Genomic DNA, 129,294 nt, shown 5'->3' with positions numbered 1-129,294 from the left:
GCTGCATTTGGATGACACGAAATCTTAACATCAATAAAAACTTAATATGAAGTTCATACCAGTACCAAAACCTCCAGAGAAATCTGTCTACATTTATATGAAAGCAGAGAAAATGTGAGGAAGGGATGAGAAATGTCAGACTTTTATCTGAATTCAGATTTGTTTAAGCCAGTTTGGTAAAGAAAATCAGATGTTTTTTTTAATCATGTACATAATTACTGTTTTTTGATCTACAACTCTAGTGCTGAGGACACTATTTTTAAAAGCTCTGTCAAGTCTAATCCCCTAAAAGTAAAAATGCTATCATTTCAACGTACATGTACATGAAATATACATGTAGATTCTAGTTTCAGACTTTTTTGTAAAAAATTGTGTTTTTAAAATATTTCTTCCCTGCTGGCCTGGGAAATGGTTTGCATCTCGGACAGATAATCTCTGTGAAAGAAAAAGCAAAGTTAATTAAAAAAAAAAAAAAAAAAAATGGAGATTTAAACGTATAATAATGCCCCAGGTTGCAGAGTAGGACTTTTAAAACCAAAGATAAATATTGATTAATATTGGGCTTCATGCTCGCAAGTTAATCTATTTGAATTGATGTAGAGAGTCTGTTAACCTCTAATGTGTGACATTCTTTCCATTCAGAGAGCTTCATTGCGAAACCCCAAAGAAATCATCAAATTTTCAGGATTTTTCCTTTTTCGTACAATCCCATACTAGTGGAATTACAGTGCTTTAAACTGTATTGTGATGCACATACTTTGAAGAGATTCCAATCAAGTAATGAACCACAGCGACCTTTGGATTAACATGCCGACACTTTACCAACTGAGCTGGTGGTGTCCCTGTTTTGTCAATATCTTTGCTCGGGGTGCCTGTCAGAAACCATACACAATGTACAACTGGTCGCTGCCATGTAGCCAGGGATCACCTTAAGGGGACCCACCGTTTTTTTTAAACATCAAGTAATGAACCACAAGGGGAAAGGGAAAAATTTAAACTACTTGGGGTTGAGCAAAGAACAATTTACTAGAGTGGGGGACTTCAAATCAACTAATGACCCCCGGATTAACATGCTGGCACTCTACCAACTGAGCTATCCAGCCCTATGTTGGCGGTCTTTCATTTTTTTTTTATATCTCCGTTTGGGCATGATAGTCAGAATTTAAGCGCAAGATTTTGTTGTACTTTTAACAAGTTTATGAAAACATAAACAAATCATTTTACTTGTTGTGAGGTTGTTGATGTTATCATCTCAAAACATGTGAAATACTGCTTGAGAGATAATGAGTTATGTATGTTCATTAACAATAATTTGTTCTCTATAGTTTAAAATGAAGAATGACTACTTGTTTCTGAGAAGATTGCAAATATACTGCTAAGTTTTATCATCATTACCAAAACTGAACCTTGTCTTGACTGAGAGAGAGGAAATTGCCAGTATTACAAAAGCTGTATAGTAAGATTACAGTAGAAGAAGTATTGCCAGCACTTCAGCATTGTACCGTATCAAGATTCTGACAGTAAGCATACAGCAGGAATGCAAATTGTCAGTCAATGGTGCAATAGAAAAAACTGATAATAAACACATCGCCAAGTTTTGCGTGTATGTGATATTCCACCTCTTCTTTGCAAATTTGATACAGTAAGAAGCAGTCTTGCCTGAAAACACTTTCATTTTCAATGTTGCTATCTGATTCAATTCCAGTTTTCCTAGTAACCACTAATAATAATAATAATAGTGACCAGTTTTTATATAGTGCTGTTCACACATGAACGGCATCTCAAAGCGCTTCCAACATTACTACCCCTGGTCACTGGGCCTTAATTCATTCCTTAAACACTATCAGCTCCCTGGGAACTATACAGCCTGTGTAACATTAGTATGCGCTACTCAGCTAAATCAATCACAAAAACCATCTCTGCCCTCACAAGTACCCATTTACCCCTGGGTGGAGAGAAGCAATTATGGTAGTGTCTTGCTCAGGGACACAAGTGTCACAACTGGGATACAAACCCACTCTCTGCTGAGCAGAGGCACCAGAGCTTGAGTTCGGCACTCTTATCCGCTCGGCCACGACACCCTATTTTAGCCAATTTGATTACAAAGACAGTTAATAAACTAGAAAGAGCTGCCACAAATGGAAAATAATGTACAATACTCTTAAAAGGTTTTAGGACTAAAGGACAAGGTTTTTAGTTGGTAAATAGTGAAGCGTCAGGCTTTTTATAAAAAACTGTATGACTGTTGTTGAATCATTAAGTGTGACAATGGGTCCATATCTGTTTGTGGAGAATAATGTAACCTTGATCGTATCAAGGAGAGGAGAATGATTAAGAAGGAATGGCTTTTTGTGAGTTAGATTTGAATAATGTCTTTACATGAATAATGACTCGCCTAGTTACAATATACTGCTTACATTTAATTCTTCAGACTATAGAGACAGTTGCTATAGCAGCCTCCAGGATGAGCAAACCCTGGTACCATCGTGCCGTACACATCCATTCAGAATTGTGAATGGGTGTTCACCATCTCTTACACAACTACGCAAAAGCTTACCGCTAATTACGTAGTAACTGTCTGGATAGCCTGAGGAATTAAAATGTAAGCGATGAATTGTAACTAAGCGAGTCATTGTACCGGACATGATTAAAATCTAACTCGCAAATGGCTCACTGAACTTGTAGAAATATTGATAAGGAATAGGTGGTACATTATGATGAAATGTATGTAAAATGATGAGAGATTTAATCAATTTAATTGGTATAGGAATCTTACGAAAGATTTAGATTTAATGGTTAGGGAAAAAACCATTGATTAATAAGTGAACTTGTAGAGATATTGATCTAGAATGGGTGGTACATTCAGTGTAGGCCCCTATGTAAAATGATGAGAGATTAAATCAATTTAACCCTGCAGTGTGGCATGGTGTGGTCCGAACGTGACCTCACAGTTGTAAACAAATAAGTGTAACTCATTAACGGTACGGTAAAAAATCACAAAATTTCACAAGTTCCCTAATGGAACATAGACGGATCACACCGTTACCAGCAGAATTAGCTTGGGGTGACTCTTGATACACCCCTGGGCATTTGGTACACTACACTCCCATCTTTGATCTTAGCCACTGCTTAAACACCTTTTAAGGTTTTTTTGGCACGCAATTTGTCAATTTGTCGCAACTTGTCACTGGACGGTCGGTGTCGCGGACTGTACAACATTGTGTTGCCGCATGGAATCTGGCATACTGCAGCGCAGGGTTAATTGGTATAGATTTAATGGTGAGAAAGCGATGGGAAAAACTATTGATCAATAAGTGAACTTGTAGAATTATTGATAATGGATGGATGTTACATTTACATGAAATGTATAATGATGAGATATTAAATCATTCAAATGGTAAAGGAATCCTAGGACATAATCTGCACAGTTGGTTTGGATACATGATTGGATGTACATGTACAGTTTATAATGATTGTCATCAATTGACATTCAAAGTGATGGGTTAAATGAATATAACAAGAATTTTTATATTTCTTTGTTGATGGTGTTTTGCGCCTTGTAGAGCTCTGCTTCTAAATGTGCAGCTGTCGTTAAAATGAATATTAGATGCAGAAATCGCAATAAATGGGTCTTAATTTAATGGACATTCAATGGATGTACATGTAATGGCTTGACACTGCTAAACGATCGTACAAAATCTTAATGGATGTGTTTATACAATTTATATACTGAAATGGTAGTCAGTACATTGAAGAGCTTTGTACGCATGTATATATAACAAGGTAAACTTGTGTAAAACAATGGTTGTAAATGAAATGTAAATGTTAAATTGTATGTAGAATAGATTGCAATAGGAAAGGGATGACCAATGTACATGATGTATGTATTCACAACTCTGTATAGTGAAAAGGGTTTTCCTTTACCATGGGGGAAGTGTGTTGTAAGGAAGGTAACAACACTTTATGTTCCAGGCTAGTCAAGTTTTATTGAAGACGATATGAGAGTAGTGACCTACCAGTGAGCGGCCATGATAAGGTGATCATAATGGGAAGTAAACATTAGACTTGAGTCAGTCTGCTAATGTCATACTGCTACATGTGTGACGGCAAGATGGAAAGACATGCTGAATAGTGCTATACAACTTTATCTTCAAACAAACTTGAGTGCTCGATTTTGATTGGTTGATCCAAATGTGTGATAAAGTTTGTATACTGCAAGGCCCATATCAAACCCTGCTCTATAGCGAACTGTTCTAACTCTGTGTTTGTGCTATTCTAAGCTATGTGACAAGATTGCTTGAACAGATTTGTTATGATATGCGCACTCATGGAATACAAACAAATTAGGCACGTCTGCATCTCATATCCAACAAGGCTGCAGGCCGAGCTGGAAATGTGACGTAGAAGCGCTACATTTTTGCGTATTCAACTTTGTTTGTGTGATAACCATTAAAGAGACATGTTGCCTTGGATCGGCGAGTTGCTCTATGAAAAGCGTTTGTAACCGTTTGTTTTGAAATTCTTTATTGAGTGATTCCATACTCAATACATGTATAGTGAAGAGCAATGGGAAAAGAATCATCCATGAATGTTATTGAACGGTCTGCTCTGACCAGCGAAAACTGTGAAAGAATCAGACATATGTAGTGAAGCAAAGTGTAGGATGTTGTGCACAGTATACTGCATTTCTACATAATGTTGTGACATGATTGTACATGTTTGATCCCAAACTCTGAACAAATGATTTGGCAAGTCAATGTGTGTATCTTAATTTGCAGAGTGCTCCTAGATTATGATAGCTTTTTTAACTTGTGTTGAGAAGGATTATGTATGTAGTAGTCGCCCTGTATGAAGATCAATGTTGTGATGTCCCAATGAAGATGGTCAATAAAGTCTGTCAGTGTGAAATATACTGCAATGTGATAACAGTTATAGCAGAAAGTCATGTTTGTAGTGTGTGTCTTTTCATACACCCGTCTTAGGTGGCGTTAGTGTTGACTTGGAAATAATGTGAGATTTAAGGAATGCAAACACCAATAAACAGTTGACTCTTTGTTCATACAAATTTACCTAAAATTATTGTTTATGAAGTTTCTACTGGATGGGGATGATCCTTTAGTGCAAAACTTTAGTGTGTGTACACCAATATTTGATGTCCAAACAGTTTTGTGTGTGCAAATTATCAAAGATTGATTTGGGAAGACAGAGCAATTGAAAAGCAGATCCCATAGGGTTTATGGTTTAGAAGACCCCAAGTCACAAGCCCTCAACAGCGTCTTCACTGAGGTCAATGAAAACGAGAGTTGTGCTGCGCGTAGAAAAAAAAAAAAATGTTGGTCAATATAAGTGATTTATTAATAGAAGTGCCCTTACATGACTTAACAAGGTGAATCGACTCTCCCTCTGGCATGCCTTGAGTCAATGGAAGACCAACCCCTGGCTTATAGTTGTGGATAGCGACTACATGCGCACATTTCCATTGTGTAACTTCAGCAGAGGTGGCACATAAGTGTCTATTATGTTTTATTTTGTCCGCCATGCTTGTTTAAGTATTTAATTTTTCAATGACTAATTGTTTTTTTTTCCAAGTACAGATGTCTCAATAATAATTTACAGGTATCGTCTGCACCCTTCTTAAATGGTTTACTGAAAACTGTTTCTGCCACTTAATTAGTCGACAGCTCTTGCATCTACATGTATGTACGTATCTCGAGCATGACTCTCGTGCATGTATTCTTCACTAGCACAATATGGAGTCACTTATACCATTAGGAATGTAATCAACAGGAAGAGGTAAGTATCCTGAAGGATAATTCATTGTTGATCTAATCTACATCATACTTTCAGAGTTTATGCATTCTGATTGGTTGGAACATGCCGTCGACTTCACCAAACTCTTCCTAACTTGGGATTTATCTTAGGACTTAGGACGTGTTGAGTTGCGTATCCATAGAAGTTAGGACGCATCAAACCCATCCTGAGTTAGGACCTAACTCGAGATAGGATTAATCCTAGGGTGTTGTGAAATCGGCTGCTGGAGTGTACTAACATTTTGATAAAAACATTAGCTTTTAACAAGCAATTGGCCCCAACCAGCATATGTGATGCGATCAAGCAAAGTGAGTGTTTGTTGACTTAGGTCATTTTATATTTTTGTATACAATTGGAATGAGCATAATTCATGCTTTATTACTGTTGAAACCCAATGTTGATACCACATTTAATTCAACAAATGTGAAAGTAGAAACACCTGAGAGTGAATGAAACTGAGAAAAAAAGGGGTTACAGTTGAGATCATTGAACATGCATCGGCATTTTCTGTCAATGCAAATTTTGACCTATTTTTGATGTTACTTATCAAGAAGGAAGTTGCTAATATAAAGTAAGAAAATTCACCCATGTTGGCCCGTTTTGGCTTGTTCTCCATAATAATATTTTTCACAAACGACTCATTTAGCTTGATTGCAAATCGCGTACTGTGTGGGTACATTAAATTACCTATGTTCTGTAAGCTGTCGTTTATTTTGTTGAATTTATTTAAAACAAATGTTTTTGTTCATGTTTTGGATGCTATTATTGACCTTGGTCCAATTTCATGGCTCTGCCTACTGCGGAATCATTATATGCTTACCCTGTAATGCACATGATGCTTGTGAGTGCAGAATTCTGAGTTATTTGCAGTGCCATGAAATTGGTTCCACGTCATTACCACGCAGTCATGATCAGTGCCCAATTTCCCTAGAGCTGCTTAAGCATAAAATGTGGCTAAGCATACAAGTTATGCTTACCACAAGAAGGTTACCAGCCAAAATACAATTTTACATGTATCACTTGTGACTGGTTTCCTGCTTTTTTTGCTCAGCATAGAAAAAGTTCAGCACAATTTTCTCATTTTAGGCTGCTTTATGAAATTGGGCGTTGATATTCCATAGTATCACTAACGACCACAATCAAGGAAATAACAGATTATGCATTTCTTACTTCAGTATGCATTTGGAGATCTATCTTATGGTCTTTCACAAAGAATTGAAGTGAAGAAGTACTAATTAAGGCATTTAATTTATTCTATGGAGTACATCATTGGGTTAAAGACACTGGACACTATTGGTAATTGTCAAAGACCAGTCTTCTCACTTGGTTTATCTCAACAAATGCATAAAATAACAAACCTGTGAAAATTTGAGCTCAATTGGTCATCAAAGTTGCGAGATATGAGTGAAATAAAAAACACCCTTGTCACACGAAGTTGTGTGCTTTCAGATGCTTGATTTCGGGATCTCAAATTCTAAATCTGAGGTTTAAAATCAAATTCATACAAAATTACTTCTTTCTCGAAAACTACTCCACTTCTGAGGGAGCCGTTTCTCACAATGTTGTATACTACCAACCTCTCACTATTACTTGTTACCAAGTTAGGTTTTATGCTAATAATTATTTTGAGTAATTACCAATAGTGTCCACTGCCTTTAATGGATAGTGTTAAAGTAAAATTCTATGGGCATTTTACCAAATTAAAACTTGAAGAATACAAAAAACGTTTTGCATGGATTAACTTCAACTTATAAAAGGTTTTATCACAAATCTGGAGTAAGAAACCATGATAGCATCCTGATTTTGTTGGATTATAAATGCAAGTGTCATCAAATCGTTCTCTTTAAATGTGTAAACTGCATTTAAAAGTAACACTATTTAAAAGATTTCTATTTTATTAAAAGCCTTCGTTAGACTTTGCATGTTTTATGTTGATGTTTTGAAACTACCGCCCTGTTCATGCATGACCTTAACATGTCATTGGATAACCTGTTCAAAGTTTGTGTGTATTCAGATGGCTGAGAAAAGCTTCATGCCTGAAGCTTTTCTCAAAATTGTTTCTAACAATGTTTTACAATATTAACAGCTCTCCCAGGAGCTTGTGAGTTTTTTTGGAGTAATAATCAGAGCAATTGATCCTGCCTTTTAAATGATATCCAACATTTGGGATAATTTACTGGTCTGGGTAGGAATTTACAGTATTATTGAGAAATTGAGGTTACACATTTACAATAACCTTGTAAAATCCATGCTGTAGACCATTGGTGGATAGATGGATTGCACATAACGCCATTGACCACCATCTTTCATGAAAGGTGCATGCGTGAAAGGCTTTCATTGGCTGAGAGTTAGGAACAGCACGTACATGTACGCACATGCACTTTTCAATTGTTTATCATCAAATATGGCGGTCGACCGTCGATGATGTTATGTGCAAACCATCTATATAAGGCTTTATCCGAATTGACAGTTTCAGTGTCCTGATGAATGTGGGATGACGTGGCGATCAAGCCATAGTCGTCATAGCTGTAGCCGCCAATTTAGACATGGCCTTACTGCAGTTCTCACACTTGAATGATTTGAGTTTCAGCAGTATATGTGTACAAGGACAAACTAAATGATTTAAGTTACAGCAAAATACAATTTTGTTTTCAAGTGCATTAACACCACTAGAAACAAAATGAACTTTGATTTGCTCCATGGTATACTGAAGCATCATTTGGAAAAAAATGTATACTAAAAACTGTGAACATCACTCAGATTTGACCTTTACTTGTGAAAGAATTTGACTTTTTAATGTGGTACTTTGTTTGGCACACCAATTATTGCCTGTTGTGTTCATGTTTATGAAATTAATGTAGTTGTTTGTTTTTTGAAGCGAAATAAAATAATTTTATTAACACAAATATTATCATTGGTTGCATCTTCATTTGTTTGTGTCATATGTCCGTTCCATATCAATTAACGATTGCATGATTATTTCAAAGTGCGAAGGCGTAGGCCTACTTACGCTGAATTGCCCAGAAATAAATATTGTCCCTTCTGTTTCAAATTTCAGGCATGCAATTTTTTCTCAGAACAGCTGAATTCTTCTTTTTATATTTTCATCTGTGCCATTTAAACTTGAAAGACACTGAACAAAACCACTGGAGTTTGTAATTTCCTCTTTTTTGGTGAAGTTACAGTTGCATGCCTGACATTTATTATGACACACAGTTCATGTTTTGGTATCATTTTTATAATCAAAATAGTTCAGTGGACAGATGTGCTTGTACACTTTTAAAACAATAGTGTTCAATTCACATTTTGAAGAGTGCGATAGTGACATGTCTATAAAAAGTTTGATTTAACAATAGCATGAACAATATAAATTGACATTGTCAAAGTTTAATCTATCATGCTATAATATTGTTACTCCTTTTATATCAAGGCCCAATGTCATAGAGCTGCTAAGCACAAATATTTGCTAAGCATGAAACTTCTTCCCTGATAAACATATTTGTTGCATATTGCTTGTTACTGGTCTTCAGCTGCTGTTTTCTTATCCTGAAAATCATGTGGAAATTTGGTTGATTATCCTGTTTTTATCAAGGTAAACATTTTATGCTAAGCAAATTGTTGTGCTTAGCAGCTCCATGAAATTGGGCCCAGATAACTTCAAAAACAGTTGTCACGCACTAAACTCTTTAAAGTGTGGAGTAAATCTCTGGACATTGTGTTTTTTGTGTTAATAAAAACAGTACCCAGACCCTTTAAACTGACAGGAAAAAATGAATTTCTCAGTGTTTTTCTCTCACCTCAATGGCTTTAACTACAATTGTGATTACACATTTGCAGATTGTAAAAAGCATGAGAATTGTGCTAATTAGCTGAGTGATGTGATTTTGGCGTCTATATAAATTAGCTGAAATAAGTCGCTTCTAATATTATTTAATATCAGAGTTTGCAAAAATCAACAGTTTTTCTTGACTTATTATCCTGCTTATTGGCTTTCAAAACTAACATCTTTCTTAAAATTGATGTTTGAGTAAGAGTCGTCTTTAAAAACATCTCAAACTTGTTAAAACGAAGTATCCTTCCCCAGAACCTAAATGAAATTTCTTCATCGCCCTACCCCATTGAAAGTCTGCTTGAACCCTGATTTTGAATGCCCTGAAAGTACCATCCCGTTTTATATTAAATTTGCTTGTGAAGCCAAGGCCTCTCAACCTAATCGCTTTACTTGTCAAGAACTCCATTGAGGGAAGACAAAGAAGGAAATTCGTTTTATATGTGGAAGGAAAACCACAGATAATTATTTCAGGGGGGCCCACACAGTCGTGTAGGGAATGAAAACCCAACTAGTTCCTCAAGGCTGGATTCGAACCGTGGTCCTAGAGGTGGAAGGCAAGGAAAGACACCGCTATGCCAATCTGATCGCCCATACAGCTGTTTGATGAATTGCTGCAACACCTCCCTTCTCGTGAGTAGCATGTCTCCCTGGATCCTAAGACATGTAAGGCGTCAGGGTCATCAGTAGACTGTCGTGATGGCTTCTAGACCTGTAACAACCCCTACCAAGATTGGTCAATGACATCTTAATGTAGGTAAGTTTCATGTCACTCTGTGTGTCTTTAACTATGTTAGATTCATTAACCCCTTCTCTTTATCGGTAATGACTCAAAATAATTTAATTGTTGCCATAAGAGAGCTATTGATAGTGTAAAACATTGTAAATAACGGCTCCCTCTGAAGTAACGTAGTTTTTTGAGAAAGACGCAATTTCTCATTAAAATATTGGAATTGAATAAAAGACCTCGGCTGAGTTCTCATATTCAAGGATGTTTTTTTTTCCATTACTCTCTCGCAACTTTGACTACATGTCAATTGAGTCAAAATTTGTACAGGTTAGTTATTTTATGCATGTGTTGATCGTACACCAAGTGAGAATACTGGTCTTTGACAATTACCAATAGTGTCCAGTGCCTTTAAGGGATAAACTTTCTGATAACTGCACCAGGTTCTTTTATGCACAACTAAAGGACAAAGCAATAATGTCTGCATTAAGGACACAAGTGTCATGACTGGGACTCGAACCTACACTCGGCTGATCGGAAACACCAGAGCTTGAGTCAGAAAATTTATTGTGTTTTATATCCATACACAATTAGCACTGTTTCCTAGGTACTTTCCTTGAGTCTAGTGAAAACAAAATTCACAGACAAAATTATGTTAGTTGAGTTTTTTTCCCGTGTGCAGTGCATATTTTTATAACACACTCTAGTGTATGGGTAAAACACAAATAAATCTATGACTTTGTGTTTGGTATTTCATAAATGACGGCTTGTGTGCACAATCACAACTGGTGGCAGTTATAGTCAGTAAACAGTGGTTATGAAATAATATAAATACATTAGCAGAAGGTCCAATTGTGATGTACAAAATCTTCGCGGGCGCAATTCCATGAAACATTTAAAGGGAAGGTACACGTTTGGTACTCATAACAAATATCAACCTTAAAAACTGACTTGGTAACGAGCATTGAAGAGCTGTTGATAGTATAAAACATTGTGGGAAACGACTCCTTTCGCAACCTCGATGACCAATTGAGCCCAAATTTTCACCGGCTTGTTATTTTATGATGGGGTACACCAAGTGAGAAGAAGGGTCTTTGACAATTACAAAATGTGTACCTTCTCTTTAACAGCCATTTTGTGCGTACGGAGCGTCCCTTAACAGAATTTCATAAAGCTGTTCCGCAAAAGCAAGGGTAAATGCTGGCTGCTATCGGTAAGCACACGAGTGACATAACAATGCAAATCCATGGTGATTGGCATGCACTCCTAGAAATTTTCTGCTAACTGGAGAAATCTTGGTGAAATATGTTTAAGCTTACGTACATTTTTCTGCTACAGCAAGCACAACAAATTGCTTACGGGTAAACAGCTTTATGAAACTAGGCCCTGATTGCAAGCTGCAACCTGGTAACTCTGAAATTGTGATACTCTGGGGAAATGGAGAAAAGAAAGCATAATTCACACAAAAGTTTATCTATTAACCAACAATGTATCTATAATTATTTAATATACCTTAGTACAACTCACAGCTGAATACAATCAATACATTAGCATAACTTTCAGCAATTTAAATTCTCTTACATCAATTCATCTTTTTGCCAAATGTTGTCCATTTCCATGTTGCGGCGCTATGCCACTTCAACAATCAGTTTTTAACAATTACTTCAATATAACGATTATCATCTATGGCATCTGGAAGCTACCGCTGGCTCTTCTACATGTTTGTAACAAATTTTGCTATTTCCAGAAACCCACCTGAATTAAAAATTTTGATTATTTTCTTTTTATGCATCTCATGCTAACTTGCCAATATTTCATATTTTGTGATAATAATGTAGCAGTTTTACCACTTAGGATTTACATCTATAATATTCCATTACAATTTAGCGCCTCCTTTTATGTAAAAAAAACCAGCAGAAGCAAACCCTACTTACTATAAGTCTTCAAAACCAAATACAAATTAAACATAATATTGTAGTAAGCAATACAAGTATCATGAGTCTTACTACAAATTACCAAACTATTTTGCTATTATTAATTTTGTTTGTTAGTGAGCCAGTGCATACATAATATTTTCAAATTTATCTGAAGTTTGAGATATACACAATGATTTTGAAGTTAAGCAAATCATAAATATGTTCAATCAGATAAGATGGTCTGAATGTTGAACACTAGTGTCAAAAGCCATGCAGACAAAAGCATTCATTAACATCAATTTTCTACAAATTTTTATCTCGAAATAAGGGCTACCCCCACGATAGTGACGTTTATGTATGTACCTTGTGTCTTCATTAGTTTGCCTATACCCTAATTTCTTAAATCAACCAGGTTCATTTTGAACACATTTTTACAAAAACATTAAAGCATAAACAAAGACAAATAATCTTCACCTAACAAATATATTATTATAATATGGAAATTAAAATGTTTTGCTTTTGCCATCACCTGATTCTACAGCTATGTATTTTTTAGCCATTTTTTATCGCTTCTTCATGCGATTAGTCATCATTATGCACAGTGACCATACATTATTGACAATTCATTACAGCAATTTAGCATTCTACTTGGTAATCCAGCGGTAACATTTAACATTTTACCCAGCCAGTTTCCCTCGTGTTTTACGACTTAAAAAAGTATTGCATTAGTACAATATGTAAGGTGTAAAAACTGCATTAAGTGAATTTCATGTACATAATGTAAGGTACCTTAAACACTAATATCTGGTTACCCCTACAATCAAAATTAGTTACCACATTTAGGAAAATTTTTAAGCTGTTTGGCTTTTTGTTTACATAGAAGTTTTAACAATCGTAACAATTTTTTTTATTAAGTAAACTTAGTTATTTAGATCAGCCAAATATACTGTCTGCCCCTAGTGAAAACAAACCCTCCACCAGTACAAAAATAAAAATATTTCTTTGTTTTTTAAATTCTTAACTTGTGAATGATAATTTCACTTTTACATCTGAAGTTCTTGCAATTTGAGTTAAACACCATTGCCATCTGAAAACAGAACAAGTACTCTCTACAAAAAGTTAATCCATTATATACAATATATCCTGTATTAAGACATTAAACGGTCGATTGTATTAAGAACTTGTTGATTTTATTAAGAAATTTGTTCAGAACTATTTTTCACATCTTGACCCAATCAAGTTGTCATCATTTTACAAGCTTGAAAAATAAGGTATTTGTTAATGATTCCAATAATGAATATAATCATCATGATGCAAAACAAACCATCACCAACAGTATTATGTATATAATTTGGGCTGAGCTATAAAATACTCTGCAGTGCTATGGAAGAAACAATTATTACAATACGGCGGTATAAAACTAAATAATTATATACATGATCTCACAATCAAGAAGTAAAAATGGCTTATGTATACCATACATTCAAATCAGGATGACCTCCTATAACAAAACAGCTACATGTACATGTACCCACATCCATTACAACTGCTCAATCCAGGCATCTCCAAATGGTTTTCAGTTCAATTATAAAATCAAAGTAAAGGTCAAAAATATGTATATACTAACTTTCATTATTCAATGTTGTTGTCCATTAACCAATCAAACCTAAATCCAGCAAATCATTTGTTTTAAAATGCTTTTTATATACATTTTCAACTAGGTATAAGGAGCTGGTTAATTCTATAGAACATGTGTACACAAATTATTTATATCTATACCAGTGTGTTAATGCTCCAACAAGGGCTTCAATAAACAGAAACCAAGATAGCTAATTAATTACCCGGTACAACTATTTACAGTTTTATATGTACATGTTACTTCAGTTTTCAATTTTTGAATAAATGTTTCATCAAAAATAGCTGGATATTCCATACAAATGACTGAAGTAACAAATAATTTCTTTGCCATATACATAAAATGTACTTTCATAGTTGTGTTTTTAGATGAGGTGATTTGGTTTCATTCACAGTCAGTGCTTTCTTATTCCTAATTGCTTGACAGATTCTGAACTTGGCTTCCATGTGAAAGAAATACCATGTTAATAGCAGTGCGTCTTTTTGCGATAACCTTGAGTTTTCACTGACACCAATTTGCACTGTTCAAATAAATCACCTACAATCAGTACATTTTATATTTCTAAAAATTACCTACATCATAGAGCTCTCCATGCGCTTTTGCGAGGTCAGAATCCGATTGAGAAAGTCTTTGTTGTTGACTCCAGGGTGACTGGTTGGATCTGTCCTTCTTCATCACTGTAGCATAACGGATCTCTGTTGAGGATGTTGACATGGCGCTTGAATCGACCATTCCATGTTCACGCCCAGTCCTTGTGTATGGCGAAGCAGTGGTGTAAGAAGGACGTGAAGTCGTGGCTCTAGTTAATGCTTTGAAAAGGTCTGGCTCAGATCGAGACATTCGTCCTCCAAAGGCACCCTCCTCCATCTTGGGTTTGTAGCTGGTAAGACGAGCTGGTTCATCAGGTAACACCACCTCAGACATACGCAGTTCTTGTCTCATTTTGCGTCGATCGATTTTGACAACAGAGCGCTTCTTACGCGGTGATTGTCCTGGTTCCGTTGGTTTATCAGCTGGCTCGTCTTGAGGGGAGGGGGTGATTGGTCTTGAAGAGGGGTCATCGTATGGGTACACATCACAATCCCCATACACAGTCACTGTATCATCATCAGAGCTGGCATCAGAATTGACCGATTGTGGGGATAGATCTTTCCTCACCGCACGCCAGAAGTTTGGATCTTCATGCAAGAAAGGATCAGTGAAGTCCATAACTGCATTGAAGGACTCTGAATCAGTATCAGAATCAATGGTGTCTACTTCAGAGTCAGGATCCCTTGACATGAATAATGGAAAATCACCAGTTGGGGGAGGCATTGGGTGTTTGGGAGGCCGGTTCAGTTCACGATGTTTCTCAATGAGTTCTGACAATCTGCTGACAGGTAGAACAGAATCATCATCACTGAAAGCTCCATCCAAAAACAGGTCTGAAAGACGGGTAACCATACCTCTTGGTATTGGATCTAGCATCTCCACATCGACTGGAGACAATCTACCTGGTGTGGGACAGGGTGACTGTGAAGGTGACTGCACAATGCGTGCTCCTGGGTGAGGAGCCCCCTTCTTTTCATACGGAACATTCAGCATATATGCAGAGGTCTCTCGCTTGAACCATTCACCCTCTTCTGTAGGTAGAACATCAGCGGGACCTTCCATCATCACATCAGGTACAACATCTGTTGGTTTATGTTCTAGATTCACAAAGTGTTGGCGACCTCTGAGAGAGCCTAAGTGATCATGTTTGAAGCTTGTGTTATACGTTTGGCTGCTGTAAGATTGGCCGGTACTGCTGTATTCAAATCTTGAGGAAGATTTGTAAGTTGAGTCTGGAGAGCTGAAAGGTGAATTAGCTGGTAGTTCAGGTGTTTTGGTGGTATCAGTCCTGCTTACTAGGTATCCAACCAAAGTTGCCTGATCTTCGGTCACAATTACCTTTGACAGACGGAGATCCTGGCGTATGCGTTCAAGTTCAGTCATGTCTGGTAAACTCTCGGAGTCTGTGTCTGAAAAGCTTGGAGAGGAAGGTTTGGCTGGAAATTCAGAATATTGCTCTTGGTGTATTATACTTGTTCGAGGAACAAATGGACTTGACAAGGGTTGAGCACCAGAAGTGTTTGGTGTGGATGTTTTGAAGGCACTGGTGTACGTATTTCCTGCTACAGTTGTTTGAAGAACTATCATTTCACAACGTGGTGGCATTGACTGCAAAATGTCTCTTTCAAAGCTAGTACTGGTTTCATGTGTAGACTCATACGAGCTACTGTATGTGGACTGGGAAACAATTGGCGGATAGTAGTTAGGCGACGTTTTTCTGGGCTCCAAGATTTTAGGTATTGGCCTTACCAATGGCTTGACATCATCTACCTCATACTTTCCGCTGGTGACTGAATCAAAACGATGAGATGAATAGTCACCACGAACAACATGTGACTTATTAGTGATACCAATCGGCGACTGTCGTTTGAGTGTGGGTGGAGGAGAATCTGCTTGTGGGTGCAGTGGTACATAATCCAACCTGGCAACCAATGGCTCAATGGTTTGGTCATCAGTAAATGTGTATGAATATTTGAAGTTAGTGGAGGGTTGCGATGTAGGCACTGGTGAGGGAAATGAAGGGATGAATTCAGTGGGTTGCAATTTTTGTGCTCTAATAACTTCTGTCACATAGAGAGGCTCTTCTGGGGCATTTCTTGGTGAAAGGGAAATATAAGACGGCAGGTGGACACTATCTCTTCTTTGAGGGCTGATAGAATTCAAAAGAAGAACTGCAAACGGTGAATTTGCTTGGTCCCTGACGACAGGATTGGCCTGAATTCTTCTATCGATTACATCGTAAACTGGTTCATGTTGAGCTGCAGTGTCTTTTTGCTGAACAGTTGGCTTTTCAATGGGCTCATCCTTATCGGTTTTCTCAACCTGGGTTGAAATATCCTCCGTCTCATGTGGTAATGGTGAGGAACTCTTATCAGTTGTCACTGGTTCGACTTGCATTGTAGTGTCTGTCATAACAACAGGTTGAGATTGGCAAACCGCATCACTGTGGTCTGTTACTGTCTGTGTATTTTCTGATGCAAGGAGAGGCTTTTCTGTCTGAGCATAAGTTTGATGGAATTTGACTGTTTCCATTGATGTTCCTTGTTCATCAGTGACTGGTTGTACCTGAGACTGAACTCCAACTGTCTGTGGACGGTGATAGAATTGGGTTCCAACATCCGACTGCCTAGGTTTGGCTTCATGCTGATCCGATTTATCTTTCATTTCCACAACTGCTTGGACCCCAGATTGACAATTTGTAGTCTCACTTGGTGTTGTGCCTCGATGCACCATTTTAGGTTGGACTTGCACATGTGTATCTGTTACCCATGGCTTGTCTGGTGCTGTTCCGTGTTCCACTGTAATGACTTGCGTCTGCGTGACATTGTCGACTGGCTTATTTGGCTTGTCATACTGGGATGATCCATCTTGATGTGTTGTGCTGGCTTGAACAGGAGCATCATGGAATTTTGTAATCTTGGGAGATGTTCCTCGGTCAAGCATTAGAGGTTTAACTGGTTCTTGCTTATATTCAGTTGGCTCATACATCTCAGGTGCTGCAAATTTATACTCATGAATAGTTTCCTTTTCAAATTCCTGAATGATCTCCCTTCGTATAATTGGCTCCAAGTCACGTCTTATTTTAGGCTCCATTTCTCTTCGAATCTGGAATTCCAAATCATCTCTTGTTCTGTCTTCAAACTCAAAGCGAAGGCGAGATTCAAAGTCTATTCTGAACTCCTCTTTAATCTCCTCCAATATTTCTTCCTTGTATTCCTCAATGAACTCCTCTCGTACCTCCTCTCGAACAGTGATCTGAAACTCTGTCTTGAGCTCATCTCTCACCTCTGCCTCAAAGACTGAAGTCATGTCATTTTTAATTTCTTCTTTGAGTTCTTCTCGAACATCTTCTCTGATTTCCTCCCTTATGTCGTAGATCACTTCTAACCTTGTTTCTGCTTTGATGTCTTGAATCAATTCCCGTTTTGTTTCTTCTCGGATTTCTTCAATCACTTCCATCCTTGTTTCTGCTTTGATGTCTTGAGTCAATTCACGTTTAGTTTCTTCTCGGATTTCTTCAATCACTTCTAACCTTGTTTCTTCCTTGAAGTCTTGAATCAATTCCCGTTTTGTTTCTTCTCGGATTTGTTCAATCACATCTAACCTTGTTTCTTCCTTGAAGTCTTGAATCAATTCCCGTTTTGTTTCTTCTCGGATTTGTTCAATCACATCTAACCTTGTTTCTTCCTTGAAGTCTTGAATCAATTCCCGTTTGGTTTCTTCACGGATTTGTTCAATCACTTCTAACCTGGTTTCTTCCGTGACGTCTTGAATCAATTCCCGTTTTGTTTCTTCTCGGATAACTCCAATCACTTCCATCCTTGTTTCTTCTTTGATATCCTTGATCAAATCTTGCCTTATTTCTTTACGCATGTCCTGAATCACTTCTAGTCTGGTCTCTTCTCGAATTTCCTCTCTTATTTCATGGCGAAGTTCAGCATTATCAAGGCGATCCAATGGTTGGTAGTACTGCGGAGTAGTTGAAACTTTTTCAACCACGTCTGACCTTAGTGGGGATTCTACAATGGGCTGTTGTGGTTTCGAGACTATTGGTGAGCTAGCTTGATCTACAGAAACAGGTTTCAAATTGTCAGATTGAGTTGACATGTCATGATGTTGGGATTTGAATTGCACCACAAAGTCCACATTCTTGACCTTGTCATATTGGGTTGTCTGGGTGCGCTGAGTTGCAAGGACTTGGATTGAAGAATCTTGGATGTTAGGTTTTGCTGTTGTGCCTCGCTCAAGTGATTGTGGCTGTATCTGTGCCTCTGCATCAGTCTTGGGTATTTGATCATACTGAGTTGGAGTGTGTTGCTGGTCAACCTTTGCTTGCACTGCCATTTGATTCTTTCTTACAGCTAAAGGTGATGTAGTTTTCGCTGCCACATCCGGAGCAACTTGGGATTGGCTGTCTGACGTCTGATGTACTTGTTTCTGAGTTGAAGTTCCTTGTTCTAATGTTTCAAGCCTGACCTGAGTAGAAGTAGGATTACTTTCAACCTTGTAGGTGATACCAGCATCCATCATAACTGGTTTAGCCTGAGTGGATGAGTCGTTACTGGGTGTATGATGCTGAACTGAACTCTCAGTTGTTGGGACACCTTCACTGTCAAATTTAGCTTGTGAAGACACATCATGACTGGTCACAGGGGCTGTTAAGGTTGATTCATCAGATGTTATTGGCATCGCCTGTGAAGTGGTATCAGTCTGGCGAACTTCTTTGTCATACTGGCTTTGGGCTTCTCGTGTTGCTTGGTAAAGGGGGGATGTACTTCTCTCTCTCATGGGCATCATACCAGTCTGGTTAGCAGCATCAATGAAATACCTTGGCTGAGACTGGACAACATCAGCCTCGTCTTTTTCAACTGGCGCTTCAAGATAGACTGAATTTTGCTCGGTTTTGAAAAGGTTTTGAAGAATACCTGTACTGTTGTTTAATTCAGAACTGTATAAGCGATTTGAGACATCCTTTGTGTACTCCCATGCTGGTGAACTAGTTTCTTGTTGGGTAATCTCAGATGTAGTAATTATCTCCTCAACAGGATGTTCAGAATATTCTGAAACAGTGTCCTCTTTCTCCAAGAATTCCTGCAGTCTATTAGAATAATCATGCATAAAGTCACTCTCTGCGCTGGGTGTAAAGGATTGATGTAGAGCAGACTCTGCTGGGTGTTCATAAGCAACTACACCCTCAATGACGTCTGTCTGTGATGCAGCATTTGCAACCCCATTTCTCTTAAACACTGGAGAGTTAGCTTGCTCCCTTATGACTGGCATAGCTTGTACAGAATTATCTTCAACAAATGGTATGTCGTACTGAGAGGTTTTGTGCATTTGAGATGTTTTATCACATTGAGAACCTTCATTTCTACTATGGGAAACTGTTTGCGTATCAAATTCTCTAACATCTGGTTTTGTATCTGTGAATTGATCAGCAGATTCAGGCTTCACTGCAACATGTGTTACTTGCGATTTGGTATCAGGCTTGGATTGAATACCTATGTTTGATGTGTCGAGCCTGGTTTGAGTGGAAGACTGTGCTGTAACAAAATCTGGTGACGTCCCGTTCTCAGTTGTTTCAGGGGTAACTTGTGGAGAAGGCTGTATTTCTTCAGCCGGAGCTGTACATTGCACAGAAGCTTCAAGTTTGCGCAATGGAATGGTAGTTGTTCCATCCTCCACAGTCAGAGGCTGAGCTTGGGTGTAGGAATCCTTTGGCTGCATCCTGTCATACTGTATGGCAACATCATGATGAACAACAGTTGGATTTTCAATGTCAACCTGTACCTCTGCTTGGGAGTGGCTTGTAGTGTCAGTCAAGGTTTCTTGTTCGATGGTTAATGGTTGTGACTGATTTGAAAAGTCAATACTAGCAGAAATTGTTTCGGTGGTACTGTCATGAGTAACTGGGTTGTATTGAATCTCAGCATCTTGACACTGCTTGACTTCCTTTATTTGCATTGTCTCAGATGAATCATCAACCATGACTGGATTAAACTGAAGACCCTTATCTGCCAAATCAGGAACATCATTGTGCTGCATAGATACATCAAGAGATGTTGTACTGTGCTGTGTAGTGCTATCCCTCAAAGATCTTGGTGTCGTGAAAGTTGACTGTACTTGTGTTTGTGGTTTAATAGCAACTTGAACTGTTGCTTGCTCCAAATCGACTTGCTCAGTATTACTTGAAGAGCTAATCAGTCCAACTTTGTTTGTAAGAGTAGCCTGCTCAGTATTGGCTGGTTTGAATTGCATTCCAATTTCAACAAAGGTACTGGAGTTTGTCTGAGATGAACTATCAGTGTAATCATGACCAAATGGAGAGGATGCTCGTTCAACATTTTCACATTCTGTCTGCACGTTCTGTGATTCATGAGATGGTTGATGTTGGACAGAGCTTTCTTTCTTCGGAGTCACCATATGGACTTGAATTGGACGATCAACAAAAGTACTAGACTTTGTCTGAGATGTACCGTCAGTGTAATCACGACTAATTGGAGAGGACGCTCGCTCGACATTGTCATTCTCTGTCTGCACATTCTGTGATTCAGAGAGTGTTTGGTGTTGGACAGAGTTTTCGACAGAAGTAGTGGACTTAGTCTGAGACCATCCTTCAGTAATGTCATGAACCAATGGAGAAGATGCTCGCTCAACATTGTCATGCTCTGTCTGCACATTCTGTGATTCCAACAATGGTTGGTGTTGGACAAAGTTGTCAACAGACGTAGTGGACTTAGTCTGAGACCATCCTTCAGTTATGTCTCGAACCAATGGAGATGATGCTCGCTCAACATTGTCATGCTCTGTCTGCACATTCTGTGATGCAAACAATGGGTGATGTTGAAGAGAGAATTCATTCGTTGGAGTCACCATTTGGACTTGAATTGGGCGATCAATACAAGTAGTGGACTTAGTCTGAGACCATCCTTCAGTAATGTCATGAACCAATGGAGAAGATGCTCGCTCAACATTGTCATGCTCTGTCTGCACATTCTGTGATTCATAGAGTGGTTGGTGTTGGACAGAGTTTTCAACAAAAGTACTAGACTTTGTCTGAGATGAACTATCAGTGTAATCACGACCAAATGGAGAAGATGCTCGCTCAACATTGTCATGCTCTGTTTGCACAATCTGTGATTCCAACAATGGTTGGTGTTGGACAAAGTTGTCAACAGACGTAGTGGACTTAGTTTGAGACGATCCTTCAGTAATGTCATGAACCAATGGAGAAGATGCTCGCTCAACATTGTCATGCTCTGTCTGCACATTCTGTGTTTCCAACAATGGTTGGTGTTGGACAAAGTTTTCAACAGACGTGGTGGACTTAGTCTGAGACCATCCTTCAGTAATGTCATTAACCAATGGAGAAGATGCTCGCTCAATATTGTCATGCTCTGTCTGCACATTCTGTGATGCAAACAATGGGTGATGTTGAAGAGAGAATTCATTCGTTGGAGTCACCATTTGGACTTGAATTGGGCGATCAATAGAAGTAGTGGACTTAGTCTGAGACCATCCTTCAGTGATGTCATGAACCAATGGAGAAGATGCTCGCTCAACATTGTCATGCTCTGTCTGCACATTCTGTGATTCAAACAAAGGTTGGTGTTGAAGAGAGAATTCATTCGTTGGAGTCACCATTTGGACTTGAATTGGGCAATCAACAGACGCGGTAGACGTAGTCTGAGACCATCCTTCAGTGATGTCTCGAACCAATGGAGATGATGCTCGCTCAACATTGTCATGCTCTGTCTGCACATTCTGTGATTCAAACAATGGTTGGTGTTGAAGAGAGAATTCATTCGTTGGAGTCACCATTTGGACTTGAATTGGGCAATCAACAGAAGCAGTGGACATTGTCTGGGACCATCCTTCAGTGATGTCATGAATCATTGGAGATGATGCTCGCTCAACATTGTCATGCTCTGTCTGCACATTCTGTGATTCATAGAGTGGTTGGTGTTGGACAAAGTTTTCAACAGACGTGGTGGACTTTGTCTGAGATGACCCATCAGTGTAATTACATCCAAGTGGAGAGGATGCTCGATCCACATTGTCACACTCTGTCTGCACATTCTGTGATTCATAGAGTGGTTGGTGTTGGACAGAGTTTTCAACAAAAGTACTAGACTTTGTCTGAGATGAACAATCAGTGTAATCACGACCAAATGGAGAAGATGCTCGCTCAACATTGTCATGCTCTGTTTGCACAATCTCTGAATCCAACAATGGTTGGTGTTGGACAAAGTTGTCAACAGACGTAGTGGACTTAGTTTGAGACGATCCTTCAGTAATGTCATGAACCAATGGAGAAGATGCTCGCTCAACATTGTCATGCTCTGTCTGCACATTCTGTGTTTCCAACAATGGTTGGTGTTGGACAAAGTTTTCAACAGACGTGGTGGACTTAGTCTGAGACCATCCTTCAGTTATGTCATTAACCAGTGGAGAAGATGCTCGCTCAACATTGTCATGCTCTGTCTGCACATTCTGTGATTCCAACAATGGTTGGTGTTGGACAAAGTTGTCAACAGACGTAGTGGACTTAGTCTGAGACCATCCTTCAGTTATGTCTCGAACCAATGGAGATGATGCTCGCTCAACATTGTCATGCTCTGTCTGCACATTCTGTGATGCAAACAATGGGTGATGTTGAAGAGAGAATTCATTCGTTGGAGTCACCATTTGGACTTGAATTGGGCGATCAATACAAGTAGTGGACTTAGTCTGAGACCATCCTTCAGTAATGTCATGAACCAATGGAGAAGATGCTCGCTCAACATTGTCATGCTCTGTCTGCACATTCTGTGATTCATAGAGTGGTTGGTGTTGGACAGAGTTTTCAACAAAAGTACTAGACTTTGTCTGAGATGAACTATCAGTGTAATCACGACCAAATGGAGAAGATGCTCGCTCAACATTGTCATGCTCTGTTTGCACAATCTGTGATTCCAACAATGGTTGGTGTTGGACAAAGTTGTCAACAGACGTAGTGGACTTAGTTTGAGACGATCCTTCAGTAATGTCATGAACCAATGGAGAAGATGCTCGCTCAACATTGTCATGCTCTGTCTGCACATTCTGTGTTTCCAACAATGGTTGGTGTTGGACAAAGTTTTCAACAGACGTGGTGGACTTAGTCTGAGACCATCCTTCAGTAATGTCATGAATCAATGGAGAAGATGCTCGCTCAATATTGTCATGCTCTGTCTGCACATTCTGTGATTCAAACAATGGTTGGTGTTGAAGAGAGAATTCATTCGTTGGAGTCATCATTTGGACTTGGATTGGGCGGTCAACAGAGGTAGTGGACATAGTCTGAGACCATCCTTCAGTAATGTCATGAACAAATGGAGAAGATGCTCGCTCAACATTGTCATGCTCTGTCTGCACATTCTGTGATTCAAACAAAGGTTGGTGTTGAAGAGAGAATTCATTCGTTGGAGTCACCATTTGGACTTGAATTGGGCAATCAACAGACGCGGTAGACGTAGTCTGAGACCATCCTTCAGTGATGTCTCGAACCAATGGAGATGATGCTCGCTCAACATTGTCATGCTCTGTCTGCACATTCTGTGATTCAAACAATGGTTGGTGTTGAAGAGAGAATTCATTCGTTGGAGTCACCATTTGGACTTGAATTGGGCAATCAACAGAAGCAGTGGACATTGTCTGGGACCATCCTTCAGTGATGTCATGAATCATTGGAGATGATGCTCGCTCAACATTGTCATGCTCTGTCTGCACATTCTGTGATTCATAGAGTGGTTGGTGTTGGACAAAGTTTTCAACAGACGTGGTGGACTTTGTCTGAGATGACCCATCAGTGTAATTACATCCAAGTGGAGAGGATGCTCGATCCACATTGTCACACTCTGTCTGTATGTTCTGTGAATCACATGAAGGATGATGTTGGACATTAAAGTCAGTCTTTGGAGTGTTCAAGTTAACCTGAGTTGGTCGATCTACATGTTTTGGAGTGTTTGTTTCAGATGAATCATCAACCATAACTGGATTAACCTGAAAGCCTTTGTCAGCCAGTTCTTGTAGGTCATGCTGAATAGAAGCATCACAAGCTGTTGTCATGACCTGAGTTGTTGTGTCTCTGGAAATCTTTGCCAAAGTAACAGTTGATCGTTCTTCCATTTTAGGTTTCATCTGCACTTGAACCACTGCTTCTCTAGTGATTACCTTATCTGTGTTACTGAAAGAGCTACTGAATCCAACTTTCTTTGTAAGAGTGCCTTGCTCAATATTTGTAGGTTTGAACTGCATTCCCATTTCAATCATCTGAGGTTTTTCTTCATGTACAGTAGCTGTCTGGATGCCAATTGTTGTTATTTTTACCTGTTCAGTTTCCACTTGCATCTCAGCATCTCTGTTTTCTGTTGTTGCTTGTGAACTTGCCTGTTGAACCTTACCCTGGATCTGAAGTCCAATCTCTGAGGTACTTGACTTGGTCTGAGACCAACCCTCTGTGTAGTCAGGTCCAACTGGTGAGGATGCTCGCTCAACATGGTCATGTTCTGTTTGTACGTTCTGTGATGCATATGAAGGTTGATGTTGAACAAACCTGTCAGTTCTTTCAGTATCAGGGATTGAGAGAGCAGCATGCTGTGTTTCTGTTACAACTGCACAAATAATTTTTTCTTCCTGAATTGTCTCGGACTGACACGAATTGTCAGTCATTTTGACAAAAGTAGATACTGAAACCTCTGCAAAAGAAGGATGGATTTGGCAGGTCTGTTCTTTTGTGCTCTTGTCCTGGTTTTGCTGTGTGGCTACGTCATTTGTTGTTGGTACCAGCCTGTCAGCTTGAGTTGCATGATCACTACTTCTTAGTTGTTTTGTTTCAGATGAATTATCAACCAGAACAGGATTTATTTGCAGACCCTTGTGCACAAAGTCAGTAAGGTTGCCATGTTGGATCGAGGCATCACGATATATTGTCTGGACTTGGGTTGTAGTATCTTTTGATGTCCTAGGTGTAGTTAGGGTTGCTTGTGCCAGTGTTTGTGGTCTACTAGCAACTTGAACTGTTGCTTGTTTCACCTCGACTTGCTCAGTATTACTTGAAGAGCTAATCAGTCCAACTTTGTTTGTAAGAGTAGCCTGTTCAGTATTGGTTGGTTTGAATTGCATTCCAATATCCATCATCTTGGGTTTGTGTTCGTGGATCGTGCTTGTTTGGAAACCAGTTGTTGTCATTTCGACCTTTTCAGTCTCAGCTTGGATCTCAGCATCTTTGTTCTCTGTTGTTGCTTGTGAACTTGCCTGTTGGACTTTGCTTTGGATCTGAAACCCAACTTCCGTGGAACTGACCTTTGTCTGAGATGCACTGTCAGTGATGTTATGACCCAATGGAGAGGATGCTCGCTCAACATTAGCACGTTCTGTCTGCACATTCTGTGATTCATGCGATGGTTGATGTTGGACAGAGCTTTCAACGGAAATGGTTGACTTTGTCTGTGACCATCCTTCAATGACATCATGAACCAATGGAGAGGATGCGCGCTCAACATTATCATGTTCTGTCTGCACATTATGTGATTCATGAGATGGTTGATGTTGGATAGAGCTTTCAACTGCAGTAGGGGACTTTGTCTGTGACCATCCTTCAATGTATTCATGACCCAATGGAGAAGATGCTCGCTCAACATTATCACATTCTGTCTGGACATTTTGTGATTCATAAGATGGTCGATGTTGGATAGAGCTTTCAACGGAAGTAGAGGATTTCGTCTGTGACCATCCTTCAGTGATGTCATGAACCAATGGAGAGGATGCTCGCTCAACAAAATCATGTTCTGTCTGGACATTCTGTGATTCATGAGATGGTTGATGTTGGACAGAGCTTTCAACAGATGTAGTAGATTTCGTCTGTGACCATCCTTCAGTGATGTCATGAACCAACGGAGAGGATGCGCGCTCAACATTATCATGTTCTGTCTGGACATTCTGTGATTCATGAGATGGTTGATGTTGGACAGAGCTTTCAACAGATGTAGTGTATTTCGTCTGTGACCATCCTTCAGTGATGTCATTAACCATTGGAGATGATGCTCGCTCAACAAAATCATGTTCTGTCTGGACATTCTGCGATACATGAGATGGTTGATGTTGGACAGAGCGTTCAACAGAAGTTGTGAAGGCAGTGACAGTAGAGCTTTCTTCTGTTGTAGGTTTAAGTTGCACTTGAACCACTGCCGCTTTAGTGATTACCTTCTCTGTGTTACTGAAAGAGCTACTGAATCCAATTTTCTCTGTAAGAGTGCCCTGCTCAATGTTTGTAGGTTTGAACTGCATTCCCATTTCGATCATCTTGGGCCTCTCTTCATGTACAGTAGCTGTCTGTATACCAATTGTTGTTATTTTTACCTGTTCAGCTTCCACTTGCATCTCAGCATCTCTGTTTTCTGTTGTTGCTTGTGAACTTGCCTGTTGAACCTTACCCTGGATCTGAAGTCCAATCTCTGAGGTACTTGACCTGGTCTGAGACCAACCCTCTGTGTAGTCAGGTCCAACTGGTGAGGATGCTCGCTCAACATGGTCATGTTCTGTTTGTACGTTCTGTGATTCATATGAAGGTTGATGTTGAACGGAAGAGTCAGCCTTTTCCAGATTAAATGGTGAGGATGCTCGATCGACATAATCATTAAATGTTTGAACACTATTGTCCGTCCTCTTAGTTTCGGGAACAAAGAAAGCAGCATGTTGGTTCTCAGCAGTTACTGCATGGACCACTTCTATTTCTTTGATGAATTCTGCCTGGCTTGACGTGTTACTAGTCTTTATCTCAGTGGATACTCCAGTTTCCTTTGAATTGGGATAAATCTGAGATAATTTGTCAGTTGTTTTCTTTACTGGACTATGCTGCATAGAAGCATCATTCATTAATGTCCGTAGCCCATCCATATCGACTTGAGTACGACGATCAACATTGATTAAACGCACAGTCTCTGATGAATCATCAACCATTACTGGATTTATCTGGAGACCCTTGTCTGCCAAATCAGGAACATTATCATGCTGAATAGATGCATCATAAGATAATGTCTCCGCCTGAGTGGTTGTATCCTTCAAGTATGTGCGTGTTGTCAAAGTGGCTTGAGCATGTGTCTCAGGTTTCATTTCAACTTGTACTGTTGCTTGTTTCATGGACACCCTCTCTATGCTGTGCTGTATAGCAGCATCATTCATTTGTGGTCTTGCACTGCCTAGATCAACCTGTGTTAACTGATTAACATTTCTTAATTGCACAGTTTCTGACGAATCATCAACCATGACTGGATTAATCTGAAGACCCTTGTCTGCCGAGTCAGGAACATCATCATGCTGATTAGAGGCATCATTAGAAGTTGTGTGCGCCTGAGTTGTTGTATCCTTGACTTCTTTCTTCAGTGTAGACGTTGCTTGTGCAGCAGTTTCTGGTTTCATTGAAACCTGAACCATTGCTGGTTTCATGTTCACACGGTCAGTGTTACTGAAGGAACTTACACAGGTAACCTTGTTAGTGACAGTACCTTGATGAATATTAACAGGTCTGAACTGTACTGCCATGTCCATCATTTGAGGTTTCTCTTCATGAATAACTATTGTCTGGATGCCAGATGTCATCACACTGACCTCCCGTTCAGTTTTAACTTGTACATGTGCATCTTTTTTGTCAGTTGTTGCTTGTGAGCTTTCCTGTCGAACCTCTATGGCAGTGAATGTACTCTGTTCTTGTATATCAAGTATTGTTTGGCTCATGACACTCTCAGCAGATCCCTCATATTGGGCACCATTGTCTTCTGTGCGGAGCTCTGTTTGAGTCCAAGCTGGAAGTGGTTCTAATGGCATCAGAGTCAACATCCCGTGCTCTCTGGTCTTTGGGCTAGCTTGTGTGCCATTGTCTAGTAAGATCGGACCTAAATCAAGGAAGGATGTCTGTACATCCAGTGGCTTGACAGTTGACATACCATGCTCACTTGTTTGCGGGTATGCCTGTGTACCACTGTCAACAAGCATTGGCCCCAAGTCCAAGTATGACATCTGCTGTTCAGGTACATGACTTACTCTGATTATTTCCTCCAATGGCTCATCTGAGAAGTCCGTCTGCATTTCAGCATTTTTGCAAACACGTTCTTCAGTTTCCGTTGAATGATCATCTTGAATAGGCTGTACTTGGACCCGGACATGATCAACTTCAGGTTTAACTTGTGTCGGGACATCAGCAAAGTGCTTATATGTCAGTCTTTCTTCCTTTGGATATGCTGTTGTTTCCAAGTGACTGATGAAATGTGTCTTTCTTGGGGTAAAGGAAGCCTCACTAACAACTGATGGAGTTACTTCTCCCTTTATCACTCTTGTTGAGAAAATATTAAACTGTGAGTTTTCGCTGTCATGCTGAATAGACTTATCAACTGTTCGAGTTGCAGTTTGAGTTGAGAAATCTTGTGATTCAGGTTTGGTCTCTGGTTTAAATGCAGCAAATACTGGTGGATTGAAAACTGGAGCTATTACTTCTTCAACAATGCGTACATGGATCTCGTCTGTCTGTACAGATGTACTTGAAGATGTGATTCCCTTTGTAACCATTCCCTCACTTCTGGTGATTCTCTTCTGAGTTTGGGTGCTAGCAACTGTCTTTTGTGTTACTTGTTTCACCTGCGATCCAGTAGTCTTCAGTCTACTCACTGGTGCATCAGTGCCGTGTTCAGTGAAGGCTTTTCTATCTGTCTGCGCTACCACACTGACCATTTCATTTGTGGTTTGTGTAAATGCTTCCAGTGCTTCTGGTTGCATGTCAGCAAATTCTTCCTCAACTGTGTCTGTCTGCATTTCTTTATTCTGAAATTCGGTCATCTCTGTCTGAGAGTGTCCAGTGATGACAAGTGTGGCATGCTGTATTGACCTGTCTACTATTTCAGGTTTGCTATCCAAGAAAGTCTGAAGACAACTGTCCAGTAAAATGACCTGGTCTGTTACAATACCCCTGTTTGCTGTGACTGTTTTGTCTGTCTGTGTCTTTATTGGGATACCACTTGCTTCATACTGTGTGTTTGTTGTTCTACGCTCGGGATTGCTAGTCTGGGATCCAGCAACTGTATAACTGATTCCAGGTGAAGATGGCCTATCAGTAGTTTTGACTGTAGTTGTCTGACTATCTCCGTGAGTTACCTCAGCACTAGCTTGGACTGAAACATCACTTAGTTCAGGGACCAAAAAGGACATCTGTGACTCTTCAGGTTGGGAGTTGCATACTGTAATCACTTCTGATTCAATAATTGGCGTATCATCAGTTTGTGTGGTTGAAGTATCGACTTGTAGATCACAGACATGGGTTCCTCGCTCCTTAGTCATTACAGTTGGAGTCTGTGTATTGGTATCTTCATTAGTCAGGTATGGTATTGGCTCAAACTGAAATCCTTTACTGACCATCTTTGTGGGACTGGTTTGTGATGAAATCTGTTTAGCCACTGGGTTCACTGTTGAAGTGCTTGCAGAATTCACCTTCAGTTCTGTCTGTACAGTTTTAGGTAACTGGGTCTTGTGAAGAGTTTGTGAAATTGTGTCTTTCTTTTCTCTGCTCTCAACTTGAATGTCAACATCAATCATATCAACTTGGTAAGTTTGACTCTTCTCATCGATCATATCGATTTCTGACTCAACATCAGATAATATAACGACTGGTTCAGTTTGAACATCTGTGTCAATGCCACTGTCAAGCCAAGAGTCTCTCTCATCATCTGGTACGACAGATTTAATTATGACTGGCTCTGTTTGAATGTCAATTTCTTTTGTCTCCTTGTACGTTTTCAATTGCAATCTAACCTGCCTTCTTTGTAAGGGTTTTAACAGGAGTTCTATGTCTTCTCTCAAGAGCTCTTCTGTCTGTGATAGTGAATCTTGAAGCATTGGTCTAGCCTGAATGTGAACATCTGCCATACATGCCTCTCTTTGAGTCCACTTGTCAATGTTTTCTGGTGAAATCTGTGTCTTTTTAGATACTTGAGGATTTGACAGGGTGACTGTGGAGCTTTCCTTGAACAGCTTTTTTGTTGTTGAGGACCCTTGGTCTTGAACATCAGGATAAATTTGTGTTAGTTTGTCTTCCTTGTAGAGGGAAACATACTGCATGGCAGCATCGCACAGTGTTGCCATAAATGTTTCCATCTCTTTATCTAGTACATCGGGTTGTACCTGCACGCCAAAATGTTTCAGTTCTGCTTCATACTGTGTGATGGCATCTTTCACTTCTTGAAGTATGGGAGAGGTACTCCTTTGAACTGTTTCCAAGAAAGTTTGAACTTCCATGTCTTCAGTCCATACTGGGAATTTCATCTCACTGTGAACAGGAGCAAGCTGTTGGGGAATAACCACATCCTCCATGACAAGTTCTTCCTGTTGTCTTAGACTTTCCATCATTTCTTCAAGATCTTCGATAGTGAGTTCTGTCTGACAAAGAGATTCTTGCATTTCAACATCCTTAAATGAGGCCTGATTTTGTGTTGATATTACTGTTTGAGTTTCAAAGTGCTTTGATTCTAGGACATATTGCGTTTCTGACTCGATTAACTCCTTGACGATCACTTCAGAGGAAGTGAAAGCATCATTTAACTCTGGAACTATCTGTACTGAGACATGCTTTCCAACAACATCATATTGGGAGGCTTGATCATTGATGTTTGGCTTCTCTGTGAAGGTAGACCCTTCATTGATGTCTGGGTAAGCCTGCATTGATTGAGACAGCATCTCTGTATCCTTTTGAACAGCTTTTGGAGCAAACTGCATCACAGTCGTCATCGTGTTAGTATCTTGCATTTCAGGTGACACTTGAACATGGCTACTCTGAAGCTTTGGAAGATTCATAGCTGTGCTATGGTCAACAGAGGTAACACCTTGTGTAGTTTCTGGTGCAGTTCCTTTGTCCTTGTTTTCTATGACAATCTGGGTGGTTTTTGATGAATATGGAATTGACATAGCCACAGTGTAGCTTTCCTTGAATATTGTTTGAGGTGTTGATGTTTCTTGCTCAGAAACTTCAGGAGAAAACTGTACTGGCTTATCCTCTCTGTAGAGGGTAGCATACTGAATTGCAGCATCCTGTAGCGTAACCATGAATGTTTCCATTTCTTTATCAAGAACGTTAGGTTTTACCTGTACACCTAACTCTTTTAGATCAGCTTCATACTGTGTGATGGCATCTTTCACTTCTTGAAGTATGGGAGAGGTACTCCTTTGAACTGTGTCCAAGAAAGTTTGAACTTCCAAGTCTTCAGTCCATACCGGGAATTTCATCTCACTGTGAACAGGAGCCAGCTGTTGGGGAATAACCACATCCTCCATGACAAGTTCTTCCTGTTGTCTTAGACTTTCTATCATTTCTTCAAGATCTTCAATAGTAAGTTCTGTCTGACAAATAGATTCTTGCATTTCAACATCCTTAAATGAGGCCTGATCTTGTGTTGATATTACTGTTTGAGTTTCAAAGTTCTTTGATTCTAGGACGTATTGCGTTTCTGACTCGATTAACTCCTTGACGATCACTTCAGAGGAAGTGAAAGCATCATTTAACTCTGGAACTATCTGTACCGAGACATGCTTTCCAACAACATCATATTGGGAGGCTTGATCATTGATGTTTGGCTTCTCTGTGAAGGTAGACCCTTCATTGATATCTGGGTAAGCCTGCATTGATTGAGACAACATCTCAGTATCCTTTTGAACAGCTTTTGGAGCAAACTGCATCACAGTCGTCATCGTGTTAATATCTTGCATTTCAGGTGCCACTTGAACATGGCTACTCTGAAGCTTTGGAAGATTCATAGCTGTGCTATGGTCAACAGAGGTAACACCTTGTGTAGTTTCTGGTGCAGTTCCTTTGTCCGTGTTTTCTATGACAATCTGGGTGGTTTTTGATGAATATGGAATTGACATAGCCACAGTGTAGCTTTCCTTGAATATTGTTTGAGGTGTTGATGTTTCTTGCTCAGAAACTTCAGGAGAAAACTGTACTGGCTTATCCTCTCTGTAGAGGGTAGCATACTGAATTGCAGCATCCTGTAGCGTAACCATTAATGTTTCCATTTCTTTATCAAGAACATTAGGTTTCACCTGTACACCTAAATCTTTCAGATCAGCTTCATACTGTGTGATAGCATCCTTTAACTCCTGCAGAATAGGCGAGGTACTCCTTTGAACTGTTTCCATGAATGTTTGAACACTCTGTGCTTCTCGAACTGGAAGTTCCATGAAAGTACCAAGTTCATTGGACTTGACAATATCTGTTTGGGACTCTGCAGACGACATTTCAGGAAGCAAAATGGGTGGCGAAAGTTGGACTGTTTGAACAAAATCGGGCACAATAAAAGGCTCCGGCTCAGGGATTGTATCTGTTTGTGAACTACTATCATACGATGGATAGGTTTGTGTTTGGCCAGAAGAATTATCAACAGTTGTCATCTCAAACTGTGAAGCCGCGTTTTTGATACTCCACCTGTCGGTCCAAGTAGAACCCACTCTGACGTTTGGAAATGTTTGCAGCATCTGTGACAAAACTGTAGGCTTTTCCTGCACAGACTTTTGTAAATACTGTTTCACAGGTGTCATAGTGTTGGTGTTCTGTGTGAGGGGACTAACCTGGACATTGCTATGCTGTACCATTGGAAATTGAACTGATGTGCTTTGGTCAGTAGATGAGATGTTATCCGTTTGTGATACTGCTACTTGTGTCTCTGGTAAAGACATTGGTGGTGCAGCATACTGAACTGATTCAATCGTTTGAGATGTTATGATAGATTCTTCAGCCATCGCATCAGTCTGGGAACTGATATCCTCACCTCGGTAGACATCTGTTTGGCTTGATGATGGGTTAACCTTGATGATTGGTGTTGCCGTCTCTTTTGATTCGATTGGGACTACAGCATGAACATGGCGATGCATAGTGGGTATTTCAACCTGAGTTGATTCACTATAGTAATACCTTGATTCATACTGAACAGTAGAGTCAACTAGAACTGGAACAAAGTCAATTATTGTTACAGGGTTTGTTTGTACCTCCATATCAGTTACTTCAATCAGCTCATCCGGTTGAATTTCATCTGTTTGAAGACCTCTTGCTACATTCTCCGGACCAACATACTGCGCTGTGCTGTTAACCATAGTAACTGCGGCCTGCATGTGCTTGTTTTCCATTGTAGGCGTCCCACGAGGTTTAATACCAACCAAGTCACCAGAATGATCAATAGGTTGATATGTCTTTTCTTTCAACTGGACATAGCTTGTACTTGTGACTAGATACCTTTGGGTCTGAACTGCTGCGCTCTTCTTCTTGATTTTGTCTTCTTGAGTTTGTGATGACATTGAGTTTAGCTTCACTGATGCTTGTGCATGAACAGTGGCATGGTTAACAGACATCTGAGAAGGAACCTCTCTTGTTTTAGGATGGAACATGGTTGTTTGGTCTAAGGTATCTGGATGTACCTCAGATGCAATGCTTGAGGTAACTGGTTCCACCTGAACATTTGCATCCTCAGTTGAAGTTGCATCATGAAACTCAATTTCCTCCGTCATGTTCCATTGGTCAACAGTATCCATCTCTGTCATCTGCCCGAAAGCATTCATTGAAGGTTTAACTTGTACTGGTTTGGAAGGTAATTCAAACTTTGACATAACTGTACCTGTTGAGGTTACTTTCGGCCCTTGGGAAATCATTTGTTGACCAAAAGACAATACTTCGGGAGCATGTTGCATGGATGCAGGAATAGTCCTCTTCAACAAGGTCAATGTCGTCTTCTCCTGAGTCTCAAGACATGTCATAACTGCTTGATCAGACTTCACTGGTTCAGCCTGTGTCTCAACATTGACCATTTCTACAGGTGGTTGGCTGTAATCAGGCATTTCATTAAGAGTCTGAACTTCTTCAACTCTGATGACCTCCTCCATTACTTCCATACGAGGGATAGACTCAAGCATTTCGGTCTCCTCAACTTCAACATAATCCTCAATAACATTTGTTTGCATCGAACCATCTTGTATGCTAGCCCTCTGGTACTGAGTGGAAGATGTTTTAACATCAAGTTTTACAGGAGAACTGCCAATGCTTTTCAAAATAACCTTCTGAGTCGAACAACCTGTGCTTTGTGTTGGAACGGTTGTCTGTATAGAAGCTGAGGATCTGAATTGCTCTGGTTCATACTGAGCGAAGGACGTCTCAAATTGAGTGATGTCTGTTGACAGACCAATGGATTCATTTGTAATCAACTTTGTTTGGACTGTAGTATCTGCAACTTCCACCACGCTTTGTGAAGCACTGCTGACCAATTCAGGTAAAGGTTGAACATTTGTCATGCTCCATTGATCAACAGTATCAATCTCTGTCATCTGCCCGAAAGCATTCATTGAAGGGTTAACTTGTACTGGTTTGGAAGGTAATTCAAACTTTGACATAACTGTGCCTGTTGAGGTTACTTTCGGCCCTTGGGAAATCATTTGTTGACCAAAAGACATTACTATGGGAGCATGTTGCATGGATGCAGGAGTAGTCTTTTTCAACAAGGTCAATGTCATCTTCTCCTGAGTCTCAGGGCATGTCATAACTGCTTGATCAGACTTCACTGGTTCAGCCTGTGTCTCAACATTGACCATTTCTACAGGTGGTTGGCTGTAATCAGGCATTTCATTAAGAGTCTGAACTTCATCAAATATGATGACCTCCTCAACCAAATCCTCTATCTGTTCTTGTTCTTCGGTCTGCATGCTGCTATCTTCAGTATCAATCTTGTACTGAGTAGATGAAGCTGTCATATCAAGTTTAGCAGTTGACATACCTGTGGTTGTTAAGGGGGTCTTACTCGTTGATAATCCTGTTGAGCGCATACTAACTGTAGCTTGTGATGAAACAGTTGATTTGAACTGGTTTGGTTCGTACTGGACAAATGCTTCATTTACTCTTGGGCCATCTGTCGACATAGACGTGGAAACAAGTTTCACATGCGTAGTTTGGGCATCCGAAGTTTTAAGGCTGGTTTCATATTGTGTGGCAGTGTCATTTGTTTTTAACAAAACCTCATCAGTTTGAGATGCAGCTTCGTCGATGACAATTGACTCTGATTGGGTCTCCATCTCAACCAACTCAACTGGAGAGAAAACTTCAAGCGTTTGTTTCTCCATAAATTCCATACGAGGTAAAGACTCAAGCACTTCCGTCTCCTCAACTTCAATACGCTCATCTACAATGTTCATTTCTTCCTCAACAACATCTGTTTGCATCGAACCATCTTGTATGCCAGCCCTCTGGTACTGAGTGGAAGATGTTTTAACATCAAGTTTTACAGGAGAACTGCCAATGCTTTTCAAAACAACCTTCTGAGTCGAAAACCCTGTGCTTTGTGTTGGAACGGTTGTCTGTATAGAAGCTGAGGATCTGAATTGCTCTGGTTCATACTGAGCGAAGGACGTCTCAAATTGAGTGATGTCTGTTGACAGACCAATGGATTCATTTGTAATCAACTTTGTTTGGACTGTAGTATCTGCAACTTCCACCACGCTTTGTGAAGCACTGCTGACCAATTCAGGTAAAGGTTGAACATTTGTCATGCTCCATTGATCAACAGTATCAATCTCTGTCATCTGCCCGAAAGCATTCATTGAAGGGTTAACTTGTACTGGTTTGGAAGGTAATTCAAACTTTGACATAACTGTGCCTGTTGAGGTTACTTTCGGCCCTTGGGAAATCATTTGTTGACCAAAAGACATTACTACGGGAGCATGTTGCATGGATGCAGGAGTAGTCTTTTTCAACAAGGTCAATGTCATCTTCTCCTGAGTCTCAGGGCATGTCATAACTGCTTGATCAGACTTCACTGGTTCAGCCTGTGTCTCAACATTGACCATTTCTATAGGTGGTTGGCTGTAATCAGGCATTTCATTAAGAGTCTGAACTTCATCAAATATGATGACCTCCTCAACCAAATCCTCTATCTGTTCTTGTTCTTCGGTCTGCATGCTGCTATCTTCAGTATCAATCTTGTACTGAGTAGATGAAGCTGTCACATCAAGTTTAGCAGTTGACATACCTGTGGTTGTTAAGGGGGTCTTACTCGTTGATAATCCTGTTGAGCGCATACTAACTGTAGCTTGTGATGAAACAGTTGATTTGAACTGGTTTGGTTCGTACTGGACAAATGCTTCATTTACTCTTGGGCCAACTGTCGACATAGACGTGGAAACAAGTTTCACATGCGTAGTTTGGGCATCCGAAGTTTTAAGGCTGGTTTCATATTGTGTGGCAGTGTCATTTGTTTTTAACAAAACCTCATCAGTTTGAGATGCAGCTTCGTCGATGACAATTGACTCTGATTGGGTCTCCATCTCAACCAACTCAACTGGAGAGAAAACTTCAAGCGTTTGTTTCTCCATAAATTCCATACGAGGTAAAGACTCAAGCACTTCCGTCTCCTCAACTTCAATACGCTCATCTACAATGTTCAGTTCTTCCTCAACAACATCTGTTTGCATCGAACCATCTTGTATGCCAGCCCTCTGGTACTGAGTGGAAGATGTTTTAACATCAAGTTTTACAGGAGAACTGCCAATGCTTTTCAAAACAACCTTCTGAGTCGAAAACCCTGTGCTTTGTGTTGGAACGGTTGTCTGTATAGAAGCTGAGGATCTGAATTGATCTGGTTCATACTGAGCGAAGGACGTCTTAAATTGAGTGATGTCTGTTGACAGACCAATGGATTCATTTGTAATCATCTTTGTTTGGACTGTAGTATCAGCAACTTCCACCACACTTTGTGAGCCACTGCTGATCAGTTCAGGTTTGGGTTGAACATCGGTTTGAATTGCTGTTTCATCCAAAGTGGTCTCATATTGAGTGCTGACCTGAATTTGCTGAGACAGATCAGTTGACGATGAATTGTCCTTCCTACTGGGTGCTACCTGGGTCATTTTTTCAACCAGGTCTGGTTTAAAGATGGGCATGTGCGCTTCAACCACTATCTCTTTCTCAGCAATGATTGGTTCAAAGATTTCTTCAGGCTGGTCTTCAGTCTGGTCTTCAGTCATGCTCCATGCTTCCTTGACATCTGGTTTTGATGTTTGTCCTTGAGTATTTGTTGCTGGATTAACCTGTGTAGGTTTTGTTTGCACCTCCTTCCTATCTGTCACTGTTCCTTGTGTCTTTGTGTTTGATACAGGTTTGACTTGAACTACTTTATCGTGTGATGGAGGTTTTCGTTGAGCAGTGCCTCTTACTACTGTTGTCATACCACGCTCCATAGTTTGAGGTTTAACTTGATATCCGTTCTCATTTTTGTTTGTCAGAAGTGTAGTACCAACAGAGGTAACAACAGGTTTCACTTGGATCCCACTATCCAGAAGGCTTTTTGATTCAACACTCTGTACGTGTACATTTACAGTCTTTATGACATCCATTGAGGTAGCTTTCTGCTCAACTACTTCTGGTAGTGTCTGTGTTTGTGAGTCAGATGTTTGTACTTCCAAATTCATCAGTGCCCTTGCCTCCTCCTGAACACTCTCTGATATAATGGACTCTTCAACCTCAATCTCACTCTCAGCTTGTACAGCAACATTCAGTTGTATTTTAGTCTCCGTTGTAGTGCCACTTTCAAGTGTTTGGGGTTCTGCACTGACACCAACATCACTGTTTTCAATTGTGCATTGCATACTAACATGAACTGTCTCTGCCGTGAACTTAACATATTCTGTTGCTTTGTCAACAGTCCGTGGTCGAGCCTGTGTCGGTTTAGCCTTGTGAACAATCTGTGGAGTTTCTGTGGAAGAGTCGATGCTATTCTTTGAAGCTTGAAGACCGAAGTGGACCCCACTTAATTGTACTCCTGTAGACTTTTCAAGTGTTTGAGGTTCAAACTGACTTGTGAATTCTGTTGTTTGCACAATGGTCTGGGTGTTGGAGTCGATGACATCAACAGGAACTGTCAATGGTGGCATGGCAAATTGTTCACTTACTACCACTTCCTTTATAATGGCAGGCTCTGTTTCAACTTCCATAGAAACCTGAACTGATTCATCTTGCTGTGTTGGCACATCTGATGCAGTTGCAACATCTTCTTTCGGACTTTGCGCTTGGGTAAAAGCATCTGTGACTTTGAGAACAAGTGTACTTGTTTGTACAACACCGACAGCTGGCTTTGCTTGCACAGAAGAGTCAAGAGTTTCAGTCTTTTTGGTAAAAACTTCAGCTTGGCAAAATGCATCTACAACTTTCTTTTTGTCTGTTGCAGTTACCTTATTTTTTATGTCTGGTTTTACTTGTACACCATTTTCAAGCAGCTCTTTTACAGTTGTAATTCCTGTTGATTTGTCACTCGTAAGCTTAAGCTCATGCTCCATTTCTGTCCCCACCTCTTCCATTTGAGTAACTATGGATGACTGGATGTCACTCATTTCTGGCTTCACCTGCACACCCAGTTCTACCCACTTTGGAACAGACTGAAGGCCACTTTCAGACGTAGATGGTTCTACTTGAGTTGCAGCAGACAGGATGTCTGGATGTGTATCCTGGACTTGGACTGAAGTATCGACAAGTTTTGTTCTCACAGTCAATGAAGCTCTGCTCTTCCTTTCAGGAGAAACTTGAACTCCAATTTCCATCCTTTCGGGTTCAGGAAGTTGAAAAGTAACTGCGGCTTGAACTGGTTGTATATAAGCTGGTATGATTGGAATCTCTTCAATTTGCACCAATGATACTTGCGTACTGGCTTGAAGGAGCGAAACACTTGGCTGTTCATGAGCCTGAACCAATTTTGAAGAGGTCTCTACTTGTACACTCTGAGAAGAACTGGATTTTGTTTCCGGTTGTGAGGATTGAGTGGTAGCTTCAGTGGTTGAAACTTGTAGCACAGGAGCTGTCATTTCCACTATCTGCTCTCTCTCCTGAACTATTTCAGACTCAACGTTTACAGGCTCAAAACTTTTCGTGGACAGTTTCCTTTCAATGGTTTCTTCCATCTCGCTCATCAATTTAAACCATGGCTTTGATGGATGAGTGGCTTTGTTTGCAGTTGTCTTTCCGTCTGACTGAGTGAAACTATCATGCACAATAGGTTTCTTTACTTTCATCTGTTTCGATCCTTTCAGCTTGAATATTCCTAGACGAGTTGGACCTTTAGCTGCTTCTTCCTGCGGTCTTTCTTGAAGTTGAGACTCTAGTTGTCTTATAGTAACCCTATACTCATTTTCAACAGAATTGCGAACATCTTTAACAAGGGTTCCCCATGATCTATCTGGTACAGTTCCTTGCTCTCCTGTTTCAGGTATTTCACATTGTGTGAACATACTGACTGTCTTCACTTTTGGTACTGTGGGGGCATTCAGCTTGAAAACAGCCATTGTCTTCCCTCCATCAGTTTCATCTTTGTCGCCTGTTAATTGATCTTCCAGCTCACGAATGGTACGTCTGTATTCATTCTCCAGAATTTGCCTTACATCATGTAGAATATTCTTCCAAGGTCTAACTGGATTAGTTTCTTGCTCCGTCGTTTTAGGTGCAGCTTGTATCTTCTCATCTACCATTGCTGGTTTCTTGGCCTCTGGTTTAACATCTGGACCTTTGAGTTTAAAGACAGCAACTGTTGGGACCGCTTCGACCACAGGTTCATCTTTCGGGATGGAAGTCAACTTTGTTTCAAGCTCATTGATTGTACGTCTGTACTCATTCTCTAAAATTCTGCGTACATTATGCAGCACATCAGACCATGGTCGCATTGGTTCCGTCACTTGGTCTTCTGTTGCAGGTTTGGGTTCAGACATGTCGCACTGGAAACTATTATCCACTTTCTCTGGAGCAGGCTTTGTTTTAGGACCCTTTAGCTTGATGACACTAACAGTGGGAGCAGCAACTGCTGTAACTTTCTCTTGGACAACCTCTTTGGGTTGGAATCGTCTCATTCGTTTCTTGTACTTCTCAACTGCCTCATCTTCAATTTCCTCTTTCACATCTCGCCAGAGCAGATCTGGTTGGACACCTCTGTTAACAAGTTTTGGCTTCTCTGCTTCGGGTGCTTTCTTGAGCTTGATGACACTTACGGCAGTAATGTCTTGATGTGACTCCTTTACATGTACTTCAGCTGGTTTCTCCAGTTGACTCAAGGTTCTTTTGAACCTTTTAACAGCCTCTTCCTCAATTTCTTCTTTGATCTCAGCAAAATTAAATGCTGGCCCTGTACTCTTCTCGTATGTGTTTGGACCAGAACTCTGAGTGAAACTATTCCTTACTTGTTTTTCAGGTAGATGTTCTTTTTTAAGCTTAATCACACTGATTGCAGGGATTTCTTCAGGAACATCTTGAACAAGAACTGCTGTTGGTCTCTCCAATTGACTCAAGGTGCGCTTGAATTTCCTGACAGCTTCCTCTTCAATTTCTTCCTTCATGTCGTTCAAGTTAAATAAAGTTCCTGTACTTTTTTCGTTTGTATCTGGGGTAGAACTCTGAGTGAAACTGTCTCTGATTATCTTTTTTGGTTGTTGTTCTTTCTTGAGCTTAATAATGCTGACAGCCTGGGTTTCTTGATGAGTGTCTCCAACATGTACTTCCACTGGCCTTTCAAGCTGACTTAAGGTTCTCTTGAACTTCATTAGAGCTTCTTCCTCTATTTCCTCTTGCATCTCACTGAAACTCCAAGCTGGCCCAGTGCTCTTCTCTTTTGTGTTAGGGCCAGAATTTTGCGTGAAACTGTCTCTAATAAGTTTATCTGGAGCTCCTTTCAACTGAATAACTCCTAGTTTCTGAACTGACTGAGACACATCAGATTCTTCTCGGGGTGCTGGTGCAGACATTCGCATGTAGCGTCTTTCAATCGTGTCTTCAATTTCACGGATGAGATCAGACCAACTATAGTTTGGCATTGTTGTTTCATCTTGCATTTTAGGTCTTTCAGTCTGAGTTTCTTGCAGCGTCTCATCTTGCCTCTTTAACTTGATAACTCCTATATTGCGAGGGACACCCTCAACCTCATCCCTTGGTTGCTGAAGCTGCCTTCTTGTCTGATGAATGATTTCAGTTTCAACCATGTTTTGCATCTCTTGCAGAAGCTGGGCCCAGCTATGTTCTGGTTGAGTTCCTCTATCCACACGAGACGCTATAGTTCTTGGGGTAGGCTCCCTTCTTGTGTTACCCTTTAATAGTTTGATGACTCCAATCGTTGGCATTTCTGACATGGGAACATCTCTTGAAGTTGTTGAGGACGTTTCCTCAAAGATATTAGTTCGTTCTTGGTGGACAGGCCTGCTTCTTGTGTCTTGAGTTGAGGCTTTGGGCCGCACCAATCTAACAACACCAATAGTTGGGATTTCATCCATTTTTTTATCAGTGTGATATTTGGATTGTCTTGAAGAAACACTTTCTTGAAGCATCTGCTGTGCCATGCGCATAATAGGCCTGTCTCTGGGCCCTGATTCTTCACTGCTCGGCACCTCACTTTCAACACCTGAAGAGTCTGATGCACTATCTGGGCGTACCAAACGAATAACTCCAATTGTTGGAACACTTTCAAAAGGGTAATCACTGGTCACCTCTGTCCTGGTTGTCGTGGTCATCCGCTCACTTCTTGCTGGAGCTGATCTTGCTCGGCGTTGCCTTGGAGAGCCTTGTCGTTCAATAGATCTTTGTGTGGATCTGTAGTTGAGGTCTTCAAGTGATGTTGTAATCTCATCATCTTCAGAGAAGGAGATGGTTGCGAAGTCTTTGTCAAGGTGGTCTTCTTTAATTGTTACGCGCTTAGAAGATTTGGGACCCATTAATCTGATAAGACCTGTAAGAAAAAAAAGAAAAAAAGAAAAACATAAACAAAAACATTAGCACTTCGACATTTCATTTACAAATAAGGCTGAAGGCAGGGTTGCATAAGGGATACAGAAGCATGCTTTTTTTTATGTGTCTGTACTTCACAAACACACAGGATAACAAATTTATCCTCTAACAAAGTTGAATGTTTTTGAAGATTCACACAAGTAGCAACATATGAAAACAGTATGAATTTCTGACTGTTTTAGTCTCTATAGGGTTGCTCTGCTGATAAACAACAAGCTCTTAGATTTACAACCATGAAATGCTTGAACTGCAGTTATGTTCATATTTATATTGCGTTCAATAGGCATGATGCCTTGAACACCCAGCAGGGTGGATATGTGCGTATTACAACTCTTATTATTATTATTATTATTAACATGACTTTGCAGTGGGATATACATGTAGGAAATAATACATCCCATGTCTGTTGAGAATACCATTACCGTATGCTGGATGAGATCAATCCTGATTTTGAAGTTTGTCTATTTTCCTTGATTAAAACAACTATAGGTTGATCAGTTCAATGACAATTTCAATGAAAACACACAAGTATTGGAACTGCTTTAGCATTCATTAAAAAAAGTTAAGTTCCTGTCATTGTATACTTAAATAAACTTACCAATGGTAGGAATATCATCCATGGAGTCCGTGTCCTGACTAAAGGCAACCGTTTCACGCCGAAGTATGCTGGCCCTCTCCTGACTCAAGCTGGATGGAGTAGTATTGTCTGATTGGAAGCTACTTGGGCTGATCTCACACTGCACTCCAGCATCTCCAACTTCAACAAATGTTTTACTTCTATGTCTTATGTAAGAGTTTCTGGCAAATCCTCTGCGCTCTGTATCTTGTATGATAATTGGTCTTCTGTTTGTTCCAACAGGGAACAACCTGTACATCTCTTGGTTCTCTGAACTGGTTGATTGAACACTTTGGTATTGCTGTTTATCTTCGCTTTGATCTGCTCCGGACTCGGGTCGAACAAGTTTAATGTACCCAAAGACTGGTGGTGTGCCATCTGGTGGTGTGCCATCTTGCTCATCTGAAGAAGTGTCTTCTTCGGTGACAATATCTTCTCGTGCATGTGCTGCAGCTGATGCTCGCATTGCGACTAACTTGGCTTTGTTAAGTCCAGTGCTGTACCTGTATCTACTGTTGAATAGTTCAGTTGGTGTTTCCTCTGACGATCGCCTATCTAGTGGAATACCACCAACAGTTGCTCGGTACGTGCCATGTCCAATCTTTCCTGGAATAGAGTGCCTCTGCATGTTTACCGCATGATGTTGTCTCTCAGAGCTCTCTCCAAAGTCATACAGGTCCTGATCATCACTGCTCTCTGATCGTGATGTTGATGGTGAGGAGCGAAGGATGAAGTTACCAGTGGGATCGACATGAGATACGGATGGCTCACTGTGGATTGAAGCTTCAGTGAATCCTTGAAGTTTTGTAGAGGTCCGTTTACCAATTGTAAAATTGTCATCAATGGCAATACGTGTTTCAGGCTCAGCCTCTTCCATATTCAAGACCATAGCATCAACTGATTTGGACCTTCTACTGACCTTTTTCACCTTAGGTTTAATGTCATCTGAATCTGTCGTAACTGTAGTAACCTCCTGTCGTGCTTTTCCCCCAAAGCCTGTTGTGTATGTGTAGGTAGTTACTTCACCATTATCGTCGTGGACATCAATGCTCTGGTGACCAAAACCGTCTTTGTATTTTGAAGCAGCAAAGTTAACAGATCCAACCCCATCATGTGGTGTTCTCAGGATTGGAAACTCTTCTGCATCATGATACAAATCATCGAGACTGTCCGACATGTCTTTGCCACTAAGGATGTTAGGCACACGAGAACCCCAACCAGCATTGTATGTGTAGATGTTGTCCATATCAAAGTCTTGGTCGTAATAACCACTCATGATTGCAGAGTTATCATCACGATCTTTGGAGATGGGGTTACGGTACAGTGCTGGAACATACATCATGTTGTCCTTCGTTTCACTAATGCTAAAGACTGAAGCTCTCTTCTTCTCCCCCTTTCCACTTCTCGGGTCATGCTCGGAGTCGCTCTCATAGGCTAGATTTTCTTTGACCACCATATCCTCATCAGGACCCATCATGAAACGGCGAGAAACTTTTGGTTGTGTATCTCTGCAGTATTTTCTATAGCAGAGAATAGCTAAAGCTTCAATGATCAAAACCCCAACTAAAACAGCTATACAAGAACCAACCAGCACACCCACACTGACAGTGTTTTGTGGACATGGTGGGCAATTGCCGCCTGCCTGTTGTGCAGCTGGTGGGATCAACAACGCAATGATGAGAACCACCACACAGACCAAAGGTGTAAAATTGGTTGATTTAGCCATCTTGGTGGTTGGTGAAGAGCTTTTGGATATATTGGTCCACTAGTCTGCAGTACTTGCGTCCTTGTTTATGTCATGGTAGAATGTTGGGCGCTGTAGCATCGGTCTCAACAACAACCTGCATTAAGACAAATAAATAAATCAAGTTTTAGAATGGATACATTTTATGTTTTAATGTAATGTACATTCATTCGAATGAACCAGGATCAAATATTAGTTTTCCACTTAGATAGAAGAAGTACTTATTCAGCTGATCCAAAGTGGTTTGCTTGCAGCTTCAGTACTTGTATAATGCTTTGCAAAAAGTACATTGACTCTGTCTGACGTTTAATTTACACTTTGTATAAAAGATAATCCAAAAAAGAAATCCTGATGATCATTTTGGCATTGTTCGTATAATATATCTATAATGTACATAAATGAAATGCAATTATAGAAATAATTACCAACAACATTTTTAAAGGCACTGGACAGCTTTGGTAACTGTCAAAGACCAGTCATCTCACTGGGTGTTTCTCAACATATGCACAAAGTTACAAACCTGTGAAAATTGGAACTCAATTGGTCGTCGAAATTGTGTCAACACACTTTGATTCATCAATACATTGACGGTCAAAAAACCTCCACACTTTTGATCAAAAAGTAAAATAAATGCAAAAATTATAGTTGTTCAATGATTTCTTTTAACGCAACACCCCTCCAGCTATGAAATGGTAAGGCCCTCGGGTAAACAACTCCTTAAGGAGATTGCATCGCGCGTCGCGCGTATCGCGTTATGTTGCACAACTATTCCAGACGTTGCTCTCGACCAATAGGAATGAAGAAACTGTCTTATAAGCACATGTGCAAGCCCGCGTGTCACGACCATGTTTCAACAATTTTTACTGGTATTATATCACCCGTTCAAACGCTGTCCTCTCGACCAATCAAAATGGATAAACTGTCTTAGGTATTTATGAATGTCCTAATATTTGATGTTCTCTCTGAGTGCAATTTGAAACATGATATCATCGGACAGCAAACAAATGCAATATAAAGAGAAATGTTCTGCCAGTCAAATGATTTAAATGCAATACTACTTTGAATGAATATTATCATTTAGGAATCAAGTAAACAGATCTTAGTAAAAGAATGTACAGAATACATTTGAAATTATGTTATTGAACGTTTTGAGATTTTGGTAAAAATTGCACTAGAAGGGTACATAACTGTATGGTACATGACATGTACCATTGAGTTATGTACCCTTCTAGTGCAATTTTTTCCAAAATCTCAAAATTCCACTGTGTCATACATGTACATGTACTACATGTACATGTATGACACAGTGGAATTGTTCACCATTTTAACATGAGGTTATAGAGACATGCAAGTTGGTGTATTGGAAATAAGTGAATCACAAAACTGAATTTGACCTTGGAGTTCCTCTTTTTAAAAGATGATAAATGTGAGGGGAGAGAAATTGTACAAATTTTAATTGGCCCATTCATCGGAAAATTATTTTGGAAACACTGGAAAATAACAGGTTTGAAGGCTATACTACAATACCCTGATTACCACAAATTAAGAATACCCTGATTACCACAAATTAAGAATACCCTTTAATGATTTAAAATATATCAAAATAAAAACAAATTTGAGTGACTGTTTTTTTCTTGACATGACAGGTTTCCCCAAGGCAATTTTCAGGTTATTTTTTTCTTCTAATAACTACTACTTTTTCATTTCTTTCACCATACCATCATTAAGTGAAATTATGTAGTTCCCTATGAATAAAACACTTTCATAATGAAATACCAATCACAAACTACTTGGTCTTCGAGTACAACATTCTAAACTTGATGGTTGATTTCGAGACCTCAAGTTCTAAATCTGAGGTATCGAAATCAAATTCATGGAAAATTACTTCTTTCTCGAAAACTATGGCACTTCAGAGGGAGCCGTTTCTCACAATGTTTTATACCATTAACCTCTCCCCATTACTCATAATCAAGAAAGGTATTATGATAATAATGAATAATTAGTTTTGAGTAATTACCAATAGTGTCCACTGCCTTTAGGCACTGGACAACTTTGGTAATTGACAGCGACCAGTATTCTTGTATACACTTGGTGTATCCTTACATATGCATATTCAAATCTGTGAACATTTGGACTCAAATTATTGTTCATCACAGTCGCAAGAGAATGATTAAAGAAAAAAAATTACTTTGTGTGCTTTCAGATTCCCTAATAATATAAAAGGCTTCAGGCCTGAAGTCACTTCAGGCCTGAAATTCTTTGGCCTGATACTTCACGGAGGCAATAAACGCGATTGCCTCTATGCCCCCTGGTCATTGCCTTGGTGCCCTTAATGCTCCAGTAGAAATTTACAAATTGCCTTCATTATATGCTCACACGATGCCCTTTACCAAGAAGAAAATGCATTGATGTTTGAGTGAGAAAAACGCTCCTGCCGAGGAACTTTTTTTCTCACAACTCGTTATACTATGAACAGCTCTCCATTGCTCGTTACCAGTTGTTACCAATTAGTTTTTATGCCAACAATTATTTTGACCAAATACCAATACTGTCCAGTGCCTTCAATACGAACGTAGTTGACAAAACATTAAACAAGTTTTATTTTTCTTGTAAGTATAGTGTTACTTCATGTGTAAAGGGCAGCGGACTATAACGGCTCAAAACGCTACCCTTTTCAGGCCCCTAAAGGATCAGCACCTATAATGCTCTCTTGTTGTACCCGCTCCCAAAAGGTAATGTACTGTGAAAAATAAATTCCTTAATGACCCAACAAAGAAATGAGATCTTTACTTTTACACAGGGAATGCATGCGATACATCATCATCATAACAAAGTCGATAGCTTCATGATAAGATGACAGATGCCTATTATTGTAAAACTCATATTATTTATCTGACAGCCTTTAAAGAAATCGAAAAAGTTCCTGATGCCTTAGGCAACAGATACTGAATACAGAAAAGTTTGGTATTTAACTGGAAGGTTGTTTATACTTATTTTCCACAGAACTCTTTCGTGCCAGCAAGGTCATGTAGGAATGTAGGGCGAATAATTGAGAACCTTTTTTGTGGGAAAAGGGTCCAATGTTGTTTAAGAATATTATTGGGAGAACCATGGAGGTAGAACACAACTGTTTTCGGACAGTAGGGCCCTATTGGTCAAAAGTGCATGTTGAACTGTAGAGGTGCTGCTTATTTGAATTGGGCAACTTTTTAACTTTCATTACAAGACATTTGCCAAGGGCGTCGATCACTACTGAATTAAGAGTAGGGTGAAGGGCAGGCAAAATTTGAAAGATTGACATCTTACAATATTTGCACCAACATAGGCCCCCCATACCAGCACCAACATAGGCCCCCCATACCAGCACCAACATAGGCCCCCCATACCAGCACCAACATAGGCCCCCCATACCAGCACCAACATAGGCCCCCCATACCAGCACCAACATAGGCCCCCCATACCAGCACCAACATAGGCCCCCCATACCAGCACCAACATAGGCCCCCCATACCAGCACCAACATAGGCCCCCCCCCCCCATACCACTACTTTTACATTTAATTTCTATGTTACACTTGTTTCCTATAATTTTGTTTTACCAGAATTCTTACTTCTGTATTATATAAATTTGTGTAGTCCCAAAATATCATTCTGCGCGTGGTCCATCAAGGGGGGAAGGGGGCATGGCGGCGAAAACGAAGTAAAACAAATCACCGTTTGTTCGCTATTCTTTTTTTAAGTTTTGAAACAAAAATTGTAATACAAGTATTTAATCAGCAAAAATGGTAGGCCCTAATGAACAGTCACTCCAAAATGGATCAAATAGTGCACACTCGGCTACATCACCAAAACAGTCAAGGGTGGTCGGTTAATAATCTCTTTTTGTGTGTTTTATTTCAAAAGCGAAATCTACTGTGCATTTATGTAAGTATTTGCATAATTATATTTTCACATTTTTTTCTTTAGGGGGGGGGGTTGTTTAAAGCCACTGGACACTTTCGGTAAAGAGTATTGTCCAAGGCCCAAACTTCGTGTATCACAACTTATATATAAAATACCAAACCTGTGAAAATTTAGGCTCAATTGGTCATCGGAGTCGGGAGAAAATAACGGGAAAACCCACCCTTGTATCCGCGCGTTTCGCCGTGTCATGACATGTGTTTAAAAATAAATCCGTAATTCTCGGTATCGAGAATTGATATTGTTTAAATTTTTTCTCAAAAAGTAAAGCATTTCATTGAATAATATTTCAAGAGAAGTCTTTCACCATTACCTTCTGTAAACCCTGTAAATTATGTGTAAATCTGTAAACTTTTTTTTTTTCCTGTTCCGAAAGTGTCCAATGGCTTTAAGGGACCGGGTGTTTTAATGACAAAATGTTTACATGACATGTAAATGTATAGTAATTTGCTTTATTACGAAAGTTCAGAATTAAGATAAAATGTACATACATGTATATGTTTTGCACTTGATGTACGAATGGTTTAAGGAAAAAGACAAAACTTTCAGAAGCGTCTCGGTGAATATGGCATCAAAAGAAAACACAGTCAATAAAAGCTGATAATGCCCTAATCGGGCAAGGCTTAAAAAATAATGTCAATGTGATGATAAAGGACCGACTACGTTACCATTTACTGTAGACCTACTTCTAAATGAAGGCCTAGAACTTTCCCATTTAAACGATAAAAGTCAAACAGCTCCCGCTAGTGGCAACTGCATAGTTGTCTGATAATTAAATTGTCAATAATTATAACGACCATTTCAGGGAAAAAAAATAACTTTCTTTATTAAACTATTTTAAATTTGTTTTACAAAGGGGGCATGGCGATCTGGGCTTGACTTGTACTGCTAGCCTAACGAGTAAAAAGGAACTGGACAATCTTGGTATTTACTCAAAATATAAATCATACAAACTTACGAGCAAGAAAAAGATGTTGACGACTCTCTCTGAAGTAACGCAGTTTTTGAGAAAAGGGTAACTTTACATTAACATGTTTGAATCTGAGAATTGCTTCGGAAAGCATCTGAAAGCATAACAATTTTCAAACAGTTGTTATTGTGTCTATTTGTTAGGGCCTTTAGGATCTTTTTAATTACCAAACGTGTCCGCTTTCAGTGATAAAAACTTTCGCTGACGGAGACCTCTAGGTATGGGGAGAACATTTTCCGGTGGTATATAACGATCTCATGTGATAATTGAAAGATGAAAACATATATGACAATATAACAAGTTTGATTTGGTTGTATTAAACGTTGGATGTTTTTTGGCAAACTGAAGGACACCGAGTGTCGTTAGATCAAGAAAATCCCCAAATGTAGTCATGAATACAAAAGACTCTTTTCAAAACAAACTTTCAGAAAGAGATTCATGAAACGTTAATTTTATGTTATGATTTCCCCAAGACCCGATAGTCAATGGGAAAAGTCAATTAAATTAAATTTATTTAATAGTTAGACAAACGTATATTTAAAGACACTGGACACTATTGGTAATTGTCAATGGCCAGTCTTCTCACTTGGTGCATCTGATCAACATATACATGTATGCACAAAATAAAAAACCTGTAAAAGTTTGAACTCACCTGGTTGTCGAAGTTGCGATGTTATCATATTTTTTTTTATTAAAAGAAAAAACACCCTGATCGCACGAAATTATGTGCTTTCAGATGCTTGATTTCGATACCTCAAAATCTAATTCTGAGGTCTCAAAAAGTCGTGAAAAATTACTTCTTTCTCGAAAACTACATTACTTCAGAGGGAGTTGTTTCTCACTTTGTCTTTCACTATCAACAGCTCTCCGTTGACCGTTAACAAGCAAGTTTTTATGGTAATAATTATTTTGAGAAAACACCAATAGTGTCCACTGCCTTTAAAGAAATTTTAAAAACCAAAAAATCTTCTAAAATGTCTTTTTTGGGGGTTCGCTGAGTTTTCCTAGAAGGACATAAATTTCCCTAAAGAGAAGAAAGTGTGCATGTGCACACAATCGATGAATCATTTAGGTAGGACATATAAAGGCAATTGGAAGTAAACTCCGGTTTGTGGAACCGTTCGACTGTTTTAATCATATGACAATTTAGTTTGGGGAATGTGTAAAATAAAATAAACCTGCGAAAATTTCAATTCTGGAGGTGGTCGCGTTTCTGAGAATTCGCCGAAAGTCCGGAACGCCTGTCCACACAGAAAGAGTAATCCCTATAGGAATAACTATAGGAACGCTCCTTATATTGAGGTGAGGTGATAAACCGCAGTAATTTGAAGTGAAAATGATTTCTCAAAATGCAATATCCAGACATCCTGTGCTTCTTGCCACGTAGGTTTTTATTTCCATTAATTTGTAGGCATATTCAAACGTCTGACCCTTTTAAGACACTGGACACCTTTGGTAATTCGTCAAAGACCAGTCGTTTCACTTGGTGTATCTCAACAATGCATAAAATAACAGACCTGTGAAAATTTGAGCTCAATTATTGGTCGTCGATGTTGCGAGATAAAAATTAAATAAAAAACACCCTTGTCACACGTAGTTGTGTGCTTTTAGATGCTTGATTTCTAGACCTCATAATCTAATTCTGAGGTCTCGAAATCAAACTCGTTGAAAATTACTTCTTTCATCGAAAACTACGTCACTTCAGAGGGAGCCGTTTCTCACAATGTTTTATGTACCACCAACAGCTCCCCACTGTCGTTACTAAGATAAGTTTCTGCTAATAATTATTTTGAGTAATTACAAATAGTGTCCACTGCCTTTAAAGACGCTGGGCACAATTGATAATTGTCAAAGACCAGTATTCTCACTTGGATGCATACAAAACAACTCTTTAAGAATGTGTAGTCAATCGGTCGTAGAAATGGCAAGGGAATACCAAAGAAAAAAACACCATTGTCGCAAAAATTTGTGTGCATTCAAAAACCTAATATAAGGCTTCAGGCCTGAAGTCATATTTGAGTGAGAAATTACCTCTTTCTCAAAAGTTTCTGTTAATACTATCGACAGCTCTCCATCGCTCGTTGCTAACAATATTTTTGGGTAATTACCAATACTGTCCATTGCCTTTTAAGACCTACTTCAGTTACATAAAACACTGCATGAGCTTTTACAATGATGAAGTAGTCGATGCGACCAGAGCGCATTAATTGATTACGTAGTGATAAGTGTTTCCGATTAACCCTTCCTTGTTTCCATCTATCAACTACGACTCTCTCTATAATCACTTTATGCAGATACGTGTACATTATACAATAAAACCACAAGATCATTTCAAAGGGTGCTATCATTTTTGAAATATCTCCGGAAATCTGAAGCAGTTACAACATGTATGTCTATGCATGAAGAATATTCTTTCTTAAAATCGCTAAATTTTAGAAGGGAATTATTCCTCAAAATGTAATACATTTAATTTATCAACAGCAGCATTACTTCAAGGTAACATAGTTTATTAGCCCTTAGTTTATTTTAGCAAAGGTGTACCCTCTCTTAAATGGACTATATATGTCGACTAATAAGTCAACCATGCAGTTGACTTCGGTACGAGTTGACTTCCCTTAAAGGCAGTACTGGACATTATTGGTAATTGCTCAAAATAATTATCAGCATAAAACCTTACTTGGTGGTGAGTGATGGGGAGAGGCTGATGGTCATGTAAAACATTGTGAGAAACGGCTCCTTCTGAAGTGACATAGTTTTCGAGAAAGAAGTAATTTTCCACGAATTTGATTTCGAGACCTCTGATTTAGATTTTGAGGTCTCGAAATCAACCATCTAAACGCACACCACTTCGTGTGACAAGGGTGTTTAATCTTTCATTATTTTCTCAACGACCAAGTGAGCTCAAATTTTCACAGGTTTGTTATTTTATGCACATGTTGAGATACACCAAGTGAGAAGACTGGTCTTTGACAATTACCGATAGTATCCAGTGTCTTAATTTGTGTATCCAAATACGAGACCTAAACTCTTCGAAGATGAGAAGTTCAACCACCCCATCCTGCCCAAGATTTGCCTTTCTTATCATCTTATTTTCTTGAAGTACACAGTATATGCTGGACCGTTTTGGTGGCATTTTTGAAGCACAAACTATGTTTGATTAGGAATAAAAGTTACTGAATTATAAAAAGTATGGTCAGTGAAGTTCTCTTCTGTTTTCAATTATGTGAAAATAACACTTTAAAAAGGATAAGGGAAAAGTTTCCGTATGGCGCCATCACTTTTTCATTCGATATGAAATAATATAGTATCTAATTTACCTCAATGATACCTCAATGAGATATCCATTTTTGTAAAAATGAGTGAAAAAGTGGTGGCGCCATAATACGGAAAGTTATCCATTAGGCATGTCGAAAGAAAAGTTATACGTTAGGGTCTTTTTTTTTTTTTTTTTTTAAAGCACGTAGGCCATCCCCCTATATACAGCGGTACATGTACAGCGTACACGCCCACACAGAATGATGGCTTCAAGTAGCTCTGATTCGAAACGGGTCAACTCGTACCCAAGTCTGATTGAGTCTTTCTTCACCATGTTTACTTCGTTACCCTATATACATTGCCTTATTCTCGCATACAAATAGTTCTCGAGCAAACCATTTTTCAACCAGTATAATTCAACAAGTATAAATGTAGGCTATATCAACTGCGCTGCTCCGTCGTAATTGGCACTATTTTATGGGCTATGTATGGTGTGCTACGATGCACGTAGTCTACCCATCCCGTCAAATAAAGCAAGTTAAGTTTACGAAAATCTTATAAAGTAATGATTATAGCATGGTTATAGTACTCACTTGAAGGGTTATCATTAACGATCCAACCAGTCATATGAGATCCAGCATTGTCACAGTAAAACCAATCATCTGTGGTGTTACTAATTAGCGTGTGAAGTTATTCCTTGTTTTATAGTCTTCGAATACCATTGCAAAGCAACCATCAGACTAGAAATGTAACTGTATTGGTCTACTCTATTAGACCACTGCATTTCTTTGAAATCGTTACCTACAACGCACAGGTTTGCCCACCTGTCTCGACTCGATGCACAGACACAATGCCGTTTTGGATGGCAACGTCGAAAGCCCTCAGATTCCTTTCAAATTAAAATTCAGCGAGAGGTGCACAGTGAAAGGCATTTAAACCAGTATAAACAGCAGCCTTCGTGGCTGAATCGTTCTCACAGCCATGTCAATGTCCTCGGATTGTTGAGTATGGGATTTGCATAGGTTTCTTAATCCAGTGTTATTATACTCACATACTCCCATGGTAAGTCGCTAGTTTTTTGAAAGCGTGGACCTGTGGGCCCGAACTGAGTCACGGTTAACGTTTAGTAAGAGGTCTGATGACCGAATGCACCATGGAGGTAGGATGTTGTAGTATTTTAGGCGTAACGCCCTAATGGGGGTAAACTTTCCCTGCCACCACTTTTTCATTTAATTTTTTTCAAAAAGGAATATCTCATTAATTTGAGTAAATATGGATGTTATTTTATTTCAAAACTAATGAAAAAGTGGTGACAGGATAGGGACACTTTTCCAAGATTGGAACTGCTGTCCCGACTGATTCACAGTGGGAAATGAGAGTTTTAAGTGCGCCGAAATAATGGTTTGGGGTAAGTGGGTTCCTCTTAAAATGCTTTAACGAAAACTTTTGGGAATTTGTATCTTTAGAAAAACGTTAAAGAGATGTTGAACTAAACAAGTTTATATAAAAAAGAAGTTAAAAGCCTAAAGTGACTTTACTTTTGTTTGTTTAAAACAATCATTAGTGCGTAGCCTATTCTGGTGTCATGTGTTTTCAGTAGGATAACAAGAAAATTGTTCACAATAAAAAAACTAAACGATTTTGGTTAAATCATCTATCCAACTTTTTTACAATGACAGTTTCACTTCAGCGTGTGTTGAAATCTTAAAAAATTGTTTTTCTGTTGCGAGAGATAACCCACTTTTTACAGTGCCAATACGACATTGGAGCGACGTCATATGTTTTCAAACCTTTCATTGGTTGGTGTTTTATTGAATATTCAGAAGCTAGTATGGCGTGCAAAATAAATAAAAAATCTCATTCAATTACTATTAAATAAATTTAATTACATTTTTGTTCCAAGACATATGGCTACAAAAAGAACTTGGTTAGAATCCGCAGATATCGCAAGGCATGACAGTAAAACACCCCAACCCCCTTCAAGCACAAACACTTCAAAACAATCTGTTTTCCCCCATTTCAGACCAGTAATGTTTGGTTTCAGGAGTAAGAAACCAATCTGTTACATTTTCTCTCTAATGTAGACATATTGTTTATTACGTTTATCTGAATTTATTACTGTCTGCAGTTAATCAGCAAAAATTGTTTTCATTTTCACTGAAAATGTTTTAATTTTGTCCCCATATTGGCACACCATATAATCCCAAATAGCAACCAGATCACGTGATCTATCTAGTGACTAAAGGAGAATGAAACTCAATCTAGCAGATGATAATTTTGTTTTGAAATTTGGAGGTTGGATGATGTTTCTTTGACTCATTTAATTGTTGGCATAATAATGCATTAGTGATTTATACCAAAAATTCAACATTTTATAAATGTTTGAGCATAACCTACGACAGGAAATTTTATTCTCAGCATGATTAAGCCTGACGAAAATACAGACCGTGAGTAAACTGCATAGCTTCTGTCACCGGTGGAGCTTGCACATGCAGTCTCGCGGTAAACGGGAATCAAAGTTTGGGTTTGAAAACATATGAGGGTTGATAATGTATGACGCTACGATACATTAAAAAAAATAATTTACTTAAAAGCAGTTTGTATGTCGGCTTGTCTCCCGTACATTAACGACTTTAACAAAGATGCATGGGCTTCCAAAACTGCAAATAGAAATTGACCCCTTGGACGGTAGAAATAATTATTGTCAGCAACTATTATAAAAACTGTCGTTGTTTTTAAAATAGGGGAATCGTTTAAGATTTCTGTTGACGCCATGACTCCTTTTCAAGTTGGTACCAGAATTTGATTGCCGTGTCAACCTAAACCAAATTATAACTCTGTTTTTGGAGCACCGGATCATTTTGTATTATTCGCCGAGATCATGCGTATCTTTTCAATTCAGAAGATTTTAGTGTAAACCGCCATGTTGTTCAAAACTACAGTTTCGTCCCATTATATATCAGACAATGCAAATTCGTCAAACCAATAAGTATTAGAAGTTTTTACATCCTTACAAGTTTTACAACACTGAGTTGTTGGTACTGGGGTGTTCCAGTTGTTAAATAAAGAACATCATCTTGCCTTGAAATGCCTTGTAATTTGGTTGTTGTTTTTATGACCTCAAAAATCAGATGATCAGCGATAGCAAGCATCTGCGTAACTAAGGCCCCCCCCCCCCCCCACCCAACACCACTGTTGTCCGTTTACGTTGATGTAGGCTGCAGGGGAAAACAGTCGGCAGTTTCCCCCAAAAACAAATTAAAGAATCCTTTCAAAACAATGAATATATATATTTTATTACAGTTATTTCTGCATCGCATTTAATGTAAAAAAAAAGGTACGGCATACTTGGGGACAAATTAACTAATATTGGCTACTTCGCACAATCATATAAACAGATTGCTGTTTTCCATCCTTTTCATGGCAATTCACATGCGGTACACTTTAATAAGAGGAAATTATGAGCCACTATTGTTACCACGATGGAACTGTATAGCCCACTCGGTCGGCAATACTGTGATTATGGTTTCCCTATTGTGCGAGACCTTTGGCTCTCATACAAATGTACATAATTATATTGGGCGTCAAAACTTTGGTAATTTAAATAACAGCAATGCGTGCAGCGTATTGTGGGAACGGGCGTGGGTGTTTTTGTGACGATAGAGTGAAAGGGAAATTTGGACATTTGACTTTCTTGTTATTAATATGAACGAGGCCGCTGCATACAATTCTTAATAAAAATAACTCATAGATGAGGAAAGTGATAGACAAACATCATCTGTGTTTTTGAAACTATCCACCCGCGAGTGAAGTATTTCTTGACATCCCTTTGTTTCCTCTTCCTCTAACCTTGACCAGTGTCATCACCTCCATGGTGTCATCAAAGAAAAAACAAATACATAAGTCACTAAGTGAATCATCTCATGCAGCAACCGATGAACCAATTGATTTTGTTAAAATAAATTTGTATGAGCAAAATTAGCAGGTATATTTCGGTCTTACGCTGACACTTTGCCAACGGCACAACAAGGCACATCTCGAAGTCTGATTTTTTTTACATCCAATGTTAAAGATGCACTTTAAAAAACAATGCGGTTCTTTCAGGTAGCCATGGCAAAGGTGCAAATAGTACAGAGCATTTCCAGATCTTTGTTTCAAATGTTCCACCCACGGAACAACGGCAGGTTGACGGTCATGGGATCGGCCATGTAACCATAGAGAGGTTGGCCTGGATGGGTTCTGGAATTTTGAAGATACAAGGTTATGGACAATACGAAGATAATACACGAGGTGTCATTGGAGTCAGAGGGTCTCGTCAGGTACGAAGGGCACGGGCAACGAGTATAATGATCAAACCTCTTCAATACTGTGGGAAAGTATTTGGTGGTCGGGACGCAAATTAGTTTTTGAATAATGGTTTATTGACTAAACGCTTGCGAGTCATCTTGGAATGTTTTGTACGTCAACAAAATGAAATAAGCAAAATAAATAGTGTAGAATTGCAAGAAATTTTCCATGGGAACGAACGGAGGTGTGGCCGGACGAACCCAATCTAGATATAATATGCCTTCTACTATATTTAGACAGTCTGACCACATGTTTCAAGCCACATTTTTTGATTGAACGAATTTGTGGAATAGATTAAAGTAGGCTAATGAAACAGTGGCCGTTTTGCCCTAATTAATTTTCACAAAGAGAACGGTGAACAAAAAGAAGTTTAGGCAGTGTAGTTAAAGGTGCTGGACACCTTTGCTAACTGTTAAAAAAAAAGTATTCTTGGGGTATCCCAACATATGAACTATAGGCTAAATCTGTGAAAATTATGACTTATTCATGTCATCGAAGTTGCTTTCTTTAAATGATTAATTTAAGCAAAAATACCCGTTTTGCACGAATTTCTGTGCTTTCAGATGCCTAATATAAAAGGCTTCATAGGCGTGAATTTTGTTTATATTTTGGCTGAATATTAGATTATTACCTCTTTCTCAAAAACTTTGTGAGCCGTTTCTCACAATGTTTTTTCCTTTAGCTACCAACCGCTCTTCTTTTGGTTATTATTATACCAATAGTGTCAAGTCCTTAAAAACATGCATTCATAATATATTCACTTTTTTGGAGGCATAATATTAAATAGCAGTGTCAACGGGAATTAATTTTGGTGACGTCCCTTTTTACACTCGTCCTTTGCTAAATAACTTGTCATTTGCTGGATCCAGTAAAATTGTAATCGAAGTGTATCACAATGGGTTCAAGAAACCAATAAACACAAGTTCAGAAAGTGTCAATCTTGAAAACCAACTCGGGTACACAAACTCCTCGTATGTAAGGAAATGAAAGGAAATGGCAGTGAAAACCGTGTCATCTTTGCCAATCATATCCTCATACACTGACCAGTTTTCAGAGAGTGTTTTGATTAGGTTGACATTCTGTGTAAAGCTGACAACATTTGCAGAAAGTTTGATATTACCCTAAGTGACAGTACGATGACGGTTTGCCATTTTGGAATGTTAAAGGCACAGCAGTGCACCGGACAATTGGTAATTGCTCAAAGTAATCGTTAGCATAAAAAACTTTCTTGGTGAGCAATGGAGAGTTGTTGATAGTATATAAAACATTGTGAGAAACGGCTCCATCTAAAGTAATGTAGTGTTTTAGAAAGATGTAATTTCTCACTCAATTAATAATAACACACTTTTTAAGGCATTTAAAAGTATACACAATGCAACAAGGATGTTATAGGTTTCCTCGGTCAAATTCGGCAAATGAGCAGTCAGTTTCATTTTCATGCGTTAAAATTAAAGCTGTTTTGCCTTTTCAGTTGTTACTTCGTTTCAAATTCAGAATTCAGCCATTAAATTTCGTTTTGAGTCGAGTCAAATTCCTTTACCACTCTGTTCAATCTAGCTTGTCGTCACTCTTTTTCGTGACACACACGCCTCAAGAAGCGTCTGCGAATTTGAATGCTGCTTTGATTAATTATTAAATTGAATGATTATTTTGTTAAATCGAACGACGCAACATTACATTTTACTAATCAAAAAACGAAATCGAAGGACCCTTTTTTTAGTAGCATTCGATTTCGCGCGAAATAGAATAGCTTGATGGTTAAATTGGCTGCTCATTTGCCGAAATTGACCGAGAAAACCTATATTACGTTCATCATTGTCTTGCAATTTCGATGAGCAGTTGAGTACAACAATTCAATGATTTCTTTTCGCATTTTTCTGGGAATGGGATACACCAAGTGAGAAGAAACTGGTTCTTTGACAATTACCAAAGATGTACATTGCCGTAAGAGCTATATAACTTTGTTGGGAATTATTACGGGTATTTTGATTGACCGGTGTTTTACACAGTAAAGTTAAAGTCAATGCAACATAAGAAACCCCTTAAAGGCCTCATGCATTAAAATTCACTATTACCCTTTCCGAATTCCACAAATATTGAAATTCTTTGTTCATTATTGCCTTTAACACGCCCGGGAAACTTTAATCTCTTGATTTTTTTTAGAAGTGATCTACTTCACTTGTTATCCAAAGTTACACAAAACAAGCTACCGAAAAAAAGTTAATACCAGAGAGGCGATCAGCCATGCGTCCTTTTAATAGGATCATAATAAAAAAAAGTTCTTTGAAAATCACCAAGTGTCATAAATACTGAAAATTCTGTTCAATTGTCAAACAAAATCAGAGACTGCATGCTCGATGCACGACTCGAGCCACGGATACTATAATGCAATGCATCAGAAACTTCCCCTTCCAACTTTGACTTTGTCACAATGAATTACAGAAAAACAGGATGGCCTCGCCATGATCAAAAATGACGGTCTGTTTTAGGAACTGTTGGTGCATGTCCTTTTGCAACCACGGGCTGGAGTTCAGCATTTAGTCTGTTTTTATTGCTTCACGATTTTCGAATGATGAGATAACAAAACACACTGGCAAGCCACATCTGGGTAAAGGCCGTGGCTGGAAGCCATTAACTGAAAACACACGAGCCTCTGCTGGAGCCTAAGCCAGAGCCTAAGCCAGAGCCTAAGCCAGAGCCTCGACCGGAGCCTAAGCCAGCGGCCGGAGCCTAAGCCAGAGCCTCAGCCGGAGCCTATAGGTGGCCTCAGGTCGACCTTGCGTCCACAAAAAACAGTCGGCGACTGACTTTTCAGGATCACACTGCGCCTAGAGCATTTCGGCGATTATTTACGACTTGAGCGTAACTGCCATGATTTTAAGACAATCTGAAACAGTCGCCGCTCGAAAAAAATTAATAACCGCGAGAGTAGAACAATTTTAACTTGTGCGACGTGATCCCAACGGTCGGGAACCAATCGCAGGAGCACGATTTCTCAGTTGTTGTGACCTGAGCACATTTTGTCTGCTCGTTGCCGACGGTTTGTTGCGGGCGCAAAAAAAATCGTAGGTCGACCTGAGGCCGGCTTAAGACAGAGCCTATACGGAGCCTAAACGTGAACCTAATCAGTAGCCGAAGCCTAAGACCTAAGACAGAGCCTAAGATGAAGCCTTAGCCATGGTCTAAGTCCAGTCTAAGTCTTAAAAGGACCAAAATATATTTGAAAATATCAAAATATCAAAAAGGGAAATTCCACTCATGAAAAGGAGCCGAGTCAAAGAGTAAGCCATTTGTTTTGGTCTCAAAAGAGGGGCTGGCCGGATTGTGTAATTCAACCGTCACACTCCGACTTGGATTGATCACTTCTGCTTCTTCAAATTATTTACATTACATCAAGTCCTATTTATACTTACATGAGATAACATTATCAAATACATTATAGTTACAAAACCACTGTGTCTAATGGCTATTTTATTAAACTTGATGCGTATCTGTAGTGAAAGTGTAGCTGGTTTTAATTACTTATTTGCAATTGTCCATTGACATTAATGGTAGATAACTATGGCGAAATAACTTTTTTCATTTCAAATAATTTATTATCAAAATTAAATGACTTTTGGTGCTTTATCCAAAGCTGTGATAGATTGAGCAGGACCAGTGCCCTGCATGCATGCAAAGCGATTGGGATATGGTGCATTTTCAACCGCTCTGTTAATTCTCTCGAGAAAAAGGTTTGTGCTTTTTCTCTTTTATACTTCTCATCTCATTCACTGCAAGGAAAACATTCATTCAGGGGAAAGGGGAGTGTGCATTACGAGGCCTCCTCAATACGGCGTTGAAAATGTATGACCTCTGAAACATACAGGTCATAGATTGGTAAATATTCCGCAAGTTTAATCATCATAAAAACTAGTACTTGGTGAGAAGAACTGCGATTGTACGAGAAACTATTAAGAGAAAGGAGATCCCTTCGAAGTAATAGTATGGATAATGTTTCACCTAAAAAAATAAATATAAAAAAATCTTAGAAATGATGCATTAATTGTTTCATTGGTGTCCGTTCGTGAATGCTTCGGTCAGAGATGCGGTTGGTACCCAATTTTACCTCGCTAAAAATAATGTGGATAGATTAGACATTCTTGTGCTTGAGTTTTATTTTCTGCAGTGTTGTTTCCCAAGCAAGTTGACTTTGGAATTCAGCTGAAACGTTTGCACGTGACTTTCATTGTTTTAAATTTCCCTTATTAAAGCAGTATATTACATTGACAAAAACTACTGTGAGCCTTTCTGCGGGTAAAAATAATTAACCGGATTTTTTTTGTACAACAAAGCCACGCACTTTTTACGATAAAGCCGGCCCATGGGCACTTTGTACATCAGAAATTAGGATTTGGTGATGATAAGTGATCCTTTGCAACCCCTACCCCGGCCCCTAATCGGGATATAAAATCAATAGTCATTCGTCAATATACCAAACGGGAGGAACAATCGTATAGGGTTTTAACTAGAGTTTACAGGGCTTCAATATTTCTTTTTTTTTCTTTTCTTTTTTTCTTTGGAAATTGTGGGTGGGTAGGTCAAAATAAAAGCCTAAAAAATTAATAGCGAACTCCAGTTTGCATTTCAAATAATGACAGTAGAGTTAGTTTGATATTGGATATTAGACATTTACATTTGTACAGCGAATATCAATGTTGCTTTTTTCGGTAGTGGATATTGAACATTCACATTGTACAATGTCGTGTCGAGGTAGGGGTAATAATGTCTTTGGCAGTTCCAAAATGTTGCCAACGAAAGAACATATGTACATGTACATGTATATACTTTGCTTGGTTTGTTTCTTAATAATTTTATGGGTGCTATTTTGTTTTATCTACCAGCGTTCAGTTTTGGTCTATTGTCATTATCTTGCCTTCATGTTTGTGCCAGCTCGGAGTTTAATGATTTTAATTTAATGTGGCGTTTTGTACTTTTATATGTTATTATCTACATTTCTAAAATTCATGCTTTTATTTTCTGTATTTTTATCAACATGTATGTTTTTTGTTGGAGGGGTCTGGGAGGGCACATCGCTTTGATGACAGTTTTTAAAACTTTTGCCTTACCCTGGACGGCCCCGTCCAACAAAGAATTATGTCCGAAGATTTAAAATAAATAACAATAAATAAACATTTATTTCCTATGCACAATGGGCACATCGTAATATAATTATGTACAGTTTATCTTAATATATAGGCCCCCCTTATTTTATTTTTATGGACAAAACAGAATATTTAGAGCAACTTTGTACAAACTTGGATCAGTGAATCGTGTACACGAGGGATAGGATTCAATGCTTTCTATAAAAAGGTTTTAAGTACATCATTACAGCCTACTGATTTTCATGAAAAAGACTTAACAGTGTGACTATTCTGCAGAACAAGTAAACAAAACAAAAATCAATCAGCGATTTGGGGCACAAAATGTATTTGTTACTTCAATAGAAAGGAGTCGTGAAGGCAATTCTTCCTGCGCGTGGAAGTATTTTAAATTTACGAATCCGAGAGCCACGTTTTCGTAAAATTAAAAGTTGTGATATTCTATCGACAGTGAAGGTAGGTAACTCCCAGTCAAACTTTACACGCATTTACAAGCCCAAGTATAGGTTTCTCTGAATAGTACAAAAGATACTTTGACAACAACTGTTGTTTACAAGACGTTATCATCGCTATACAATGTCACAACTATATAATTGACGTGTAATTTTTCAATAAACACTTTCCTTAAATAAATATTTACACGATACAATAACAAGCAGACGTACACTCTAAATCGGTGGGATTTAAAAGTTAATCCAAATAATTATAGTTAGGGACCAATCCATTTTTAGATTTAAAATAGATTTAAGCATTTAAAATTCAAATCCAGAAGAGTTAATTATAAATTTAAAAAATGGGCTGGTCCCTATACAAAACAATCACAATCCTTTGGATTAACTTTGAAATCCCTCCCATTTAGAGCCTACATCTGTCAAGGTTTCAGTACAACTTAATGTCTAGTGGTATTAATTGAATGAGCCTCGTATGTTTCTATCCGTACATGTTTGTAATGATAAAGAGCAATGATTTTTCATTGTAAAATACTTGTAATGGTACTTACTGTGTTATTGTTGTATAGAGAAACTAACAAGGTGTAATCGTCCCAAATTCCTCGTCACCCGATCGGTCGACTCCGGTGTAGCGAGCGTCTGGTACCGTGCACTCAGTCGTAAACTACATGTGCAAATAATAATATGCTGTACATTAACGTCTGCGGGTGTTTGCTGATAGAACAGCTTGAATCAAGACCATCACTGGACTCGGTAATGACTGTCCCTAATTAGTCGTTGTTCTAGCTTGAGGTCGGTTTGGTAGCGTCCCAAGGAGCAAACCATTGGGAGATGTTCCTTCGCTTCCGTCCAGCCGCTTAGCTTGCTTGCGAAACACTGGTTCGGTTTCGTTTCTGTTGGAAGACTTTGACAGTCTGGTATAAACATGAGGACAATGGCTTGGTATGCCGAAATTGAGGTGTGTGAAGCTGTGGTGATCGTTTAGCAGTAATTGATATTGCTCCCGGGCACACGTCATTTGTGAGTGTTCTTTATGTTGATGGCTCTTTTGAGTCCATGATCTACCCACGCCAAGTACTTTAAAACGTTATGATTTGTCGGCATAATTACTTTAAAAAATAAATTTGCGTCTGCGAGAAATACGTTTGACTAAACCACGCGAAAACTATGAGTTAGACCTACCTGTTTCCCTTTTCTCCTTTCTTCTTGTTTTTTTTTGGTTTGGGCCCGCAATAATTATGTTATTCGTGAAAAACAGTGTCATACTCCCATAGAAGATTGACATGGAATTATTAGCATTACCTTTTCTATAGAAACTCGTGGGATTCTTTGTTTAAAATACAAAATAGTTAAGTGCTTTAAAGCCCCTCACAGTACGTAATGGTGTGTTTCGGGAACTTTAACTATGGTTTTATTTATGTTATCAATTTCATAATATTGATAAGTGAGTTATACCCATCGTATTTGCACTTTTGTCAACATTGAGTTCTTACACCTATTTAGGTAGTCATTGTGACTGTATAGGCTGGCCTTGTTATATGGTGCACTGGAGGCGGTGTTTTCAGTGTTTAACAATAGATTGAGGAGTGGAAATAGTGTCGGTGATGCATAACGCATAAAACGCCAAAGGAATGTTTTTCAATTTTTGTCCTCATTTTGTTGGCAGCACTCCCAAAGTTGGGGTTTTGTGAATGTTATTTTTCATCACAAGTCACAATTGTTATCGTTGTGTAGTGTGAAAAAAAATAGTTTAGAAACGTGCAGTCTGCCTAGTACTAGTACGGTTTATGGTAGAAGCAGCTGCCTGTTCATTGCATGAGATCAACGAGCAGTACGGGCCTGTGTCAAAAAATGTACAACTATAAAACTAACGACAACCATAGAACCACTGAAGTTTATTTTTAACGTTTTCTTTTAAGAAACTAATATTATTCAATTTAGTTCGCTTTGCAATATTGATTGTAGGCCTACACACTGTTTCATTTAAAAATCATTATGAAAGCCCCCCCCCCCTATTTAGTGCAATGTAATTAGCTTAAATTAATTAATTTACTAAGTTAAATCTTGAAACCACAATCTCACGAAATATACGTCCGATTGTCATGTTTTGTTTCACAATTTGTTACATTACTGAAGATTGTGTTTGTTTGCCTAAGACATCATGATATAATTCATTACTAATGCACAAAGGGTCCTGGAAGAGTTTTGTCATGCCCCTTCAAAGGTTCTGTTTACGTTTGGTAACGACTTTGAAACTGATGGAAACAAAAACTTACTGGGTGAGAAATACAGCAGCTTTGAATGAAATACCTTTTGAGAAACATTTTACTCCGAAGTAACGCGACTCAGTGGACATCACTTAGTTATATCCAAAATTTGAATAAGAAGTGTCACGCGTGAACATAATGATTCGCGCCGGAGTCGGTGATAATATCTCAAAAACGTGCACACACATTACATGTACATGTTCATTATTGTATATACAACATCATTTAAAGGCAGTGGAAACTATTGGTTATTGTCAAAGACTAGCCTTCACAGTTGGTGTATCTCAACATATGCATAAAATAACACTTGAAACCTGTGAAAGTTTGAGCTCAATCGGTCATCGAAGTTGCGAGATAATAATGAAAGAAAAAACCACCCTTGTCACACGAAGTTGTGTGCGTTTAGATGGTTGATTTCGAGACCTCAAATTCAAAATCTGAGGTCTCGCTTGAAATCAAATTCGTGGAAAATTACTTCTTTCTCGAAAAGTATGGCACTTCAGAGGGAGCCGTTTCTCACAATGTTTTATACCATCAACCTCTCCCCATTACTCGTCACCAAGAAAGGTTTTATGCTGATAATTATTTTGAGTAATTACCAATAGTGTCCACTGCCTTTAATAGGATTTAAACAATAGAGCGGGAAAACAAAATACAAAATATTACATTTACCTGTTAACAAAAATGTACGCAGTGGAGTCAAAATAAAATTATAAAATGGGTCCTGCTATGTCCTACCAAAACAAACACAGGACTAATGAAATTATTATAATGCATTGAAAATTGTGCAATTTTTGATAAAATCCACCACTCAGAATAACTCAACAAACACCGTTTGCTCCGGGTCCGAGCCTCGACCCAAATAGTCAAGGTAGTGTTCTTTTGAGTCGCTAGGCCTACATAATGTTTGCAGTAAAATGGTACAAACACACACGTACCCCCACTACTACTATTAAAATGTATTGTAATACATTGTTTTTCATCGAACAAAACTGGGTGTTACTGTATGTCATACGACAGCTTTGGTTTATGCTGCATGTTCTTGTTTTACCCTTCTTAGCTTAATTAAACTTTCTTGAGTCGAGTTGACTTGACTGATCTCACGACTCATCACTTGACATTACTTTAACTTAGCAACAGCAGTACAACTTAGTTTTTTGATAATAAACACGAGTAGCTTGTTTTTTAACATAGCAGAAACAGTCATGTAATCCAAATTTACAATTGAACACACAGACGGTCGGACGGTATTTTGAAACATATATATATATATATATATGTGACCCTCTCAAATACTAAGAGTCGTAAAGGATAGAGAGACTAACGGCAAGTTGTTATCTTTACAATCGGTGCACCATTTTATTTCCTGTAGTTGTGTAAGCAGACGAAGACAAATACATATGCTGCAAAATGTTATGTTACATAAACAAAATTGTTCCATTCCAACCCAAGTCAAAACAACTCTTGGTACTTTACTGCTAAGTAGTAGTAGTATTTTGGTAAACAGGTAAATGTTTATTAAAAATGCTACATACATTTGATATACTGATTTTTCCGTCCATTGTTTTGGTCTACTTAGGGTAGTACCCGTTTTGATTGTGTGAAGTAATTTTACTAATTTAATTCCTGACCGCAACTCCCCCGAATAACTTTCGTCTGACTCTTGAAATGTTTTCTTCTTGTTGCCCATACCAAGACTAGAGCCCGTTTTGGAGTGAAATTGCACATTATTATTATTAATTTTTTTTCAGTTTAGTGAGGAACAACTAGTGTTTTTAAAAAGTTAAAAGGTCCCCGACAGTGGAACAAAAAACAGTGGGCTGTTTTTATAAATTTTATACTGAATATGTGGATCCCATGTTTACCGATTCTAGTTCGTTTGCAGATTGTTAGGTAATGGATACTTGTATTTTTCAAATTAATATAAAGCTAAATTTTACATGTTAAATTGTTAACTTTTGTATTTTGAACAGCATAAAATGGCAAATGCTATGGGAGATTGATGTAAACATCCCTTTGTGAAAAGGAGCAGGCCATCAGAGGTTCAGGGAAAACCAACAAGTATTGAGTTGCCAACTGATCAGCATCATATAGAAACAGGTATGATGGTTACATCCAGGGACAATGGCATTGCTTGATGGTTACATCCAGGGACAATGGCAATGCTTGATGGTTACATCCAGGGACAATGGCATTGCTTGATGGTTACATCCAGTGACAATGGCATTGCTTGATGGTTACATCCAGGGACAATGGCAATGCTTGATGGTTACATCCAGGGACAATGGCATTGCTTGATGTATTCTTGACACACAATTAGTAGAATCATATAGAAACAGGTATGATGGTTACATCCAGATCCAGGGACAATGGCATTGCTTGATGTATTCTTGACACACAATTAGTAGAATCATATAGAAACAGGTATGATGGTTACATCCAGGGACAATGGCATTGCTTGATGTATTCTTGACACACACTTATTAGAATCATATAGAAACAGGTATGATGGTTACATCCAGGGACAATGGCATTGCTTGATGGTTACATCCAGTGACAATGGCATTGCTTGATGGTTACATCCAGGGACAATGGCATTGCTTGATGTATTCTTGACACACAATTAGTAGAATCATATAGAAACAGGTATGATGGTTACATCCAGGGACAATGGCATTGCTTGATGTATTCTTGACACACAATTAGTAGAATCATATAGAAACAGGTATGATGGTTACATCCAGGGACAATGGCATTGCTTGATGTATTCTTGACACACAATTAGTAGAATCATATAGAAACAGGTATGATGGTTACATCCAGGGACAATGGCATTGCTTGATGTATTCTTGACACACAATTAGTAGAATATGCATAAAACAATTCCAAATCATACAATAATTGATTGTGTCGGTTTCAGGGCTCGAAATCAACACTGGACCACAGGCCAAGTCCAGTGGTTATAGCGTTGGGCCAGTAAACTTACAACCGTACAAGTCCAGTGGTATTGTGTTTTTTAATTTGAATAGTAACACCTCATTGCATTTTAGTACACATATCTATTGAATGCCAATACATGTGTATATCTTCTTTTAGTGCTTGTTCCAACAGCAGTTTCAATGTAGTGTGTATAAAGTGTGCTTCTCATATCGATCCCAGTCTTGTCAAATTCTCTGGTCCAGTAAAAGTCTTGTGAATTTTTTCCCCAAAATCGAGCCCTGATTGTATTAACCATGTAAACAAACTGTTGAAAAACCCTTCATGAAGATAGGGCTATGTAACATAATGAATTTGTTTTTTTGCAAGTTTGCAGGTGAAGTTTGTATTTTGTTAAAGTCCAAATCTTTGGTCAAATTGAAAAAGAGTATTATGTTAACAATTGAAGGATTTTGTTACAATGTTTTTGTTTGTTTTTTGTCTCCCTGTATTAGAACAGTGGGTATACTTTCTACACACAACAAAACCTCCAGTTTGCCAGCCACACTTGCAGCATCTGTGATAAAAACAAATGGACACAAGAAGGACATCCTTTGACACAGACATCTGATACATCAATGATAATAATGTTGAAGGAAAGCTGCGATGAAATCCTTAACTTTAAAACTTTACTTTAACCATGATAGCCCATCAATTTAAATTTCCTTGTGCATTGTATTTACTACAAACATTCTACAGCTACTCAAGTCATTCCTGATGATTTATGCACTTGCTTTTCAAAAAAAAAACATTATTTAAAATATAATCGGTAAAAATTGATAAATTTGCCGCTGCATTAGTTATGCAAAATTATAGCTTAATGTTCGTTGTCCTCTTCTGTACATACTGATCACTCTCTTGCTCGCTATGTTTAATAAGTAAATTGTACCTTTAATTTCATTATAAGTTGATTTGAAATAAATAAATGAACAAGTCGAAAAACAGTAGTCTGTTTCTTTTCTCTTGTTGAGTTCACAAAGTTCAAACTAGTTAAATTCTGGACACTTTATTGATTTGTGTGGCTATGCTTTTATCTTTTTCATACCAATATTGACACAAAGTGATTCGGAAGCAGTGGTATGGCTATGACTTTTCATGGGGAGGGCTAGGGGTTAGTAGTTTTAACATGTGGGCAGGGGTTGCTTTGTTAGTCGGGAAGGAGTATGCTGCGCGGAGGGGGGGGGGGGGGGGTTGCTTATGGCATTTTGTGGCTGCGTGTGCATTTTCCCTTTTTTCAGAGGAGGGGGGTATTTTATTTGTTTGGGGTAGCCACTCCCCCCCCCCCCCCCCTGCTGACTGCACCGCTGATTCGAAGTGTGGGAATTGTATTTCTAAAACCGAACGATTTAATGCCTGTCATTATGTTTGGTACACTTCAGAACAACAATGGTTGAGAAAAACTAACGGAATTGTTGCTTTACAATATATAACGCTTCCCATCGATGTTCCCTTTTAGAGAAAAGAAACCCAAACATGTTTTTCAAATAATACTATGCTGTTTCCAGAATATTAAGTAAACCTTTAATTTCAAAATTCATTGACACAACTTTCAAAACAACTCTTTGTATGCTCGCAGACTTAATAATTTGATATCTGATCTGGTTAAGTGACATTATTGAGATTTTTTTCACAAACTTAACTTAATGAGTTTTTTAAAGGACGTGGCTGCAACGGGTTTTTAAGTTTTTTTATTTTATTAAATTGGTTGAATGTAAAAACATGGAAAATAAAGTGAAAATGATGTGTTTTTGTTTATCCCCGAGGGAGTCCAGTCTAAAGGAAAATTCATATCAGATGAACTAAAATTCGTCGTTTTTGGTTGTTCATAATGCTGATAACAATTTGAGAAAGATGGTTTTCTTTTAAACATAATTAATTGGGTATGTGTATACTGTACAAACTGCATCCCATCGCGCGACGACTATAAACTGTGCAAAAAAGGCCAGCGTCCAGCGATCCTCAGCGTCCGACGATTTCCATCGCGCGACCGTCGCGCGACCGACTATAAACCGGCCTTTAAACGAACGCACCCAATATAACACTAATGTAGGCCTTAAAAACGGCTTTTGTGTGTCGTCATCCAACGATCGATCCCGCTCGCAATTTTTTTCTGTACATCAAAATTGCAACCATCCACAAATTTCCTGATGTTTTTGAAGGATTCCTTCTTTGAATCGATTTGAAGAAAAAAATCTCAATTGAAAAGCATTACGAGAGTGGCACTTTTGGTGTACGAGAAAAAAATGCATCCCGCTTGCTCGCCCAGCGCGCGCGCCCGACAGTTGTACAGAGTACGCCCTCTATTGTCTGTGAAAACGTAAACAGCCGTCGGTGAATAATTCCCATGATCCTTAGCTATTTGCCAACATGGCGGGTTTACAAACCGACAGCACAAAATGACAGGAAATTGAATACTTTTGGCTGGAACAGTGTTCTCCTTTAAACATTCAACATGGATTCTATGATGGCGGATGATCCTACACTGCCAGTCAACTTTGAGGAAAGGTAAATCTCAAACATGACACTTGTTCTTTCTTGTTGGTGACTGACTTGAGCTTGACGTCATCAAAATATCAAATCAATTCTTTGATTGATCGTTGATGATTGTATGATCATCTGAATCTATTCCTAGCTGATCATTTTAATTTTGAGCTAATTGATCCCTTCACGGTTCCTCCTCTTTCATGTCCAACATTTACAAAGGAAAAGTTTCCGTATGGCGCCACCACTTTTTCATTCGATATGAAATAATATAGTATCTAATTTACCTCAATGAGATATCCCTTTTTCTAAAAATGAGTGAAAAAGTGGTGGCGCCATACGGAAAGTTATCCTTTACAAAATTTGGTGGATAACTTTCCGTACGGCGCCACCACTTTTTCACTAATTTTTACAAAAGGGGGTATATCTGAAATTGATACAGTGACTGAGTATTTATTACGATGTATCTCATTGGCCAAAATTGGGGTAAATAATTAGAATTAGATAGTAAATTAGTAATAGTAGGATAACTTTCCGTATGGCGCCACCACTTTTTCACTAATTTTTACGAAAAGGGATATATCAATTAGGTAAATTAGATACTATATTATTTTATTTCAAACTTTTCCAATTTGGTGGGATTTTTGTTAGCTCCCATTTGCCACTAATAGCGTATGGAAAACTTTCTGACCAATAACTAGTTGCGATAACTTACTTAGACCCAGTAACTGGGGCGCTGTACTCCTTTTTTCAACATTTTGACATTCTCGGTCGAAAATGTCAAAATTTTGAAAAAAGGAGTACAGCGCCCCAGTTGCTGGGTCTACGATAACGTCACCCTCCTCCCGACGGTCACCAGGCCGGAGGGTTACGAAGCATCCGCAATCTGTGCAGGGCTAAATGGTTAAAAACGTACAATTTTGACAGCTACGCTAGTCAGCAGATTTGTTCCATTTTTACCACTTTGGAAAATCATGACACAAATTCTAGGATTAGGAATACGTACTTGATCCTTAATGTCTAATGAATCCTACTTCTACTTCTACTTCTACTTGTATACTCGGTAGGGTCCATAAGACAGGACGTAAAGCCGAGGGACTACTTGTCCATGAGCGGTGCAGGGGTGCGTTTGTACAAGATGCACCACTCAAAACACCATTAAAGCCATTGGACCCTTTCGGTTCAGAAAAAAAACAAAAAGTTCAGAGATTTACAAATAACTTACAGGGTTTACAGAAGGTAGTGGTGAAAGACTTCTCTTGAAATATTATTTCATGAAATGCTTTACTTTTTGAGAAAACAGCAAAACGATATCAATTCTCGTTAACGAGAATTACGGATTTATTTTAAACACATGTCATGACACGGCGAAACGCGCGGAAACCAAGGGTGGGTTTTCCCGTTATTTTCTCCCGACTCCGATGAGCGATTGAGCCTAAATTTTCACAGGTTTGTTATTTGATATAGAAGTTGTGGTACACGAAGTGTGGGCCTTGGACAATACTGTTTACCGAAAGGGTCCAATGGCTTTAAAGAAATAATTTGAAGAAAAAGGACAAAAACTTACCAGATCCCTGAGCGAAAGTGTAAAAAATGTCCTAGTTTGAAAATTTGAATCTGAGGGGGGGGGCGGAGCTTCGGCTGTGTGTCACGGGAGGAGGGTTACGTTATCACAACTAACCAGTAACCAGGTCCATACTGCCACCACTTTTTCATTGTAATTTTTACAAAAACCTGAATCTCATTTTGTTTGTTGTTTCTCAAAATAAAACTTTAAAAAATTAAGTTAAATATTGATAAACCAGATTTCAAATTTAAATTTCTGATTTCTTATACTAGGCTATTATTTTGTTTTTTAGGTACGCCTAAAATTGGATTGGATACTTTATTCATAATACGTGTATAACGAATAACGAAAAAGTGATCGCAGGATACGGCAACTTTTCCGGATACAATTTACAAATGATAAGTTAAAAATATCCCACAAGTTTGAGTACGCGCTAAATTTTCCTTTTCGAGTTTACTTTTGTAGGCCTATGTGAACTTGTTAAACACGATGCATACAGTTTGTTGAGTTGAGTCAACACATTTGGTTGGTTCTAAATGTCGGACAATGTTATTAATTTTTATTGTAATATCGGAGGGTTACAAAACACACTCATGAAATCATCTGCAACTTTGATTATTTTGTTGACCAGATTGTACATTTTTACCACTTTCAAAAATCATGTCACAGTCCACACATTCTAAGAACACAATTTGATCTTCAATGTACAATGAATCAAATAAGAATGTCTCTAAAAACATCAAGAAAACATTTTGATGAAAAAAACAAGCTTGTTTTAGAATGTTTTCTACTTGATGTTTTTAGACTTCATTTTAAAACTCCAACTGTGCAATCTGGAGTATGATGGTTTTGCTTGTGCATTGAAAGAACCTAGAAACTCCCCCGTGAGTCTTATGTAGTTTCTAGAAGTAGAAAGAACCCTTGTCCATGGTACATTTTTTATGTACAGAAGTCTGAGTAATTACTAGGAAAACAATTCTTCTATCATCTGAGCATGGAAGAAGATCCTTCATGGTCAGACAGAGTACATGTAACTTGGAGGAAGAAACCCCCCCCCCCAAAAAAAAAAAGGAATAATAGACAATGAAGTCTTAAAACTTGTAGTCTGCTATTGGCTGATTGAGGAAGGAAATGTACTAAATGTTTACTTTCACTATCATAAATATAGTATGTACACCACCACAAGTCGTGCACAAAATTGTAACGACAGTTTACAAGCCAAAACTGATGATAAATTATTAGATCTTGTAGGTTATTTTTTATTATGCTACATGTACACTGTATAAAGTAATAGGGCATAGGCCTAATTGCACCTCCTAAAAAGGAAACAAAGAGTTATTCATCCTTTGCATACAAGTAGTTTGTGTGCAGTGCGTTGCATACATGTATGTACGTAGGCCACAGACAGTATTTTATGGTGTTTTTTATGATGCATCATCTGTAGAACTCATTCAAAGAAAATCCCTTTGGTTTGTTGGTGATAAACGCAATGCTATTTTGGTGTAAATAGTTTCAGCCAGGTTAAGATGATGAAAATACACTGAGACTACAGACTAGCAATTAAAAAACAAATGACAATTTAAAAGAAGTTGCTTACGATGAATATTCATAAAGTGTAAGAACTAACCTGGTACCCATACATTTACCCAATACATTACATTTGGTATAAACTGATGAATATAGGGACCTACAATTTACAATGTGTGGAAACCTAGCTTGGAAACCATTAAACTGATGAATATAGGGGCCTACCATTTACAATGTGTGGAAACCTAGCTTGGAAACCATTAAACTGATGAATATAGGGGCCTACAATTTACAATGTGTGGAAACCTAGGTTGGAAACCATTAAACTGATTAATATAGGGGCCTACAATTTACAATGTGTGGAAACCTAGGTTGGAAACCAATCCATTGTACATGAAACTTGTTTATTTTTATGGTATACATGTACACGTAGATTGGACCTCAATGGAGTAAGTAATATTGCATTTTGTTTTTAAAAACTGTATTTTAAACACATTGTTTCTGCATATAATAGAGCAAGGAACAGAAGGAGTTACAACTAGTCCTGTTCAAAGATTCCACGTGTGTTACCGCGGTCACAAACGACCAGCACTGATCGGCAGAAACATCTGCGGGCGCATGTCAAAGTATTTAAAAGAACTAGATATTATATGTCTGTGGTTACGTACGTCACAGAAATTGCATTGCGTTCAAACGTCCTTCTCAACCAAACGGCATACGGCAAGGATGATTTTTTAGCTAAGAATAAAAAGAAAATGCAATAGGATTACCTCTTTGTATATATTCTTGTAAAACAAACACAAAGTCAGTTGAATAATTACGGCTCTCTCAATTTTCTTAACCAAAAATATCCCACCCCAAATTGTCTAAAAGTAATAAAAAAGAATCCATTTTTTATTCCCTTTTTTCAGTTCATGTCTAATTGTGGGTGCGTTCAGACACGGGACTAAAGTTGGTTTAACTCATGGTTCAACTCGATCGAGTTCAACTCAGTGTGTCTGAACGGATCTAAAGTAAGTCCGAATTGAGTTCAACCCACAAAAGATAAACCGTCCAGAGAGGGGGTTTATCTTTAGACCGCTTCGGGTTTATCTTTTAACACTGTGTGTGGACAGAATAAAAAAGACCACATCCGGTTTAACTCGCAACAGGCGACCCATTGACCTCCGTAATCATTACGTAAACACACGGTGACCAATGAACAGGACAATAAACAGGATGTTAGAGTAACAGGGTCGCGTTTTCTTTGACCTCTTAAAACCAAAGATAAACCGGATCGGGTTTAACTCAGAACGCAAAGGGGTTTTATTTTTACATCACCCCCTGCTGCTCGTAAAAGTTAAACCTGTTCGGGTCTAACTTAGTACGCTGTCTGAACATACCCTTAGTCTACCGTTCAAATGCATTATATCCCCGATAGGAAAAACAGTTGCGAACAATCTCAATTCGTTTTCAACGGCCGGAGACCACCGACATTCTTTTCATGATAAACAAATCAATATTTCATAATTTTTCCGATCAGCCAAACCTAACAAGTGTCACTCATCACAGGAAAGGCCGATTTGTTTGCTTCAAAATTCAGTAGAAAGCTCAAAATGGACAGTTTCTACTGTAGCACTGTGCATGCAACGTGGCTAACATCGTTTACTGCGCACGTGTTTAACTTGTGTGTTGCTACTTTACCACTTCAATAATTATGAATGGAAAACGATGTGATACCAGCGACGGCAGCGAAAGACGGTAGACACATGGGGTACAAAGAGCTCGCTGCGGTCAGAATGTGTACAGCCTGTTACAGGCGCTGCGATTCACCTCCATAGTGTTAATTTGAGCTTCGGGGATTAAGACTGGAGTTGTAACTCCTTCTGTTCCTTGCTCCATGGTTTCTGATTGTAATATTTTAGTGCTAACTAATTTTGATTTCTTTATTTGATTTAGTGCCAATATGGCTGGCCTACCTGATGTGACTACAGGACCTGACATTACTGCAGCTAATTTCAGTGACCATTTCCCTGATGGCAATATGCCAGGTAAGTACATGTGTACATTGAGCAGATGGTCTGTGTACAGTGTACTTAGAAATAGAAATTAAATCATATTCAGCAAAATGAAAGCTCTGTCAGGAGAGTGAAGTATTCTCATGTTAACATGGTCAATTGTGTGTAGTACCACATTAAATACGGTCGTTGTACAATGTATGTTCACAATGTTTGCCCAAGCAGACCCCTTTAGCTTAGCCATCCCCAGTCCATCAAAATCCAAAGCATGTTTTTGTTTGATTCTGTTGGGTTGAGGAATTATCTGGACAGATGAGTGCAGTAGTAAACTGATGGAACAATACATGGTATCTGTCAAGCAAATAAACCCCTAATCAGAGTCAAGCAGCTCCTGTGTTGAGCTACATGTACCATGTATATAACATGTACTGGTGTTGGATTTTGAGTGAGTTGGGAACTCAGTAAATATATATCTTTCGCTGGTTGTGAGGCAATAACAGGTACCAGTTTACCATGGCCTGCTGGCGATCTCAGATTCGTGCCGCGCCGCTCATTGGTTCGTGTGCAAACCTGCACGTACACAGTACACAGTACACAGTACACATGGTGCAAACACGTGCATTGTTTTTTCAGTAGACTTTCAAAAGTCTCCACACGTGTTATCTTTGCTGCACCAGCAAGCGCATTACACGCAAACATTATTGAACCGTACCACTATAAACGAAGCAAGGAATGAGGCAAGTTTATACATCTGTCGCTGCTGCTGCATGCATGCGCGATGCCAGGAAGACAACAAGCCGTAAATTGGGCCAGCTGCTGGACGGCAATTTATTGTTTAGGTGCCGGTATTTCATGAACGACATGTGGGGATCCGCGATAATAACAATTACAAAGGTAAACTTACATTGTCTGACTAGAGAAGAGGGATTAGAGAAATCCAAATGTATACCCCCAAAAACCTACCCCCCGAATTTTATAGCAAATTCACATCGCACTCGGAGACCACAATTTTGAAAGGAAAAAAAAAACGGAATTCCGGTTTAAACCGGAAGATTCTCATGCCTGATATCTAGATGACACAAACGTATAATTAAATAGTGCACGGCTAGATTTACACCGCCAGGCCGTGCTTGAAAAAATAGGCCGTGATTTCACAAAACTGGCCGTGCAAAACACGGGTGCACGGCTCGCTAGCTAAAACGCTGAGCAATGGAGAGCTGTTAATAATATAAAACGTTGTGAGAAACGGCTCCCTCTGAAGTAACATAGTTTTTGAGAAATAATTATTTTCTCACTAAATTAATACTTGATTTGAATAAGAAAACTCAGCTGAGGTCTCAAATTCAAGGCATACATGTACAGCACAAAATCTTTGCGACAATGGTGTTTTTTCTTACATTATTCTCTTGCAACTTCGACGACCAATTGAGTCCAAATCTTCACAGTTTTGTTATTTTATGCATTGTTGAGATACACCAAGTGAGAATACGTGTACTGATCTTTGACAATTACCAAAGGTTTCCAGTGCCTTTAAGGGAGACAGTGTCAAGACCTTCTGGTATTTGAGGGCGTGCTCATGGACCGTTACATTCAATTGGAATGTTTAAAAATTAATGCGCATATTTGTAGGCTTGCTCCCGTACCATGTTCTTTGGCACAATGATGCAGTCCAGAGGAATATTCTAGCTGTCCATTGGATTGCGGGCTGGTGCCCACATGAACGTTCTTCTGCGCCGAGAACGTGCCTGATTTTTGAGATGCTCTCCTTTTGATGCAAGATTGACACCACAACTAAATATTACTATTTCTACTCTTTTCAGCCATCCAGAAGATAAGTAGTGGGAGAATGTCTCCAATCAGAGCACATACCATGAAGGACTATGAGCAGGTATATATAATTGTTGCATGCTGTGACGAGGGTCCATGGCGTTTTGTACACTTAAGGGGGAAAATGGCACGAGGCGAAGACCAGAGTGCCATTTGCCCTGCGAGGGTGAATAAAGTCCATGGACCCCCGTCACAGCATGCAACAATTGATTTGTTATACCGTTGGTAGCATTGTTATAATTACTCTTCTCAAAGTTATTTTGTCATCTTCAATATGACGGAGTACAATGTATGCATAGCAGACGAACAGTTGTTCAAATAAGAAACAATTTTTCCCTGTTCCCTCAAACCCGCTGAAAATAGGCCAATGGTGGAAACGATCAAGGTGATGTACACCGGTGTGGCGGTTTCAGTCTTCCGCCGTGTTCAGTTTTCCGGGTGACGTAGCCCGACATTTCAGCACGTTGTTCGGATGGTTTACTTTCCGGCATGTTCAGTTTTCCGGGTGACGTAGTCAGACAAAAATACTGCCGCGAGTACCTTGGCGAGTACTGTAGTTCTCTCAGTGACCCAAAATTGTTTCTACTACGATTCTTTTATGTTTAGTCACATTCTCTTGCCCCATCTTTACATGTATTCATGTATACAACTTTAAGCAGATACACTGCTTGTGCAAATGGTTAAATACAGGATAATTTGCTTGGTCTTCACACCAAATTCTCTCATACGATCCACGCGTTTGCCGCTCGTTGTACTCGTGGAAGCCGCCATGACAGCTACCGGAGAGTAACACGGATGACTCAATACTGCACTAAAAATTGACTACTTTCGCTTGCTGTGCGCAGGCATCGCATGACGTAATGTTACCGTATTTGGTCATTCGGAAAACTGAACACGGCGGAAAGTTGAAACCGTCACACCGGTAAACATTACTCATGTTACCCTCTGCGCTGTGCAGCCATGGTACATGCGTATTTGTTGCACGTCACATGATTGGTTCTCGACCAATGAATCTTCACAATTTATTACCAAGGTATAACAATGTTCTATGCCAGACCTTATTATTCCAGGGGCTAGATCAATTCACATCTCGGTATCAGCCATAGAGTTATTAAGAACCAAAGGGAGCACTCGCTGTGTCATGTACAGTACTTAACTCCATTGAATCATCGTGGCCAAAAAATCTCAATGGGTAAATTACATACAGATGTCCACTTGGGAGATGTTTGATGAGTGACCTGTGTAATATGAAGGATCAGAACCATTGTCTCAATGGTTTTGTACGCCCTCTAGTTCTGATACATAACTCTATGGTATGAGCTGAAGTGAAACTAGCCAGTCCTATAGTTTTTTATAGATGATAGTTACATGTAGTTTTTATATAGCTCTTTGTCTTCAGGTGTCTCAAAGCACTTACATGTATCTTTGTTTTTGAAGTTTACGGATTATGAGACCCTTTTACGTAACACCTTGCAAGGGTTTACAAGGTGCTTTCGCGTATTCATCAGCCACTGCCAGAATTACCGGGGTAAACCCCTTGTCTCAGCAATAAGTGTGGTATTTTATGTGCATTTCACGACACACGGGACCTGCGGCTTTACATCCCATCCCATCAGACCTATGCAGACCAGTGTACTCACTAGAACAACAGATTTAGACATGGCTAATGTGAAATGGTTCTGATAAGTTTAGTCTTACACAGATCAGACAGGTTTGAACCGGGCCAATCCAGTTCAGACCAGATTTAGACATGGCTAATGTGAAATGGTTCTGATAAGTTTAGTCTTACACAGATCAGACAGGTTTGAACCGGGCCAATCCAGTTCAGACCAGATTTAGACATGGCTAATGTGAAATGGTTCTGATAAGTTTAGTCTTACACAGATCAGACAGGTTTGAACCGGGCCAATCCAGTTCAGACCAGATTTGTCTACATACATTATTAAAAAACCACACTAATCTACATTTTCAATGTATCCACAATATTTATACATTATTGTAAATGCAACTTAAAGATCGTATTTACCAAAATGAGCATGGTGTTTTGTAATATTGTTTATAGTTGTGATATTTTAATTTTTTGATATTCTACACTTTTGCAGCAAATATCTGAGCTGAAGAAAGAGAATTTTAGTTTGAAGCTGAGGATCTACTTCATGGAGGAGAGGATAGAGCAGAACTTTGACGATGACATTAAGACAGTAAGAAACAGTGTACAATCTTAATGGGAAAATGTTCAATGGGACACTTTTGAGCGCTAGGTGGCAGCAGACTTGCCAGGTAAACATCCATTGTTTACGTAGTTCAAATAATCTGTACATTACTGAAAACAATGGATTAACCTGGTAAGTCTGCTGCCACCTAGCATCCCAAAAGTTCCCTGTTGGAAAGAAAAGCTACCTTGTATAAGGGCACAATAAGGATCAATCAGTAAGAGTATAAACAGGTCAAGATAACAAGTCTGTCTCAAGTTTACCTGGTGTATTCATTCAACGCTGTTAAATAACATACAAGATGCATCAGCTACATACATGTACTTACAGTGGGCAGTTTGAAATCGGCAGGCACATTTACAGTAACAAGAGAGCTTGCAAAGAGTTTGGACTTCTGAGTGGGACATGACTCTTAACTCTTCTATTTTTTGGAGCCCGTGTTGGAAAATCAGAAACAATGAAAGTTGGTATTGGATGCTATACATGCGATAACAAATGAAACCGCAGTATGTGTTCCTAAACTGGGTTCCCGCCAGAACTGCCCAAGCAGGAGAATTATCACAAGTTTGTAATTGAATGCCAACTATCTTTCTGTTTTAAACTGTGCTGTTTGTGTATGCTGTATTTCCAGAATATCGAACTGAAGGTTGAAGTAGAGAGTTTAAAGAAGGATCTAATGGAGAAGCAACAGCTTCTAGTCAAAGCATCGTAAGTCACATTAGTAAACCTCGGGTCTCAAAGAAAGCTGCTGCAAATAGTAGATTACCCAATGATGTCACATTTAGCAACAGCTTCTAGTCAAAGCATCGTAAGTCACATTAGTAAACCTCGGGTCTCAAAGAAAGCTGCTGTAAATAGTAGATTACCCAATGATGTCACATTTAGCAACAGCTTCTAGTCAAAGCATCGTAAGTCACATTAGTAAACCTCGGGTCTCAAAGAAAGCTGCTGTAAATAGTAGATTACCCAATGATGTCACATTTAGCAACAGCTTCTAGTCAAAGCATCGTAAGTCACATTAGTAAACCTCGGGTCTCAAAGAAAGCTGCTGCAAATAGTAGATTACCCAATGATGTCACATTTAGCAACAGCTTCTAGTCAAAGCATCGTAAGTCACATTAGTAAACCTCGGGTCTCAAAGAAAGCTGCTGTAAATAGTAGATTACCCAATGATGTCACATTTAGCAACAGCTTCTAGTCAAAGCATCGTAAGTCACATTAGTAAACCTCGGGTCTCAAAGAAAGCTGCTGTAAATAGTAGATTACCCAATGATGTCACATTTAGCAACAGCTTCTAGTCAAAGCATCGTAAGTCACATTAGTAAACCTCGGGTCTCAAAGAAAGCTGCTGTAAATAGTAGATTACCCAATGATGTCACATTTAGCAACAGCTTCTAGTCAAAGCATCGTAAGTCACATTAGTAAACCTCGGGTCTCAAAGAAAGCTGCTGCAAATAGTAGATTACCCAATGATGTCACATTTAGCAACAGCTTCTAGTCAAAGCATCGTAAGTCACATTTGTAAACCTCGGGTCTCAAAGAAAGCTGCTGTAAATAGTAGATTACCCAATGATGTCACATTTAGCAACAGCTTCTAGTCAAAGCATCGTAAGTCACATTAGTAAACCTCGGGTCTCAAAGAAAGCTGCTGTAAATAGTAGATTACCCAATGATGTCACATTTAGCAACAGCTTCTAGTCAAAGCATCGTAAGTCACATTAGTAAACCTCGGGTCTCAAAGAAAGCTGCTGCAAATAGTAGATTACCCAATGATGTCACATTTAGCAACAGCTTCTAGTCAAAGCATCGTAAGTCACATTAGTAAACCTCGGGTCTCAAAGAAAGCTGCTGCAAATAGTAGATTACCCAATGATGTCACATTTAGCAACAGCTTCTAGTTAAAGCATCGTAAGTCACATTAGTAAACCTCGGGTCTCAAAGAAAGCTGCTGCAAATAGTAGATTACCCAATGATGTCACATTTAGCAACAGCTTCTAGTCAAAGCATCGTAAGTCACATTAGTAAACCTCGGGTCTCAAAGAAAGCTGCTGCAAATAGTAGATTACCCAATGATGTCACATTTAGCAACAGCTTCTAGTCAAAGCATCGTAAGTCACATTAGTAAACCTCGGGTCTCAAAGAAAGCTGCTGCAAATAGTAGATTACCCAATGATGTCACATTTAGCAACAGCTTCTAGTCAAAGCATCGTAAGTCACATTAGTAAACCTCAGGTCTCAAAGAAAGCTGCTGCAAATAGTAGATTACCCAATGATGTCACATTTAGCAACAGCTTCTAGTTAAAGCATCGTAAGTCACATTAGTAAACCTCGGGTCTCAAAGAAAGCTGCTGCAAATAGTAGATTACCCAATGATGTCACATTTAGCAACAGCTTCTAGTCAAAGCATCGTAAGTCCCATTAGTAAACCTCGGGTCTCAAAGAAAGCTGCTGCAAATAGTAGATTACCCAATGATGTCACATTTAGCAACAGCTTCTAGTCAAAGCATCGTAAGTCACATTAGTAAACCTCGGGTCTCAAAGAAAGCTGCTGCAAATAGTAGATTACCCAATGATGTCACATTTAGCAACAGCTTCTAGTCAAAGCATCGTAAGTCACATTAGTAAACCTCGGGTCTCAAAGAAAGCTGCTGCAAATAGTAGATTACCCAATGATGTCACATTTAGCAACAGCTTCTAGTCAAAGCATCGTAAGTCACATTAGTAAACCTCGGGTCTCAAAGAAAGCTGCTGCAAATAGTAGATTACCCAATGATGTCACATTTAGCAACAGCTTCTAGTCAAAGCATCGTAAGTCACATTAGTAAACCTCGGGTCTCAAAGGAAGCTGCTGCAAATAGTAGATTACCCAATGATGTCACATTTAGCAACAGCTTCTAGTCAAAGCATCGTAAGTCACATTAGTTAAACCTCGGGTCTCAAAGAAAGCTGCTGCAAATAGTAGATTACCCAATGATGTCACATTTAGCAACAGCTTCTAGTCAAAGCATCGTAAGTCACATTAGTTAAACCTCGGGTCTCAAAGAAAGCTGCTGCAAATAGTAGATTACCGAATGATGTCACATTTAGCAACAGCTTCTAGTCAAAGCATCGTAAGTCACATTAGTAAACCTCAGGTCTCAAAGAAAGCTGCTGCAAATAGATTACCCAATGATGTCACATTTAGCAACAGCTTCTAGTCAAAGCATCGTAAGTCACATTAGTAAACCTCAGGTCTCAAAGAAAGCTGCTGCAAATAGTAGATTACCCAATGATGTCACATTTAGCAACAGCTTCTAGTCAAAGCATCGTAAGTCCCATTAGTAAACCTCGGGTCTCAAAGAAAGCTGCTGCAAATAGTAGATTACCCAATGATGTCACATTTAGCAACAGCTTCTAGTCAAAGCATCGTAAGTCACATTAGTAAACCTCGGGTCTCAAAGAAAGCTGCTGCAAATAGTAGATTACCCAATGATGTCACATTTAGCAACAGCTTCTAGTCAAAGCATCGTAAGTCACATTAGTAAACCTCGGGTCTCAAAGAAAGCTGCTGCAAATAGTAGATTACTCAATGATGTCACATTTAGCAACAGCTTCTAGTCAAAGCATCGTAAGTCACATTAGTAAACCTCAGGTCTCAAAGTAAGCTGCTGCAAATAGTAGATTACCCAATGATGTCACATTTAGCAACAGCTTCTAGTCAAAGCATCGTAAGTCACATTAGTAAACCTCGGGTCTCAAAGAAAGCTGCTGCAAATAGTAGATTATCCAATGATGTCACATTTAGCAACAGCTTCTAGTCAAAGCATCGTAAGTCACATTAGTAAACCTCGGGTCTCAAAGAAAGCTGCTGCAAATAGTAGATTACCCAATGATGTCACATTTAGCAACAGCTTCTAGTCAAAGCATCGTAAGTCACATTAGTAAACCTCAGGTCTCAAAGTAAGCTGCTGCAAATAGTAGATTACCCAATGATGTCACATTTAGCAACAGCTTCTAGTCAAAGCATCGTAAGTCACATTAGTAAACCTCGGGTCTCAAAGAAAGCTGCTGCAAATAGTAGATTATCCAATGATGTCACATTTAGCAACAGCTTCTAGTCAAAGCATCGTAAGTCACATTAGTAAACCTCGGGTCTCAAAGAAAGCTGCTGCAAATAGTAGATTATCCAATGATGTCACATTTAGCAACAGCTTCTAGTCAAAGCATCGTAAGTCACATTAGTAAACCTCGGGTCTCAAAGAAAGCTGCTGCAAATAGTAGATTACCCAATGATGTCACATTTAGCAACAGCTTCTAGTCAAAGCATCGTAAGTCACATTAGTAAACCTCAGGTCTCAAAGTAAGCTGCTGCAAATAGTAGATTACCCAATGATGTCACATTTAGCAACAGCTTCTAGTCAAAGCATCGTAAGTCACATTAGTAAACCTCGGGTCTCAAAGAAAGCTGCTGCAAATAGTAGATTACCCAATGATGTCACATTTAGCAACAGCTTCTAGTTAAAGCATCGTAAGTCACATTAGTAAACCTCGGGTCTCAAAGAAAGCTGCTGCAAATAGTAGATTACCCAATGATGTCACATTTAGCAACAGCTTCTAGTCAAAGCATCGTAAGTCACATTAGTAAACCTCAGGTCTCAAAGAAAGCTGCTGCAAATAGTAGATTACCCAATGATGTCACATTTCTCAATCTCTCAAATGTAGTAATTTCTTGCATTTCCATGATATTTAACCAAAACGACAACTAATTTGACCATTTGACTAAAAACGTTCTTGTGTGGACATGGTGAATCGGCAGACCCATTTAATGTTGACATCCAACAATGGCATAATTTCATTTTTGCTTTGAAAGAGTATATTTAAAGGTGAAGACGATTACAAAATTGTTACCCCCCCCAGTTTGTTATTATAGCAGTACTTGCCAATAGTATTCATTGCCTTTAAAGCTTTTCCATTATTGCTGCGATATTAACTTGTATGGATTTGATGTAGAAATGCTGTGGAGAGTCTGGCTAATGAGAAAGAAACACTGACTGATAGACTGAGACAAGAAAACAACCGTGCCTTAACAGATCAAAGAGAACGTCTTGAAGTAGCATTGCAACAATCCAGACAAGTGAGTCTTCAAATATCAAGCTCTACCATGACACACAATGGGCATTCATTCATAAATACCTGGGATAGTTCATCCATTCTGATTGGTCAAAAAGAGATCACATGGTCATGTTTAAACATGCGATATATATAAACACGTTGAAACATAGCCTCAGGAATCTGAGTCAAAACAGGGCCCACTTTCGGCTCTGCTTACCGCCGAATTCTGTGCTTCAGCCGCGATTCCCCTCTTAAGTGCAAGCGCCTAATTTCTGAGCTAGCCTTGTAAGCATAGAATGCCTAGAAACGTGGAGTACGCACGCGCAGAATCTAAAATTTGTCCCTAACCCGTGAAATATGCTTGCCGTAAGCACAGGATTCCCTGCTTCCGTAAAGGCCGATTCTGTGCTTACATGTATGGTAAGCAGAGCCATGAAATTGGGCCCTGATGATTGCTATCAGATTACCTCCATGCCCACTGGTCATTGCCTTGGTGCCCTTGAATTGCTACCCCCAGCAGAAAATTACAATTGTCTCATAGAGTGCCCTTTACCAAGGAGAAAATGTCTTGGTGCTCTTGCCCCTTCAAAATCGAAGCATACAGTCCTAGGTTTTGCACAAACACTAAGAAGGAAACTGATGATGGTTAATTGTTTTGTTAGGAATGTGAGTCGTTAAAACGAGGTAATGAGATACTTCAGAAGCGCCTGACTGAAGCTTCTAATCAAGCAACTAGTCCTCAGGTAGATCATACAGCACGACTTGAAGAAGATCATAGACTGGCAATGCAAGACAAAGACAGGTATGAAGGGAGCAAATTATGTACATTTCTTACACTCTTTGATGTGCCAGCAAGCAATTGACTTTGGACATCACAAGTTCTATTTAAAGGATTTGGGTACTTTTTGTACCACAAACCACCAATGTCAACAGATTGACATTAAACTTACACGGTTTGAAGATAAAGATAAGAGAAAGCTTACCTAAAAAAAAATATTTTCTGAGGTGCTGTAGTTTCTGAGAAATTAGTCAAATCATGTCATGATAATAACTGGTATATGTTTTACATGCTAAAACAAATTTCGTCTCACGAAATGAACATTATTGTGACTTGTTTTACTCATTTCTCAAAAACAACAGCACCTCAGCTATTATTAATTAAAGGGACGCTTTCTACCATCATTATCTTCAAACTGTAAGTTTAATGTAAATCTGTGGAAATTGTGTTTTGCGTAATACAGGGATGAGATTCTCCATCTTTCCAACTTTGAAAATTCGTCTTTTCTTTTCAGTTCCGAATTTATAAGTTCTCTGACTGTGGCAAATTTGCTTTTTAAGCATAGGGGAGTCCAAAAATTGTTCCTTGTCGCAATAAATGAGTAATACGATGATAAATTCCCAAAGCGAGATTGTTTTAAAGTTCGTAACATAGTTTGCTGCGTCTTTGGGATGGTACCTAAATCTGTACATGTAGGTCCAGTCTGTTGTGTAATGCATGTAAAAGAACCCAGTGCTTTCATCATAAAGAGAAGGGGTTCACCCCAGTGTTCCTGGTTTGATTTGCACTGTTGGCCTTGGCCAATAATTTGAATATCCGGTTAATGGCGAATAGTTTTTCCTAACCGTAACCGTGAATACCGTTTTTTTGACCTAACCGGATATCCGTAAGGGGCGCAGATACCTTTTAACAAACCGGACAGTCCTCTAATTACAACCAAGAAACCGGATTCCTATTATCCGGGATCGTCGGGCGACGACCGATAGGAGTGTTGTCTGAATCCTTATGAAACTTCTATTAAGACAGCATAAAACATCATAAAATAAGTATTTAACTATGCTCACCTCCGTAAAGAGTTAAAACAATGACATTTCCGACATTTTGTTGAAAGATTTCAAAAGTTTTCCTTCTACACAACGTAGAGTCAATCACGATATCAAAAGAAAAAGCGAATCGCCATCTTTAAATTAGATCCGGTTATTTTTATGAATGAACCGAGTGACACTGTCTTCAACTAATATCAATCCGCCCATACGCCACACGGTTTCCTTACACATGGTCACAAGATTTCAATCACTAACGAACAACCACAAACGATTAGCGCCCTCTAGCGAAAAAAAACACAAAACAGCGCCCTCTAGCGGTCGTGGCGCTCACTATTAAGCACAAAGTACTGGGGAAAAAAAAATCTGAATATCCGGTTAACTTCGGATAGTTGGCCAGCCGCGGTTAACTGAATACCAAATTTCACTATTCGCCCAGAACTAATTGGCAGCATATTGCACCACTGCACTTTAAACCTATACATGGTGCTTTGTAACAAAAATACATGTAGGTCTCATACTTCAAAGTGTACATGTAGCTGTGAATACTGTGTGCTTTGATATGCCCATTGGGTGTGATTAAGGGCTGTATCAGAACTCAGTATGCTCATTATTTACTGAACAGGTATACTTTCTCTTTTACTTTTGAATCCTAAAAACATTTTTTGTATACACCCATTATGATATCTACTGCAGACAAATTGAAGATTTAAATGTTGCCGTTCGATTGAAAGATGACATGATAACCCAGCTAGAAGCAGAGAAGCAGTATGGCATTGAAGAGAAGATGGAACCACTTCAACAAGAACTACAACAACTAGCTAGGACACTAGAGAATAAGAATGCTCAGCTACAGGTAATGTAGGAAACGTGGCAAGGATTGACCAATTCAGTAACAATGTTTTACCTACATGTTTTATATCGATGTGTGTTAAGCACTGTTTACTCAGTAACTTTCACAAGTTTCAATTTCAATCGCTTTGCACGACCCAATTTCATGGAGGTGCTTCAGCAGAAAACATTGCTTAGAAAATTTCTGCTGAGCAAAAAGAGGCAGGATACAAGTCTTAAATGAAATGCTATTTGGCTGGTAACCTTATTCTGGTAAGCATATTGTAAATAGCGTCTGCTTGTTGTGCTTTTTAAGCAGCTCTATGACATTGGGCCCAGACCCTCAAACCTTACATTGATCTTCTTTGTTTGTTGTTTGAATGATTTTCCCATCAAGGGAACTCGCCAAACTCCCACAAAGGGATATAAACACCAAGCTGGCAACAGCCAATCTCTCTCATACAAATATTGGTTTAGCGTCTATGATTATGAATTATGCAAATCAAGAAGTTGTGATTCAGTAACTAGACGACAATATTTATTCTAGTCATTGTGGAATCAGCGGTTAGCTGGGGGATTCGAACCCACAACCTTGTGATTGCAAGCCCTGCAGTCTAACCACTTGACCACGGTGATGGGTATTCTTCTCTGTGTTTTCAATGAGTGGCTTGTACATGTACTATGTGGATGTATTTACTCTTGAATATTATTTACAGGGAATCAAAGATGACTTGGACAGAGAGAAAGTTGATGGCAGGGAGAGAGACAGACAATATGAGGCAAGTACAGGGGAGCATATCAATCTAGTAATTCACATTCAGTAATTGTTACTCACTTCTTTGGTAGAAGTTATAAAATAGAATTAGCTGTTGCAAACTGCTTGCCAACCAAAAGAACCTATGCATAGCTATGGTATAAATGCAAAAGAAATTGTAAATGGCCCGACAGTTAGAACCTACATGTAGCAGAGTCTTATTGAAGGCTTACTGACAACACAACAGACATGTAACTAAGGATATGGTTACCAGCTAAAAAATACACAAATGTAAACTGATGTCCTGCTTAGTTTCGCTTAGCAGAATTTGTTAAAACAAAATGTTCTGCTTTAGCCGTTCTATGACATAAGGTTTATCGCGAATAGCAAAATATCAAGAGAGGGCGCTGTTGAACCCACACAAAGGTATAGGCGTTGCGTGCGCGAGTCGTAGAAGCTGCATAGAAACCGCCCCATATTCCTTCCCACAATGCATTGCGTTTCTGAATCGCGATAAACCTTATTGGGCTCTGTAGGTTGCTTTTAGTGTTTGGGCCAGGGTCAGCTGCATTTCATGATATTTTACAACTTTCCCTAAACAGAGAGAAGTTTTTCAGATATTGCATATTTCAACTGATGTACATTTTGGTTTTTGTGTCCTCTGTCAGGAAGCTTACAAGGAACAGGAAAGACGACTGAAAGATCTTGAGACTTCTTCAGAACATATGCAGCAAGAGTTGAAGAATAAAGACAAGGATATCAAGGTATGATGATGGGTATTGCAGTGTGTTGCGTATCAATGACATAAACAAATAATAACGATAATAGTGGCTTCTTATATAGTGCGCATATTCGTCACTCGGGGCGTTTCAACATACAGTATTGTCCTGCATGGTATGTGGGACTACGTTTTGAGCTATGAGACCTATTCCTTTATAGCACCATGTAATGGTTTACAAGGTGCTGTGGCTCAGTATGCTGCCAATCGGACCAGGAACCCGGGCAAACCCCTTTCACTGGGTTCTTTTACATGCATTATACAACACACGGTACCAATGGCTTTACATCGCATCCGAATTCAATTCAATTCAAAAATGGTTTATTAAAACATGTATTGCAGTTAAAAACTGAATTGCACATGCCAACAAAAGATAGGAGGACGAAGCATCATACATAAGTGTCTTACTTAGGACACAGGTGTCACGACTGGGACTCGAATCACACTCTGCTGATCAGAAACACCAGATCTTGAGTCCGTTGCTCTTAACTGCTAGGCCATGACACACCACAATTTTCAGATGCCTTCTATTGATTCCTTTCTTAGACTCCCTTTCATGTTTGATTGTTTTGTTTGTAAATGATCGCAGTAAGGTTTTGCATGATGCATGCTTTCCCAATTAGTCAAAATGATTTTGAATACTTTCTATTTTTTTTCTGATCAGGATGTTCAAAACTCTCTCAGGAAAGCAGATCATCAAAAAAAGGTACTAAACTACATTATTTATTTTGTATCTTTGGTTTCTAATATATTTCACTAGGTGTTGTTAGTGCCTGAGTATGCTTGTGCGCCAACACAAGTATGGCTAGATGAGTGCTGAATGCGTATCAGCCCATCGGATTTAAACAAGTATTACTATACATATCTTTATTATTGATTCATAGTCATCCGGGACAGTTTATCCATTCTGATTGGTCGAGAAGAGATTACGTGGCTATGTTTTAAGTGTGGTATAAACAGGTGTACAACACAATCAATACAAACTGGTAATCAATGTGTAATCTAATAGTGCGGTCACGTCTGCACAGTTGTTCAGTGCCATATGCGTTTTTACCCTTCGCAAATTGGATCCTGGGGAAGAATTACAAATTTACAGAAAAGTTATACAGGTTTCCCAACATTTTTACGCTTTTTCTCAAAAGGGCATTTATGAATGGGAATAAAACTATGGTGACTCTGTCTTGCTGTGATAAAGTCCTTTATCACATGGCCATAACCCTGTCAGTTTTAAATGAGCATTCGAGACCCAATCTTTAAGACTGGTGAACCTTTACCATGTGATATTGTTTTGACAAATCATAAGGCAAAAAAAAAAAAAATGTTGGATTGCCCTTTCACCCGATTTTTTGCTTGGGTCGGTCGGTCGGGATATTTATTGATTTTTTAAATTTTTTTTTGAGAGATGTCAAAGAATGCCCTACGTAAATTGCATAAACATTTCATGAAAGATCTGTTTGTCAAACAAGCAAGGCATTTCATCTTATATCTCGCTTCAAGCGCTCTTTTTGCATCTTTATTTTGGCAAAATCCTTCCAAAACTATTTCCGAGAGTCATTTCATTCACCATGTTTTTTCGTCCATTCAATAAACAAGCGATACCATATAAGGGCATTACTGGCAACAGCGCCCTCTGTTGTTCAACGAATTGTTAGACTGGTTCCTTGTGAAATCGTGACGTCGGATAAACGGGCGTGCGGTTTGATATGTGTGAGAGGGAAATCGATCTCTGTTGTGCTTTTGTGAACGTTGAATACCACGTCTGTGTTGCACCATGGTTGCACTGGATAATTATTATTGTCGACAGTATTAAGTAGTCGGCCGAAAATAAATATTTGTGTCAAATCTACCAGTTTTTGAGCATAAAACATTCATGAAATCACAATTCTGAAGTTAAAAAAAAGGGAAAACCCAAACGGAAAAAAAAAAAAGAAAAAAAAAACGCGACCGAGATTTTCCTCATTTTACGGTCGGTCGGGATAGGGCAATCCAACATATTTTTTTTTTTTTTAGGCCTAATGCATGAACTCTAAACTCGCCAAGGTATATAAGCATACCAGAGAAGAGTGAGAGATTGAATGTACAACTTCAATACTATAATTTATTTATTTAGTTTATTACACATCCAACAGCACAATTAGCACCATTAACAGTATGAATAGGAAACAAGAAGAAATGTCTACATGTAGTTTTAGATGGTAATGGGGAAAAACCCACACAATCAGGTAGGTACTGTAATCCCAAATGAGACTTGCTTTTTATTCCCAACATGTAGAACTTAGAAGATGAGGTCGTGGACAAGGAAAGGGAATTGAAGAACTTGGAGAGTAACACCATGAAGAGAGACAAAGCCATACAGGGTTTGACTGAAGCCATTCGAGCTAAAGATAAAGAGGTTAGTCAATGGGACATACAAGGTTTGACTGAAGCCATTCGAGCTAAAGATAAAGAGGTTAGTCAATGGGACATACAACGTTTGACTGAAGCCATTCGAGCTAAAGATATAGAGGTTAGTCAATGGGACATACAAGGTTTGACTGAAGCCATTCGAGCTAAAGATATAGAGGTTAGTCAATGGGACATACAAGGTTTGACTGAAGCCATTCGAGCTAAAGATGTAGAGGTTAGTCAATGGGACATACAAGGTTTGACTGAAGCCATTCGAGCTAAAGATAAAGAGGTTAGTCAATGGGACATACAAGGTTTGACTGAAGCCATTCGAGCTAAAGATAAAGAGGTTAGTCAATGGGACATACAAGGTTTGACTGAAGCCATTCGAGCTAAAGATAAAGAGGTTAGTCAATGGGACATACAAGGTTTGACTGAAACCATTCGAGCTAAAGATAAAGAGGTTAGTCAATGGGACATACAAGGTTTGACTGAAACCATTCGAGCTAAAGATAAAGAGGTTAGTCAATGGGACATACAAGGTTTGACTGAAGCCATTCGAGCTAAAGATAAAGAGGTTAGTCAATGGGACATACAAGGTTTGACTGAAGCCATTCGAGCTAAAGATGTAGAGGTTAGTCAATGGGACATACAAGGTTTGACTGAAACCATTCAAGCTAAAGATAAAGAGGTAAGTCAATGGGACATACAAGGTTTGACTGAAGCCATTCGAGCTAAAGATCAAGAGGTTAGTCAATGGGACATACAAGGTTTGACTGAAGCCATTCGAGCTAAAGATATAGAGGTTAGTCAATGGGACATACAAGGTTTGACTGAAGCCATTCGAGCTAAAGATATAGAGGTTAGTCAATGGGACATACAAGGTTTGACTGAAGCCATTCGAGCTAAAGATATAGAGGTTAGTCAATGGGACATACAAGGTTTGACTGAAGCCATTCGAGCTAAAGATGTAGAGGTTAGTCAATGGGACATACAAGGTTTGACTGAAACCATTCGAGCTAAAGATAAAGAGGTTAGTCAATGGGACATACAAGGTTTGACTGAAGCCATTCGAGCTAAAGATAAAGAGGTTAGTCAATGGGACATACAAGGTTTGACTGAAGCCATTCGAGCTAAAGATGTAGAGGTTAGTCAATGGGACATACAAGGTTTGACTGAAGCCATTCGAGCTAAAGATAAAGAGGTTAGTCAATGGGACATACAAGGTTTGACTGAAACCATTCGAGCTAAAGATATAGAGGTTTGTCAATGGGACATACAAGGTTTGACTGAAGCCATTCGAGCTAAAGATGTAGAGGTTAGTCAATGGGACATACAAGGTTTGACTGAAGCCATTCGAGCTAAAGATAAAGAGGTTAGTCAATGGGACATACAAGGTTTGACTGAAACCATTCGAGCTAAAGATATAGAGGTTTGTCAATGGGACATACAAGGTTTGACTGAAGCCATTCGAGCTAAAGATATAGAGGTTAGTCAATGGGACATACAAGGTTTGACTGAAGCCATTCGAGCTAAAGATAAAGAGGTTAGTCAATGGGACATACAAGGTTTGACTGAAGCCATTCGAGCTAAAGATATAGAGGTTAGTCAATGGGACTATTGGAGCTGTGTCAATGCTCTGACTACAGGCCTGATACTTCATGCGATTGCCTCGATGCCCCCTGGTCATTGCCTTGGTGCCCTAAAATGCTTCAGTAGAAATTTACAATTTCCTCATAGGGTGCCCTTTACTAAGGAGAAAACGCCTTGGTGCCCTTGCCCTTTCAAAAACAAAGCATACAGACCTGTGACAAGTAGCTGGTGATTATTAGAATCTGAGCTCAGTTTGCAGATGGTTGTTGAGCATAGAAAGTCACTTTAGCATAGAGAAATGTTGAAAGGCTAAAGCGAGTTTAGCAGTCAAAATGTCATATTAAGTGCTGTTACCAGTGCCTCATTTCAAAATTTTACTCGTTAAATAATTTTATCAAGCATGCTTTGTTTTTAAGAAAGTGAATATGATCACTGACTGGTTAATCTGTGACAATGCACAAACAGAATGCATTTCTTATTTGTTTTATACAACTCGCACGTAGATCCATGTCGTTTGATATATTTTGTACTCAATAAACACAAAAAATAGACATTGGAAAACCTTGTTTTCTTCATATAGTTGTACTAACAATTATGAAGGCTTACTGGAAGGCATGTGTTGTTATCTTCAGATTCGACTGCTGTGTGATCAAGCTGATGACCGTGAGGGCGCCCTCGTGCAGGCAAGAGAAGCCATGCATAAAGCACAGAAAAACAAATTTGAGGTATGTATAAAAGGCCGTTTACATTCAGGAGATTTGAATTGGATTTGTTATTGTTTTTTCTTTTGCAAGTCGCCAGACACACAAAGCCTGGAAGCCACTTCAAGGTGTGAGCTGCAATCACCCAGATGGGGGTATCCTCCATCAGAAGCATTCATGGTTAAAGACACTGGACACTATTGATAATTGTCAAAGACCAGTATTCTTACTTGGTATATCTCAACATATGCATAAAATACCAAACCTGTGAAAGTTTGAGCTCGATTGGTCATTGAAGTTGCGAGATAATAATGAAAGAAAAAACACCCTTCCCACACGAAGTTATGTGCGTTAAGATGGTTGATTTCGAGACCTCAAATTCTAAACCTGAGGTCTCGAAATCAAATTCTTTGAAAATTACTTCTTTCTCAAAAACTACGTCATTTCAGAGGGGGCTGTTTCTCATGTTTTATACTATCAACCTCTCCCCATTACTTGTTACCAAGAAAGGTTTTATGCTAATAATTATTTTGAGTAATTACCAAATGTGTCCACTGCCTTTAAGTGTCTTGCTTGAGGACACAACAGTCCCGACCAGGACTCAAACCCATTCTCAACTGATCAAACACCTGGAGCTTGAATCCAGTGCTCTTACCAGCCAGCCCATGACACGCTACTGGGTTTGGTTTGTAGTTTCAGTTATATTTCAAATAGATTTTCAGTGTAAACTTTAACAGCTTTGCGTGCTTGGTGGTGTGGGTTTGCGGAAGTGCCCTTGTGGGGTCTTCTACACAATAGACCCCACAAAGTTTGTCTTCCTTCAACTTGGACCCAACAGAGGAATTCTTTAGAAAATTGAATTGTAGAACAATAGTAGAACCCCACAAGCCCAATCCTTAAGGTACAGATTGTGCATATAACACTAGTTAACAAGACGGAATGGTGTTATGTTAGACTGATGTTGTTTTGTTTTGGATAACAGGGTATGGAACAATACCAAGCAGCAATGTCAGATATGGAAGGCAAGGTGTCAGAGTTGAAATCAACTGTTCATGGTAAACAACTAGAGAATGAGGTAAATAGGATATTCATAATGAACAACTAGAGAATGAGGTAAATAAGATATTCATAGTGAACAACTAGAGAATGAGGTAAATAAGATATTCATAGTGAAATACTAGAGAATGAGGTAAATAAGATACTCATAATGAACAACTAGAGAATGAGGTAAATAAGATACTCATAATGAACAACTAGAGAATGGGGTAAATAAGATACTCATAATGAACAACTAGAGAATGAGGTAAATAAGATATTCATAGTGAATAACTAGAGAATGAGGTAAATAAGATACTCATAATGAACAACTAGAAAATGGGGTAAATAAGATATTCATAATGAACAACAAGAGAATGAGGTAAATAAGATACTCATAATGAACAACTAGAAAATGGGGTAAATAAGATATTCATAATGAATAACTAGAGAATGAGGTAAATAAGATACTCATAATGAACAACTAGAGAATGGGGTAAATAAGATACTCATAATGAACAACTAGAGAATGGGGTAAATAAGATACTCATAATGAACAACTAGAGAATGGGGTAAATAAGATATTCATAATGAATAACTAGAGAATGAGGTAAATAAGATACTCATAATGAACAACTAGAGAATGGGGTAAATAAGATACTCATAATGAACAAGTAGAGAATGGGGTAAATAAGATACTCATAATGAACAACTAGAGAATGGGGTAAATAAGATACTCATAATGAACAACTAGAGAATGGGGTAAATAAGATACTCATAATGAACAACTAGAGAATGGGGTAAATAAGATATTCATAGTGAATAACTAGAGAATGAGGTAAATAAGATACTCATAATGAACAACTAGAGAATGGGGTAAATAAGATACTCATAATGAACAACTAGAGAATGAGGTAAATAAGATACTCATAATGAACAACTAGAGAATGAGGTAAATAAGATATTCATAACGAACAACTAGAAAATGGGGTAAATAAGGTATTCATAATAAACAACTTGAGAATTAGGAAAACAAGATGTTGATGGTAAACAACTAGAGAATGAGGTAAATAAGATACTCATAATGAACAACTAGAGAATGAGGTAAATAAGATCTAGAGAATGATGTAAATTACCTTTGGTAATTGCAAAGACCAGTATTCAAAATAACAAATCTGGACTCAATTGGTCATCAAATTTGCATGGGAATAATGAAAGAAAAAACACCCTCATTGTACAAATTTGTGTTCTTTCAGATGCCTCATAAAAGGCTTAAGCCCTAAAGTCTTTTAATATTTGAGTGAGAAATTATCTCTTAATACAAAACTACAGTATGTTACATTAGAGGGAGCTGTTTCTCAACTTGTTTAAATACTATTAGCAGCTCTCCATTGCTCGTTACAAAGTACATTTTTATGCTAACAACTATTTTGAGTTATTACAAATAGTGTTCAGTTCCTTATAAGATGATTTGTCAATATCCCCAGAGTCACAATACCCTTATTATTTGTCCATTTACATCAGCGACTTCAAAAGAGTTTGACTAGGAAGCAGGATGAGCTGGGTAGACTGAGGCTAGATGGGAATGAAGCTGAACAACACCTTAATGATCTTCTAGAGCAGAGAGAATTGACTATCAAGGTCTGATTTCAAGTATTTATATAGAGAAATGTCTAACATGCTAAATGCTAAGCCTGTGCAACTAGTGTCGTAGTCGCGACTACCGTTTTTCAACTACTCGGTTAATCAGGCCGCCACAACTACTACAAAAAAAGTTTTGACTACTTAGGCCAAATAAAAAAAAATACCAGTTGATCGTCCCTGCCCGCATCCTTTTTTGGGGCCGCATCCTTTTTTTTACTACTTGTTATTTTTTAGATTTTTTTTTTAATACATCTTTTCAAAAGGACTGGCCTAGGAGCTTTCCCGCATCTAACGTGATGCTCTTGAACACGTGAACCTGTTTATAGTGTTAACACAGGTCCTCATGCAACAAATAGGTATAAAATAAGTTTGCAATGGGTTCAAACTGAAGAATTGGTGGCCTGTTTGGTTTGAAATAATAAGCGGCCATCTTGAAAAAAAAATAGTAAGCCCTAAATAATACATAAAAAGGCCCTCATCCTCCTCTTTTTTGAAAAATTCTGGCGATCAACTGGTATGTTTTTTTATTTGGCCTTATTGTAATAATCCCGGTTAACCTGGGGCCTAATGCAACAAACAGAGGAAGTTAGCGGCGATTTCAAACTGAAGATTTGGTTGCCTGCTGAAATTGGAATACTTGGCAACCAACTTGGAAAAAAACAGTAAATAGTAAATAATAAGGCCCTCATCCTCCTCATTTTTGAAAAATCTGGACGATCAATTGTTTTTTTTTATTATATTTGGCCTTATTTGGTGAACCAATTGTGTCGCTCACAACTATTCACGACAAAATAATTTACTTATGAAACACAATCAGACATCAGTGACACAATCTTTCAATCTTTTGAGCACGAGTTTTACTAATGTGCCTGTGGCAAACATTTTGCAGCATTGCATATTGGGAATTAAAAATTAGACATGACTAGTGTCAAAGTCGCGACTGTTTGAGGCGCAACTAGTCCAGTAGTACATTTCACAAGTCACCCAGACCTAGCAACTGCTAAACTGGCGCAAGTAGAGTGATGACTCTGTTGATAAGCAGATTATTTACTCTTTCACTACGATGTGCCGCTCACAGTAGCTTGATAAATTGCACCACCCCACGACCCAGCCAGCAGCTCAAAGTCAACACAATATAAGAAAGAATAAATTGCAAGGTTTATTTTAGCATCACACATCTGTTTCCCAGGTCTTGGCCTAGGTGCTACTCCAAATTTACCCCATAAACTTAAAGATTTTCCAATGGAAGTGCCCTGTGTAAAATAAAAAAAGGCCTTGCCCTCTCAAAAATGAAATGCCAGGCCCGAGTTGTTTGAAATAGCAGATTTTAAATGTTAAAATGTAGTGAGTGTTTATTTAACACAGGCATGATATTCTTCCTACTTTAGTCTATTTTCAGATTATGTTTGCCCTTGGAAAAATCCGAATTATTTTATTATTAAGGCCTGAAAAGTATATTAACACCTACAAGTACATGTACATGTACACCATGTGTACAGGCCTTGTATTTTAATAAAATGGTCCCACTTTTTTCCAAAGTCCAAATATCATGCCCGGAGCAAGTGTTTTTAAGATTACTTATGAAGACATTGTTTGACCCTTGACACTTGACAGGAATTGAAAGGTCAGTTACAGGATGCCAAGTTACAGACTGATGAGAAGATTGATGGAGTAGAGCAACATTACCAGGTACATTGAATTACATAGTATCTTTATCTAACACACTGACATTAACTTCAATTTTGAGTACACTGCTGGCTTCTGACTGGCACCCTCAAAATAAAATTTGACAAAATAGGTAGACTTCAAAAATATTATTTTATTATTATTATTATTATTATTATTTATTCGGCATTCAGACAACAATACAATCTAATAATACAGAGCAAGACAATGAAAATGACACTAGAACATACAAAAAAGCCAGCAACACATGCCAGGAAATAAAAAGTTAACCTACATGTAATAACTGTGGCCTGAGGGCCTTTGTTTCCCATGTTGCTGGCTACAAAAGACATAGAGACATACATGTACCATGCTGTTATGTAGTAAATAGTTCATTTGGTAGACTTCTAGTCCTGTGGCTAGTAGATTTTTTTTTTTTTCCAACCCCAAATCTTTTTAAAAATAATTATACCCAGTCAGTTTCCCTTGGCTAAATTCTTGAATATTCAAAGCACTTATAAACTTTGAAGTTGATGTGTATGCACCTTTGCTGCTACTACATTAAGTTTTGGGTGTACATGTATGGTACAATTTGCTGATCACATTTTTGATTGTTAACTGACAGGGTTTGCTTGAAGATTCTCAGCAGCAGCTTCAGAATAAAGATAAGATCATCCAGAGATTAACCAAAGGATTACAAGACAAGGATCGCTTGGTACAGGTAGGTATAAAGTCAATAATAAATACATCAATCAGATGCAATCACAGCCCAGTTTCATAAAGGTAAGCAGAAAATTCTGCTTAGCAAATTTCTATGCTAAGCAAAAATAGGGTTGGGCACCAGTCGCAACAATGTTAATGTTTTAGACTTTTGGCTGGTAACCAGTTTCTGCTAAGTAAATTTTTGTCTGTGCTGAGCAAGAAATGACTGAGGTACCAGTCACAGCAATGGTAACTGTTTGGTGTTCTGGCTGGAAACCTATTTTTGCTAAGCAAAATGTGCTTACAGGCTTTATGAAATTGGGCCCAGGTTTGAGTAGGATGTAGTCAAGGAGTTGGTGGTGTTGACTGATCAATTGGTACTCTTTACAAAGAAATTGCACCTTGCCTCACACGAAATACACAATGCAGCAGTCAAAATGGTGGCAGCTTATGTACATTTTTTAAAGGTGTTTAGCAATTGGGCTTGGGTTTGCAGTTGTGGTAATTTGCTTTAGGGGTCTGGGCTTAAAGGGTATTGTATAATGGGTGGTTGGTTACCTCATACATCAGTACCAGTGGTATTAAATCCCAGAATGTCTAAAACTATACCTGGCCAATGTGTACATTAGAAAGCTTACTGTTGTTTCCAGTGTATACCCAAAGGATTTGTGAACAAAGGCATTGGGGTGAAGTTTCTCAGACAACTAATATTTTACCTGTTTATTAGCATTGATATGGGGATGGATTATACAAATGAAATATTTGAGCACAAAATTAATATGTTCAAGTGAACTGCTGTAGGACTGTTGTGCAGGGTTTAGAGCTATGGCGTCAGTGTATTGTTCAAGTGCAAATTCTTGTTTGCAATGAAGTTGGAAATGAATTTGTTGGAGATGTCTTGACCTATTCCTGAGTGTAGAATGGTCTGCTATAGAATCATAACATACATGTATGATCAACGTGATGATTGTTTTGACTGAAAAACCTTATCTGATGCATGAATTAATGTATGTATACGCTGTTGAAGGGGAGCAAGCAGGTCATACACAAAATGTAGGCATTAATGTAGACTTCTCTTAAACATGAAGAGATGACACTCCTAAAATTGTTGATAGAAAACATTTAATCCAGCAAGTAAAATCACCACTAAATTTAATTCACCTGCAACAAATGGCTTAGCTAATCTTTTAACTCATTACTAACTCTCCGTTACGATGAATGCGATATAATTTGTCCAATATGATTTTAACACTCCATGCTTGCTGTCTAATATAACCAACTCCCATAAGAAGTAAATTTTCTATGATTTGACTTTTCTTCAACCTCTCCTGTTCACATTGAGTATATGAAGCTGCGCCTGAAAAATAGATTATTAATCATAACAATTTTTACCAATGCAGTTGTTAGAGCTAACTTTAGATTTGGTTGGATACATACTTATGATTTTAAATAAGATTCTCCTTCAAATAGCCATATTGTTCTACCATTTAAAAAATCATATTCGTAAATACCTCGGACAGTTTCGCTATTCCTATTCATGGAGAGCGCGTCACGTGGGTGTGTATAAACCTTTGTTTATGACCAGTAAAAAGTGTTGAAACATGGGCGTGACACGCGAGCTTGCACCTGTTCTTACAAGACAGTTTCTTCATTCCTATTGGTCGAGAGCAACGGCTGAAACAGTTGTGCCACATCACGCGATACGCGCGACGCCGCAGCATTCCCTTATAAGGAGTTGATAACCCGAGGGCGGCAGAGGGCTTTACCATTTCTTAGCTGGAAGGGTGTTGTGTTGAAAGAAATCATCGAACAATTATAATTTTTGCATTTATTTTACTTTTTTACCAAAAAGTTTTGATTTTTTTGACCGAAAATGTATTTATGAATGGGAATCAAAGTGTGTTCAACTAGTGGTTTAAACCTGCCGAGGCCTGGTTCGTGATAATTTACCTCGACTTCGTCTCGGTAAAATTATCAAGAACCAGGCCTCGTTGGGATTTAACCACTAGTTGAAAACCTCTTCACCACACATTGATTCCCTAATTTATTGAATCGTGATTAAGCAGAAAGGCTAAGCAAATCAAAGCATTTCTGCAAATGATTTTCTCTGCAATATCTTCAGGGCTGCCAACTCTCCCTGATTCTGAAAATAAACCAATCTTACCATGTGCTGATGAACAAACTTGAAAATCTTCCTAATTATGGAAGCTGTCTCCCTATTATGTTAAAGACCCTGGACACTATTGGTAATTGTCAAAGACTAGCCTTCACAGTTGGTGTATCCCAACATATGCATAAAATAACCAACCTGTGAAAATTTGAGCTCAATCGGTCATCGAACTTGCGAGATAATAATGAAAGAAAAAATACCCTTGTCACGCGAAGTTGTGTGCGTTTAGATAGTTGATTTCGAGACCTCAAGTTCTAAACTTGAGGTCTCTAAATCAAATTCGTGGAAAATTACTTCTTTCTCGAAAACTATGGCACTTCAGAGGGAGCCGTTTCTCACAATGTTTTATTCCGTCAACCTCTCCCCATTACTCATCACCAAGAAAGGTTTTACGCTAATAATTATTTTGAGTAATTGCCAATAGTGTCCACTGCCTTTAAATGTAATTCTAAATATCTCCTTGACTTTGTACAAAATCTCCCTGATTGCAAGATGCAAATGTTGGCAGCTCTGTATCTTGCTGACTTGAATACTTAGCTGGAGCAATTCTTGCTAAGCATGTTTGCATGATGCTAACTATTAACCTAATGATATCTGCATTTGGCAGGAGTACATGGAACTTGCCCGTGATGCTAACAAACCAACACATGTAAGTGCATTTATCTGTAACTTCATTGTACATTCATGTGTTTACATATAGCTTTGTGAGATTGTGCAACTTTTTTCAACATTGTATTATAGAGTAACCTTTATGCTGTGACTAACCACTCTAATACATGTACATGTAGGTAGATACAGTTAAATCTTGTGCAAATCATTGACTTTATGTAATATATAGATGGATTGCACTTAACATCATTGACCACCATCTTTGATGAAAGGTGCATGCATGAAAGGCTGTCGTTGGCTGAGAGTTGTGCTCAGCGTGTACATGCGTGCACTTTTCTATTGTTTATCATCGTCAAGGACGCTATGTGCAATCCGTAGTTTAAGTGATCATTTTGTGCTGTCAATGTAAAAACGTATCTCGATTTTGTAAAAACCTTATCTCACTCAAAATGCTCCGTGGAAAAATGTTGGTATTTTGGTTTTGCAAAAACACTGTGTCTCGCAGGAAAATACTCCATTGTATCTCAACTTCAAACGCATCCCGCACAAAAATGCTGCGAGCAAAATCTTTATGTTACACAGTCAAACTAACACATTCATTAATTGAGTGTTGTTGTTTGTCATATTGATACTATAAATACTGAGTAATGAAATAAAGCATTGATATATAGTAGCTAACTATAAATTGTGGATTAGTCCACATGGCTTCAATACACAAGGCAAGTTGAATAAAACATATGATGGACCAGATCCAATAGACTAAACATGATGGACTAGATCTGATAAACTAGATCTGATAAACTAGATCTAATAGACTAGGTCAATAGACTAGATCTGATAAACTAGATTTGATCGACTAGATCAATAGGCTAGATCTGATAAACTAGATCTGAAAGACTAGATCAATAGACTAGATCTGATAAACTAGATCTGATTAACTAGATTTGATAGACTAGATCAATAGGCTGGATCTGATAAACTAGATCTGAAAGACTAGATCAATAGACTAGAAGACTAGATTTGATCGACTAGATCAATAGACTAGATCTGATAAACTAGATCTGATAAACTAGATTTTATCAACTAGATCAATAGGCTAGATCTGATAAACTAGATCTGAAAGACTAGATCAATAGACTAGAAGACTAGATTTGATCGACTAGATCAATAGACTAGATCTGATAAACTAGGTCTGAAAGACTAGATCAATAGACTAGAAGACTAGATTTGATCAACTAGATCAATAGACTAGATCTGATAAACTAGATTTGATCGACTAGATCAATAGGCTAGATCTGATAAACTAGATCTGAAAGACTAGATCAATAGACTAGAAGACTAGATTTGATCGACTGGATCAATAGACTAGATCTGATAAACTAGATCTGAAAGACTAGATCAATAGACTAGAAGACTAGATTTGATCAACTAGATCAATAGACTAGATCTGATAAACTAGATTTGATCGACTAGATCAATAGGCTAGATCTGATAAACTAGATCTGAAAGACTAGATCAATAGACTAGAAGACTAGATTTGAGTGACTAGATCAATAGACTAGATCTGATAAACTAGATCTGATAAACTAGATTTGATCAACTAGATCAATAGGCTAGATCTGATAAACTAGATCTGAAAGACTAGATCAATAGACTAGAAGACTAGATTTGATCAACTAGATCAAAAGACTAGAAGACTAGATTTGATCAACTAGATCAATAGACTAGATCTGATAAACTAGATTTGATCGACTAGATCAATAGGCTAGATCTGATAAACTAGATCTGAAAGACTAGATCAATAGACTAGAAGACTAGATTTGATCGACTAGATCAATAGACTAGATCTGATAAACTAGATCTGATAAACTAGATTTGATCGACTAGATCAATAGGCTAGATCTGATAAACTAGATCTGAAAGACTAGATCAATAGACTAGAAGACTAGATTTGATCAACTAGATCAATAGACTAGATCTGATAAACTAGATCTGATAAACTAGATTTGATCGACTAGATCAATAGGCTAGATCTGATAAACTAGATCTGAAAGACTAGATCAATAGACTAGAAGACTAGATTTGATCGACTAGATCAATAGACTAGATCTGATAAACTAGATCTGATAAACTAGATTTGATCAACTAGATCAATAGGCTAGATCTGATAAACTAGATCTGAAAGACTAGATCAATAGACTAGAAGACTAGATTTGATCAACTAGATCAAAAGTCTAGAAGACTAGATTTGATCAACTAGATCAATAGACTAGATCTGATAAACTAGATTTGATCGACTAGATCAATAGGCTAGATCTGATAAACTAGATCTGAAAGACTAGATCAATAGACTAGAAGACTAGATTTGATCGACTAGATCAATAGACTAGATCTGATAAACTAGATCTGATAAACTAGATTTGATCGACTAGATCAATAGGCTAGATCTGATAAACTAGATCTGAAAGACTAGATCAATAGACTAGAAGACTAGATTTGATCGACTAGATCAATAGACTAGATCTGATAAACTAGATCTGAAAGACTAGATCAATAGACTAGAAGACTAGATTTGATCGACTAGATCAATAGACTAGATCTGATAAAGTAGATCTGATTAACTAGATTTGATCGACTAGATCAATAGACTAGATCTGATAAAGTAGATCTGATTAACTAGATTTGATCGACTAGATCAATAGGCTAGATCTGATAAACTAGATCTGAAAGACTAGATCAATAGACTAGAAGACTAGATTTGATCGACTCGATCAATAGACCAGATCTGATAAACTAGATCTGATAAACTAGATTTGATCAACTAGATCAATAGGCTAGATCTGATAAACTAGATCTGAAAGACTAGATCAATAGACTAGAAGACTAGATTTGATCGACTAGATCAATAGACTAGATCTGATAAACTAGATCTGATAAACTAGATTTGATCAACTAGATCAATAGGCTAGATCTGATAAACTAGATCTGAAAGACTAGAAGACTAGATTTGATCAACTAGATCAATAGACTAGATCTGATAAACTAGATCTGATTAACTAGATTTGATCGACTAGATCAATAGGCTAGATCTGATAAACTAGATCTGAAAGACTAAATCAATAGACTAGAAGACTAGATTTGATCGACTAGATCAATAGACTAGATCTGATAAACTAGATTTGATCAACTAGATCAATAGGCTAGATCTGATAAACTAGAACTGAAAGACTAGATCAATAGACTTGAAGACTAGATTTGATCGACTAGATCAATAGACTAGATCTGATAAACTAGATCTGATAAACTAGATCTGATAAACTAGATCTGATAAACTAGATTTGATCGACTAGATCAATAGGCTAGATCTGATAAACTAGATCTGAAAGACTAGATCAATAGATTAGAAGACTACATTTGATCGACTAGATCAATAGACTAGATCTGATAAACTAGATCTGATAAACTAGATTTGATCAACTAGATCAATAGGCTAGATCTGATAAACTAGATCTGAAAGACTAGATCAATAGACTAGATCAATAGACTAGATCTAATAGACTAGATCTGATAAACTAGATCTAATAGACTAGATTTGATCGACTAGATCAATAGACTAGATCTGATAAACTAGATCTGATAGACAAGATCTAAAAGACAAGATCTAATAGACTAGATTCAATAGACTAAACATGATGGACTAGATCTGATAAACTAGATGAATAGACTAGATCTGATAGACTAGATCAATAGACTATGTAGATCTAATAGACTAGATCTGATAGACTAAACATGATGGACTATATTTGATAAACTAGATGAATAGACTAGATCTGATAGACTAGATCAATAGACTATGTAGATCTAATAGACTAAACATGATGGACTAGATTTGATAAACTAGATGAATAGACTAGATCTGATAGACTAGATCAATAGACTATGTAGATCTAATAGACTAAACATGATGGACTAGATCTGATAAACCTCTGTAAGACCAAGTCTGAGGTCATCAGGGAACGGGCTCTTTGTTCTTCGTATGTGCTTGGCCAGCTACGGGGAAAGGGCCTTTTCCTGTATTGCCCTGCTGCTCTGGAACAGCTTACCCCATCACATCATTTTTTTTCAGCAGGCCTTTTCATGAACTTTTTTTTCTTTTCTTCCTTTCAGACCAGTGCCTGTGAATGTTTTCACAGATAAAGTGCTATGTTATTATTTTGTTATTATTAAGTGAAATAATGATTTGTTTTGTTTTGATTGAAGGATGATAATGGAGGTAACAGTGCATTGATTCATACATTGAGAGAACGACTCAAACAGAGAGATAAAGCTGTGGAGGTATAAACTATCTATGGTCTTTTCAACCACTTCTTTGTAAATAATCTTGACCAATTTCCTAGTGCTGTTTAACTGTAAATTGTTCCTGACTGCACATTTGACATTTACTTGTGCCGGTTGATGTTAGCAATGTGTTGGTTAATGTAAGCAAGGGAACAATATTTGACAATTACCAAAGGTGTCCAGTGCCAATAATGTTACAATGTAATGGTTTCAAGGTTAAATTTCGGTGTCAAATAATAAACAACCCAAATACAGGGTAAGTACTTATAGAAAAGAATGATTAGTTTAAACCTGAAACCTCATCTGTTATTAAAGTAAAAACTGTACAAACCAACAGCAATATATCTCACTCAAATTCTGTTAAATTCAACAAATTAGTGTTTGAAGTAGGCCTAGTTTGAAGACCCCACAAATCATCTTGACAAGATAATTAGACCAAACCTACACAGATTGTTAGCATGGTGTTGAAAACTAGACAACAAGGGTGAATACAGAACAACCCATTTCAGTCCAACTTCATTTAGTTCCAACGTCAACAGCCCTCTATTACTCGTTACCAAGTAAGTTTTTATGCTGACAATTATTTTGAGTAATTACCAATGGTGGCTAGTGCCTTTAAACACAAGGTGTAACTGTACTTAATTAGGGCAATTGGCTTGATACTGATTGACTGGTTTCTTGCTTCCATTATTCCTACAGGAAGCACTTGAAGATAAGCTGAGAGCAGTAGATGCTAAAGAGGCTGAAGTACGGCAGTTAAGAACAGCCTTACGAGATCGTGACAGAGATCTAGAACGAGCTCAGAGCACCGTCCTGAATAATGAAGATAAGATCAATGTAATGAATCACTGTTGTCATAATATAATAAAAATAATAATAATAATAATAACAACCAGTTTTTATATAGCGCTTTTGACACCCGAAAAACGTCAAGCACTTCAAACACTATTAACCCTGGTCACTGGGCTTTAAATCATTCCTTAAACCACCTCAGCTCCCTGGGGAGTATACAGCCTAAGCAACAAATATGCCCTACTCGGCTACAATCACAAGAACCATCTCTGCCCTCCCGGGACTCAAACTCACACTCTGCTGAACAGAACGGCAGAGCTTGAGTTTGGTTTTCGTATGGTCTCGGCCATGATACCCCCACGATACTGGGTAGCTTAACAACTCCCTAGAGTCATTCAATAAAATAACCAGTTTCTTGATGTAATGTCCATTCACACAATGAGAAATGTTGGTGGGCAAGTTTTTGTAGGTGCCAATTTACGCATAACAATCAATGCATAGTACTCAATCTAAAATCGGTCTGTACATGTCACACACAACCATTGAGCGGCGCATGCAATTTGAACCCTCCCAAAACGGATTCCAAGGACTTGACAGTAGTTGGAAATTTACCAAAAAGTTTTCCAATATTATTATGTTTTTAACAAAAAGGGCATTTATGAATGGGAATAAAAGATCAGTTACTCAGTTTTAGCCATGTTAACCGGCCATTCAAATCCCTGCACAGTCATGGATCTGTCGTTTATTGCATGACCCCAACCCTTAACTTTTGCATGTTATGTTTTAGCACTATAATATGTGATGTGTATGTGTTTGCTTTGTTCATTGATTTCTTTGTTGTCTTACTATTTGTAGCAACTACAGAGTGATTTGAAGGAGCGTGAAGCTAAGACAAGGCAATTAGATGAATCGCTGTCTTCACAGACCCAATCCAATAAGGTACATGTAAGGAATCATATGACAATCCTAGCAGGGACCAATATTTCATAAAGCCTGTAAGCACAAAACTTGCTTAGCACGAACAACTTTTGCTCAAATATAGGTTATTAGCCAGGACACCATACAGTTACCATTGCTGCAACTGGTACCTCGTTCATTTCTTGCTTAGCAAAGAAAATTGCTAAGCAGAATTGTCTGCTTAACCGCTTTATGAAATTGAGTCAAGACCACTGACAAACACTGTCACAGACTCAATCCCATAAAGTAAGCATTCATATTACAATCTTAGCAGACCGCTGACAATGGTGTTTGTATTGTACATGTACTTGACTGGTGTCATTCTTCCATTCGTTCAACCATTCATGTATAATAATAACAACAATAATAACAATTTTTTTATAATAGCGCTTTTCACACCCGCAGGGCGTCTAGAAGCGCTTTCAACATTAGTACCCCTGGTCACTGGGCCTTATATCATTCCTTAAACCATCTCAGCTCCCTGGGGAGTATACAGCCTAAGCAACAAGTATGCGCTAACGGGCTGAATCAATCACAAGAACCATCTCTGCCCTCACAGGTACCCATTTACCCTTGGGTGGAGAGAAGCAATTATAGTTAAGTGTCTCAGGGACACGAGTGTCACACTCCCAAACCCACACTCTGCTGAACAGAATCACAAGAGCTTGAGTTCAGTGCTCTCGTCTGCCTGGCCACGACACCCCAGGATATGTATATTATAGGCACTTCCTTTAACGACATGAACAAAACTAAACCTGACGAATGGAGGCGTATTCACCAGAAGCCAATGTTTGGGAAAGGAAAGCCTTTGATGTAAACTAAGTGAAAAATGTCAGTATACCTACATGTAACTCCAAACATTAGAACACTAAATTAAGAGTAGACCACTATACCCAGGGGTATAATGGATACCTGCGAGGGTGGAGGTTGATACTGTGTTTGAAAAAGCCCTCGGAGCGCCACGGCAGCTCGTGTTGTGTAACGCATGTACATATAAATCAACCCAGTGCACTTATCGAAGAGAGAAGGGGTTCGCCCGGTGTTCCTGGCTGTACATGTAGCTGCTGTATATGCCGTAACACCTTGTTATCCCTTCCTTATAAGGTGCTACATTGGGTCTCAGAACTCGTCACTGCAATAACCTATCTTTCTTATATAAGACTTTGATATTATTATTTTTATTATTTTTAGGATTCTGATGAGAATCAGCGTCGATCTTTGGCTGAGAAAGACAGCATTATAAAGAAGCTGCAGAGATCTTTGGAGAGTAAGGAGAAGACATTAAATGATCTACAAGATACCAAGAGACAAGCAGATGGAGACGCTACTAAAGAAAGAGATGAATTCATCCATCAACTTAAGATGAGGCTTAAGGATAAAGATCACATATTAGAGGTAAGTAATGGTAACAGTTTATATGTAGCGCTTCATCACACAGGATAGGTGACTCAAAGGCACTGGAAACACTTTGTTAACTGTCAAAGACCAGTGTTCTCACGTGGTGTATCCTAACATATGCATAAAATAACAAACCTGTGAAAATTTGGACCCGATTGGTCATCGAAGATGCAAGAGAATAATGAAATCTGGAAAAAACACCCTTGCTGCTTAACTTTGTGAAGTCTTTTAGTATTTGATTGAGAAATTGCCTCTTTCTCAAAAAAGAGGGAGCCGTTTCTCACAAAGTTTTACACTATCAACAGCTCTCCATTGCTTGTTACCAAGTAAGTTTTCATATTAACAATTATTTTGAGTAATTACCAATAGTGTCCAGTTCATTTAACCTTCTGTTTGGACAGCATTTATTTCTGTATGATTATCACCACGTGCCCAGACATGGTTTTGTTGTTACTTTGTTGAAACAATTCTGTTCTGTAAAAGAATCTGAATATTATGAAACAGAAATGATGTTTTGTTTTAGAAGCATCGATACTATGTTAAGAAGGGAAACATTTTAAAATGCCAATTGAGGTCATGACCTTTACTTTGACCTTTTTGATTGAATGGAAGTAGGTCAAATGTGCATTTTTGGTCTCTTCTCTATGTATGTTTAATTATGAGACCAATTAGTATATCTACATTGTAGCACCTTGTAAGATTCTGGTCTTTGACAGTTACCAATGTTGTGTATGTGCTTCAAACTTAGGTAGGATTTGGTGGAAATACGATAAGTAAAGGTTTGCGCTAACACCATGTAATGATACATTAATCTCTAAATGAGTAGGGATGGTTCTGATAAGAACCGTTGGTTTCAACTCGATCAGTATGCTCTGATCGTCTTCTGGAGGAAAACAGCATTTTCTTTTTTAACCTCAGTTACAACTTTGTAAATATAGATTAATTATTGGTTTTAAAGTTTATGTGATGCAATTTGTAACTTTTAATATTTTATAACAAATCCAACCCGTTTATGGTTGCAAATAAAGTGATCCTTACCTTATCTTACCTTCCTAGAACCACCCGACTCATTTAGAGATTATCATTACATGGTGTTAACCGCAAACCTTTACTATATTATTGCTTTAAACTTGTTACTTTTTAGGAGGTGTTATCTGAAAGGTCTGAGGCAGCAGCAGCCAATGAGAAGGCGACTCAGGATCTACTTGATACAATCAAAGATAAGGATAACCAAATCAAGGTAATTAGCTCATTTGCATATCGGTAAATATTCATGGCAGTTGTTTTAGGTAATTAGCTCATTTGCATATTGTTAAATATTAATGGCAGTTGTTTTGTCTTTTTTTATCAACAACACTGAGTAGGGGCCTAATTGCATAGAGTTGCGTCAGCATAAAAAATTGCTTAACAACTTTCTGCTCAGCAAAAATAAGCAGGAAACCAGTCACGTGACATGGTATTTTGGCTGGTAACCTTTACTTTGGTTTGCTAAAATGTTTTGTGCTGAGCTAGTTGTGCTTATAAGTAGCTCTATGAAGTGGGACCCAGTTAATAGACACATTGGTATATTTCAATGGAATATTGTACCTAGTAATGTAGCATTGTTAGACGTGTTAGATACGAATAAAGTGTCTGCATGTTGCAGAGCGGTCAATGGTACAGGATATTGAGTGTCTTCCTAAATAGGTACATGTAAATCTACATGTACATGTAGGTAAAGCAGATATTAGTGATTTCTAGTCTGGTCAACAACTTGTCTGTGCAAAATCTTGGCCTATTGCAATACGTATTCTATTGTTGGTGTAGCATCCATGCTTGATCTGTACATTGGGCCCTGTTCTATGCATCAGTGCCTGTTTTATTGACGTTTATTCGTTTTATTTTGATAGGAGCTTCATGACAGACAGAATCGACTGACAGCCAATAAGAATAATGTCATTAAGGAGCTACAGAGAGAGCTGAATGACAAGGAGTACAGCATACAGGTAAGTAGCTCAGATATCAAACTAAATCGCAATCAATGGGAGACTTTGGAGACGCTGGCGGCAGCAGACATAACGGTCGTTTTTTCCAGCTCTGAGCATGTGTGCACATGGTCAGTATTGTGCACGTAGGTCCTGCATGGGCACTACTGGCGAGAACTGTGAAAAGGACCGTCCAAAAGTATCAATTCATTGATAAACTGCAAAAACGAAACCAACATTTGAAGTCCAAGTTTAACCAAGCCCTCCAAGGAGCAGAAGATTTGAAAGCAGAACTTGAAGCGATAACTAGTGAGCTTGAAAGTTTGAAGCAAGCAACCCCAAGGAGTATCAATCCTGAGATCAATCGACTTCAGAAGCAGCTGAGAAATGCACATAATCTGAATGAGCTTCTAAAGAGACATATAGACCTGAATAGCTCCCAAGATACAGACCAACCGAGCTTCAATCCAGAATTGATTGTAGATTTGGCAAAGGAGATAGAACGACTTCAAGATCAACTCGGTCAATCACAGGAGAAAAAGAAGACTTCATCTTCAATAGAAATAGAAAGAAGTGCCTTGAAGGTGTCACCTCCTGATGCTAATGCATTTGGAGCCTTACGACAAGAGCTTAAAAAATCTCAGTCTGAGCTCGAAGACTTGAAACGTAAATATAGAGGACTCCAAGTAAAACTTCAAGCCACTGAAGGGACAGTCCATCACCAGGCAGAGCGCATCAATCGCTTCCGTAGAGAGATGCATAATGCAGGTCTAGCACCTCCATCAACTCCAAAGAGATTTCACAGTGACTCAAATCTGCTACATCTCAGTAATTCTGGAGTCAGTCCACGTAGGCTTTCAGGAATTAATCTCAGCATGTTCGCCCCAGGAGGAGGTGACAGTTCAACATCTACAAGTCCCTGTCCATCTGAACGAGGGGGACTTGATGATGTGTCAGTCAGTGAATTTGGACTGACTGATAATGTAGAGGATCTCAGACAACAGATCTCAATGCTGAAAAGTCAAGTTGATCGTTACAAGCGCATCATCAGACACCTACAGCGCCGACTCCGTAATGAAGAACATTCACGCAGTCCAAATAGAGCCCCAAGCCCTATGAGCGATAGCAGCTCTAGTGGCTGGTTTGAACTCACAGCAAATCAAGATGCCTTTGAGAGATTAAAACAAGAGGTAGATAACTTAAGAGCACAGGTACATGAAACCAATGAAGCTAATGCTACTCTCAAACATATAAACACTGATCTACAAGATCAACTGCAGGTAGTTGATGCTGCTACGGCCTCTAGAGGGCGCTGTTTAAGTGATGAGATGCTCAAATCGCAAGAGGGAGAAATTGCTGTGCTGAAAAAGCAGTTACAGGAATCTCAGAATCTGTGTGGATTATTGAAGTCGATGATGAATGAGGCTTTATATGCTATGGAGGAAGTCGTGGAGAAACATGGAGGTGATAAAGAGAAGGAACGCAACATCTCACCCAGTAAGATTAGTCATGTCCAGTATAAGATGCAGAAGAGCAGGGACTTGGCTGATAAACTCAATCAAGTACTTAAAGGTAAGTTTAATGTCTCATTAACTTTATCCACTTTGAAGTACAAAATACTAAAATGTGAATGTTTTTAAGTGTCGAGCCCGGTCGATACTTTCTGCGATGGCGAAGCACAATTTGACGTTACAATTTTGCAACGAATAATTCAAAACAGTTTGTTCAAAAAAAATCGCAGCCATGTGACGTAAAAATCTGCTTGGCATTTGCATATGAACCGAGCTTTAGGTGTTCTTATTGCAATAAAAAAATGAATGGAAAATTTAATTTATCAACCTCCCTCTATACCCCTATTCTCTAACATTGAAATTTAAACAAATTGTTTTTATGAAATGGTTGTTGATAGAGGAGAAGCTTCATGAGGTAGCTCTGTTTTTTTGTTTACACATATGATGGAATCATACATATGCAACACTTTTCAAATTACACAAAACTGAAAAAGCAAGCATGAAGTTATAGCTCACCATGCGTCATGCTTTAGTGTATCAAACTCAAGTTCTGGTGGGTTATTCATCGCACTGTGTGTACAAATCCTGGTCATGATACTTTTGTCCTAAAGAAACGTGATTTACTCAACTTGCTTCTCTTCACAAAGGGGTAGTTGATATTGTGTTTGAAAAAGTCTTGGAGCGCCACGTCAGCCCTGGATTACAGGAATATTAGAGTTGAAACCAACGGTTCTTTTCAGAACCACCGCAACTCATTAGAGATAGTCATTACATAATGTTACCGCAAACCTTTCCATACCGTATTTCCACCATGCAAAGTTTCAAATCCTACTTAGGAATGTTATTGGCCCAATGACCTGGGGTGGATTTCAAAAAGAGTTAGGACTAGTCTTATCTCGAGTTAGGACCAGTCTTAGGACTATCCATGCAATTTGTATATCTCCTAGGACTAGTCCTAAGTTAGGACTAGTCCTAACTCTTTGTGAAATCGACCCCAGGGCACTAATGTAAACTCATTGACACACCACGTCCTATAAACTAGTTTTAACTGTTGTACCAGACAATCTTTTCAAAAATAATTGAGACTGATTACTGATTATGTTGTGGTTGTTCGACTTGAAGCTTTCTGTCCATCCCATCCTTACTGTATACCTTGCTTGTTACATATTACACCATACATTTCATTCTTCTTCCTCCATGATTACATGTAGTTGTTTCATCTCAGGCCTTGGTCTTAAGCTTTTTGTTAAGAAGCTTTTTGATAAATTAACACCTGGGTGGAGAGAAGCAATTTGCTCAAGTGTCACGACCGGGACTCAAACCCTTATTTCATGTTGTGTGAGATCTGATTCACTTTATGAGATATCTTTATTGTTTCTTTGCAGAGCCATCTCATGCTTCCAAGGTGTCCTTTGTTGATCTTAATACAAGACCACTGTATTTAGAAAGGTAATGTAGGAAAGAAAGGTCTTTATGACATGCATGAGAATACAGTGAGTCTGCTTCTCAACTGATTTCATCTGTTTTCTTTCATTATTAGTGTCATTAAAGACATCGGACACTATTGGTAATTGTCAAAGACTAGTCTTCTCACTTGGTGTATCTCAACATATGCATAACATAACAAACCTGTGAAAATTTGAGCTCAATTGGTCGTCAAAGTTGCGAAATAACAATAAAAGAAAAAGCACCCTTGTCAAACGAAGTTGTGTGCTTTCAGATGCTTGATTTTGAGACCTCAAATTCTAAATCTGAGGTCTCGAAGTCAAATTCGTGGAAAATTACTTCTCTCTCAAAAACTAGGTTACTTCAGAGGGAGCTGTTTCTCACAATGCTTTATACTATCAACCTCTCCCCATTACTCATTACCATGTAAGGTTTTATGATATTTTGAGTAATTACCAATAGTGTCAACTGCCTTTAAAAACTTGAAAGCACTGAAGAATGGTTTGTGTGGTTGACCAAATTGTCTAACCCACACTCTGCTGATCAGAAACACCAGAGCTTGAGCCTGTGTGTTCTTATCCACTCTATCCACCCTTATAGACAGATACGCAACCTATGCAGTTGAATGGCTCCTACATGTACATGTAGTTGGTCAACTTGTTGGCCAAATATTTGTGGAAAGTAAAATGCCTTGGTTGTTCTATGTATTGTCTCATATAATAAAAACAATAATAGTAATGAACATTTATCAACCGCCCATGAAACGTGCTCCTCGGCACTGGACAATTAAAAAAAAAAAAAAAAAATCAAAATTCATACAGTTTTGAAAACCTTAGATATGTATTGATTTGTTTCTATTTACCAGTTTGGAAGCAAAGGATAAGGACATATCTCGTCTGAAGCGAGAAATGAAAGAACGAAAGCAATTAAACCATAAACTACGAGAGCTTATTACCGAGAATCAAAGAGTAGCTGACGAGACCAGACAAGATCTGCAAAGGTTAGTTCAAGGCATTGATACTTCATATATTCAAGCTACTATGCTGTTTGTTGAAGAAGCCCGGTTCATACTTCCTGCGATTGAAAATATAAAGTGAATTCTGACGAATGTTTTGCAGGAGTTGAACACAGTTCAACTGTCTCCAATTTTTCTTTGTGAGTCTGTGATGTCAAAATTCATATCGCATTCGCAGGAAGTACGAACCAAGCTTTAGGGTTTTAGACATGTTAGATGATCTTAGGAAAACAATAGGCTACATGTACGACTTGATGAGTTCAAACTTAATTTGTCTATTGCTATTGTATTTGGGTTTTTTTATGTGGTTATAGAGTTTCATTACACTCGGGGTTTCTCGTTGCTTTATTGAGAACACGGGGCATTAGAAGTAACTAGTTTTAATTATTTTTGTATGAATGAAAATAAAAACAAACAACCTTAATAATTTTTAATTTGTGATTTTCAGGAGCTCTGAGCTCCTTACCTCACAGCACTGATCACTCCTTACCAGCCTAATCACTTACTCTGTTCCAGCTCGGGTACAATGATTCTAAAAAAACACATAAACCAGATACTCTTCATCTTCCAAAGGTTTTTATGCAGCTGCTCCGAACCTTTTGGGGCAATCTTACTTATCAAAATATCGTACTTTTCTCTTCACCTAATGACATCACCTTTTCAAGATTAATTGTGCTTAGACTATTTATAATGTCGTCCTCATTCCTTTTATGTTGTTGATTGTTGTACTTTTTAGAGCGTTGTGACAACTTTTTGTCTGTCTGTAAGAATGCTATTAAGTGCTTGGATTATTATTTTTAGTAGTATTATTTAATTTTTTTCTTTACTAAACTATTGGATATACAAAGAACTGGAACTGACATATTATTAATAATAATAATAATAATAATAATATCGAAGTCTTGTATAGCGCACGTATCTACCAAACAAGGTACTCAAGGCGCTGAGTATATACAAACTTTCAGAAAGATAGGTTATTGCAGTGATGAGTTTTGAGACCCAATTATTTAGCACCTTATAAGGGTTTACAAGGTGCTACGGCGCATACAGCAGCCACAGCCAGGAACACCGGGGCGAACCCCTTCTCTTTTCGAAAAGTGCACTGGGTTCTTTTACGTGCGTTACATAACACATGGGACCAACGGCTTTACGTCCCATCACTACATTTACATTTATAGATGGAAATAAAGGATGCGGGGATAAAGGATATTAATTTTGGTTTTACCCATATACATGTACACCGATGTGTGATAGCACTGTATATTCAGTACTTTTCTAAGCTCTGTAAACAAAAATCACAGGCGTATTACTCAGGTTGGATTCGAACCCACAACCTTTGCAATTCTAGAGCAGTGTCATACCAACTAATGTAGACCACCGAGATTGACCGGTAGCTAGAGGCAGTTTGAATCCTATATTTTAGCAGCAGGTACCGCCCGAGTATAATGCCTGTAATTTGTTTCACAGAGCTCGGGGAAAGTACATAAATGTTGCCAACTTTTACAAAATAATCTGAATTGGTTGACTTGGACAGATTGTCTGGAGAGGTTGAAGAGAAGAATCAGAAGATTGCTGAGCTTCACAGCCAGTTACGAGAATCCATCAAGACTTCTAAGAGGAGAGCGCCCTCTACTGACAGCCATGTTCAACCCAATGCACCCAATGCTAGCAGGGATCAGCAACTAGGGCTGTTTGAGGATGATGAGGACTTCCCTGACTCTGGATTAACCACTAATCCCAGAGAGTCCCAGATGAGACAATCTGATTGGATGAATGATAGAGGATCTGCGGTTGGTCAATCAGGACCTATGACTTCCACCATGAAACCTTCCTCAGTGACGCATCCCATCACAGCGTCTACACAAACCTACCCTCTCACGTCAAGCCGTCCGAATGGTGGTAGTGGCCAGGAGAATACTGCAGCGGAACTTACTCATGTTCGATCCAAGCTAAGAGACACTGACAGACTCAACTCAGCACTCAGAGCTGAACTAGATATCTACAAATCAGTATTGGGCGATGGGGGTATACCAAGCAGCAAGGCACGAGGGGATGGTAAACAAGACCCTAATGATGTACTTAAAGAGTATTTGGAGGAGCTGCGAGAATTACGGAAGAGATTGGAGGAATCGATCCGAGTGAATGATAGATTGAGACAGAAGCTGGAAGAAAAGCTTGCAAGTATGGGACAGGAGTCAGGTAAGGCTTACCTTGGCTGCTAGCCATCATTTAGCTAATAAGGCATTGGCAATTTAGTTTGGTTTTACTCTTACACCGATATGTGTTAGCTTTGTATACTCAGTACTTTCCTGAAATCTGTGGGAAAAAAAAATCAAAAAGCATATACTCGGGTGGGATTCAAACCCACAACCTTTGCAATTCTAGAGCAGTGTCTTACCAACTAGACCACCAAAATTGCCCGGTAGCTAGAGGCGGTTTGAATCCTATGTTGTGGCAGCGGGTACTGCAAAAACAACAAATTACAAAAATTAAAATGTTGATGTTCTGTACCATGCATGTTGTCATCAAAGGTTGAGTACATAGTGTTTGTGACTACACTATTACTTAAGTACAAAAGCTGAAGACCATTTAAAGTGTTTCCCTTCATTTTATTGTACAGTTTGGAATACAAAAATATGTTCACTGAGGGTTGAATCTTGTAGTGGTGTGTGCTGATAGTGAATAATCCTTATAGGAACAAGGACTGTCCCAATTGCTGAGGAACACAGAAAAACAGGAACCCCAATTTTCAGAGGAGAAATGTACTTAAAAAATAGTTAATGGCCTGACGTTTCTACCCCAGCAGAGTCTTTCTCAAAGGCTAAAAATGAAGAACATAATAATAACCAATAGTCCCTAAAAAAAATCACAAAATCAACAGTGCTCTCAGTCAGACCATCTTAAATGAAAGCTGATGTAACGTGAGGGTGCTATTTTACAAGTCAGAAGGTTGTGGTCAGCTTTTGCAGGTCTAAGTCAACCCAAATCCTGGATCCTGCTGGTAGCCTGTGCAGCTCGACCATGGAACCCGCCATTGTTCAATCCACTTGCACCTCTTACCATGTATTCCTTTAATCAAATTTTAAGTTTTCAGGGTTACATGTTTGTATCTACTTTAAATAATATTTCCAAGCCTTTTATATTGTTCTTGATTAAATTGCAGAAGGTGTAACATTCATCCATCTTCAAGAGACCAATATAGAATTGACTGAAGTAAACAACTCCATGAAAACAACACTATCTGAGAAGGAGCGTACCATTAAGGACTTGAGGGGTGAACTACAGCACTCTAAGTTATTAAAGTCTGAGCTCAACCAGAAGGACTGCACCATTCAAGACTTGAGGGATAAACTACAGAAATATTATTCTTCACAATCTGACAAGGATCATACCATTAAGGGTTTAAGGGATGAACTACAGCAAATTCATTCCTCAAAAGTGGAATTTATTGAAATGGAACGCACCATTTCCAATCTTAAGGATGATCTTAAAGTGGCAAGAAAAGATGTACAAAGGTAAGTAGAAAACCTCATGCTATTTATCTGACATTCTAGTAACCAAGAGTGGTTTGCGATAACATCATGTGAATGCAACGTTGAGTCATTAACCAACGGTTCTTTTTAGAACCAACACTACTCAATAAGAGAGATTCACATGGTGTTATAGCAAACCTCTCTTCCACCATGCAAGACATTCTAGTACTTTAATAACAGTGTGTTCCACACTTGACCAAGCATTACATGTGTTTTATAACCCAAAAACATTAACTCAGTCCCCAGTCCTTCCTCTACATGTATCTTTTCACACAAGTGCCAATTATTGTCATAAACTAGGGCTCATTGTGTGAAACGATTTAGTTCATGTCTGACTTGACTGGTTATATATTTAGGCTTGTGTCAGACAAATATGACATTGGTTAGAAGTTTCAGAATTTACCTCTAATTTACTTCCAAAATCATATAATAGCACTATAGATAAGAAGGATCAGAACCTTTACCATGCAGTTAACTACCTCCATGGTTAACTTAACAGCAAAGATTGTTCCTTGTCACAGAAGATGTGGTACACTAGACCGTACATGTCTGGTGTCTGTTTAAACATTTTTGGGTCCACTTTGGTCCCTCGCACATTGCTTTAGCACATGTAGGAAACAAGCTAATGACAATGCTCTGTGAAAACTCTTTAGCTTTAATGGTTCAAAGAACACAAAGAAATAATTTGCTATTTTTTTTCCTCTGCTTTTGTTCCTGGTGGTTGCTTTTTGGAGGTTTGTTCTTTCATGTTTGTTTCTCCCTTGTTCTGTGTATTTGTTTTTCTACAGGGCCTCAACGGAGAACAACGTTTTTTTACACTGATGGGTCTACCATTTTAAATAATAATTAATAATAATAATAATAAAATACAAAGCGTAAGAAAACAATCATTTGTTCAGACTGACCATCGTTATTTTGTATGAAATGAGCTGTGAAGTTGTTACTAACTAGCAATTACGTGTTTAACAGGTACAAAGCTGAAAGCCTTCGTCTGAGAGATCAGATTGAAGAAAACACACATCTAGCTGAATCACTTCGATTTGAACTAAGTGTTTATGAGCACATCCATACCAAAGGTAGGTAAAACCTTCAACCAGGAGTGTAGGACACAGCATTAACCCTTTCAATACCACACTGTTTATTGCACATATGCTTAAAGACACTGAACACTATTGGTAATTGTCAAAGACCAGTCTTCCCACTTGTTGTATTTCAACATGTGCATAAAATAACAACCTGTGAAAATTTGAACTCAATTGGTCGTCAACGTTGCAAGATAATAATGGAAGAAAAAATACCCTTGCCACACAAGTTGTGTGCTTTCAGATTTTGAGACCTCATAATCTAATTCAGAGGTTTTGAAATCAAATTCAAATATTTTAGTGAGAAATTACTTCTTTCTAAAAAACTACGCTACTTCAGATGGAGCTGTTTCTCACAATGTTTTACACTATCAACAGCTCTCCATTGCTCGTACCAAGTAAGTTTTTATGTTCCATATTATTTTGAGTAATTACTGATAGTGTCCAGTGCCTTTAATTGAATTGTTTCAGATTCTCAGATGAGTCCACGTGGTTCAGGAGGAGCCAGTCCACGTCTCCCCTCAGTCCGAGATCCAGGTACCGGACTAGACTTATCGGAGCTCCTTAAAGAAATGCGACATCTTCGTATCCAGCTTGAGCGCATTATCGACACTAACAATGCACTGAGACTCAAACTAGAGGAGATGATGAAGACTACTGGTCAAGGAGTCAAGTCACCACAAGAGGACCACAGGACTTCCGTGACTACTGTCACCATGACAACAGCTTTAGAGAGGGATAGAGTTGGTAAGGCTGCAAGGAGTTTTACCCCTCGTCAACTGTTTGAAGGTAATACCTTGTTGCTTGTTTTTATTCTCAATTTTATAGTGCTTTTTGCATTGTATTTAACCGGAATCTCTCTTTTACTGAATTTGTATTTTTTAATGCACATTAATTTTGTGCTTTTATAGTTTTAACTGCTTGTCTATATTTTTATACTGTATGCCATGTTTTAATAATGTCCATCTATAATATCTCTTCTTAAATTGTGGCATCAGGAGATTAACTCGATAGTAATTTAGTTTACTTTTTAAAAATCCATCAGGGGTGCTTTTTGTTTTTCTTCTTTTATATTGTAGGGCCTATGTACATGTATTTGTTTGCTTTACCGTTCTTATTGTCTGTACTTGCATTTTTACCTGTCAAATTAATAAATTAATAATAAATGAATGAACATTTGGTTGGACCAACACATTTAGATTTAGATTTTAAAGGGAAGGTTTACGTTTGGTAATCACTCTTCAAATTAATGACAATGCAAACTTACTTGACTAGAAGTACAGCAGCTATCTATATTATAAAACATTTTGAGAGTCAATACACTTTGAAGGTATGTGGTTATGGAAAAAGATATCCGTTTTTATGCCCCAAAATTTGAATTTGAGAAAAGTTATATGTTTCCAATTACAGATTAGTCTTCCTGTGTGGAAATTAAATTTTGTCCATGTTAGTTCTATTGTATCTACATTTATTTAGGATTAAAACAATGGAATGGTTCCAAAAACCAATGTTAAGCTTCTACAAGAATGTTACAAGCTTTCAATCATTTAAGTTAATGCACAAAACAATCTGCCAATGATAAGTGGTGGTTATTTAAAAGCTGGAAATGAACTATTGTGAGAATCCCCGGACATTAAATCACGTCGATTCGCCATGTACATAAATTTTGCATGTTACTTATTTGTTGTGCGTTGTCTGTAGCATATACATGTTTACAAGTTTTTGTATGTTTTAGTTTGTCAAAATTCATTCAGAAAACAAAAAGTGGATTTTGTTGCAGCTTTTGTTTCATGAGCTACCACAGTACATATAATTCTCCAATAAATTGATGTACATGTTCTCTTCCAGGCATGTATGCTTTGTTTTTGAAGACATTTTCTCCCTGGTAAAGGGCACCCTATGAGGAAATTGTAAATTTCTACTGTCACTTTTCCAGGGTACCAGGGGAGATGGAGGCATTCGCCTTCCTTGCCTCCGTGGAGTATCAAGCCTGCTCTTCATTATTTGATTTAACATGTATTAAGGTCACATTCTGATTTTCTTCTGAATGCTAAATTGTAATAATTCTGGTTTGCGTTTCAGATGGTGTTCTCAGACATGATGTAGCCTGTCAAACAACCCTGTCTGGTCGCCAGGCTACATCCTACATGTGTATGGTTGATGGTACGCTGCAAGATGAAGAGTACTATGATATACCAGGTATGGAGTTGCTATGGCAGTGTATATGATGACAAAAAATAAGGTGCACAATTAGGGAAACTTACTTTCTCCTGAAGACGAGCAGAGTATACTGTTCGAAACGTTGGGACCATTACGGCTCTTTTTACAGCCAACACTCCCATAAAAGAGATTTAATACACGGTTATACCCGCAAGTTTACTATTTATTAATGGTTCATTCGAATTTTACTTTTTTTTTTTTTCCCACTCCACTGCACTATGTGGTTATATTTCCATATTCTTATTGTTCACACTCTTGTTTGGACTTGGAAATAAAGCTCAGTTAAAAAAAACTTAATAACTATTGGTATAATAACTATTGGTATAATAACTATTGGTATAACTATCACGCAACCATCCCGCTACTCCCTTCGCTCCTCTCAAGGCATCATGCTGAACCACCCATCTCCTAAGATGCTACACCCACACTTGGTGATAGAGCATTCACTACTGCTGCTACCAAACTGTGGAATAAACTCCCAATATCTCTCCGTAATCAACAATCTGTCAATATGTTCAAAACACTGCTAAAAACTCACCTGTTCTGTTAACAACATCTCTGTCAAGCGCATTTGAACATGTATATGGAAAATGCGCTGTACAAATACATTATTATTATTAACCGCAACCCCAATGTACTTTGTGGTTTTCAAATGCATTTCTCCTTGACTCTATTATTACTTGTATGACAAATCAACGCTAAGTTGTCTTGGATGAGAATGAGACTAATTATTGTATGTGTATTTCATGTATTTGCTGCAGGAGTGACACCTCTTAGAAACGCTGATGGGATGTCTTCAGTAACCAAGACAGCCTATGAATCAAGAAGCAGTAATCCAGATCTACATGATGGGAGTGAAGGAAATAAACATGCTATTGCCGATGTAGCTACTTATGATACATTGAAACATAATCTACATGAAGCAAGGATTCACATGAATGTCATTGATACCAAGTTGTCTGAGATGATTCGATTACACCCAGAGGTAAGGGAATGGTGGAGTAATTCTTAGGGTGCGTTCGATAAGCTTCCCCGGGTAGACCCCGACCTGCCCCCGGTACGTTCGAATAGCTTTGACGTCATTCCAGGGGCTCACCCTGGTCAGCCGAGGTGCCCTGCTTGTGGAACGGGTCACTTGGGGCTGGCCCCAGGTGCATGATTTCACCACGATAGGGCGAGTGATCGTTCATCATGGTTAGTTAACAGGGAGAGCACCGGGGGGTCGACACAGGGAAGCTAATCGAACCCATCCATAATTATACTATTGATAAAGACTTTTAATGCGTGCATATCCACCCTGCTGGATGTTCAAGGCACAGTAAAACCAAAAACAAAACAAAAGGAAAAAGACACAACAAAATTAGTCCTTGAAAACCTGTGACATAAAATAAGTTTTGAGTAGAAATTTGAATTTTGTGTTACAAAGACAAGATCTAACATTAAGTGATAGAGGGTTCCAGATGCGTGGCACAGCTGAAGAAAAGAATTTGTAATTCTGTAATTTTGTTAAGTATTTTTAATGTTATGAGTGTGCTAGACAAAGCAAATTTCAGTATTTCTTTGTATGGACAATAAACAAAAAAACAGAATTGAATTGAATTGAATTGAGTAATAATAATTACAAATTCTTATATACTGCATTTCACAATAACCCTCTCAATGCGCTTTACATTAGTTCCCCTGGTTATTAGGCCAATAACAATCCTTTAGTCTATCTCAGCTCACTGGTGAGTATACAGCCGGTGCTGCGAGTTACCGTCCTCCAAGCAAATCATTTACAGTATCAACCTCTACCCTCACAAGAACTCACTTATACCCCTGGGTGAAGAGAAGCAATTATAGTCAAGTTTCTTGCTCAAAGACACAAGTGTCATGACCGGGATTCAAACCCACACTCCGGTGACTTAACCACCAGAACTTGAATTTGATGCTCTTAATAACCACTCGGCCATGACACGCTACTTCGGTTTGATATCGCAACTTTCCCCTTTGATCTTTCAGTCATCCAAGGATGTGCTTAATCTGTCTGATGAAGTACATAAGCTAAAGACTCATCTAGATGAGTGTAATCATCAGCTAGCACGCTTCTGGAAAGGTCGATTACCTCAGGGGGATCAGGTAGCAAGATTGAGGAGACGGCTAAAGGAACAGGACACTCTAATGAAGGAGGCCCTCCAGAGACTGACTTCGACCAATCGACTGAAAGAAGACATGGAGCTGGCTCTGATACAGCAATGTAAGTAGACGAGATCTGAGTCCAACTTCATAGAGATGCTTAAGCAGCAAATAATGCTGAACAAATGTCTGCTTAGCATAAATGAGCAGGATACCAGTCACAAGTTGTACATGTGGAATTGTAATTTGGCTGGTGTCCTTATTTTGGTAAGCTTAATTTTGTTGTGCTTAGCTACTTGTTATGTTTAAACAGTTTTATCAATTGGGCCATGGTTTGGTGTGGTCACAGGTTTGGGCAATCTTTTAAAAATAAAAGACTTATTGAAACCCAATAAACTTTACTTTTTTTTAAATGTTTGTTTAGTTATTATTGTGTAAATTTGTATATTTGAAATAGTACTTGGTGTGAAGTTGTTCTGGTTGACCCCATTTGTATAGACGATGTGACCTATGTTTACATTCAAACTGCCCTCTGTTGACAAAACACTGTATACGTCATGTTTCGCCGGGCAAAACGACGCGTAGTCATGGTAAGATTGCATACACTTTCTAGCTGGCTGCCAAAACACAAAGGTTTTGCCCGGCAGTATGCGCGCGAATCATGTTATGGTCAGATGGTTCTCGAGTGACCTCAGAGGTCACATCGTCTATATTATTTGTATCACCTGTATTTACATTATTTCTTTTTTCAATGGATCAGTTTGATCGGTCTGCCAATGTTTGACATCTGTGAAAAGAGCTGTTTGTTTAATTAAAACTTTAAACTGTCTTAATAGAATTGTTCTTGTCCTTTACAGTGTCCCAGACACATCAGGTTTTGAGGCAGGCAAGAGGCAACCTGGAGGTAGGATATGAAAGATCTTGTTATATTGACTATTCAACTAGTTGTGTAATGGCTGGGATAAGGACTGCCCACTCAAATTCAGCTTCGTGCTGAAAGATTTGTCCCAATATGTACTAAGTTTTTTGGGGGCTTTTTTACCGATAAAACATCACCCATTATTTACTATTTCCCCCAAAACATGAGCACCTTGAAATGTTCACATATACGTTAATGGGTGTGTTTGTTGAAAACTGCATGATCAGAAATGCTATTCCCTTCCCAAAATCAATGGTGCATGTACATCACTAAGTATATCATAAGGAGTTGCCAAAGTTGGAAACCACTAAATCCTCATATATGGACGTTTGACTTTGAATTGAGCAGTCAATTGCTTGCTGTAATGTGAGCTTCTCCAGCATTGAACAAAGGTATTGGACAATATTGGTAATTACTAAAAATAACTGTTAGCATAAAAACTTCCTCGGTAACAAGCAATGGAGAGCTGTTGATAGCATTTATAAACATTGTGAGAAACGGCTCCCTCTGAAGTAACATAGTTTTTGAGAAGAGGTAATTTCCCACTCAAATAATAAAATACCTCAGGCCTGGAGAAAGCCTTTTTAAGGCATCTGAAAGCACATCAATTTGTGCAACAAGCCTGAGGGTGTTTTTTCTTTCATTATTCTCTTGCAACTTCGATGGCCAATCGAGTCAAAATTTGCACAGACTTGTTAAATCATGCATATTATGTTGAGATACACCAAGTAAGAATACTGGTCTTTGACAATTACCAATAGTGTCCAGCTGTCGATTTGACCAAACTCTTCCTAACTTAGGATTAATCCCAGGACCTTTAGGACGAGTTCAGTTCCGTATCCAAAGATGATAGGATGGGTTACCCGTCCTAACTCGAGATAGAAGTAATCCTATCGTTTCGTGAAATCGGCTGCAGTGCCTTTACAGCTGAACTAGGTCCACTTTAGATTATCACATTGTGAGATTGACTTATCTGAGATTCCACTGATAGTTGAGGTGCTAAGTTGAGGTGCTAAGTTGAGGTGCTAAGTTGAGGTGCTAACATGAGATGGATTGTTTGTTACCTTGTTCATACAGGCTCAGACCGGTAGTGCATCAATCCCATGAAGATGGAGTTGAAGAATGTTGCTTGACAGCTGGTCATTTATGAGTGGACATCAGTGAGTTGACATCATCATGTATATATTAACAGCAGACAATCTACAATGTTTGGACATGAACATATCAACACTAAAAAGTGGACATCAATGAGTGGATTATTGGGGCTGAATTCTTTGTACATCCTTTATTTCTCTAATACAAAAGCGCTTCCATTGTAAATGACCGTCTGTGTGGGTTGATTTCTGCTACAGCTTAGACAGAGATTTTGCTTAGACTTAGAGATTCTAACATGTAAACATTCTACATGTCTTGAAATGCTGAGATTAATATGTGAGTGTTGATATAGGGCCTAACAACTTGACTGTGGTCAATAACTGGCATCCGAGCTGGCTGTGTGTGTGTGTCAAAACAGTGACGTACAATCTTCGCTACTGAATTGCTTGCCTCTGTATAAACAAGTTTATTTTTAAGTTTTTAATGAATTATTTCAAGTTTATGGGTGGATGTCTTTTTTAAGATGATGTGGAGTTACATGTATACCCCTGGTCTTGTCACATAATGATGCATTGTATACATGTAGGTTGGGTTCCACAATAACCGTACTTGAATTTCACTGACCAGTATTTGATTCTGTACTTAAAATTAGATGGCTGGGTAAACATGGGTAAATGGGTACATGGAAGTTACCGCAAATCAAAATTCCAAATAATTGTATCAATAGTTTTGGTTGACTGTGTAAACGTCGTAATGAACCCAAGCATTCAAACCTTGACTGTAACAATTGTGCATTCCATTCAATATGAAAGTATGAAAATACAAAAGGTAGAAGTATTAAACTACATGTAGTGCGTGGTCCAACGATATGTAGGCCAATGGAATCGCTATGCGTTTTTTTAATTTTTAAATATAATTATAGGGTCCAATAAAAGCAGAATTCATTGATGAGTAGCGAATATAATTGGGCGCTGATGTATTTCCAAACATTAATAGTAGATTGACCATAGTAATCACTCAGTTATATCTGTTTTATGGTAATTAATATATACATGTATAACAGAACTGTTAAGATAGTGTGCTGTTCTAATGTCAAATTCACCACTTAGAAATATTGAATATAAATTAATTTGTGCCAAATTCAAATGCTAGAGAATGAAATGTAGGGTTAAAGGTTGATTTTTTTTAGTATTAAATCATTGTGCAATAGTGATGTAAACATGAGTTCCCATGACAACATGAATCTTAACATGCCATTTCCTGCTGTGAGTGTGATTGTTTGGGTTTTTAGAAATTTTACTTTTTAATTAATTTTTATTTTGGGGGAAGCTAAGGGCCCAAGTATTCTGACCAAATCTTTGTGTAAATTAAGGACGATTCAGTCCCAGATATTATGGATATTATGTCAAACTTCATTGACACTTATGTGTAAAACACATAAACCTGTAAGTTGTATCAGGGTTTAAGAAGGAACGTTGGGCGCCAGGCAAAATAGTTTTAAAAATTATGAAGTCAGACTAAGAATTTAAGCGTGTACATTTTGACTAAAGTCTAAGATATAAAACGTAAGATGTTATAAAAAAAATTAGGAAATAATAATGTGATAGCTTTGAAACTTTTGACATTCCACAGACACTGGTACTTTTTTCAGATAATCAGTAATTGTCAAGACACTATACTTTTAGTATTGTTGCTTTAACACAATGTAGCAGTCACAGCTTTAAAAGAAATGCTTACTTAAGTTCAGGTTTTGTTGATTTATTGTTTGTTTGAGGTGGACTTGTTAATTTGTAAATATTTTGAGCTTTGTTTGAGAGATTGTCCCAGTGACATATCCAATTCTTTGGAGAACATTCAATGTTTAAAGGCAGTGGACACGTTTGGTTAATACTCAAAATAATTATTAGCATAAAACCTAATGGGGAGAGGTTGATAGTATAAAACCTTGTGAAAACGGCTCCCTCTGAAGTAACGTAATTTTCGAGAAAGAAGTAATTTTCCTCGAATTTGATTTCGAGACCTCAGATTTAGAATTTGATGTCTCGAAATCAAGCATCTGAAAGCACACAAATTCGTCCAACAAGGGTGTTTTTTTCTTTCATTATTATCTGGCAACTTCGATGACCGATTGAGCTCAAATTTTCACAGGTTTGTTATTTTATGCATATGTTGAGATACACCAAGTGAGAGGACTGGTCTTTGATAATTACCAATAGTGTCCAGTGTCTTTAAGTTCAGGTTTTGTTGATCTATTGTTTGTTTGAGGTGGATTTGTTAATTTGTATATTTTGAGCTTGGTTTGAGAGATTAACTCAGAGACATATCCAATTCTCTAGAGAACATTCAATGTTTAAGCCCTTGTGTACATTACATGCATTGTATAGCGCTATCACCAAAGTGCCTAAAAGCTTCACTCGGTTTGAATTGTAGATCTTTACCATGCTGCTACCATCTTGGTCATGTTCCCTGTATCCAGTAATGGTAATGAATGCTAGTATTCATTGCACAACATAGGATCCAGACTATTTGTTGTCTTCCAGCCTCGGTTTGGTTACATTGATTTGGATTGGAGTAAAACCAAGATGGCCGCACCATGATGAATTGTGTTAAAGGATATCACTATAATTATAGTAGGAGTGAAATGTTTGTACATGTACTTAATTGATTGCTGAAGTAAAAGTAATTAACACCCATGCCAGGTTTATTACACATAGGAATATCAAGCGACTGTACATTCCATACTTCCTGGTGCTTCAATTTGTTTTTTATTCAATTTTTTTTTTTAGATACCCACTTAGTTTACTTTATCTTGTTTTTAAGGTACCCACAAAGGTTAGTATGAAATAATTTTTAGTCAAGTATTCACTTATTATTTGCAGCTGTAATTCATGATAATTGTAAAGTTAAATGTGGATAAAGTAAGATTTGATTTCTTATGAATGCACTGTTTTAGTTGAATGAAGGAAATGATTGTTCTTGCCATTAGTAATTTAGCAGATTGTGATCAGACAGTCTTGACTGGCATGCCATTTTATGTTGAACTATATAGAATGACAACTATTCTGTTAATTTTAATGTTTTATAACACCCCCCCCCCCCCCTATAAAAAAAATACAAAATGTATCTTTTTTTCCCCAGTGCATACAATATTAGTTTATTACTTGTATTAACTTAATTTTGTTTAGGTTTAACAAAGAAAAAAAGAACAGAGATTGGCAAAATAGGGAGACCACATAGAGCTATGGGAGAGCATCAACATTGGGGCTAGATGGCATCAGTTGGTAGAGCCACAGAGTCTTACTCTATGGTAGAGCGCACGCCTGTTAATCAGGAGGTTGCAGGTTCAAATCCCGCTCTTGTCTGCTTTCTTTTTTCAACCTTCCCCAGTCAGTTTCCCTTCGTGGTTTAGTACTTGAAACTTAATTTTGTAAGTATTACTTTCC

The 129,294-nt window shown here is 38.4% G+C and overlaps 2 protein-coding genes across 2 annotated transcripts; one reads left to right on the top strand and one right to left on the bottom strand.

The window, feature by feature from the left end:
- Positions 1-11,836: 11,836 nt before the first annotated feature.
- On the bottom strand, positions 11,837-63,688 carry LOC117303337. Its single transcript, XM_033787503.1, has 4 exons — positions 63,384-63,688; positions 42,953-44,811; positions 22,725-42,295; positions 11,837-22,649 (listed from the first exon to the last, which is right to left on the bottom strand). Exons 2-4 carry the CDS (start codon positions 44,694-44,696, stop codon positions 14,481-14,483), a joined length of 29,484 nt encoding a protein of 9,827 aa, XP_033643394.1. The 5' UTR covers positions 44,697-44,811; positions 63,384-63,688; the 3' UTR covers positions 11,837-14,480.
- Positions 63,689-70,452: 6,764 nt separating this feature from the next.
- Positions 70,453-126,896, top strand: LOC117303336 (myomegalin-like). Its single transcript, XM_033787502.1, has 36 exons — positions 70,453-70,580; positions 75,589-75,680; positions 77,468-77,535; positions 79,577-79,675; positions 80,319-80,395; positions 84,677-84,800; positions 85,441-85,580; positions 87,296-87,455; positions 88,147-88,209; positions 88,853-88,948; positions 89,627-89,668; positions 91,235-91,354; positions 93,573-93,665; positions 94,624-94,716; positions 96,201-96,317; positions 97,935-98,009; positions 98,611-98,706; positions 101,465-101,506; positions 105,727-105,801; positions 106,504-106,641; positions 107,452-107,535; positions 108,745-108,948; positions 110,096-110,191; positions 110,841-110,936; positions 111,116-112,487; positions 113,812-113,875; positions 114,738-114,872; positions 116,422-117,086; positions 118,051-118,402; positions 119,390-119,496; positions 119,974-120,291; positions 121,585-121,701; positions 122,484-122,707; positions 123,724-123,958; positions 124,695-124,741; positions 125,834-126,896. The coding sequence occupies exons 1-36, from the start codon at positions 70,528-70,530 to the stop codon at positions 125,861-125,863; spliced, it is 6,009 nt and encodes a 2,002-aa protein (XP_033643393.1). The 5' UTR covers positions 70,453-70,527; the 3' UTR covers positions 125,864-126,896.
- Positions 126,897-129,294: the final 2,398 nt, after the last annotated feature.

Source organism: Asterias rubens, chromosome 19, assembly GCF_902459465.1.
Source record: "Asterias rubens chromosome 19, eAstRub1.3, whole genome shotgun sequence".
In the NCBI taxonomy this organism is placed as follows: domain Eukaryota; kingdom Metazoa; phylum Echinodermata; class Asteroidea; order Forcipulatida; family Asteriidae; genus Asterias; species Asterias rubens.
Note: the sequence above shows the minus strand (reverse complement) of the source record. Positions and strands in the feature narration are given on the sequence as shown.

Coding starts and splice junctions, on each gene's coding strand:
- LOC117303336 (XM_033787502.1), top strand. CDS start 70,528: ATGGATTCTATGATGGCGGATGATCCTACACTGCCAGTCAACTTTGAG. Junction 77,536..79,576: donor CCATGAAGGACTATGAGCAG/GTATATATAATT, acceptor ACACTTTTGCAG/CAAATATCTGAGCTGAAGAA. Junction 105,802..106,503: donor AGAGAGATAAAGCTGTGGAG/GTATAAACTATC, acceptor TTATTCCTACAG/GAAGCACTTGAAGATAAGCT.
- LOC117303337 (XM_033787503.1), bottom strand. CDS start 44,696: ATGGCTAAATCAACCAATTTTACACCTTTGGTCTGTGTGGTGGTTCTC. Junction 42,296..42,952: donor GGATGATATTCCTACCATTG/GTAAGTTTATTT, acceptor TTTTTCTTACAG/GTCTTATCAGATTAATGGGT. Junction 22,650..22,724: donor CATTGTTGGATTCAGAGATT/GTGCAAACAGAG, acceptor TGTTCATCTCAG/ACAAAGTCTAGTACTTTTGT.